Source organism: Balaenoptera physalus, assembly GCF_965194825.1.
Source record: "Balaenoptera physalus genome assembly, chromosome: 10".
Taxonomy (NCBI): domain Eukaryota; kingdom Metazoa; phylum Chordata; class Mammalia; order Artiodactyla; family Balaenopteridae; genus Balaenoptera; species Balaenoptera physalus.
Genome location: NC_138889.1, coordinates 85344212 through 85488390, shown reverse-complemented (window position 1 = coordinate 85488390; position 144179 = coordinate 85344212). Strand labels below are relative to the sequence as shown.

The following is a 144179-nucleotide window of genomic DNA, read 5'->3' as shown; positions in this document are numbered from 1 at the left end:
ATCCTCGGATTCAACCAACTGAGGACACGGAACCCTCAGATATGGAGGGCCCATTATAAGATAGTCATTATGCAGTTTGGGAGAGCAAGCTGATCAGAGATGAGTAAAGTTGAAACTCTGAATGAGGGTTCAGCTAAGGTGAGAGATCATATTTGGTAAGGGTAACAATTAGTACGGTTTTGAGATACTCTTCTCAGTGCTCAGCTTTCTAGTTGACTGAGAAGTGAATGCAAGACCATCACATTGATACAAAGTTTGGTTTTTACTGGATCAGATGTAGTTGAAGGATAGTTGTACAAAGGATGCTGTTGACTGCATATAGCCCCTAGGAGCTAGAGGCTGTAGGGCAGAAGGCAGTCTTTGACTTGTGTGAGGCAGAAAGTTATAACTTAGGTCCCTGCATACAGGTAGGGCCTTGGGATTGCTGTCTCTCAATGAAAGGGGAATTAGAAAAGCTAAACACTAAAACCAAAAAGTAAAGAAAATTCACCTGAGAAATGAAAGCTCTAAGCTTTTTCCATATGTATATGTTAAGTCTCATTTGACAGTCTTCCTAGGATTTTAATGTGAACACTCATCTTTCATACCAATGAAATCCTAGAGTGTCCAGCAAAAGCAAAACTCTCCGTAGCAACACTTCTAGCAGTCCAGGGCAGTAAAGAACTCCCATGAAGAGTTAGTGATTAAAATGTATAAATCATAGAGGAAATAATTCATGAGAGAGAATAATTAGACATGATGAAGAGGAATATTAGGACTTTAAGAACTTGATAAAATACAACAATCTGAAACATACTGTAGAGTAACCATGCTTAATATTATTAAAGTGCTCAAAGGAGTAAAAACCAAAAGGAAAGAGTAAGATATTGTGATATTAGAATAGAATATATGAATTTGAAAAACAGTTGAAAAAACTCTTAAAAATGAAATCATTGAAATTAAAAACTCAATAGAAGGGTTAAACAGTAGATATGTCATAGGAAAAATGAGAATTACTGAATTGGAAGAGAGTTGAGAAAATTAATCAAAATGCAGCAAAGATAAGTAAAGACATGAAAAATAGGAAAAAAGGTGAAGACATAGAGGATAGAATGAACGGGTGAGCATATGTCTAATATGATGAGAGTTCTAGAGAAGAAGAAGAGAGCGTGAAGGAGAGGCAGTATATAAAGAAATTTCCGTAATTGAATGTGTGGTGGTTTTTTTCAGTCTGACAATCTTTGTTTTTCTATTGCAGTATATATTGTTTCTGTAATTAATATAATTACTGATATAATTGGATATGTATTAACCATTGTACTATCTCTTTCCTTTTTGTCTTGTTTGTTCTATGTTCCTTTTTCCCTCCTTTGTTGGGTTAATCAAGTGTTTTTTATTATCTCTTCCCTTTATCAGCATGAAAAGTATGCATTCTATTTAAAGCTGTGCTGCCCAATACAGGGATCATTAGGTACTTGTGGCTATTTAAATTCAAATAGGAATGTAAATTATTTAAAATAAAATAAATTCAGTTTTCGTGTCAGGTACTCAACAGTCACATATGTGCAGCCACTACTGTATTAGATGTCACACATATGGAACATTTCCATCATTGCAGAAAGTTCTATTGGACAGCAGTGATCTAGATAATCTGAAGGTCTCTTTATATCATCTGGGTTTTCTCTTTTTCTTATTTCTTGGTATGCCTTGTCATATTTCATTAAATAATGGACATTGTATATGAAAAAATTGCATCGATTCCTGATTTTATCTTCCCTCAGAAAGGGCTCACCCTGTTCTCTGCCAGGAAGCTAGGGTTGGGGGGAGGGTGGGTCAGATCACTTTAATGTGATCAACAACTGAGTTGCCGTGAATCATCTGTGTTGTAATTTTTATTAAGACGAATATCCAACTGGTTTGCCCCCAGTCTTGTGGACATAGCCCTCCAAGGGTCTTAACTGAGAGGCTGTGGGTGTTTATTAGGGCCCCTTCTTTTTGCTGGGTCATATGCTCTTACTTTTATTTCCTTGGCACTGTTAGGCCATTGTAAACTCCCCTGTGCTTTCATTGGCATTTTCCTTAGATTCTTACCCTCTTGCTTTGTGTATCTTAAAAAGTCGACTCTGTGTCATGCTTGCCTCTCCCCCTATCCCTGTTGTCTTTGGACTCCACTTTTTGTCTTTTCTGTCCAGAAACTCTTTCAGCTGCTTTGCCTCTTAAGAACACACTCTGCTCAGGTTCTTAGCCTTTTAGCCAGCACTAAGAATTAAGAAATTCCCCAATGGGAAACTTACAGGCTTACCTCTCTCTCTTCACTTTTCTTTAGTATCTTGGCCTTTCAGTCCTGGTTGCCTCAGCAGCTCTCAATGCTTTCAAAGAGAGATTTTTTTTTTTTTTCTTAAATCTTGTTCCTTCTAGTTTTTCTTGATGCAAGAATTCACTGGTTTGCTACAAGTTACACTATTAGAGCTGGAAATAGAATCCCTTCCCTTTCACTTTCACTCATGGTTAATCCTCATGCAACTCTACTTATATTGACAGGAGAGTCGCTTTATTATAAGCTTTATTTTATATAGTTATGTGTCTTTCTATGGTACCAATATAACTGCTACTGTGCTTGTATCTGTAAGCCCTTAATGAAATATTGGGGATATACTGGAAAAACTCATGATTTAATGAGGATTTTATCTTTTGGCAAACTTTGGAGAGCTATAATAACAAGTACCATTTATCAACCACCTGTCAGATGTGTTGTGTATTAGATATATGTTGCTTCTAATTATTTTTTTAAATTTATTTTTGGTTGCGCCAGGTCTTAGTTGCGGCAGGTGGGCTCCTTGGTTGTGGCTCGCCAGCTCCTTTAGTTGCAGCACGTGTGCTCCTTGGTTGCAGGCGGTGGGCTCCTTCGTTGCGGCTCACAGGCTCCTTAGTTGTGGCATGCAAACTCAGTTGCAGCATGCATGTGAGATCTAGTTCCCTGACCAGGGATCAAACCTGCGTCCCCTGCATTGGAAGGTGGATTCTTAACCACTGCACCACCAGGGAAGTCCCTGTTGCTTCTAATTATTAACAGTAATTTTGTAACATACATATTATTGTCCAACTTTACTGTTAAGAGAACCAGGGCTCAGAATGGTTAAATAACTTCCCCTTGGCAAATCCAGGTCTAACTGACTTTAAATTCCTCAGCGTCATTTCCCACCTATTCTTGAGAATGTAGCAAAAGCTTAGGAAGACTCTGTTTTTCACATCCCCTCACACTTAGCTGTAGTCACTTGCTGTAATCCAATCCAGCCTTTCTAGGTGATATCCCAAAGAAATAAAAATAGAAATAGTGACAACAGGCCATGCTTATTGTTCTGAGAGCCTCCAAAATCATTTTAATGAGCTAAACCCACGAGTATAAGTAATAGTCTAGTAACCACCAGCATGTTCTCTGCTTCAGGCAGTTTAACAGGTGGATATAGATGGGAAAATCACAGATGAGGACTCTTTTCATTTAAATAAATTAGCAATGCTATGGCATTCATTATCTATAGTAGCTATTTTAAGCTTAGAGTACCAAGCAGAGCCAAGTAGGAGATGCTGGGCATTATCTTTTGTTTTACCTGCTGGGTTGGGAGAAAATTCTATGACCCCAGCACTGAAAAGCAGACAGGACTAGAAAACTTTTCTTCCTAGCTCCTTGCTTATGTGCAGATTCTAAACTCCCCATTGCTTGTCTTCTTACTCCCCAGCCTCCTTCTACAGTGCTCTGCATATTAATCCCATTCTTTGTGATGTTTTACTCTAATCTGAAATAGAATGTTGGAAATTAAATTATGGTTATGGATACCTTGTAGTTCCTAAGTCAGATGTTAGCAGAGTGATAGTTGAGGAATGATTCTATCTTATTGAGAACCAGAGGGTTTGTTTTAGACTGTAACTCTGTCTAAAAACATTTGGAAATGGGTGAGTGCAGGTATTACAAGAAAGAATCTGATTTTATGAATGGCTTATTACAAACATATTCATAGTTCAGAGAATGATATAGAACATTTTCCTGTTGCCGTTGGGTTACCTTTCAGTCCAAACAGAGCAATCATCAGATGGGTGCCAAGAAATACCCTCTTTTTCATTCTGTTGCCCTCTGTCCTTTTATTGCCTCCGTCCCCTCCCTTTTCCCCACCCCTGCTGGGTTCTGGTAAATTTTGCTGCCCCAGAACACTTATTTCAGGCTCCATCTTTGGATGGCAATGGTGAACCCTTATTTTCTTAAATGGACCACCCATAAGGCAAACAAATTTTTCTTTAGAATCACAAGTTAATCTTAGAGCACTCACACAGTTGCTTTTTTTTAATATATATTTTTGGCCACACCGTGCGGCATGTGGGATCTTAGTTCCCCGACCAGGGATCGAACCCACACCTCCTGCATTGGAAGGTGGAGTCTTAACCACTGGAACGCTGGAGAAGTCCCATCATAATTGCATTTTTATGGGAGAAGTTCCTCTGTGCATCAGAGATGAGAGTAGAAAGTGATGGGGTAAAGGAAACAGAGGCCCCCGTGCTGTAGGATTATTAATAAAGATAGTAGGATGGCATGACTAATGAGAGAAGTGCTAAGATATTCAGCTTTTAGCAGCCTGATTTTGTTGTTTTCATTATAGTTGCTCTTTGACCAGCAGCTGTGTGGCCTCTTAGAATTCAGCCAAGACTTGGGACCCTGATGCAGATTTCTGGCATTTTCTCTGTTTAGTTCCCTTTTCTCTGGTATTCTGCCTCAGAAATCTCAGCTGCTTAGCCTCCCAAACTAATCTCTGTCTCCCTGGCTCTGTAGATGAGCCTTCTCTGCATGGCTTACACCGCCCTGCTTTGCAGCCTGGACACTTCCTCTGGGCAGAAATTGGCTAAACATAGTGGATCACAGTCCTGCACTACCTGTTGTCTAAAGTCTGAAAACAGTTCTTTCATAAAGTTTGTCCAGTTTTCTATTTGTTCATGGTGAAATGTGTAGCATCAGTTAGTTACTCCATCAGAAGCAGAAGAGGATGACCATGCTTTCCCAGAAGTTTATAGCAATCCTCTCCTAAGCCAGAATTAGATTTTCATACTCATTCCTGAACCAATCACTAGCAAGGGGTCTATGATTATCATCTTTGATGCAGTCTATTGAGAGTCCACTCATGGAATTGAGGTTGGCAAACTTTCTTAAGGCCGCATTTCAAAAAGAGTACATATCAAAGGAATAAGAGAGAATTTGGGGGGCAAGTTAAATGTTTTATATCTTGATAGTAATGATCAACTTGATGCCTTCAAAACTCATCAAATGGTAAACCTAAAATTGGTGAATTTTACTGCAGTTAAATTAACCTCTATAAAATCAATTTAAAAGTGATTATTGCTTGCTTTTGTTGCAATATACAGAAAACTATATTTTAAAAAGTACAAATATCAACAGAAAAAGGAGCCTGAGCCCCAGTCTCTCAACCTGACAGGGAGCATTGTACAAGGTAATATTTTAACTATAGAATTACTAACAACCAAAGATAGAGAATCTTCCTGGGTCAGAATCCTTGAGAGCTTTTTTTCTTGCATTCTTTCTCTTATTTTTTTTTTTTTTCTGGTCACTGTCATCTCTCAGGTAGCCCGTTTCTTCCTCCACACCTCACTTGAAGAGAAAGTGCTTTCCTCTCTCTTTAATGGAATGGCCTCTTTTTCCTTATAAGAACCCATCCTCCGTGGCCTTCCTTAATAGCCTGCAGACTGAAACAACACAGAGCAGTGTCTCTGTTTATCCTCCCAGAGAAATCATTTTTTCCTTAGTACCAGAAGTGTCTTATCCTTATTTTATTTGGGACCATTGGTGAAAGAAGTCATCAACTTTGGAGTTGCTGCCCTGAGGCAGATACTAGTGGTTGTCTACGGAGCAGCCATCTGTCTTTCTCCTACTTAGAACTCTGAATCTGTTCCAGTATCCACCGCACTCTCATGGAGCCCACGTGACTCAGGGGAAGTTGATCTCATCCTCTTTCCACGTAGCATGAGCTCAATAAGTCTTTGTTGAATGAATTGCATTGATTAAACTTTAACTTCTCATTTGATCTCCTGTGTCCCCTAGTAGATTTAGGGTTGTTTCATTTACTAGGTAGTGTTGGCATGGTGTCTGAGGCCTGGATACAGGGCCTCTGAAAATGTAAGAGACCTGAAAAAAACCAAAAAACCAACATGGGGCTTTGTATTAGTAAGCATTGGTTAGATTATGCTACAACAACAATTATTTCCCAAGTCCTTAGTGGCTCAATACAAAAAGCTTTATTTCTAGCTTATGTTACACGTTCATTGCAGGTTAATGGTGAGGGAAGGGGCATTCTGGGCTCTACAAAGTCACTCAGGAACCCAGGCTGATAGAACCTCCACCGTCTTTTAGCTGCCCCATCTAGAAAACCCAGACTTCCTGATTGCCAAGGCAGAGACAGGGAGTCTGAATAATCGAGGCTTTTCTCTGCCCATCACTTCCCTTTCATTGGGCAGGACTAATCACATGGCTTTGCTCAACTGTAGGGACTGAGAAGTACAGCTTTCTATTTGCCCAGAGGTAAGGAGGGTCAGATATTGGTGAGTATTATTATCATGTCTCCCAAAATTCCAAAATGTGAAAATAAAACTAAAAATCCAAATTTATAAATTTAAATTAATAAAAAAGTCCAAAGTTTAAAAATGAAGAAAATCTGAATTAATAATTAAATATTGACTTCATTATTTAGTTGGGTATTCATAAATATTTCATTGCTTTTGAAAAGTTTATTTCTTAATTTTGAAGTCCTCGATAAGCATAATTTCTATAAAATCATAACAATTCATGAATTATATGTGCTATTTGTATCTCATGATGCCACACAAAAAATTGTAAGACTGCTTTCATAACTTTTACTGGTACATTTAAAATGCTCGATATGATGTATGATATGGTCTCCAAAATTAAGAAATCCCAAGACAGTCTTTGAATGGCCCTTAGTAGACAGGAATTCCATGAGGGCATGGTCTTTCTTGCTTGTCATTTTATCCCTGGGGTCCTGACATAGTGGAGGACCTTGTAAATATTGATACTTGTTAAACTACTGAACAAATAGATAAAATAATTGTTTCCACATTTGAGGAAGTTATAATCTTAGTGAAGAAACTGACAAGTAAAAATGTTCAATACATTTCTGTAAATGTTCTGTCAGATCCCAGTTGGAAAGATTTGGAACACACAAAAATTGAATGATTAGAGGAGAACTTAATGGAGATGTGGATAGGTCTAAGGGAAAGGGGAAGAAGCAGGAGCTGGAGAGAGGGACGCCTACAGCAAAGGTGACTTTAGGTCAAGGGAGTCAGCTAGCCTGCAGCAACCTTTTCTGGGTCAGATAGAGAAAGTGAGGTGGAAAAGTCCGAGCCAGGCAGAGGGAATAATATTTAGCAAGACACGGGGGTGTGAATAGGCCTCAAGTGTTGAAGCAGTGGTGAGAAGCACAGCATGTTGAGAGCAGGCTGGGCAGGAAGGGTCTGGAGTGGAGGGTGATGGAGCTAGAGAAGCAGATGGGAGCTGTACTGTGAAGGGCCCATGGAAACGGGATGTTCCTCTGTTGACATAATACGTAGGAGACCAAGCCCTCTGAAGCATTCCTTGAGTCCCTGGACCCAACATCCTGGGCCTAGAGATGCAGTTTCTCACATGTTCCCATTAACTTGCCAGAGCTGCCTTGGCACAGCAGTGCTTTGGCTGCTTTAAGGCTCTGACTCATCCACTGTGCTTTGTCAGGATGGGTTTCCCAGGAGTTGCTGCCGATTGGCTGTGGCACCCACTCCAGCCAGGTGCAGACAGTTATCAGTGCCATCAACAGGTGCAAGAGCAGTGGTAGGGAGTTTGAGTTTGCTCCCCAGGATCCATCCAAAAGCCAGGAAGCCAAATGCAGGCATCCTACACGTGTGTGGGTAATGGGAGGGTAGCTGTGCAGATGAAGCTACAGATGCCCCTTTTAGTGCCTGCAGACTTTAGCTTCTGACCTCTAGTCTTGCATTCCTAGACTGTCCACGTGCCCAGATATCTCATTCGGAACCTTTCGAGTTCTCCCATGCTCCTGCTGGTCTGCTTCATGGTTGATTTCCAGCTCATTTTCTCTTTAGTTCCTAACATGATTGCCACCTGGGAAGTCTTCTCCGGTTCAATTAAACTACCATAGGCCCTACTCGCACTAAGCTTTACTTAGAAGGATAGAGATCAGGAAAAATAGCATGCCAGCAGGGCGGGCAAATGTTTCTCTACAGTGGGAGTAGTCTTTGCAGCAATCCCTACAGTCATCCAGTAGCCAGTCTTTTTTGCACCCCGACCAAAGTTTTAGTTCAGGTGTGAAAAGAGGTGGTCCAGCTGGGTAAGTACTATATGCACCCTGGCTTAGAAACCCTGTTTCCCCAGTATGTTCCTGCAAGGGACGTGTTTAGTTACAAGAATTGTCACTTTCAAGGATTCCAAAGCTATAGATTCCAACGGAGAATTTGTAGTTCACATATATAACTTTCAATCCAGATGCTACTTATCAATCCAGGGTTGTTTTTACCATAAGCACTGTTGCTTAGTGACACAACTGCTCTTCTACCTTTATCAGATTTTTAGGGAAACAGTGCTAAAATATTAACCCAAGGGCATATTTGTAGGAAAAGGGAAAGGGTGTTGTTAACCCTTTACCCAGGGGAAGTTTCATTGAGAAGATATGATTTGAGCAAAGACTTGAAGGAATCTTCTCTATAGCTCTGATTACTATCTGATATATTGTGTATTTTACTTATTTATTGTCTGTTTCCTCATTAGAATGTAAGTTCCTCAATGGCAAGTACTTTTGCTTGTCTTGTTCACTCTTATATCCCCAGTGTGTGACAAATACTAGGCACATGCTTAATTTTTGAATGAATAAATGGCATGTTTAATAGTAGCCAGTTGAATTTAAACTAACCTATTTTTTTTTTTTTTTTCCTCCTGATACAGTGTTGTTTTTGTTGTTTGCTTTGGGTGCAAGCCTGTTTTTTTTTTTTTTTTTCCCATGCATGTCTTCTCAGTTATGGAAAATTCCAACCATATAAAAGTAAAGAGTATAATTAAGCCCTATATAGCTATCATCCATCTTCAGCGAATATGAGCTCATGATCAGTCTTATCTATTTCCCCATCCTTATCACCACCCTGGTCCACAAATTATTTTGAAGCAAATCCAAGACATCATATCATTTCAGTATGTATCTTTAAGAGACTCTTAAAATACAGAGTTACAATATCATTATGCTGCAAAAAAATGAGCTGTTAACTCCATAATGTCAGCACAGAAAAAAAAAAAAAGGAATATTTCCATAATGTCCACAGATATCCAGTCACTGTTTAAGCTTTCCCAATTGACTCACATTTATTTAACAGTTTGTTCAAATCAGAATACAAAGAAGATCTTTATATTGCAATTTGGTGAATGTATCACTTATCTATTGTTCAATATTGCTTTTAGCAAAACACACATTACTTCTCAGGACAAACAAACAAGAATTTATGACTAATGTATCTGGGGTCAGCTTGCAGGTTCTGATGATCTTATCTGGGCTATTTGTGTATCTGGGTTTGGCTGGCTGTTGGCTACGTGGTGTCTTGGATGATTTGATGTAGATCCACATGTCTGTCATCCAGTAGGCTATCTCAAGCACGTTCTCATAACGATGGCAAAGGAGTGAGAGAGCAAAGAAGTAACAGGCAAGTTTCTTGAGGTTTTGGCTTAAACGTGGCACACCATCACTTCACATTCTTTTGGGCAAAGCAAGTGATATTGCCAAGTCAGTGTCGGATTGGAAAGCACTACAAAGTTATATTGCATAGGATGGGGTGAAGAATGGGATAATTTTTGTAAACTACTACTGTGGATATATCATCTAAGTCTCTTTTAATCTATTGGTGGCCCCTCCTTTATCTCTATCTTTCTTGTTGCAATTTATTTATTGAAGAAAATGCTGCTTTGTTTTTTGCCCTGAGGAGTCTGATTTTTCTGATTTTTATTCTTATAGTGTTATTAAACATGTTTCTCTACCTCTATATTCCACATAGACTGTAGTTAAATCTGAAGAGGTGATCAGATTCAGGTCTGATAATTTTTTCTTTTTTGCCAAAAATATGTTGTAGAGTGTGTTGTATACTGCTAATAGGAAACACATGCTATTTAGTTGTCTCTCTTTCTGTGATCTTTGCCTAATTCCATTATTTCATTAAGAGGAGCAGAATGGTGATATTATAATCCTATCATTTCTTCTTCATTTTTTAGGTGGAATACCCTATAAAGAAAACCCTTTCCCTGCAACAATTATTAGATTTCTCTGAGATACAAATGAGATAGGAAAGGCAGGGCAAATGAGTCAAGGGTGTGGACAGAGGGGAGGAAGTTGTCTAGTGAAAATCACACTGTTATCGGAAGGGAAAGAGATGTCAGACAAGGTAAAATAGCAGATGTCCACTCTGCCAGGAGAGGGAGTTATTTGGTCCAAAGACAACCAGTATGGCTATTATTACAGGGATGTTCATTAAATATGCCATTGAACATATGAATCATGTAGCAAGCACATTTTAAAAAAATTCCATTTGTGTCAATCAACAATATGATGGTTTGGTTTTCTATATTAATCTGCGTCCTGAATTTTCAGTTATAGTTGTCTTACAGATGAACTTCTTTTGAGTTCATTTGAGTCTTTTGAATGTGATTAGTGAGAGCCAGCCTTCTCAAGTCAAATCTGCTCCCAGAGTTTAATACCAGGCGGAGTAAGGATTAGATTCTGAACTATGGTAAATTCTTCAAAGTAATACCACTCTGGGAGGGCTCCTTTTACTATAACCTCCTTTCCATTCGGCTCCTTCAACCTTCAATGGTGTTAGAATGGTGTATTTCCTAATAAAAATGGATAGCCTGGCTTTTTGATTAACAAATCAGATTCTATCAGTAAATTTGTAACTTTTAGGGTGAGTTGGTTCTCTAGAACCTAAACATTTCTGTGTGAACTGTTAAAATAAAGGCCATCAAAACTGAGGACCTTATTCCATTCACCAGCTTATTATTATGAGAACTTCGTGAGTGGTTAGCCAGCTCCTCTCCTTAAAATCTAAAAATAAAAACAAAACAAACAAAAAATTATAATTTTTTCTGCTTACAGGATATGTATAAACAAGAAATACAAAATGTAATAAAATTTAGTGAAACTTTCTGGAACATCACCCAAGAACTCATGGTTGCGAGATTCAGTGGTCAGTCTTCTTAGCTCTTAGTGGCTTCCGTACACGTGATCTCTTTCTTGAAAGACTTCATGTGGCTTCCAGGGTAATCTACTCTCATGGTTTTCCTTCTACTTGGAAGACTGTTGGCTTTCATTTGCTTTTGTGGGATTGTCCTCATCTTCTTGACCTCTAAATGTTGGGGTTCCTCAGGGTCAGTCCTCATACCTCTTTTATTATGTCCATGCTCATTCCTTTGGTGATTTAGTTTAGTCCCTTAGTTGAAATACCACCCGTATGAGTTTCAAATTCACATTTCCAGTGCTGATCTCTTTTCTGAACTCCAGGCTTTTATATGAAACTGTTGACATCTCTACTTGGATATCTAACAGAGTTCTTAACTCTAACGTGTCTTAAACCAAATTCTTGATTTCTACTTTATTGTCACCCTCTTCCCACCAAAAAAGGAAAGTAAACAAGAAAAGCTGCTCTTAGTGCAGTAGGGGTTGTGAGTACATATTCATTGACTAGCTGTGTAACCTTAGACAGGTTGCTAAAAATTCCTGTGCCTTAGTTTCCTTATTAGTGAAGATTAAATGAAATAAGGTATGTGAGGATTAAGTGAATTAATATATGTAAAGCATTTGGAAAAGTGCCTGGTACCTACTAAGAATCATTTAAGAGTTAACTATTAGTTATTATTAATGTTGTTGTTGTCATTATCTTGGTAAATGACATCTCCATTTAGCTGCTTGCTCAGGCCAAACACTTTGGAGTCATCCTTGATTCTTCCTTCTCATACCCTGTATGAAATTGATCAGCAGTTTCCTTTGGCTCTACTTTCAAGTATGTTCTGAATCCTGCCACTTTCCACTACTTCCATGGCTACAAGCCATCATCATCTCTTGCCTGACAAGAACCTCCTCATGGTCTCCCCGTTTCTCTTCTTGCCTGTGTGTTGATTAATTTTATGTGTCGACCTGATTGGGCCAGGGATGTCTGGATATTTAGTCAAACATCATTCTGGGTGTGCCTGTGAGGATGTTTTGGATGAGATTAACAATAGCATTGGTAGACTGAGTAAAGCAGATTGCCCTCCCTAATGAGGGTGGTCCTTATCCAGTTAGTTAAAGGCCTGACTAGAATAAAAAGTAGACCTTCCTGTGAGTAAGAGGGAACTCCTTCTGCTGACTGTCTTGAGCTGGGACATTTGCTTTTTTTCCTGCTTTCAGATTGGAACTGACAAATCGGCTCTTCTTGGGTCTTGAGCCTGCCAGCTTTTGGACTAGAACTTACACCATCAGCTCTTCTGGTTCTCACAGCCTTCAGACTTAGACTGGAACTGTACCACCTGTTCTGCTGGGTCTCCATTCAGCTTGCTGACTTAGATCTTGAGAATTCTCAGCCTCCATAATCATGTCAGTAAATTCCTTATAATGAATTGATCTCTCTACTCTCTCTCTCTCTCTTCTATTGGTTCCGTTTCTCTGGAGAACCCTGGCTAGTACACTCCATAAGTCTATCCTCTCAAAGCAGCCAGAGGAATCCTTTAAGAAAATAAATCTGATCACATCAGTTTCCTGCTCAAGATACTCCAGTGGCTTTTCCTGATGCTTGGAGTAAAATTCTAAGTTACTTCCTTGAAGGCCCTGCATTATCTGGCCCTGGCTTATTCCCTGGTGCCACCTTGTGTCTCATTTACTACACTCTGCATTGTCCACCACAGTCCTGTCATGCTGGCTTCCTTGCTGTTCCTTGAACACACAAATCTGACTTCTATGTCAGGGTTTTTAAACATGCCATTCCCTCAGATTAGAATTCTCTTCTTCAGTCTATGTTGGCTTATTCCTCATTAGTTCAAGAATCTACCTAAACATCAGTTATCAGGGAGGCCTTCCCTAATAACCACTCTTTCATTCTTGATCTCTTTATCCTGCTTAATTTTTTTCTTGGGCTCTTACTTGATGTTTTATTACTTACATATTTATTTATCTTTACTGTTTCTTCTGGTTAGAATATAAGATCCATGAGGTCAAGACTTAGTCTGTTTTACTAAATGCTTTTGACCTGGTGGTGTCTGTATGTGGTAGATGCTCAATCAATATTTGTTGTTGAACAAATGCCTGAAATGTAAATAACTGCACTTTCCTCACTTAAACTTCAGATATCTGTTATTGACTCTTGCTGTCGCCTGGGCCAGTCTTTTAACATGAGCATAACTCACTCACCTGCTTTGTACAGAGGTCTTTTTGTATTCTACAGTTAGGCCTTGCTTAGGTCTCAACAGAATTTTTAATTAAGGAAATTCTACAGGCAAACTCTTAAGTATATGCTTATGTTTTCAGATATCTTAATTAACAGAGAGAGAGCGAACCAATGTCCTTATTAACAGAAATGCTATCTATGTCCCTTTTTTCTTCAATGGTCAGCTGAAAATAGGAACTAGAACATGCAATCACATGTGACTAGGTGAAAATTTCTCAGCCTCGTCTTGATAAGTGGATGATTTATCCTGAGTTCCAAATACTGTAAGTCCCCTACATACAAATGAGTTTCGTTCTGAGAGGGCATTTGTAAGTCCAATTTGTTTGTAAGTCCAACAGAGTTAGCCTAGGTATCCAACTAACACAATCGGCTATATACTACTATACTGTAATAGGTTTATAATACGTTCGCATCTTTGAAAGTTCACAACTTGAAGGTTCGTATATAGGGGACTTACTGTAACTGACTTATAACTTTTAAATGTTAAATAACATTGTTTATTTTTAAAGATATGGTGAAATATATTTTAGGAAATTGTCCGTAATGTCTATGACATAGGAAATAAAGTATGGCCTGCTCATAAGTATGACCTGCTCATAATAAGCCTAGTCAAACAGTATGGAAATGTTCTAAATGATTCCCAGTGTCTCATCCGCAAGTACTAACTATTAATAGTTTTTTTGTGATTCCTTCCAGAAAAGAAATTATGCATACACTAGCATATAGAAATATTTCTGGTTTTTATTCACAAAAAAGGATCATACTTTACACATTATTGTGCACTGGCTTTGTAACTCAACAATATGGCTTGGCCATCTTTCCATTATCAGCTAATATAGGTTTCCCTCTTGTATCATGGGCTGTATGGTATTCCATAGTATAGATGTCATATTTTATTTAATAAGAACTATAATAATAAAAGGATTTGTTGTTTCCATTTTTGGCTGCAGTAAACACTCTATATCATATGTATTGCAAGTGTGGCTGTAGATAAATTCCTTGCAATGAATTGCTAGGTCAAGGGTACATATACTTTAGATTTTGGAAGATATTGTCAAATTGCCTTTAAAATGTTGTATAAATGTACACGTCTACCAACAATGTCAGCCTTGGTCATTGTTAAACTTTAAAAATCATTGCCAGTTTTTTGGGCAGAGCTATCTTGTTTTGGTTTGCATTTCTTTAATTATGAATTATGAATTTTTCCATGCATACTGACCATTTGTTTTTTTCTATAAATTATTTGTTCATATGCTTTGCTTCTTTATTAGATTGTCTTAATCTTGATTCATATAACTTCTCTTATATGTTAAAGAACTTGTTCCTTTCATGTATGTATTACAAATATCCTCCCTAGTCTTGAATATAATTTTTAATGACTAATTTTTAATGTAGTCACATGATTTCTGAACTATATCTTGCTTAGAAAGGCCTTTCCCATTCTGAGATTTTGAATGCATTTATTGATTCTTTTAGAACACTCATGGTTTCAATTTTTAAGGGTTTAAATCTTAGGTATTTCTGGAAATTATTTAATTGCTACATATCAGATAGGGATCTAGCTTAATTTTCTTCTTAATGGGTCATCTAGTTGTCTCAAATCATTTATTGAATAATCTATTCTTTTTGACCACTTATTTGAAATACTCATTTATCAAATGGGTTTACATCAATTTTTGAATTCTCTCTTCCATTCTGCTGACACACATGCTGCTTCTTCAGTCCCAAACTAATTACTATAGCTCCGTACCATGTCTAATTATCAGGGCGAGATTGTCCTTTCTTATTTTCTTTTTTAGAGTATTCCTGGCTTTTGGTATATGTTCTTTTTTTCAGTTGAACTTTAATTCAATCTTTTTTTTTTGGCCACACCTTGTGGCTTGCGGGATCTTAGTTCCCCCACCAGGGATTGAACCTGCACCCTCGGCAGTGAAAGCACGGAGTCCTAACCACTGGACCGCCAGGGAATTCAATTCAATCTGTAACGTATAAAATTTTAATCTGTACAGAGAGGAGTCTAAAGAAACCTTTGCTTGTTCTCACCTGTATTTTTTCACTCATATACATAACAACTCTATGTGTTTATGGCTACCGGCTACTACACCATTGAGAATATAACTGGTTTGTATGCTCAGAATGATATGTGGTGGAAATTGGAGAAAATTGATTCCCATACCCATGGCCCCAAACAAGAAATAGCAAAATTCTCCAGATGGAACTCTAGAGGCATGGATGTTTGTGTGTAGGTTGTCAAAAATCTTGTGATTCTTTTTTTTATAGTGATAAAACCAACCAGTAAGTGTGAATAATAAGGGATCCAGTAAAAATATTTAAGAATAATTCTCAGTTATTGACTAGGCATTTTCCTGCCTTCTTCCCCAACTCCCAAAGTTCACTTGCTGTAAGCAAGTATCATTTTTAATTTTGTATGTTTTTTATTTGACATTTTCCCAACCTTTTTTGGAATCTCCTACTGTGTTGGCACTAAACTTAGAACAATCTCCTTGGGAATCTGATGCCCTTTCAGTTCACTTCTTAAATGTTCTTAAATATTGACAACCATCAGTTAAACTCCTAAAAATCTCTTCCCCCATGGATTTTATACTAGATTCGATATCTTTTCTTATTTACACTTCCCATTATAGCAGAAGTGACAGCTAGCATGTTGCCCTAAATGCTTATGCTCCACCCCATTCCCCCTCTTTTTAATATAAGTTGATATTTTAGCAGCTGGGCTGAGCAGCCAGAGAGATTTCAAAATCAATGAGCATTTTTGGAACTCTCACTGGAACGCCTAATCTTAGTAATGTTCTAAGGTATATATTGTTATTCTCATTTAACAGAAGAGTAAACAAGCTAAAAGAAGCTGAGGGGAGAGGAAAAAAACAATTATATTTATTGTACACTTATTACGTGTTAAGAGTTGCTGGGTGTTTTACTCCATGAGGGCAGTGACCAAGATTTGTTTTGTTCATCAGTCCATCCTCAGTATCTAGCACGCTGCCTGGGCCATTATCCCCACTGAATGTTATTTGTTGAAAGCTTGAATGAACATCCATGCTGCAAGGCTGGATAGACATGACTGATGAATAGAGGGCTGTTCTCCCTGTCTTGGTGAGTGTATCTGGGGGAGCAGACCAGTTTGTATACCTATAAAAGCTTTAGTAAATCAGGATTATTTTAATCTGTTTTATCAGAGTAGCTGTTCTCAGTGACTATGGGAAACCCTAGCAGATTTTTTAAAATTTCCAACAATTAAGTTTTCACCTTTGTGGTTTTTAGCCTGTCTATGTTAAAGGCTAGGGGATAGGCATGGGGAAGGGGGGAAGTACGTAGAAAAGTATGCTTATTCTGGAAAGAACGTATGTGGACTGTATTTCCCTTTGTCAAATATTGTTACTCTAACTTCTTTAACACTGCAAAGCATTATTCTTTTGAGGATAGTATTTGGTTAAATTATAGACCCACCCCCATGGATAACAGTTCCATGGGAGGAAAATGTGTTTCATATCTTAAAATTTCGATTTATATTTTTGGGACAAACTCAGGCTGGTTTTCATCTGGCATTTAATTATGTTTGTGTTATCCACAACACTCTTTTCCATTAGCAGAATTAATCAAGGGTTGGTTACACTTCCTCCACAGAGCCATTTGTTTTTTTTTCAGTTTTTCCATCTTCATCACTTCGTATGCCTATGACACAGATCATGATTAATCACTCATTTTAAATATTTTGAACAACAGGACTGCTGCCTTTCTCAACCCTGGAGAGCCTGGGGAAGGCTACCATCACTTACAGCACACACGAAGAGGTACATTACAGTAGCCTCAGGGTCTCCTGCAACCCCAGGATAATTTTTCACAGAATTGTATTTTAAAATTCGAGAGCTGTTATATGCCTTTTCTACTAAATTGCTGAGCGATTTAATGTCTTTTTAATGTGAGAAGCCATTTGCATTGTCCTGAAGTGTTACAGCTTTTAAACGAATCACAGGATGGTACTAGGCTCCATTTGCTCCCAGATTTCATGTGCTATAGTAAAGTGAAGGAAAAATCATACTCATTTCTCAAACTGTTGGCGGTTTCTGTTGCTACTAATGTAAAAGTTTGGTTTTTAATTTGTTGTTGGTTTCTGCAAAGCACAAATCATATTATTGGTTTTAAATGATGATAGATGCTATTACTTTAGAAATGTGGGAAAACAAAGTCAGATTGTGGTGTGAAAACTCAATTTTAAATTCCTTGATTAATTTATTTTAGTGGCATATAGCAAAGACTATTCTTTATTATGCTGGAATAAGCCAATTTACTGTAGATCAGTCTAACAAATGAAATGCCTGGAGGTACCTTATAAATTGCAATACTGTTTTTGTTGTAGTGAATATAAATGAATCAAATGCAAATTCCTAAGACTGTTTAAAAATGTGTCTAGCAAGATATGTATTTAAATCATTGACCTAAGTTTCATAGTTGATTATATTCAGCAATGATTTTGTTTGTTTACATTTTCTCAATTCTGACAGAAATCTGAAATTGCCAACCATTTTGAATTATAGATTTCGTTTCATTTGGTTGGTAAGGAAGTTTCTCCGTGCTTCCTTCTCACTGGCCATGCTATAGACTGAATGTTTGTGCCCCTCACCCCTCCACTCCCCAATTTATAAGTTGAAACCTAGTTCGCAACGTGATGGTATTTGGAAGTGGGACCTTTGGGAAGTGATTAGGTCAAGAGGGCAGAGCCCTCATGAATGGATTAGTGCTCTTATAAAAGAGGTCCCAGAGAGCCCCTTCCCCCATACCTTCCACCATGTGAGACAAAGCAAAAAGACTGTTGTCTATGAAATAGGAAGCAGGCTCTCACCAGACTCCAAAACGGCTGGCACCTTGATCTTAGACCTGCTAGCCTCCAGAACCATGAGAAATAAATTTCTGTTGTTTATAAACCACTTAGTCTATGGTATTGTTATAGCAGCCTGAACTGACCAGACCAAGAAGATAGCTTAAATGAGAGGGTGATAAAGCTTTCATAAAAATCTGAGTTGACGGTGGATAATTATGTAGCCAATGCAACATGAATTAATATTATACTTAGAGGACTTTCCACAGATTCCGCTGAGTGAGAAAAGCGAGATGTAGAAAAGCATGTAAAGGAGACTGTTGCATCTGCATATAGGTGTGCCATATGTGTATGTACCTACATATCTCAATATTTAGAGACATAGAGATATGCAAAATGCAGACACTAGTTGTTAACCTGGGCTTCCCAGGGAGTGAGGTGGGTGGGAATAGAACCAATAAACAAATTAAAAGATAGTAAACACTCCCTAAAATGCAAGTTTTTCTTTTTTTTTTTTAAATTTATTTATTTATTTATTTATTTATTTTTGGCTGTGTTGGGTCTTCGTTTCTGTGGGAGGGCTTTCTCTAGTTGCGGCAAGCGGGGGCCACTCTTCATCGCGGTGCGCAGGCCTCTCACTATCGCGGCCTCTCTTGTTGCGGAGCATAGGCTCCAGACGCGCAGGCTCAGTAGTTGTGGCTCACGGGCCCAGTTGCTCCGCGGCATGTGGGATCTTCCCAGACCAGGGCCCGAACCCGTGTCCCCTGCATTGGCAGGAGGATTCTCAACCACTGCACCACCAGGGAAGCCCAAAATGCAAGTTTTATGCTTGTTAAAATGGGCATGTTTGTACCAGTTGACTTTGTTCTTAGAGGAGATAGAATTAAGGTACAGTGGAAGCTCTTCTTCATTTACAGAGCAGTGAGTAAATTAGATTTCTCCATACTTAACACCTTGAGTATTGGACAGTAAATAAGGGAAACTGGAAATCTGATTCCTTTGTTTGGAAAAGGAATATGATTTTTGTAACGTGGAATAACCAACTTCCCTTAATTATTGGTAGGCAAAAGCCCCTAAGTGAGAGTGACTGTTCTTATGGGGCTATGTCTTTCCTTTAGTCAATAGGCAATTATTTAGCACCTAATATGGGCCTGACCTTATATGAGGTGCTGGTCAGGCTACCCGGAAGTAAGACTGCAAACTTTAAGGAACCTATAGTATAGTTGGGGAGAGCAACAAGCAATTAATTTATAGCACGTTTGCCAAGTGGAAAGAGGAAGAAGGGAAAGTTTTCCAGGTAGAACAGTGTGTGCAAAGCCTCAGATGTGAGAAAGAGCATAGCATATGTAGGGACTGTGGAATAGCATATGCTTGGGCAGTACAGGGGAGGAAAGCTGGTTGGGCAGAGGAGGGTTAGAGACTCTCAGGAGACAAAATTTAGGTGAATTTGGATGAGATTGTTTAGTGGCTTAGTGGGCAAGCTCTTAGTGAGCTTGGCTCTCATCTACAAGTGATGAGAAGCTCTAGAAAGTCTGAGCGTGGAAGTTACATGATTGGATTTATGTTTTAGAAAGGTATCTCTAGCAGCAGGGTGGAAGATATAGTTGAAGACTAAGAGATTTGAGGCAGCGAAACCATTTAGGAAACTTGCTGAAGATAAACAAGAGAAAATAAGGGGAGTCAGAAGAGGAAGGCGATATTGTGGGAGATAGTATAGAAGTAGAGTTAATAGAATAGAGTAATTGTTGTGAGAGATTGGCCAAGATAGAGAGGAGTTAAACATGCCTCCAGAGTTTCTAAGAATAAAGTCAGTGTAATAACCAATTCTCCCCCATTAACTTGATGAGAAGGGAGAGGGCTTAGATTTAGAACATGCTAATAAACAGACTAGCTCTAAACACAAAAGTAATTTTTACTGAGAGTTTATTATATATCAGGTTAAAATATTACATATACTATCTCTTTATTAGCATTCATTCAACAAATACATTTTGAATGCCAACCAAGTGTCTAGTAATGTTTTAGATATTATTATTATCATTATTTCCATGTCATAAATGAGGAAACTGTACCTTGAAGTGGTTAAGGAACTTGTCCATGGTATCACAGCTATTAGATGGTGGAGCCAAGACTAGAATCCAGGTTTGCTTACCTCTCAAATGCTTTTCAACAACTGTGCTGTGTTGCCTTTTTGACATCATGTGGAGTGGGTAGGCTCCATATTTCCCAGCAAAGCTGGAGACACACAACCTACTGTTTACTCCAGGGCCTGTAAGTGTCTCTAAATTACATAATTTCATTGATATGTTTTCATTTTTCCAAGCTATTGGTTTCTGTCTGTGAAAGATTAGGTTATAATTCTTTCCTCTCTCTGCCTCACTATACACATGCAACTTTATCTCCTGTACTTCCTCAATACAGTGATGATCGAATTTTGGTTTAATATATTCACTATTCCTAAATTAAGATCATATTCCCTAATCACAGCTGAGCCATGCATAAAAATATGATTACTTTTCCTTTACTACATGATTTTAATATTTTCATCTTTTGTTTATTTGCTTAATTTTCAATGTGCCTGTTACTAATCCAACCTCTGACTCTTTGGCAACTGTCTAGAATGCCCTTGAATGTATTCATTCACATTCAGGTTTCTATTTTGTCTTCCAGAAGAAGTCTCTCCTGTACTGTTCTTATCTGTACCTATCTGTTGACTCCTTCTCTGCCTGGTGTACCTTTGATCACCTGGGGCTTTCTTTCACAATCATCCTGAGATGCTCTTTACTTCTTCTTTGAGTTGTATAGCTTGTTTCTGATATTTCTTGTCTTTCCTTTTAATTCTCATAGAAGATAATTTTTTGGAAATTTTTCATGTTTGAAAATATATTTATTTTTTCCTTCATTTATAAATGGTAGTTTGGGTCTGCCAGAGGGCAGACAGCAGAAGCAAGAAGAACTACAGTCCTACAGCCTGTATAACAAAAACATCATTCACAGAAAGACAGACAAAATGAAAAGGCAGAGGACTATGTACTAGATGAAGGAACAAGATAAAACCCCAGAAAAACAACTAAACAAAGTGGAGATAGCCAAACTTCCAGAAAAAGAATTCAGAATAATGATAATGAAGATGATCCAGGACCTTTGAAAAACAATGGAGGCAAAGATTGAGAAGATGCAAGAAATGTTTAACAAAGACCTAGAAGAATTAAAGAACAAACAGAGATGAACAATACAATAACTGAAATGAAAAATACATTAGAAGGAATCAATAGCAGAATAACTGAGGCAGAAGGACGGATAAGTGACCTGGAAGACAGAATGGTGGAATTCACCGCCACGGAACAGAATAAAGAAAGAAGAATGAAAAGAAATGAAGACAGCCTAAGAGACCTCTGGGACAACATTAAACGCACCAACATTCACATTATAGGGATCCCACAAGGAGAAGAGAGAGAGAAAGGACTCGAGAAAATATTTGAAGAGATTATAATCATTTAAGGAAAAACTTTAGGGGAAGTTTTAGGTTTCCCTAAAATACAAAAAGTTTAGGGAAAAACTTCCCTAACATGGGAAAGGAAATAACCACCCAAGTCCAGGAAGTGCAGAGAGTCCCAGGCAGGACAAACCAAGGAGAAACACACCAAGACATGTAGTAATCAAATTGACAAAAATTAAAGACAAAGAAAAATTATTAAAAGCAACAAGGGGAAAACGATAAATGACTAAGGGAACTCCCATAAGGTTAACAGCTGGTTTCTCAGCAGAAACTCTACAAGCCAGAAGGGAGTGGCACGATATATTTAAAGTGATGAAGGGAAGAACCTACAACCAAGATTACTGTACCCGGCAAGGATTTCATTCAGAGTCGATGGAGAAATCAAAAGCTTTACAGACAAGCAAAAGCTAAGAGAATTCAGCACCACCAAACCAGCTCTACAACAAATGCTAAAGGAACTTCTCTAAGTGGGTAACACAAGAGAAGAAAAGGACCTATAAAAACAAACCCATAACAATTAAGAAAATGGAAATAGGAACATACATATCAATAATTACCTTAAATGTGAATGGATTAAATGCTTCAACCAATAGACACAGTCTCGATGAATGGATACAAAAACAAGACCCATATATATGCTGTCTACAAGAGACCCACTTCAGACCTAGGGACACACACAGACTGAAAGTGAGGGGATAGAAAAAGATATTCCATGCAAATGGAAATGAAAAGAAAGCTGGAGTAGCAATACTCATATCAGATAAAATAGGCTTTAAAATAAAGAATGTTACAAGAGACAAGGAAGGACACTACATAATGATCCAGGGATCAATCCAAGAAGAAGATGTAACAATTATAAATATATATGCACCCAACATAGGAGCACCTCAATACATAAGGCAAATGCTAACTGCTCTAAAAGAGGAAATCGACAGTAACACAATAATAGTGGGGGACTTTAACACCTCACTTACACCAATGGACAGATCATCCAAAATGAAAATAAATAAGGAAACACAAGCTTTAAATGACACAAAAGACCAGATAGATTTAATTGATATTTATAGGACATTCCATCCAAAAACAGCAGATTACACTTTCTTCTCAAGTGCACACGGAACATTATCCAGGATAGATCACATCTTGGGTCACAAATCAAGCCTCAGTAAATTTAAGAAAGTTGAAATCATGTCAAGCATCTTTTCTGACCACAATGCTATGAGATTAGAAATCAATTACAGGGAGAAAAACACAAACACATGGAGGCTAAACAATACGTTACTAAATAACCAAGAGTTCACTGAAGAAATCAGAGAGGAAATCAAAAAATGCCTAGAGAAAAATGACAATGAAAACATGATGATCCAAAACCTATGGTATGCAGCAAAAGCATTTCTAAGAGGGAAGTTTATGGCAATACAATCCTACCTCAGGAAACAAGAAAAATCTCAAATAAACAATCTAACCTTACACCTAAAGGAACTAGAGAAAGAAGAACAAACAAAACCCAGAGTTAGTAGAAGGAAAGAAATCATAAAGATCGGAGCAGAAAAAAATGAAATAGAAACAAAGAAAACAATAGCAAAGATCAATAAAACTAAAAGCTTGTTCTTTGAGAAGATAAGCAAAATTGATAAACCTTTAGCCAGATTCATCAAGAAAAAGAGGGAGAGGACTCAAATCAATAAAATTAGAAATGAAAACGGAGAAGTGACAACAGACACCGCAGAAATACAAAGCATCCTAAGAGACTACTACAAGCAACTCTATGCCAATAAAATGGACAACCTGGAAGAAATGGAAAAATTTTTAGAAAGGTATAACCTTCCAAGACTGAACCAGGAAGAAATAGAAAATATGAACAGACCAATCACAAGTAATGAAATTGAAACTCTGATTAAAAATCTCCCAACAAACAAAAGTCCAGGACCAGATGGCTTCACAGGTGAATTCTATCAAACATTCAGAGAAGAGCTAACACCCATCTTTCTCAAACTCTTCCAAAAAATTGCAGAGGAAGGAACACTCCCAATCTCATTCTACGAGGCCACCATCACCCTGATACCAAAACCCGACAAAGATACTACAAAAAAAGAAAATTACAGACCAATATCACTAATGAATATACATGCAAAAATCCTCAACAAAATACTAGCAAACAGAATCCAACAACACATTAAAAGGATCATACACCATGATCAAGTGGGATTTATCCCAGGGATGTAAGGGTTCTTCAATATACGCAAATCAATCAATGTGATACACCATATTAACAAATTGAAGAATAAAAACCATTTAATCATCTCAATAGATGCAGAAAAAGCTTTGGACAAAATTCAACACCGATTTATGATAAAAACTCTCCAGAAACTGGGCATAGAGGGAAACTACCTCCACATAATAAAGCCCATATATGACAAACCCACAGCAAACATCATTCTCAATGGTGAAAAAACTGAAAGCATTTTCTCTAAGATCAGGAACAGGACAAGGATGTCCACTCTCGCCACTATTATTCATCATAGTTTTGGAAGTCCTAGCCACGGCAATCAGAGAAGAAAAAGAAACAAAAGGAATACAAATTGGAAAAGAAGAAATAAAACTGTCACTGTTTGCAGATGACATGATATTATACATAGAAAATCCTAAAGATGCCACCAGAGAACTACTAGAGCTAATCAATGAATTTGGTAAAGTTGCAGGATACAAAATTAATGCACAGAAATCTCTTGCATTCCTATACACTAACAACAAAAGATCAGAAAAAGAAATTGAGGAAACAATCTCATTCACCATTGCAACAAAAAGAATAAAATACCTAGGAATAAACCTACCTAAGGTGGTAAAAACCTGTACTCAGAAAAGTATAAGACACTGATGAAAGAAATCAAAGGTGACACAAACAGATGGAGAGATATACCATGTTGTTGGATTGGAAGAATCAATATTGTGAAAATGACTATTCTACCCAAAGCAATCTACAGATTCAATATAATCCCTATCAAATTACCAATGGCATTTTTTACAGAACTAGAACAAAAAAGTTAAAAATGTGTATGGAGACACAAAAGACCCTGAACAGCCAAAGCAAACTTGAGGGAAAAAAATGGAGCTGGAGGAATCAGACTCCCTGACTTCAGACTATACTACAGGGCTGCAGTGGTCAAGATAATATGGTGCTGGCACAAAAACAGAAATATAGATTAATGGAACGGGATGGAGAGCCCAGAGATAAACCCATGCACCTATGGTCAACTAATCTATGACAAAGGAGGCAAAGATATACAATGGAGAAAAGACAGTCTCTTCAATAAGTGGTGCTGGGAAAACTGGACAGCTACATGTAAAAGAATGAGATTAGAACACTCCCTAACACCATACACAAAAATAAACTCAAAAGAGATTAGAGACCTAAATGTAAGACTGGACACTATAAAACTCTTAGAGGAAAACATAGGAAGAGCACTCTTTGACATAAATCACAGCAAGATCTTTTTTGATCCACCTCCTAGAGTAATGGAAATAAAAGCAAAAATAAACAAATGGGACCTAATGAAACTTCAAAGCTTTTTCACAGCAAAGGAAACTATAAACAAGACGAAAAGACAGCCCTCATAATGGGAGAAAATATTTGCAAATGAATTAACGGACGAAGGATTAATCTCCAAAATATATAAACAGCTTGTGCAGCTCAATATTGAGAAGGCAAACAGCCCAATCAAAAAATGGGTGGAAGACCTGAGTGGACATTTCTCCAAAGAAGACATAGAGATGGCTGAGGGCCACATGGAAGGCTGTTCAGCATCACTTGGTGTTGGAGAAATGCAAATCATAACTACAATGAGGTATCACCTCACACCAGTTAGAATGGCCATCATCAGAAGATCTACAAACAACAGATGCTGGAGAGGGTGTGCAGAAAAGGGAACCCTCTTGCACTGTTGGTGGGAATGTAAATTGATACAGTCTCTATGGAGAATAGTATGGAGGTTCCTTAAAAAAACTAGAAATAGAATTACCATATGACCCAGCAATCCCACTAGTGGGCATATACCCAGAGAAAACCATAATTCAAAGAGACACATGCACCCCAGTGTTCATTGCAGCACTATTTACAATAGCCAGGTCATGGAAGCAACCTAAATGCCCATAGACAGACAAATGGATAAAGAAGATGTGGTACATGTATACAATGGAATATTACTCAGCCATAAAAAGGAACAAAATTGGGTCATTTGTAGAGACGTGGATGGACCTAGAGACAGAGTGAAGTAAGAAAGAGAAAAACAGATATCGTACATTAACGCATACATGTGGAATCTAGAAAAATTGTACAGATGAACCAGTTTGCAGGGCAGAAATAGAGACACAGATGTAGGGAACAAATGTATGGACACCAAGTGGGGAAAGTGGTGGAGGGGGGGGTTAGTGGTGTGATGAATTGGGAGATTGGGATTGACATGTATACACTAATATGTATAAAATAGATAACTAATAAAAAAATGGTAGTTTGGCTTGGTAATGAATTCTAGTTTGATAATAATTTTCCTTCAGAATTTTAAAAGGATTTCACCATTGTTATCTAGCTTGCAGTACTGAGATTAAGCCACTTTGAATCCCATTTTTCCTTTCTTGTTGCTTGAGGGATGGTCTCTTTGTCTCCAGTGATCTGAAATTGGAAATTGCCTGATAGTTTTTGTTTTGCTTTATTTTTGGTGAGGAGTGGGGTGATTCTTCTCTCCACATAGTGTCTCTCTGTCATTTTTCCTCTCTCAATTCTTCCCTCCACCTGCATCTTTTAGTTTATAAGTATGTTATAATAAGAAATACATTTGGTCTTTTCCTCTGGTTTCTGGCAGAGAGCTCCTTAAACCTTGGAATTTCCTGAGTGATAGGAGTATCATTTGTCATTCATGAGGGGCCCCTTTTGAGTACAACTGAGCTTTATTATTTTTTAATATTTATAAATTTATTTATTTATTTGGCTGTGCCAGGTCTTAGTTGTGGCACGTAGGATCTTGTAGTTGCGGCATGTGGGCTCTTAGTTGCACCGTGCGGGATCTAGTTCCCTGATCAGGGATTGAACCCGGGCCCCATGCACTGGGAACTTGGAGTCTTAACCACTGGACCACCAGGGAAGTCCCTACACCTGAGCTTTACTGAGGTGACTTAGGGTGGTGTCCCTAGTCAGCCTAAGGTTGGGGCTGGTCACCAGAAAGACCAAGTGACTAGAGGGTTGGAACTTACAGCCCCATCCACCAGCCTCTGGGAAGGGAAGTGGGTGGCATGGGAAATGCATATTAAGCTTTAAACTCTTGAACAAAAAGATTTGGAGAGTTTCTGGGTTGGTGAATGCATCCACATGCCAGGAGGGTGGTATACCCCAGTTCCATGGAGATAGAAGTTCCTGCTCTAGGGAGCCTTCTGGACCTCACCCTGTGTACCACCTCTTTATCTGCCTGTTCATCTGTATTCTTTAAAATACCCTTTATAATAAGCAGGTAAACATAAGCAAATGTTTCTCTGAGTTCTGTGGGTGGCTTTAGCAAACTAACTGAACCCAAGGAGTGGGTTGTGGGAACCTCTGATGATAGGCATTTGGTCAGAAGCACAGGTGACAACTGGGACTTGTGATTGGAGTCTGAAAGGGAAGGGCTGAGTCCTTAACAGGTGGGATCTGATGCTTTCCAGGTAGATAGTGCTAGAATTGAGTTAAATTGTAGCATACCCAGTGAGTGTCCACTGAGAACTGGACAATTGCTTAGTGGCATTGGAAAAAACACATATTAGAAGAAGTTTTCCCTAGATGTGTGCTGATCTGTGGCTTTCTGCTCAGTTTTCAGAGAGAACTAAAAGGTTAATTTTCACTAAAAATGTGAAAACATGAGTGCAGACTGTCACCTGAGAGCTCCCTTGCAGGTTGCTCCACCTAGTGCTTTGGAATGGGGGACCTCTGATGTTTATATCCTTTAGCACTGGTGAGATTCTGCAGAGAAGAATCTAAAGTCTCCTTCCTGGAGGGTGATAGCTGGCTGACAGCATTCTGTGAGCCCAATGGGGCAGCAATGTCCTCTATTTTTAGTAAGCTATTTTTAGTAGCTGACCCTTGAGCTATTTGCAGTGACATCAGTCCAGAAGGGAGGTACCTTTGTCTTACATTCTTTAAAGAAAAGACCTCCAATCTTTTGCTGCTGCAGAGGTTTGCTGGTTTCCTGGCTATTCAGAGTAGACTGGGGATGTGAGATCTACTAGACGTTCAGATAATTTTCTTTTTAAAAGTCCTCCCTTTACCCACATTTCCAAAGATACCTGATACTGCCAATTTCCAGGGTTTATTGCTGCCAGCTAAGGATTCAGTTTTCTTGTGTCTGCTAAATCATATTTATTTCCTTCTGTTTTGTATTCTCTCAGAATTTGTTTTTGTTTCATCTCGTGTTCTCCATGTTTTTGTGGGTTGTGCCTCTAAAAAAAATCCCTTTACTATTTCAATGGATCTTTGATAGGTAGTGAAAATAGGTATGTGTATTCGGTTTTCTGTCTTTACCCAGAAGTCCAGAAAATGCCTGGAAACTCTTTCTGGAGTCTTTTGATGTTGCTGTGCTTTTGATTTCACTTATTAAAGCTAGTTTCCTTGGTGGCATCCTTTATGGAGATAAAGAATGATAGCCAAAATGCCCTTGTTGAATGGATTGGAACAGGTTCGTTTTTTGTTTTTTTTGGTCTCTGCCATCAGCTGGCTCTGCGGTTTGAGTCAAATCCCTTAAACTCTGCTTCTTACTCTGTGTCTCTATAAAATGGAAATAATACCTTATGCTCACAGGTTATTGTGAAGATAAAATCAGATAATCTGGCAGTGTTTTGTGAAAGGGTTTTTAATGTGCTTCATAAATGGAAACTAATATAAGTGAAGATACCTTAGTGTTCTTCACAGTATAAACAATGTCAGTTTTAAGCCCTTTCCCCCACAGATTCTTTTTTTTTTTTCCATTGCCTAATCATTTTTGTTGCTTTTCCCTGAAACTTTACTCCCGTTTTCCAAGAGCAGCTAATTGCTCTACCCTATGCCAAGAGAAGGGAAATGATTATCCTCAGCTCTTGTCAGACTTCTGCCAACACCTCCCATGGCATTTCTTCACTAAGACAAAAACAATGAGGGAATAAATTCATCTTCAGTTCATTACGTCTTCTCTGTTTTTCTGTCTTTGAGTATCCCATCTGCTTACCCTAGATGAGGGACTTTTCCCTGTGTCATCACCAAAGTTGCAAACCAAATGACAGCGCCTGTCAGTAGCTTATCCCAACTGCCAAACTGTGGACTATACTTGCTCTACTAACTGGAGAAAAAATACTGACAAAAAAAAGCCTGGATTCAGCGACCTAAGCCAAAAATAGTTACAGGCTTAAAAAAAAAAATCAATTGTTTATGATTCCCTGCTGGCAGCAAAGAACTCCAAAATAGCTGTTCTTCTCCTGAACTTTCTCTGAAAGATTAATTGTCTCATGATTCTGTAGCATCAGTTCCTGATAGTCATGTGCTAGAGACACAATTCTTATGTACCTTTCCTAAGAAGTTTTTCTTGAGGCTGTTGATGGCTGGAAACTGTATGTTTTGTAATATAAAAAGAAAATGAGATGGATTTTGACTTCTGGACTTGATGGAGTAATTGGGACCAGCCTAGCTCTCCAACTTTAAGCACCTAGAGAACTGGACAAAATTTATGGAACAACATTTGTTTTTTAAACAGTGGATAAGAGACATTCCTGAACTCTGATCCCTGAGAAAGGAAACAAATAAGGTGAATCCTAAAATCACTTTGCTTTTCTGCCAGAGGAACAGGGGTGGGGATCCCAGGATGAGCAAAATGATTCTCCTGATTTCAGGAGACAGAGATCACAGTGTGGAGAAGAGATGAGGCAGCTGGAAATTTGCAGGACAAAGTACCGGAGAGGAGAGAGCTGTGCAGAGAAAAAGCTCCAGAAATCTGCTTATGAGTCCCTTGGGTGTGATGCTGAATACAAATCCAGAAATTTATAGGGTAGAAACCAATGAGACTGGGGAAAGATAGTTGGGGAGTTGTTAGCTGAAAATTCCCATAGCTCACACAGGGCTGGGAGACGTTAAAATTCTGACCGCTAGATTGGAGGGTGGTCGTTTAACACCTATGACATTTCCATAGAGACTCCAGAAAGGTCATACATTAGAAGTGTGGCAAAACTAGCCATAATGTAAAGGCTACTCTAGACTTTTCATAACAAAGCTGAAAAAGAAGTTTTGAAAAGATCAACCTTATTGGCAAGCAGATTAACCACCTGGCAGAAAAATGTCCAACGCTATTTAAAAGCTGAAACAAAATCTAGCAATCAAGAATGTAAAATTAACAATGGCCAAAATCCAATAAAAGATACTAAAGCAGTAAAGAACCTTAAAACAGCTGTTATGAATATGCTTAAAGATATAATGGAAACCATGACAATAATGATTCAACTATGAAGAAGAACCAAATGGAGCTTTTGGAGCAGAATAATACAATGTTTAATATACTTATTGGATGAGATTAATAGCAGATTAGATACTGCAAAATAAAAAAAAATCAGTGAACTTTAAGATATATGAATAGGGTCTACCCAAACTGAAAGTCAAAAAGAAAAGCTGAAAAAAAATCAACAGAAAAAAAAAAATCAACAGAGCCTCAGTAACCTGTAGAAAATATTAATTCATTTGGAGTCCCAGAAAAAGGGATAGAGGGCAAGAAAATACTTGAAGAAATAGTAGCTGAAAAATGTTCATATTTGAACAGTCCCAAGAAGTTCAAGGAACCCCAACCCAAGCAGGTTAGACACAAAGAAAACCACACAGAGGCACATCATAATCAAATTGCTAAAATTAAATGATTAAAAGAAATTTCTTAGGAGCAGTTGGGGTATGTGCGTGAGACAATGGAATGATTTCTCTACAGTGCTAAAAGAAAAATTCCACCTTAAGTTCTATACCTAGTGAAACTATTCTTCCAAAATAGGGAAAAACATTTTTTTTTTCCAGACAAACTAAAGCTGAGAAAATTTGTTGCCACAGACCTGCACTATAAAATATAAAAAACATTGAAGAAAAATGTCACAGATGAAAATTTGTATGTAGATAAAAGGAGTGAAGGGTGCCAGAAGTAGTAAATAAGAGGGTAGAGATCAAAATTGTTTTTTCTAATTGAAATCTCTTTAAAAGATAATTGACTTTTAAAGACAAAAAATATAAATATTATTGTCATGTTTATGAAATATGTAAAAGTAAAATATATGAAAGCAAGGATGGCAGGGTGATATGGAAGTATATTGTTGAAAGTTCTTTTAAGTAAAACGGTATATTATTTGAAGGAAGATTGTGATAAATTAAAAATGTATAAACCCTAGGATGACCACTAAAACAACTACAAACATGTATAGCCAATAACACAGTAGTGGAAACAAGATGGAAAACTAAAATATACTCAGTAAGTCTAGAAGAATGATGGAAAAGAGAGAGAGAGAAAACCTCAGAAAATAAATTACAAGGGAAATGAGAAAGTAACATGAATGGAATGAAAATGAGAACATAATATTGAAATTTGTGAAATGTAGCTATAGTAGTGTTCAGAGGGAAATTTTTAGCTTTACTTGGTTATGTTTGAAAAAAAACAAGGTCTAAATCAATAATCTAGGTTTCCAATTTAAGAAGTTAGAAAAGGAACAACATGTTAAATCCAAGTAAGTAGAGGGATGGAAACAATAAAGGTAAAAATAGAAAACAATAAAATATTAAATGGGAACACAATAGAAAAAAATCACTGGTACCAAAAGCTAGTTTAAAAAAATAGCAAAATTGACAGACATCTAGCTAGACTCATCAGGAAAGAGAAGACACAAGTTACCAATTACCAGATACTGTAAACATTAAAGGAATAACTAGGTAATATTATGAATAACTTTGAGGCCATAAAAATTAATAAGTGAATGCATTTTGTTGTATGTAAATTATATCTTAGTAAAGGTGATTGAAAAAAAGAAAATGAGTAATTTTAGTTGCTATGATTGAGTTTCCATCTAGTCACAGCTTATGTCATTTAATCTCACAATAAAATGGTGATATAACTTAGTGGTTTGGAGTATATACTCTACACTGAGACTACTGTCTTTGAATTATGGTTCAGCCAATTAGTAAGTATATGACTAGGTAAGTTATTTAACTACTAGAATGTAAACTGCACATGGACTGGGAATTTCTCTTTTGTTCACTTACATGATTTCTTGGCACGTGGTAGGCAACCAGTAAATATTTGTTCTTAAACCCTAGTTGACAGATGAAATCGGGAAAGAAGAGATTTACTGACTTTCAAAGATTACCAGGAAGGGAGAAACTCAGAATTTGACCTAGGTCTGCCAAATTCGAAAATTAGTGTCTTTCTCCTGCTGCTATGTCAGACAAATAAGAAACCTTAAAAAGAGTAAGAGAGCCTGATAGGTAACTATGCATGTGTCTTGGAACTTCCTTATAAGAAAAGGAAATTATACTTCTATTGATTACCAAATTAATCCTTGGAACTGTTGCCTCTCTCAGTTTAAATAGAACTGCTATTGCAGAATGGAAAGAAAGCAGGGGTCATTTTTCTTTTTTTAATACTTTCATTTGATGCTGCTGCTTAAATTGTACAGTTGAGATCTCAAATGCAAGTACTCAGTGTGCCAGGATTTTTGTAAGGCAAAACCTTACAAAAACAAGTTAAGAGTTTTGCTTCTTGAAGAGCATGGCGTTTTGCTCTACGTTAGACTCCTCTAATATAGGCCATCAGAGCAGTATGAGATTAAATCCTATTCAAATTAATTTTAAAATGTGAAGCACATGCCCAGTATTTGGTAGGCATTGGGATAGGTAATGAAACTGAAGATATCAGACTAACCTTTATGTGCCAGATATCTTGCTCATTTTTATTTGATCTTCACAACTTTAAGTGCAAATCCCATTCTAACCAAATGGCGTAGGGTGTAATTATGTAGAGTTACAGTAAATAATACATCTGGGATTTTATTTTAAGATTGTCAACCATAATCATAATGTGTTTGGTGTGTTTATGTTATTTTTTCTTCCTTCTAATCAGGTAACTCAATTGAAGTGTGACTTAACCAAGAATAAATCTAAAAACATAAGTATCCTCAACTGTCTTTCTCCAGCTTAGTTTCCTCGTGTTGCAAATTTTTTTTTTAAGTTTTATTGTAGAAAATTTCAAACATACAAAAGTGAGAGGCTAGTACAACAAACTCTTATGTAGCCGTCACTCAGCCCCAAAAAACATCAACTGTGGTCAACATTGCTTCAGCTATTATATTTCTGCCTATTCCTTCACACTCCCTGGTAATAATAGCATTTCATCAGTAAGACTTTCAGTATGTATTTCTAAAAGACAGGGAAATAACTTTTAAAAAAATCAAAATTACAATGCTATTATTGAAACTAGATAAAAATTAATATAGGTATTTTGGTAAGATAAACAGTTAATGTATGTGGAATACATTTCACATGATATATAAAAATTCATTGGAGTAGATGATAGACATAAATATTAAAGTTAGAACTATAAAAAGTTTAGAAGAAACTATTGGAGAAAATATTTGTGATCATGGTCTAGACAGTGATTTCTCAGGGCACAAAAAACACAAACCATGAAAGAAAAAAAAAAAGATAATATGGCCTTCATCAAAATGAAAAAATTGCTTTTCATTTAAAAAGTTTATTTTTTCCAGCTTTATTGAGATATAATTGACATAAAACATTGTGTAAGTTTAACGTATGCAATTTGGTGTATGTATATATTACAGAATGGTTACTACAGTAAAAGTTAACAGATCCATCACCTCACATAGTTATGATCCTGTGTGTGTGTTGAGAACTTTTAAGATTTACTCTTTTAAGCAACAAGGATTTACTGTAGAACAAAGGGAATTATACCCATTATCTTGTAATAACCTATAATGGAATATAATCTGCAAAAGTACTGAATCACTATGCTGTACACCTGAAACTAACACTATATTGTAAATCAACTATACTTCCATTAAAAAAAAGGAAAAAGAAGAAAAATTTTTAAAACAAAAAAAACTACCCTTTTAGCAACTTCTAAATATACAGTATTGTTAACTATAACTACATTACATTACATTGCATTACATCCCCAGAACTTATTCATCTTTTTTCACAATTTTATTGAGATATAATTGACATATAACATTGTATATGTTTAAGGTGTACAATATAATGATTTGATGCATGTATATATTATGGAATGATTAGTACAATATGTTTAGTTAACATTCATCACCTCACATAGTTACATTTTTTTCTTGTGATGAGAAAAGATCTATTCTCTTAGCAACTTTCAAATATATAATACAGCATTGTTAACTATAGTCACCATGCTGTACATTACATCCTTAGAATTTATAGATCTTATAACTGGAAATTTGTGCTTTTTCACTGCCCCTCCCCCTGCCCCTGCAATCACCAATCTGTCCTATCTGTTCTCTGTTTCTATGACTTCAGTTTTTTTTTTTAGATTGCACATATAAGTGAGACACAGTATTTGTCTTTGTCTGACTTGTTTCACTTAGCATAATGCCCTCAAGGGCCATCTCATTTTGTTCGTGCATTGTTTTCCTAATTTCCTTTAGGATATATTCTTGTACTTCACTAAACTTCTGTAAGAGGATTATTCTGAATTCTTTGTGAGTTCATGCTCTCCATTTCTTTAGGTTCAGTTATTGGAACTTTATTAGTTTCCTTTGGTTTTATCATGTTTACCTGATTCTTCATGATCCTGGATTCCTTGCGTTGGTATCTGCGTGTTTCCGTCTCCTCTTCTAGACTTTACAGGTTCACTTTGGCAGGGAAAGAGCTTCACCAGTCAGCTCAGTTTGGGGTACTGGACACGTCAGCTGGTAGAGCCCGTGGTTTGCTATCAGGGTCTCTATGTGGATGAGGTGCTCTGAGGTGTGTGCGTGGAGGGTGCCCCTGGCCGGGCTGTGGAGTCAGTTGGGCCTGCTGGCTAGGCTGTGCATTCACGCGGATTCCTGGGTGGTGGCCGTGGTTGGGCAGGGCTGTAGGCTGGGCTCCAAGTCTGCTCAGGGTACTGGTCAGGCTCCCTGGTTATGGAAGACCAGAGGCTATACTCGTTGGGGGAGGGCTGCTGGCTTTGCTCTTTGCCAGAGTGGGGCTGTAGGGTGGGCTCTCTGGTTGCCGGTGTTCTTGGCCATGCTTGCTGGATGGATGGGACTGGAGCCTATGCTCAACAGTTGGGCAGGGCTGCAAATTTGTTTTCCTGCCCTTGCGACATGGTAGAATGGGCTCCACTCCTTGTACAGTCTGTTGACTGGGCACCAAATCGGGTAGAACTGCCTGTTAACCTAAAAAAGAGGTAAGCTGAGGCAAGCTCATATTACCAGAAATTGAATTTATTCGGGAATAGCAGAGGAATTGCAGTTCAGGAAACATACTGTAGCAAGCTACAGGCGAGTCTGTTGAAGGTTTGGGGCAGGCTGTGTTAATGCGGAAGGGGTGCGAAGAGTCGGGGGAGTCCATTTAGGGTTCAAGCAGCAAATTCATTGGCTTGAGTGAAGATGGGGAGAGATTCTCGGTGGATGTTCATTGGTTAGGAGATAAGTTCTAGTTTTCCGTAAGTCAGGCATTTAGGGGAAACCACTGTTTTCAGTTCTTATGTTTCATTTTCCTGTGGGCGCATGCGTGAGATTCTCCATTTCATATCTCCATTCCATTTTAGATTGAAATCCCTTTGCACGTTGGATGAGCTCCCTGACCAGACGGGGCCACCAAGTTGGCTCTGCAGATGGGCAGAGCCACTGGCTGAGATTTCTACTCTGGTGCCACTGCAAGCAGGAATGTGGTCCACGAAGATCTGATTGATGTTAAGTCCCGCCCTCCTTCCCCATCTTTATCTGATCCCCACGTCTGAACCCTGCAGATTACCCCAGTAATTCCTGGGAGGTGAGACCCAAATGGCCCTCCTGGGAAGTGTCCTGCAGTACTGGGGGAGCTGGGTGTCTAACTTGGTCTCTCATTTTCCCCTGGAGAAACAGTAAGCTGACGGGGGCCCTCTCAGTTTGGCACTGTGCCAGCCTGGGGAGCAGTGATGCGGTCAGAGTGTAGCCTCTCTTCTCACCTTCTTAGTGCTGTCCTTCTTGGTCTCTGTGGGCCAGGCGGGTGCTTCAGCCTCACCCCTGGGTTCTGGGATTTTCACAATGGTGTTTTTGTGTACGCATAATTGCTAGCTCTTCTTGTGAGAGGAACCGAAGTCAGGATCAATCGATAGCACCTTCTTGATGATGTCACCAAAACTTGTTTTGAAAAGACACTGTCAAATAAAGGGAAAAATAATCCACAGGCCGAGGGAAAATATTTTTGAAACTGATAGCTGATAAAGAAATTGTATCCAGAATAGAGAAAAAACTTTTACAACCCAGTAATAAGATAACTCAGTTTTTAAAAAAATGGGCTAAGGTATGAATAGACGTTTAATCAAGGAACATATACAAATGGTAAATACGCACATGAAAAGAGGCTCAGCATCATTAGTCATCAGGGAGATACAGTGAAGTGCCACTGCCCACTTAGTGGAATGACTAAAATTAAAAAGTCTATAATAGCAAGAGTTCGTGAGGATGAGAAACAACTGTAACGTTCATGCATTGCTGTGGGAATGCAAAATGGTGCAGCCATTTTAGAAAACATTTTGGCAGTTTCTTATAAATTTAAATATACACTTAACATCCTGTCTGGCAGTACTACTACATATTTATCCAAGAGTAAAAACAAAACAAACCAAAAAAACCTCATATTCACACAATGATTTGTACCCAAATGTTAAGAGGAACATAATCTATAATGGCCATAAGTAGAAACACTCCAAATGTCCATCAATTGGTGAATGGATAAGCAAATTATGATATCCATACAACGGAATGTTACTCAACAATAATGTGGGGCAGGACACCATGTACCAGTAATCACTGCCAGGACAGCAAAGATCATCACAGTGCCAGCTCCCAGGAATAGAAGTCCAAACACTTTTCCCCACTATAACGTGGTGTCAGAGTTGCCAGGGAAAGCACAGCACAGTCAAACACTGGATGGAACGGTGCTTTCACTCACATAGAGAAGAGACAGCAAGATCAACTCCAGTGTGTGTCCATCTCTAATGGCTAGCAGATGCCCCTGGCAGCTGACCAGGGAAATTGGCCTATGTGCACCCCTCTTGTACTGCAGCAGCAGGACACTGACCTCTCCTGTGTGGAGTCTGAAATACTGAAACCTGTGGCCATGCTTGAGAGCCATTGACATACATGCTTAAGCAGAACAAAGGAACACTCATTCAGCATGAGACAAGGAAAGCAGTCAGCCTGGCACAGGCTTTGTGGGCTCCTTATCTCTCGGTAAGGAAGTTTTCCAGGCCTAAGGCCCATTTTTGTGTGACAGAGCAGAGGTTGAAAGACTGCATGTGTGAGACTGACTTTCCTAGCAAATAAAAAGGAACAGATGAATTTCAAAGCTCAGTAAAATAAGCCAAGACCCAAAGACTATATTCTGCGTAATTTCGTTTATAGGGGATTGGGGAAGGAGATTGACTGTGAAGGAGCATGAGGGAACATTTTGAGGTGGTGAAAACATTCTATATCTGTATGTGATAGTTTTATAAGATTATGTATTTTTCAAAATTCATCGAATATACGCTTACACTATGGATACAGCAGTCAGTAATATAGGTAAGGGTCTTGCCCTCATGAAGCTTATATCCTCTCTGTACTTACCTATGCATCGCCTCAAACTAATAGAGAATTTTATTAATTTATGCTGATCATTGGCCAAAAACTTCTTGTTAGGAGGCTTCTTTTAGGCTGTAGGACCCGTGTCCATAGCAGCTGTTCCAAATCCCATGGTAGTGCCCGTGGTGGCTACCGTAAGTGTATTAGTTTGCTGCGGCTGCCATAACAAAATACTATAGGCTGGGCTGAAACAACAGAAGTTGATTTTCTCACAGTTCTGGAGGCTAGAACTCTAAGATCAAGGCGTTGTCAGGTTTGGTTTCTTCTGAGGCCTCTCTTCTCAGCTTGCAGATGGCCGCCTTCTCACTGTGTTTTCACATGATCTTTCCTCTGTGTGCATATACCTGTGGTGCCTCTGTGTGTGTCCACATTTTCTCTCATAAGGACACCAGTCAAGTTGAAGAAGTCCCATCCATATGATCTCATTTTAACCTAATTACGCCTTTATAGGTCTTATCTCCAAATACAGTCTCATTCTTAGGGGTTAGGGGTTCCATGTAAAGATCTTGGAAGAACACAGTGTAGCCCACAACACATGGTGTCATGCTTTTCCAGGTCCCCCTGCCATGCATCTGCTGAGCATCCAAAGAACTACTTCTGAAGTTCTTCAGAAATGAATCACAAAATGATTTTGGGAAAAAATCTCATGTACTTTACATCATTTAGAATGTTGCGAGGACAATATACAGGGATTACAAAGAAGCACCAATCCAAAGCACCAGGCACCAAAAGCCAACTTGAGGAGTCCCCTTTTATAGGTCTCATGGGCTCCCTCCTGGGGATTCCACATATTTTCCTTTGAGCTTTCTTCAAGCAGGGGATATACACAGCAGGTAAGCTCTGGGGTTTATCCTGATTTTCACCTGTTATTCCTTTTTCTATAAGTAACTTTTAGTATCTTAAAAGCATGGCTTTTGAATAGCACTAAAAGGAAGGTGGGCCCCCCTATATCTTGAGTGTCTAGCTCAATATGCATCCAATTTTGGTTCCTGGAGGTATCTTATCTTCGAATTGGCTGTAAGCTTCTTAAGGGCAGTGGTTACTCCTGTTATGTTTCTTGGTACCTGTTGTAGTAGTACCAAGCTTAGTACCATGACTGTAGTAGAGACTAAATAACTATCTGTTTAATAGATATTTTACAGATGAAGTTGAGAGACTCTCAAAGGCATGAAATACGTTTCTCAGTATCCCCCTTACTACATGGTCCTCAGTGAGAGTTTGAGGTAGAAGAGAAGGAGAAGCGCCAGAGGCAGTTGAGGTTAGATATGAAGGCAGACAGAAGTTCCAGCTGCTTCTAGGTGAGCTTGAGAATTATCACATTGGTCCTGCATACTGAGCTGGTCTCTGGGAGATTACATGAGGTTCCTAAGATACATAATAGCTTCAAAGTGAACTCTTTTTCTAATCTATTTTTTATTAATTAATTAATTAATTTATTTATTTTTGGCTGCATTGGGTCTTCGTTGCTGCACATGGGCTTTCTCTATTTGCAGCGAGCGGGGGCTACTCTTCGTTGTGGTGTGCGGACTTCTCATTGAGGTGGCTTCTCTTGTTGCAGAGCACAGGCTCTAGGTGCATGGGCTTCAGTAGTTGTGGCACGTGGGCTCAGTAGTTGTGGCATGCGGGCTCTAGAGCACAGGCTCAATAGTTGTGGCACATGGGCTTAGTTGCTCTACGGCATGTGGGATCTTCCCGGACCAGGGCTCGAATCCTTGTCGCCTGTATTGACAGGCAGATTCCAGACCAGGGCTCAAACCCTTGTCCCCTGCATTGACAGGCAGATTCTTAACCACTGCGCCACCAGTGAAGTCCCCAAAGTGGACTCTTGAGACTCACCTGTTGACTGTGAGCAGACTGAGTGAGTTTGTGTGAGGAGCTTCCCAGAGGCTCACCAGATTGTTAGCAGCTTTTGGCTCATCTCTTGAAAACCATCCACATTAGTACTTCAGGCTGGGGTAGTTGGTGGCAACTTTCCTGACTTCTGCACCCAAGTCTTCCAACTTCGGTAAAGCTCTAATTCTCGTGCAGACCTGTCCTATCTGGAATACGAGGAGAGGCTTCAGATTTCCCCTTTGAAGTCCGGTTGGTACACAAGATCACTCAACTGAGCAGAATTATAAACTGCTCCAGTCAGAGAACGATAGAGTTAGAAGAAAACTTAGAGATCTCTAAGTACATTTCTTATTTTACAAATGAGGAAACAGGGCTCAAGTAGTTTAGTGACATGTAAGAGAGAAGTAGAATTGTATTAAGAATCTGATTTCAATCCAATGCTTTTCTATTTTTATCATACTATAGTTGCCTTTAGAAATGCACAAAAATAAAGTGGGATTTTTAAAATTTAGGCAATTACTTAAGCATTTATTTATTTTATGAATGTGAGATATTCTTTCTTTATAGATATCTCTACCTTTGTCTATCTACCTACCTATCTATCTGCCTACCTACCTACCTGTCGGGAGAGAGATCAATGAGAGCACCAGAAAGCATTTGCTGGAATCCAAGGTTGAAGTGTGTCTGTGAAGAGAAGATTGTTCAAGTTTCTTAGGACAATTTAGAGAAGAAGCAGCTAAATGGAGAAGCAGGGCAGCCTGGAAATGAAAGGGCCATATTAAATAATCTTCCAAAGCTCAGGATAGATCAAAATAATAATGAAAAAGAATATGGAATAAAGTTGAATTAACTCAGATACCTTATGATGATGAAAGTGAGGAAATTACCAGGATGTCCTATGTTGGAGGACTGATTAAATAAGTAACAGTACGTGTTACGATAGGATTTTGTACATCTATTAAAATGAGCTTAATAATGATTTTTAAATAATATTAGAAAATATTATTGACATAGTGATGACTGGAACACAAAAAAGATTCAGAATTATCAATAAACTGTCACCTTGACTCTATTTGATATGTGCAGAGGACAAAGGAAATTTGCCAAAATTATACTAGTCTCTGCTTGGGGAGTGGGATTGTAGGAAAACATTTTTTTGCATTTATTTTCTCTTGCCTAAACTTTCCAAATTTTCTACAATGACCATATTATGTTTATCATCAGAATTAAAATTAGAAGGGAAGAAACTCATGGTTTCAAGAAGTAAAAAATTAATAGAATAGTTAATCAAGGACAAGGTGAAGTTTTTTTCCTGAAGAAAATATCAGCTACATCTTTTTCTCTTCGTGGACTGTTATCATAGTAGAATATTTGCAGTAAAGCCTTAATGCCTGAATGACTGGGTAACTGGCAGTTTTTAAGAGGTTCTGTCGTGTAGTCAGAGAAGTGCATATATTCTTTCGTTTGGTGTGACATGTAGCAAATGAGGATGGAGGGCTATTTTCTTAAATGATTCTGGAATGGCTCCTAAGTTTTCTTTTTATTTTTTTTAAATCAAATTTTGAATTTTTTACATATACCATGGGAAATCTTTCAGGTTCTTAGAATGTTCACAAAAAACCATGCTGAGTAAAACAATCTCTTTGTTAGGAAAAAACATGCTGCTTACCTTCACAAATTTCCCTTTTAACTCCCCAAATATTCATGACCACCACTGAAGCATCTCTTTACAGAATTCCCAAACATCTTTTTGTAGGTCAATAAACCTCTAGGGTTGATATTTGATTTTGATTCATTTTGTAGAAATGTTCAAAAGGATGGAGCCAGTGCCTCCCATTTCTCTTATTATGTGGCTTGTTGACATTTTAATTTTCAAAATATCAAGGGTTTCTCCAATGTGACTCATCTGAATCAGTTGCTTTTTTCCCCCTCTGAATGATGGGCTGCTGATTCAGAACTATATGATAAAATTAGAAGTATGAATATTTCATTCAGTCTACTTTTAAAAATCTGTTCTTTCATTTTTGGTATCAGTTGGCAAACTAATTTGATTATTCTATTTGGTACAGAACTTGTATTTGTATTTTAATTTTATTCTTATGAACAAATAGCCTGAAGCACATTGATAAAATCTGTATTGGAAATGGCACCATTCTGGGACTCTGGCTATCTAGATCATAGTATTATCTCTATCACTAACTTCCTAGGTAGACTGGGCTCTAAGCTGTTGGCTCTTGGTTTTAGTACTTGTAATATAGAGGTGTTGGGCTATATATCAGTCAGGATAGGCTAAGTTATGCTGCAGTAATAAAGAACACCCATATTACAAGGCTTGAAACAATCAGAATTTATACCTTGCTTCTCCTATTGGTAACCATCATGAGTCATCTGGGATCTCTGCTTCCAAGTCGTCATCATCCTCGGGCTGACAGAATGGCCACTACCTGAAACATTGGTGAGGCCACGGCAGAAGAAAAAGAGAAGATGTCAGAGCATGCACTAGCTCTTAAAGCCTTTGCCCAGAAATGACACATGTCACTTTCTTACATGTTATATTGGCCAAAGCTAGTCTTATGGCCAAGCCTGACTTCAAAGAAGGGAAATTCGATATTGGTAAAACTGAATGCAATCTATTGGTAATCTATAAAGGTCCTTTAATTTCTAGTAGCCTGTTTCTAAAGTGCATTGAGGGACTTCCCTGGCTGTCCAGTGGTTAGGACTTTGCCTTCCAGTGTGTGGGGTGGGGGGATGGGTTCAATCCCTGGTCGGGGAGCTAAGATCCCACATGCTTTGCGGTCAAAAAACCAAAACATAAAACAGAAACAGTATTGTAACAAATTCAATAAAGACTTTAAAAATGGTCCACATCAAAAAAAAAAATCTTAAAAAAATAAAATAAAGTACATTGAGAGTGGTTATGACAAACATTTGCCTTGAGAACAAATATGTGCTTTGCAGCAAAGATGGATGATATGTTGGGGGAAATTTTTATTGAGATAATTGTAGATTCACATGTAAGTATGAGAAATAATACAGAGAGATCTGTGTACACATTACCAGTTTCCCCTAATATTAACATTTTGCAAAACTGTAGTATGCTGTCACAACCAGGATACTGACATTGACACAATCCATCTATTTTATTCAGATTTTCTGGTTTCACTTGTACTCATGTTTGTGAATGTGTATTTAGTTCTCTGCAGTTTTATCAGATGCATAGGTTCAGGTATCCTCCACCACAGTCAGAGTATTGATCAGTTTCAACATCACAAGAAACCTTCATGTTGACTTTTTATAACCACACCCATCTCTTCCTACCATTATCACGGTTACCACTTGTGTTCTCCATTTCAAAAATTTTGTGATTTCAAAAATGCTATATAAATGGAATTATACAGTATGTAACCTTTGGGGATCGGCTTTTTTCATTTAACACAATTTCCTGGAGATTCATCCACATCGTATGTATCGACAGTTCCCTTTTATTGCTGTGTAGTGTTCACAGTATGTCTCTATCTCAGTTTAACAACTGCCTGTTGAAGGATATCTGGGCTATTTCCAGTTTTTGGCTAATATGAATAAAGCTCCTTTGAGTATTTGTGTATAGGTTTTGTGTGAAAATAAGTTTTCATTTCTCTGAGATAAATACTCAAGGGTGAAGTTTCTGTGTAAAATGATAATTGCATGTTTAGTTTCATAAGAAACTGCCAAACTGTTTTCTAGGATAGCTATACCGTTTTACATTCCCATCAGCAATATATAAAAGATACACCAAATGCTTGCCCGCATCTGGTATTGTCATTATTCTTTATCAGCCATTCTGATAAATGTGTAGTGATTATCTCATTGTGGTTTTAATTTACATTTCTTTGATAGCTAATGATTTAAAAAATCTTTCCAAGTCCTTATTTACCATTTGCTTATCTACATTTGTGAAGTGTCTGTTTAAGTCTTTTGCCCATTCTTTTTTTAAAAATATTTATTTATTTATTTATTTTGGTGTGTCAGGTCTTAATTGCGGCATGCAGGATCTTCATTGTGGCATGCGGACTTCTTAGTTGCAGCATGCGGACTTCTTAGTTGTGGCATGCATGTGGGATCTAGTTCCCTGACCAGGGATTGAACCTGGGCCCCCTGCATTGAGAGCACAGAGTCCTATGCACTGGACCACCAGGGAAGTCTAGTTTGCTCATTCTTTATTGGATTTTTTCTTACTACTGAGTTTTGAGAGTTCTTTGAATATTCTAGATATAAGTTTTTTGTCAGATATATGATTCACAAATATGTTTTCCCAATCTATTGCTTGTCTTTTAATTCTCATTACAGTCTTTTGCAGAACAAAAATTTTAATTTTGATGACACCCAGTTTATCATTTTTTCCCTTTTGTGGATTATGCTCTTGGTGTCATCTAAGAAACCTTTGCCTGTCCCTACATCTTGAAGATTATCTTCTCTTTTCTAAGGAGTCTGACTCCAGGACAAAATCCTATGTGTGGTCTTTCAGGCCCAACCATAGACAGTTACAAGGTTGTGACTGGAAGCCTGCATGAGGGCGGGGAAGTTGCCTACCCCACACCAGCTGGCACACAGCCAGTGCACTGTAGTTTTCTTGAAGGAGTTGCTGTCAAGGCCCCCACTGGTAAGCCATGCTTGTGTGCATATCTGCATTCCTAGCCCAGTCACCTCCAGTCAGAGACCTCTTTATTGGGAAGCTTGGCTGAGACACTTCCCAAGCACCTCTGCTGAGACCTCTTTATCGAGGTCCTTGGCTGAGTTACATTTCTCCACTTTGCCTCAGTACCTTTCCGCTCCTAGCCTTTCCCCTCTCTCTTTCCCCAGCCCATGAATCCATAAAGAGGCAGGAACCTTTTGTTGAGGGCTCCTGAGCAGTGACACAATGTTCTCAGGCTGTGCTGGATCCACCTGACCCTCACCTTGGGCCATTTTTGGGGGGGAAATATATAACACTAGGGAGCCAGCACCTCTTGATTACACTGTCACATTAAGTGAATAAAAGTTTGATTTTTACTTTTGGTTTGGCGCATTGTCCTAATTGAGCACCTCAATGCCTGATTGCTTGACATTTTTTTTTTTTTAAGGATCACACTCTTAGTATTTACATTTAACTGCGTGATTCTTGAGTTGTTTTGTATAAGGTGTGACATTTAGGTGGAGTTTCTTTTGTGTGTGTGTGTGTGTGTGTGTGTGTGTGTGTGTGTGCACCTATGAATATCCAATTGCCCCAGCACCACATTTTATAAAGTCTGTTCTTCCTCCATTGAATTGCTTTTGTACCTATGTGAAAAATCAGTTGAGCATATTTGTTATTTGTGTGGGTCTATTTGTGGTTTTTCTATTTTGTTTAATTGATCTGTGTGTATATCCTTCTGCCAATACCACACTGTCTTGATAACTTGTAGCTATATACAGCTATATACTTGTAGCCTTAATATCAGGTAAAGTGATTCATTTCACTTTGTTCTTTGTCAAGATTATTTTAACTATTCTAGTACCTGTGTTCTTTTATATACATATTAGAATAAGCTTGTCTCTGTCTACCAAAAAACCTTACTAGAGTTTTGATATGAATTGTATTAAACATATAGATCACTTTGGTGGAGATAGCTTTATGTTGAATCTTCCAATTCATGAATATAGTGTGTCTCTCCATTTATTTAGATCTTCTTTGATTTCTTTCATAAGCATTTTGTAATTTTCTGCAAACAGATCCTATACATGTTTTGTTAACTCTGTACCTAGAGATATCATTTTCTTCAGAGTGACTGTAAATTGTATTGTTTTAAAATTTTGTATTTCATATGTTCATTGTTAGTGTTTAAAAATGCAATTGATTTTTATGTGTTGACCTTGTATCATTCAACCTTGATAATTTTAGAAGGGTTTTTTGTCGATTTCTTGAGATTTTCTATGGAGACAATCATGTCATCTGTCAAAAGAGAATGTTTATGTTTTATTCCTTCCTTTCCAGTCTGCATGCCATTTATTTCTTTTTCTTACTGCACTGGCTGAAACTTCTAGTATTATGTTGAAAAAAGACTGGTGAGAATGAACCTTCTTCCCTTATTCCTGATTTTGGGGAGAAAGATACAAATTTTACCATTAAGTCTGACATTAGTGTAGGTTTTTGAAGATGCTGTTTATCAAATTAAGATAATTACCCTCTATTCCTAAATTGTTGAGTTTTGTTTTTACTGTGAATGGTTGTTGGATTTTGTCAAATGATTTTTTTCTGTATCTGGTAATGTGTTCATGTGATTTTTCTTCTTTAGTCTGTTGATGCAGTAGATTACATTGATTTTGTTTTTTTAAAAAAATTAATTAATTTTTTTTTGGCTGCCTCGGGTCTTCGTTGCTGCACGCGGGCTTTCTCTAGTTGCGGTGAGCGGGGGCTACTCTTTGTTGCGGTGCGTGGGCTTCTTATTGCGGTGGATTCTCTTGTTGTGGCACAACACGCTCTGGGCGTGTGGGCTTCAATAGTTGTGGCACACGGGCTCAGTAGTTGTGGCACACAGGCTTAGTTGCTCCGCAGCATGTGGGATCTTCCTGGATCAGGGATAGAAACCGTGTGCCTTGCATTGGCAGGTGGATTAACCACTGTGCCACCAGGGAAATCCCTACATTGATTTTGAATGTTGAGCCAGCCTTACGTAGCAATAAGTCCTACTTGGTTGTGGTGTATAAATATTGCTGTATGTTGTTTGGAATTGATTTACTGATATTTATTGAAGATTTTTCTTCTAAGTTGATGAGAACCATTGGTCTATAGTTTTCCTTTTTCTTTTTTTTTTTCTTTATTGTCTTTCTTTTTTATTTAAACTATCTTGGTTTGGTATACTGGCCTAATAAAGTGAGTTTGTAAGTGTTTCCTACTCTTCTATTTTCTGGAATAAGTTGTGTAAAATTGATGTTAATTCTTTAAATGTTTGGTAGAATTCTCCAGTGAAATCATCTGGGCCTGGAGTTTTTTTGTTGGGAGCTTTTAAATTACAGATTTAATTTTTTTAATGATAATAGAGCTATTCATAATAGATAGTTCATCTTGATTGAGTTTTGGTAGTTTGTGGGTTTCAAGGAATTGGTCAATATCTTTTAATTTGTAGAATGTATGAGCATAAAGTTGTTTTTTGTATTTCCTTATCTTTTTAACGTCTGTTGGATCTGTAGTGATATCCTCAGTTTAATTCCTGATATTGGTTATTTGTGTCTTCTCTCTTTTTTTCAGTCTTTCTAGAAGTTTACCAACTTACTGATTATTTTCAGAGAACCAGCTTTTTGTTTCATTGATTTTCTCAATTTTCCTATTTTCAATTTCATTGATTTTTACTCTGATCTTATTATCTTTATTGTTTTTTGGGATTATTTACTCTTCTTTTTCTAGTTTTTTGAGGTAAGAACTTAGGATGTTGATTTGAGACATTCCCCCTTTCAAATGTAAGCATTTAGTGATAAAAATATCCCTCTCAGCACTACTTTAGTTGTATCCCACAAATTTTGATATGTCATGCTTTGATTTTCATTCAGTCCAATGTATTTTTCATTTTTCTTGAGATTTCCTCTGACTCATCAATTATTTAGGAGTTTTCTGTCTAATTTCCATGTGTTAAGAGATTTTCCTATTGTCTTTCATTATTTTTCTTTTTTGGTAATTGATTTCTTGTTTGGTTCCACTTATATTGAAAAACACACTCTGAATGATTTTAGTTCTTTTAAATTTGCTGAAGTTTGTGTTATAGCCCAGGATATAGTGTATCTTGGTGAATGTTCCATAGGCACTTGAAAGAAAAAGATTTATTCAGCTGATAGTGGTGGAATGTTCTATGTAAGTCAATTAGAACCTCTTAGTTGATTGTGTTGTACAGATCTTTTAAATTCTTTCTGCTTCTCTCTTGTAGTTCTATCACTTGCTGAGAAGAGGGTGTTGAGGTACTCAACTGTAATTGTAGATTTGTCATTATGTCAGCGCCCTCTTTGTCTCTAAGCAATCTTCTTTTCTCTGAAGCCTACTTTATCACATTTTAACATAGCTATTCCTGCTTAACATTTTACTTTCAAACTACCTACATTACTGAATGTAAAATGAGTTTCTTGTAAATAGCATATGGTTGGGTCATTTTTTTTTTTAAGGGGTGCTGCCTGGCATGTGGGATCTTAGTTTCCCGACCAGGGATCGAACCCACGCCCCCTGCATTTGAAGTGTGGACCACTGGACCACCAGGGAAGTCCCTGGGTCATTTCTTAACACATTCTTGAGGGAGGTGTGAAGGGATGGTGGGGGCGCCTGGCCACTTTTTTGCTGTCAGGGCTCCTGATCATCCCAGTGGTGTTGGGCTTGCAGGATGTTGTCAGAGGGACAATCACGGGGAGGAATAAGTCTTACTAGGTTGGGGGTTGGTAAACACAGGTCTGGGTTGCCTTCTTCTCTTGGGTGGATGTCCAGCTGCTGTGTTTTTCCTCCAGTTAGGATCCGCATAAGTTACTTTCTCCTTACCACCTTTTAGAATTCTCCTTTGGTTGCCTTTTATGTTATTTCCAGGAGTCATAGCTCAGCAGGGAGAAGCAGGGAGAAATGAGTCAATACCATCTTGTACAGACTGAAAGTCAATATACTTTCTATGTCAAATTACTAGATTATAAATTCATTGAATGTAAGATCTGCCTTATACTTCTCAGTATCTTTCACAGTTCATAGTACAGTTTTTTGTATATTACAGCTTTTCAATAAATATTTGCAATTTTAAGTTGGAATGTTTACAATTGTGAACTTTTGGTTATTTCTAGACCCAATAACTGTGGGTTTAAATGTCTATTTGTAATTGTTTTTATACTGAATAACAATCTTCCTTATTGATTATTAAGTGAATGCTAATGTGTCATTTTGGCAAAACTTATAGTGTTGTCACCATCATTGGGACATTGCTCATCCTACATTTCTTTCAGGATTTCTGTATGTTGGATCTAGTGACTACAACCTAAGGACTTTTCAAATTACTTGTAGATCCTGTAAACAAAGATCGTAATGGTAAACTGTTAATATGGAAACAGGATCCCGTTAAATAAATTTACGTTCTGAAATAGATGAACTATTTATTTCAAAGTCAGCTATAGGAAGACAGAGGAAAAGATCTAGAGATTTTGAAAGTAAGACATAAGAACTTGTTTTTTAAAAACATTGTTTTCCACTAAAAGGAGATTAGCATGTGGCTTGGTTTAACATCATTGAATGCACTTGGCTTGATCCCTGCTGGAGCTGAGTGACACACACTGGTTTGCTTTTCCGGCTTTACCTCACAAATTATAACTTGTCACATATAATTACCTTTTCTATAGCAATTCAATAGTTCATTTGCCTGTCATGGTTCAGAGAACTCTAAACCTTCCTTAATGTATCTTTTAAGTGGGCCGAAATGCTCCTCCCCACCCCGACTCCATCCTGGGCAGCTAGTATATAGTAAAATACTCGCTTATTATGATCAGTGGCTATATATTCCAGTTACCACATTTCTTTCATAAATACATTTCCTTTAAATGATTTAACTTTTGGGTCTGCCAAAGTCATTTTGAATGTGGCACTGTTCCAAGTGAGTAGGATGAAAAGTCATTTAGAAAAAGGAATCTAGGGGTCAGGTTTTTGCTTAACAAGAATGCCAGTTACTGAGATGACCAGAATGCTCAGATGAATGGATATGAAAAGAGAAAATGTATAAAATCACTCAGGACTCAAATGGAAGTTAACATGAAATATTTGAAGTGGACATGTATTTCTCCTTTCTTCTGTAGCTTTCATCATCTGTACTGTACAACCTAGCACTTGATTGTATTTTGTTTTCTAGTGTTTATTATTTCCTCTGGTTAAGTATTATTTTACTTGACATTATATACAAGCTACTTATAAATCAGAATTAAGTCTCATAATTTATCTGCTTTCTCCTTTATCCCTTCAACTCTTCCTTTTGATAAGATCTTGTATTTCAGACTTTCTGGCCAGCAATAATTTTAAAGGTTCTACCATGCTGTCCCACAAACCATCAACATGTCTCAAAATTCCAACACCCCAGTGTTTACACTAGATCCAACAAACTGGATCTCATAATTGAAGTAAAACTGCAATTCTTTGGCAAAATGAACTGTATTAATATTTGCAAGAATAGTGTTTTCTGCTCTGCTTATGGAGCTAACAATAGATAATCATTTTGATATTGAAGGCAATGGCCAGAGTGATGTATTTTAGATCAATTTTTGATTCAGAAAATACATTCATCTATCCACAGTTCCTAGTTCAGTACCTGGTTACATTATAGGATGTTAGGGGATAAAATATCATATTTATCACGGTTTCCATTGTTGCTAAAACCTAGCGGAGAGGAAAGAAGGAGGTGATTTCACCAATAGTATATTCAAATTTATATTATAATCTTAAAAATAATTTTCTATATCTGTTGACTTTAAGTGTGGGAAATGAATCTTTAAGAGTGGGTATGATAAATTCTGTTTTGTTGGTATGTCTTTGGAGAGATCTCTTACGTAAGTGGAAATACATTTTAATGTTGTTTTCCCTGGGTGAGTAAGTGACATTCTCTCATGAAACAATAATGTATTAGAACAGAAAGGAATCATCAGGACTATCTAGTTTAATGATCTATATTTAAAATTTTCAATTTTAGTAATGGAACCATTTTTCAAACAAGGGAGAGGATCCTGAGGACATAGTGTGAGAACTCTCCTGGACTTAGGCGTACTTGAAGCTGGTACCATGCTAGCCCTTCTTAATTATGTGTATTACAGATCCCCTCATGTGCTTGAGTTTCTAGCTCTTGTAAACAAACAGAACAAAAAAAAACAAAAAAAAATTCTTGACAAATGTAATAAGTTTATTTATAGTAAAACTGAGAGTGAAAAATTATTAAGTATCTTAAGGCTTATTCTATCAAATTTCATCCAGAAGTCTGTGATAGTTACTTTATTTAATATTCAGCGAGTAATTTTTGACTGCCTACCGTATGTCAAGCCCTGAAATTTTAGGCTCTGAAGACAAAAGTGCAAACAAGTAGTTCCTATCCTCAAGGAGTGCTTAGAGTCTAGAAGATTTAGCATCAAAAACAGACATTAAATTATCTCCTGAAAGCATCCTGAATTTTTTATCATGGAATCATGTAGACAGCCCATAAACTATCCTGATTCAGGTCCCATGTATCTTGAGTCTAGCCAGTCATGCTTTACATTTCACATAAAGCATTCATATTTGAGATATGAATCTTGACTGGAAGAGTTGGACCGACTTTGAGGAAGGAGGATGAGAGCCTTTGACAGGTGTATTAGTCTTCTATTGCTGCCATAACAAATAATCACAAACTTAGTGGCTTAAAACAACACAAATGTATTGTTTTACAGTTGTGTAGATGTTCAACACAAGTCTCACTCGGCTAAAATCAAGGTGTCAGCCAGGCTGTGGTTTTTTTTTTTAAGCTTTAGAGGAGAATCTATTGCCTTGCCTTTTCTAGCTTCTAGAGGCCACCCACCTGCCTTAGTTCATGGCCTCCTTCTTCCCATCTTCAAAGTCAGCAAAGGCAGGTCAAGTCATTCTCACATTGCATCACTCTGACTTTCCATAGTCACATCTCTCTCTGACTCTACTCTTCTGCCTCCTTCTTCCACTTTTTGTTTTTGTTTTTTTCTTTTTTTTAAAGACACACCATGTGGTTGCAGGATCTTAGTTCCCCCGACCAGGGATTGAACCTGGGCCCCCAGCAGTGGAAGCACGGAGTGCTAACAACTGGACCCCCAGGGAATTACACCTCTTCCACTTTTAAGAATCCTTGTAGTTACATTGGGGTCATCTAAGTAATCCAGGGTAATCTCCCCATTTTAAGATCCTTAACATTAATCACATCTGCAAAGTCCCATTTGCCATGTAACATAATATATTCACAGGTTCCAATGTTTAGGGCATGGATATCTTTGGGGGCCATTATTCTGCCTACCACAGCAGGTTATATAAGCTTAAAGATAAAGGGTCCTGATGTGGCTTGTGATTCACTATTAGAAATTCAGGACCATGTCACCTTCACATTTAGCCATTCCAGCTATAGAGGCTGCTAGTCTTATCACAACATGGAGTAAAATAATGTTACGTTGGCTGGTGTTAAAATCATTTCTATTATGGACTAAATGTTTTTGTCCCTGCTCACCCTCCCTCCCTCCAAATTTATATGTTGAAGTCTCAACCCCCAATGTAACTATATTTGGAGATGGTGCCTTTTTGGAGGTAATTAATTAAATTAGGTCGTAAGGGTGAGGTGCTGATCTAATAAGATTAGTGTCCTTATAAGAAGAGACATGAGAGAGTCTTTTATCTCTTTCTCTCTCTCTCTCTTCTTCTCCCTGCTTCTCTCTCTCCCTCTCTCCCTCATTCTCTGTCCTGTGAGGACACTGTGAGAAGGTGGCCATCTACAAGCCAGGAAGAGAGCTCTCACCAGGAACTGAATTGGTTGGCACCTTGATCTGGGACTTCTAGCCTCCAGAACTGGGAGAAAATAAATTTCTGTAGTTCAACCCACCTACTCTGTGGTATTTTGTTATGGCAGCCCAAGTGACTAAGACAGACTATGCGCCAAGCAAGATGATTGGCCAGAGACAACCCAGAAACTAACCCCGTTACCATAAAACCTGAGACTGCGAGCCACGTTGGCAGAACAGTTCTCCTGGTTCCCTTACCCTGCTGCTCTCCGCCTGGGCACCCCTTCCCAGTAAAGTCTTTTGCTTTTTCAGCACGTGTGTCTCCTCAGACAATTCATTTCTGAGTGTTAGACAAGAGCCCACTCTCAGGCCCTGGAAGGGGTCCCCCTTCCTGCAACAAAGTCACCCAGTCTGTGGTATTTTGTTATGGCAGCCTGAACTAAGACAGTTTCCCAAATTGCTTTATTTCCTTCTTCCTTTTTCACTCACTGGCCTGTCTCCTTGCAGCTTCTGCCCATTTGTCTTTGTCCCAGATTTTATTTAAGAAAATAAAAAAGGGCATAAAACATGTTCAAGGCTGGATGAGAATGTAACATTTTGCCCAGAGGAAAATTAAATTGGGAAGCAGCATTCTGCAGGTGCATATTAAGTGAACTGGTGGGGAAAGTATAATTTAGGAGATGGTGAAATTGCATTTGAGTGGAGATGTAGTCATCTCACAGTGCCTGTGTTGATCTAGAGATCATTTTCATTTTAGTTGCTTGCCTGTGTCATGTACTCCCCACTCCCCACTACATTTCTTTTGGGATCATCAAGAATAGATTACTCAAGAATGATTTGCAGATCAGTGTACAGCTAGGAGAAGGTTCCTGCATTGAACTAAAGACAGGGCAAAAATAAAAATCATGAGCATAATGTTTTTCTTTCATTTTTAATCAGTTGATTTCTCACAATGTATTAGGCAGTAAAACAGGATGTTTAAAATTGGGGTTTCAGGACCTCAAAATGTAATAGATTTCAGGTATCAAAATGAGCCCTGAGACAGACCATCCTCTTGGAATATCAGAGCAGATGGCCAAAAACTTCATAGAGAACCTCTAACCCTCATTAAGGATTAAAAAAATGTAGACTGTTGTTTTGTCAAACCCAGGTCTGTGTGCCTGATGCACAGTGAGGCCAAACAAACTGAAGTGTTGGAGTGTGGAGCAGAGAAAGGTTTATTGCAGGGCCAAGCAAGGAGAACAGGCAGCCCAGGCTCAAAAGATCCAAACTCCCCAGTGGTTTTCAGGGAAGAGTTTTTAAAGGCAACATAACAAGTGGTGAGGGCTGCAGGGCACAGGACTTTCTTCTGAGTGGTTGGTGGTGAGGTAACAGGGTGGTGTTGCAGAAATCCCAATCATCAGCCCTCTGGTTCCAGCCAGTCTGGGGTCTCAGCGTGTAGTTACCATCCTCCACCTGGGTGGGGGCCTTAGTTCCTGCAGAACAGCTCAGGGATTTGCATCAGATTGTTAAGTACATCCCTTGATGGAACTGAGACTGTCTTATGGCAGAACTGTTGTTTCTTGACTGCTTTTCCTTTGTTTCTGCACTCCTTCACTTCCCTAATTAGCAACTACTTGAATCTGCTCTTTGGAACTCAGGGAAGACCTACGAAACTAAAGGTTTTTTCTACAAATAGGGAACAGGGGGACATGGAGGGGCTTTTGTACCTGGGAGGGCCCCTCTGGGCCCTGCTCGGTTTCAGTTGGAAATGAGAAGATTTTACAAAGAGGAATACTTTGGAGAAATTCCCACTCTATCCCCTGTTGCTGAGGAGGCAAGACAGAGAGGTACCCTCTCATTTCAAGTTCAAGGGTGGGAGGCTTCAATGTAACCATTCAGAGAGCTTGATACACATTCCCTAGAGTTGGTGGATGCAGTGACTGATTTCTGACTTGTGCCTGAGAAAGCCAGAAGTCAAGAAGCTGGCTAAAGCTTCCTGTGACCTCAAGGAAGAGGGCTGGATCTGATCTTGGGTGGCCTCGGCCTGCAGCGGCTTGAAGCAGGATTTCAGTTCCCCGGTCAGAGATTGAAGTCAGGCCATGGCAGTGAGAGCACTGAATCCTAGCCACAAGACTACCAGGGACAGTGGCCAGTGACAAGACCCTGACCTGTCAGCTTTGTAGAAATGAATTCCCACAAAGAGATGGAAAGTAGTGAAACAAGTAAAGTGTTTATTAGGAGGAAAAAGGATATGTGTGGATAGATACACAGGCGGGCTCAGAGAAAGAGTCATGCCCTCGTGGTAGTTTGAATCACATATGGGGCATTTCTTCCAGGTTTCCTTTGGCCAGTCATCTTGCTTTGCCTGGTTCTGAGTCTGAACTTGGTTTATCTCAGGGTCCTCCCACGTGTGCACGCATCTCTTAGCCAAGACGGATTCTAGTGAAGAGGCCTATGGTTAGGTTGACATCATCTACTATAGGGTGACACCCCCCCCCTCCCATTTTGACCTTCAAGGAGGCTTTCTGCGCATGTGAGGTCGGGAAGGTCTCCTTGACTTGGAGAAGGAGGACTATGTGGTCTGTTTGTCTCTTATCTGGGCGGTGCTCAGCCTCTCCTCCCTCCTGTTATTGTCTTCATCTTGGACTCTCTGTCCACAGGGGACAAACTCCAGCTGCTCAGCCTGGGGCCCATCTATCTCCTGCCTCAAATCTGGAAAGCAGCTGCTCTCCTCTCCAGTATTGGGCCAGTGATTCAAGAATTCTGGGATCTGAACAGGAAACCCACTTCAGGAATATCTATTTAATAAGGGATCCTGCTTAAGAGGGTTTTTGGCAGAGGCTGGAGGTGTAATGTTGGGTGAAGGAGCTGAGGGAGGTCAGGAACGGCCTGCTTATGGAGGTGCACTACCCACGTCAAGGGAATTGTGGTGTTGGAGGGTCCGAGCAGAGGAGCCTCTGAAGAACACAGACACATTCTCAGGAAAGAGTCAGCTTCAAATGATTGTCAGGTCCTAAGAGCAGACAATCATCTTTTTTGTCCTTTCTTTTTTCCCTACTATTCTGCATTCTAATCCAGAGGGGTCAGCAACTTTTGGGTGCAAATCCCAGATGGAGAGAGAGAGTTAAGAATCATGCCCCCACTCCTCCAAGGATTGGAAAAGTTTAATATCACCTCCCGTTGAAGTTTTTGTTATTAGCTGGAACTGTAGCTTTGGGGTTACTGTCATGTTTGTGGAGTAATAATGAAGATTTTATTACTCAAGAGTGACCAGTGATACTCTGTAGCCTGATACATTTTCATGCAGTGGCTGAGGAACGACAGCTACTTCTGAGCAAATTCAAAGGGACGGGGGGGAACAAAATAAAGTTGTTTTTAGGATTATACTCCATGAATCCTGCTTGCTTGGTGTACCGATGACAGACACATGTAATATTCATCTCTCCTTTTTTTTTAATTTTAATTTTTTATTTTTTGGCCATGCCACATGGCATGTGGGATCTTAGTTCCCTGACCAGGGATCGAACCTGTGCCCCCTAAGGTGGGAGCGTGGAGTCTTAACCACTGGACCACCAAGGAAGTCCAGGGGCATGTAATATTCATCCCTTGGGGCCAATGTACAGAAAATAGACTGAATTCAGATCAATATGCATATCTTCAAAAGGATGAATCACCTTTTTTTTTTTTCCCAAATGCAGAACAACAACTTAGAGCTTTTCAATGCTATTAAAATCATTGGGTCTGACTTCAGATAAATATTTATTTGAGATATAGCAATCAATCTGCCTGCCATGTTCGACTTCCCCTTCTAGATTACACTACCTTTTCACTTCCCCCTTGCTCAAGAAAACAGCATCAGGCTGTTCTTTGCTGGTAAGAGGCCACTGTAGGAACAAAGGTTGTATCCTGCTTCCAAAGGCAGCCTGATACTAGGGTACTCAGAAGCCTACTGTTGGGATACCTAGTGGCCTTCATCATAGCTTTGTGTGAAGAGCTCTACCAAACAGAGATGGTAACATTTGAGTCCATCAGATCCTTTCTCTTGGGAATTTAAGCTGAGAGACTCAAAAAAGAAGTTCTGATGGATATTGGGTGCTGTGTTGAAAGGAGCCCATGATTAACAACCACGTCCATACTGAGGATATTGGAGCTGCTGTGCAGAGAGAAAGGCATGCTAGAAATGAACCTTGGGGGCCCCTGACTGCCTTGATCCCTTTGGGTATTCTCATTTTAGTTCCAGTTCCACGAACATCCTTACAATAAAACCTTCCTTTCCTGTAAAAGAAACTTGATGAGTGTCTGTCCTTTGCCAGTATAAAAGCTCTGGCTGGAAGAATGTGGTAAACTTCACCCAGCAGCACTGAGTTCACTGCACACTCATTGCAGCCACATCTTCAGTATTTACTTGTATCTCAGCTCCTGTGTGAGGGGCCCTTGTCTTTCTGCTTATTTTAAGGACAACTGACTTCCTAGATGCAACATCTATTATTTCAGTTGGTTCTGAATGTTTATTATTTTCATCATTTAATCTGAGCTGATTGTCTAAATACCTGTGTCTTCACGTGGGCCAACAGGCCATATTCTATATACAGGCTTTACATGTGATCATTACATATATTGCTTCAAAGTGGCTCAGATTGTTTTTTTATTATTGATTCTTATTTGCTGATCTTTTCAGCATCTATATTGAAGATTGAGAAAGAAATGCTAATGCGGTAAAGACATTGTGCTCTAGATTTTGAAAAATTATATTAAGATGGAAATAGATATATTCCATGTACAGGAGCCTCTGAAGACTTATTGCTTAATAACCCCAATTCTTCTCCTAGCTCCTCTGTGCTTCACCAGTCTCCCTGGTACTAATCTTTAATGTTTGGTCTAATCAATATTACCTCTCCCCCAGGATCAACCTCTGTTTCCCCAAAGTGGGTTGAGGCTTTGAAGTAATCTCATTTGAAAGGCAGCATTTAATCCTAGTGCCATGTGAGTTCCTGGATTCATTAAAACCTTGTCAGTGAACTGAGGGTGAACAACATTTTAAGTTCTAGCCAAAGGTTGCCCAGAGGTCTACCTCTACATGGACCCCACCCCCTAAAATACCCTTGCAGTGAAGCCTGTGGAGAAACAGAGGAGCACAGTAGATAGCACGCAGGCCTCGACGTCACGAGAACTTCCTGAATTCTGTATTCCCCAGTTAATAGCTCCGTGATCATACTGCCTCAGGGAAAGGGACTTTACCCGCGGAACAGGGGAGGCACTAGCTTGACTTTTTATGTAGGGTTTTTCACTAGACAGCAGGGCTCTTCAGTGTCATTCACTGAACCCATTTTCAGACTGAAAGAGGAAGGAAGTTCCATTTAGGGAAATTATACACACACAGGCACATATATCTGGGGTCAAAGTTAAAGTACTAATTAACAAATCTGTTTTTCTTTTTTGACCAGAAGCTGGTGATCTAGGGTGTATATGGAAACAATAGTAGATAACTTGTTTTGTGCTTGGTTCATGTGGCTTGGTGTGAAACATTGTATTTAAGTTCCTGAGATACTGTGGATCCCTGTTAAGGTAGCATTACCTGCTGTAACGTAAACCCTCAAGTCTCAGTGACTTAACACAAGAGAAGTTTATTTCTTGCTGACATTAAGCCCTCTCAGAGGGAGCAGGTGCGTGGGTGTATGTGGGTCCTCTGGTCATTCAGGGATACAGGCTCACGGATGCTCAGCCATCTTCTGTACTGGGCTTCCGTGCTTGCTTTAAGCATTAACACTCAGCCATTCCAGAGGGGAAGAGAGTAGATTCACCTGTGGGAAGGTTTTATGAGCCAGACCTAGACATAGTGCATATCATTTCTGATAACCTCCGTTGCTAGAACTCAGTTACATCATCAAACCTTTCTACAGGTGAGGCTGGGAAAAGTACATTATGTATGTCCCCAGGAAGACTAGAGAAAGGGTTTTGGTGAACATGTAACAATCTCTGTCACGGTCCAAATCTCTGAGAACAAATAACAGTTTCATCTTTCTCCCTCAGATAGAACCACCTCCTTCCCTCTCCAAAGATCTCATCCATCTCTAAATCCATTTCCCCATTTTCCAGATGTGGCTCCTTATGGGCTGGCAACCCATGAACTAAAAAGACAAGTTATCTTTTTTGTCTCCCTCCATTCAGTATTCAGTGATGAAGTTGGGACACTTCCACACAATAACACTGTTCACAGTAACACTTCCATTCATAAAAAGGAAGACTAGGAAACATAGCTCAGTGGATTAAGCAATGATCAAACCCTTCTTGGCAAGCTCTATGGAATCCTGCTTCTTGGCAGTGGAGGAAGTTCCTTAATTAAATAATGATTCTTCTGGAGGAACATTCTTTCCTTGTCCATTGTTCTCCATAGCTCCTGGCTCCATCATCTAGAAGGTTCTTCCATATCCATTATCTTCCACAGCCACATTTGAAGTAGGTATTGGAGAGTTGCCATCCTTGGGGTTGTATAGATTTAGTAGCCTACTTTCTGCTTGTCAAGTTAGGGGACCCAAAGGTTGTGCAAACAATCAGGCAATTTTAGTCTGGTCTTGGTTTTGTTGGCAATAAACTCCCTTAAAAACAACTTTCATTTAGTTCCTGGTGCCTATAAACACATCTAATGTTCTCTTCTTAAACATAATTATCAATCTTAATATATATATATATTTGCTTCCTCACAGTTTAATGGTTCTACCACAAGATAAAAGACCTGGGTGGGAAGGCCACACCCTAAATCTGTCCTTACCTCAGGGCTGAATCTTAATGGCTGTTGTTCCTCAAATTTATCTTATCTCTTATTATTTGGGATCTAGAAGCAATAGGCTTTGATATACCATCAAGATTCCAAATTCCTGAACTTTCTCCATTTCCTTTTACGTCTGTTTGTAAACAAGCCATCTCTTTAATAACTAGGAAGTAAAAGTCCAATCCCATTAACATTCAGACTCTTTGTAAACCTTTCCCTTACAGCATGAGCTGTCAAACTCTTTCTATTAAAGGTCTAGATGTAAATATTTTAGATTCTGTGGACCATATAGTCTTGTCACAACTACTGAATCCTGCTGTTGTAGTACAAAAAAAGCCTTAGACAATATGTAAACAAGTGGGTATGGCAGTGTTCCAGTAAATTTATTTTAAGAAGAGGGTCAGATTTTGCCCCTGGGGCATAATTTGCTGACCACCAAGCTAAAGGTTCAGTAGGCATGTGGCTGTTCTTTGTGTTTTCACAGGGGAAATTTTTACTCTGATTATCACTCTTATTCTGTTGCAGGACCACTAAGCCAGTGCCATATACACTAAGTTTTTTGTTAATGCAGCCCTCCACATCCAGTACCAATTAATGTATTATTAAAATAATGCAATTTTTCCTAGCATATAAACCCACAAAAATCAGCAACTTAACCAATAGAAGTCAAGTCCATCTGGTTTGCTATAAAGGGTTGTTGATGTTGGGGCACACCATTCCGTGTAGACATTCAGGATGCCAGGCTGATGATGGTTCTGTTGTCACCAACAGAAAGCTTTCAAGGCCACTGTGGGTGTTGACATTCAGCCAATAGAGGAAGAGAAGGAAAATCCTTATGAGAGGATTTTGTGGGCCAGGTATGGAAATATCTCATAGTACTTCTGCTCACATTTCATTGGCTGGAATATGGATATACCTGATTATGAAGAAAGCTGGGAAATGTAGTCCAGCTTTACAGCCAGGAAGAAATAGGCACAAATCTTGGTGCACCCTGAATTCTCTGCCACAGTCCCTAAGTGAATATTAATGACTGAGCCTTTCCTCACTAGCTGTGTGACTTTAGGCTTAGAGCCCATTTCATTTTTCTTACAGTAGACATAAAATCAGAATTAAAAAGATAAGGCACATAAAGATGCCTTGTTAGTTTCAACTCGCAAGCACTTACATGCCTGCAGGAATATAGTAAACACCTGCATAGCCCTCTCCCAGATTTATGTATATTGACGTTATACAATATTTGTGACTCGGATTTATTTTAAGATGTAGACATTACAGATATAGTTTGAGGCTCCCTAAGTACTTTCATTCCTCTTTCTCTTTCCTCACTGTCATGAATCCAGTGTTTATTAATCTTATGTACTGGCATCACTTTTTTTTAATCACCTGGAATTCAGTACCGCTGACTTACTGACTAGTTTAAAATCATAGCCACAGCTCTTGTGGGATAAAAGGCATGGTATTATGGCTAAATCATTTCAGGAGTGGAAGGCACAAAATCCTCCCTCAACCCTCACAGCTGGTCTCCAGGTCCAGCAGCCTCTTGGGGAAGAGGGAGATACGAAGTTAGAGGTAATCACAGGTCAGATCATGAGAAGTTAGAGGTAATCACAGGTCAGACCATGACGGGCCTTATGTGCTAGCTTAAGATTAGATGGGACTTCCCTGGTGGTCTAGTGGTTAAGACTCTGCGCTTCTACTGCAGGGGGCGTGGGTTTAATCCCTGGTTGGGGAACTAAGATCCTGCCTGCCTGTGATGTGGCCAAAAAAAAAAAAAAAGATTTGAATTTTATCCTCTTGAAAACAATGGGAAATCCCATTCATTATTAAGCACGGTCAAGGTTGTGGTTTAGAAGGATAGTTCTTGTTGCTGTGTGAGGACTGTCCAGAGCTAAGAGAGACCCTTGCCGTAGTACTAGGGAGGGATAGTATGGGCTTCAACTCAAATGGTGGCCTGTGGAGGAGTGCCTTTTCATCGCATGGCCCTGGAGGGCTCACAAGTTTTCTTTCTTGCTTCTTCAGGAAGGGTTGCACTCCAGTGTGGCATGGAGGTGCCTCAAGCAGAAGCTGCTGCTGCTTCCTAGCATTTTGACCTTGACCTTTTTTAGCTAAGTGGTGACAAAGTCTCTCTGCATCAGGTTTATAGCTCTTCTGTTGGACTCCCAAGCACCTTACATGCATTATCTTTTTTAACCTTCACAGCAACCTAGTGGGATAGTAGTCCACTTAAAAAGGTACGAAAAGCGAGACCCAGAGTGGTTAAATAGTTTACCTAAGATTACTAGAAAGAGTCTAAGCTGGGTTGTTTTTAAATCTGATTTACCAACTTGCTACATTGTCTCAAGGCATAACAGCTAATATTTACTGAGGAATTGCTATGTGCCAGACACTATTCTAAGCTTTCTATATGTGTTATTCTGTTTAATTATCAGTATAATCCTCTGAGGCAGATAATATTAGTATCTTCATTTTATAGTTAAGAATCTGAGGTCCAGAGAATTCAAGTAATTTGTTCAAGATGACACACATCTGGTCAAGATGATTAAGACAAATTAACTCTGGAGCCATTGCCTTCTAGTATCTCTAACGCGAAAGCAATTATTTTGATTTTCAAAAGTATAGGGAGAAGGAAAAGGCTGTGTTATAATTTAAAGCACCTTATTAAACATTGTAAATATAGCTCTAATTTCAATGTATCAAAATGTTGTAGAGAATATAGCTATAAGCCACACTCAATAGCAGATTTGAATGGACATAGCTGATTATCAGTACCTGCAATTTTGCTTCAATCCTTGCCAAAATGACTTAATATGATAGAGTAGCCATAGGAGAGCTGGGTTAAGAGCTGGGAAGCCAGGATTCTTATCCTGCCTGCCATAAACAGTCTTTATGATCTTGTCTGGGTCACTTGACATCCTTGGGCTTCAATATCAAAAATCCAAGGAATGAACTAGAGACTCTCCAGTGACCCCATCCACTCTGTGATTCTCTCTTTGCTTTTTCTTTCCCCACTACATCAGAAAGTGACTTCAAATAGTGACAGGAAATTTAAACAAGGAAATACTTTTAGAAATGCAACAAAATTAATTTTAATATCTCCAAAGGTCAGGACAAGTAAATATTACAGAAGCACTAGAAATTTTTTTGTAAGATTCTTTCTACTAATATTATAAACATATAGACATTTTAGTCATCTGCTTTTATGTGGAAAAAAAATCTAAATCTATGACTCTGGTGGCGAGTATCTTTATTAAAAAAATAAGATTTAAATAAATTAAACAATCTGAACATGAAACAAGTACATAACTAAGACAGGTAACATCTCGAAATCAACTCATGAAATAGTTTCAATATTTACCCTCTTGAAAGAAACAGATTTGGGAGAACATTGACAGACAAAAGACTGATATAGAGAGGATTCTAGAAAACAGCAGTTTTTTTCTGGTTTTTTTTTCTCATGGCTAATTCTTCCTAAAAGAGCTATTTCTTTACACAAATGTATTTGTAGGTAAGATAAATGTACTTATAAAGTTGCCAAAATTGCTTTCAAACCTGCTTTCAAATCCACCTCTCTCCAAAGGTGTGGATCCCAGCCCGGAGGGCAGGGCGAAGTAGTTTTTTTCCTACTTCCCAAAGGGAGTTTTGCAGGAGCCTGACAGCATTTGTTCCATTTATTTAAATGATGGAGTAGATGTGGGCTAATTTCCACAAGCCCACATTAACATTTCTTGCTTTTGCCCTTAACTAAAGGGGTTGGCAGTAATAGCTTGTAAATCCTGAGCTCGTTAACCACCACCTGCCTGAACAATTCAGAGAGATGCATCCTGTCTCCATCCACCCTCCATGTGCCAGAGAAGAAGAGGTGAAGCGGAACTGGAACAGATGCCCCGCTTCCGTGGCCTGGCCAGCATTGCTGAGCTCAGCCTCATCAGATAGCCTCAGACATCCTCTTTCAGTGTTGTCCTACCCCCTACCTTTCTGCTCTTACTTTCCTTAAGGAAGCCATTACTGAGTTTCTTACTTAAAGTCTAGGCACGAAGTTAGGCATTGAGGCTACAGTCACGAAGAAGAGACTGGGACTGCTCTTGAGGGCTCAGGAGTCTTGCAGGAGAGTGCTACATTTGGTACTTTCACCCACTCTAGCTCATTTCCTTCCCCTGGGCCCATATCCCTATGTCTAGGAGGAAGGGATTGCCTGAGAGGATTTCTAAGATTATTAAACGGGAAAGCAACCCCATGTCTGTAAGTTAAGTAAGACCGAATAAAACTTATGGAACCAGACCTAGAATACAGGGTTGGGTGGTGACAGGCCCCAGGCCCCGGCACTCTCCATTCCTGGAGCTCCCTTCTGCAGGAGAGCAGGCATCAGTGGGGTCTCCCACAGTGGTTTGCAGCCTGGGCGCATGTACACACAGACGTCTTGGATGTCTTAGTCTTTCAGGATGAGGGTGGGCAGCTCAAAGTGACCACTGCTCTTTATTCTTTGATTTCACTGAAGGAGCAGTAGCTGGGCCCCAGGCCTCGCACGGTGCAGTCAGTGCTGTCGCTGTCACACTTGCCACAGTGACATTCAGAGGCTACTGGGTACGTATACAGGGAGTCTGCGTGGTGAGCACAGCCAGGCACTTTGACCGTCTCGTACACCAGCTCCTTGAAGGTACATGTTTTCTGGATGTTGGGCCTGGCTGGATCCTTGTACACTAGATCCTGAGTGGTTTAAGAGAGAGAGAGTTAGGTTACAGTATTCTGGAACTTTCTGTTTAGCTTAATCAAAATGAGACAGGGATTGAATACTGCTTGCTCTAACATTTACCCACTAAAGCTCACTTATGGAATTCCTAACCAAGGAAACATGATCTCATAAGTGACCTATATGCTATACCATGTTTCCTGATTGTTTTGGAAATCTTACAGAAAGTATAAGTTATTCCTTTTCCTATTCTTTATGTCTATGTCAAAATATTATTTCTCCAACTATAGAGAAAGTTGAATTTTAATATAGAAAAATGATGAAAAGGGAAATATGACAAATTTTAATGACTTTTTGTACTTAGTTGAAAGCTATAATAATGACAACTTGAACCATAAAACACTGGAGTTTAATTTCTCAGAAAAGTTTTCCAAATACATTGTCCCTGAGTATTTATAAAATATAAAACACTGAAGTTTAATTTCTCAGAACAATTTTCCAAATACATTGTCCCTGAGGATTTATAAAAAGTCAAAAAATATATAATGTGGAATGTTAATGCTTAGCTTAGCATGACTATGAAAGCTTTCATGAAAGCTCATGAAAATCGTGAAGATTTTAAATATTCCACAGTCCTGTAGACATCTTTCCCCCTTAAATGCTGTGTATTTTGCAGAGCTCTCAGTTTCAAAGGCTACATGGTTTGCATATAAAAACTTTAATCCTGGTAGTATAGGTTTATTCTAACACTTTCTAGTGAAAAAAAAATTCACTGAGGGAAGAAGTTGGCACTTCTGTTTATTTCAATATCATGCCACCAAGTCTGTATCCCAGGAAGATATGATAAGTGGAGTTTGGTCAAACTCATTTACCACCCCATAAAGTATATTTCATTAAAAATTGCTGTTTTCAATTTCAGTTTATAGAATGAAATGCTGCATAGATAGCCAGGTGGTATAGGGGAAAAAAGAAAAAGTAGAAACTGCTTCTTTACTTGGATTAATTCAAAGAAACTGCGTGAACACAAACTAGTGGTTTTATGCCTCTGTGCCTTGGTTTTCTCAACGGTATAAAGAAGTGAGTGGGTTTGCTGATTCATTTTGGTTCTAATAGTCTGCAAGGACTGATTGTGTTCTCAGGATGCTTGTTGACATTTGTATTCAGGTGGGCCAATAAGACAGTTTTTATAACGTGGCTGTGTTTTTATATGGCTTGCAAACATATTTTGGTACTATCTCTACTGTAGAGATATGGCTTCAATTACAGAAATTGGCTTTTGGGGAATACTGTAGCTCTTCTATTATTAAATGTGTGTATGTTTATCTCTCCATATGTAAAATCTAGTATAGAACAATTTTTAAAAATTGTTTTAAATTTTAAATAAAATTTAAAAAATAGATTTGGCCTATTACTAAACTGATCAGATCAAATCTGAGTCTTTCTTACATTTACCCTAATCAAATATAAGTCCAAATGTTTAACTGATATCAGGGTAAATAACCCCAATCATAAAACAGACAGTACTGGCTAAGGGACTCATGGCTATTCCTTGGGAAACTTAGAATATTGATAAAGTGGGAATTAATGAAGCCCGCCTTGTCCAGACCCTCAGCACCCTCACTTCCAGCAAAGCAAAGTACCTACCCGGGTGTAGCAGTAGCCCGCACACCATGTGGTGTTCATGCTTATGCAGAAGCCACATTCCTCTTTCTCCACCGTGATGGTGATGTTGGTCAGCTCGCAGCAGTTGCAGCAGATTGCTGTCCAGCAACAGAAGAGAAAGCAAAACTGGACCAACTTCATCCTGGGCTGGGAAGCAAACAGTTAAGGCCCATGAGAAACCAAGACCAAAGCATTATAATTGTTATGTAAGTTGACCAAATCAAAAATAATTGGTCTACCCATCCTCTCCAGTCACATTTTGCTCCAGCAATGTTTTTTCCTTTTCTTTACGTCTTCGTTTCTTGAACAATCATTTCTTCTTATTCTCCTCCTCAATTTTTTTTTGTCAAAGTAGGAACATATTACAGATCAAAACTCCAGTATAATGATTTAAGCAATGTTTAAAGATTAGGGTGGTACTGCTGACTGTCTTAAAGTGAGAATACGCTGAAGCAAGTAATTTTAATCATCATATTTGTCCCTTGATTATCATTTTAAAGACTATTTTTATTTAAAAAGAAAAAGAAACTTCTGTATTACAAAACTAGTTCTTCATTTTTAGCAGCTCATAAGTATTATCATTTGCTTTTGCCCCAACTTCCCCCCGCCATTGTTTAAAACAAGACTCTTTCAGAGGCCAGGTGAATGGTCTATGTAAAGTCAATTGCTTGCTAGCAGTGATTACAGTGTATTAACCATATTTAAGAAGCCAGGTTGACAAGCATAAATTCCCTACACAATAGAAGTTGGAAAGCTCTAGATTTGTTCTCCAGATCCTGAAAAATCTGTTAATTTCAGAAATAACTGTCACTGCTTGATAACTATAGATGCTGAGACTCACCTGTGGTTGGCTGCCTTGTCTGGGGAATGCTGTAGGCTGAGTCTAGTCTCTGTTCACCTTTTATACAAAATCGTCTGAAACTAACACCTTGTGGATTTGTTGGGTATTAGTAAGAGCAATGTTAGCCTGAAGCTTACTGTAAGTGAATCAGTGTTTAGATAGACAGGGAGATCAAGCCTTACTAAAGTAGTCTAAACGCAGTAGATCAAGAAAAATAATGTTACCAGAGATGATTATTTTATACAGATTAAATTTGATATAGTAGAACACCCACTCCTTCACCTTGTCAAATTAAATCTGACTCTGGGTTTTTCTTTTGTATCTTTAACTCAGGGAATTCAGAATCCTTTCCAAGTGTTGCTTTGGCCCTGTTGAGGTTCATCAAAAAGATATGGTTAATAAGTTACTCCCAGGGTAGATTGAAAGCTGTAAGGGAAGAAACAAATAGAAAGTCTTTCATGATCTGATTCCTATCTAAAGTATAGACTGTATTTCTATTTACTTCCCACATCCAGATCCTCTAATCTCAAATGTTATTCTTTGATGCTTTACTTGTAATTCTTCAAATGTTCTGCTGATTCATTTCTCTAGGTCTTTGCATGTGCGATGTTCATCCTGCCTGAAATGTCCTTGCTTCCTCCCTAAGTCTCCTACACCACTCACCCCTGGCAAATTTCTCAACCTTCAACACTCATTTGCCAGCGTTTAGGATGGGAGATAGAGGAGGGCTTTAATTACCACCTTCTTTTTGTAATCCTTTATATATCTCTGTTTCTCCCAGTAGACCAAGAGCTCCATGGAGACTGGGATTGATTTGTTTAACAAATATTTATTAATTAAGCAGTGTGGCTGGAGCAAAGGAACAATGGTGGAAATACTAGGATGTGATATCAGAGATGTAACGGAAGTCACATCATGTAGGACCTTTTAGGCCGATATAAAGACTTTGGTTTTTACTGTCCGTGACTGGGTACCAATTGCAGGGTTTTGTGTAGAGGAGTAACACGATCGATCTGATTTTGGTCTGAAGGGATCCCTCTAGCTGCTGTGTTGCTAATGCAGGGGGAAAAAGGTAGAAACAGAAAGTCCTATCAGATACTATTGCAGCAATCTGGGTAAGAAATATTTGTTCAGACTAGTATGGTAGCAATGAAGGTAATGAGACAATCGGATTCTGGATATATTTTGAAAGTAGAACCAACAGAATTTTTTGAGGGATGAATGTTGGATGTGAGAGAAAAAGTCAAGGATGACTCTAAGGATTCTGGTCTGAGCAACTTGAAGGATAATTTTGCTGTCACCTGAAATGGGTGGCTGTAGGCATAGTAAGTTTTGGGAAAAGAGAAGGAGTTCAGTATGGACATGTTGAGCTTGAGGTATCTTTAAGACATCCAAGTAGAATGCTGAATCTGGATTTTGGGAGAAATATATTGGCTGAAGGTACACATTTGGGAGTTGTTGACATGAGCCTAGAAGAGAGTACCATGGGAGTGGGTGTGAATAGAGAAGGTAAAAGGACCAAGAGTGGAGCCTGGTGTATTCCAACATTAAGAGGTCAAGGATAAGATTAAGTTTTTTTCTTCTTTTATCCAAAGAAACAGAAGGGTCATTGAGGAAAGAAGAGAATAGAGAGGATGTGGTGTACCAGAAGTCAAGTAAGGTGAGTGTATCAGGAGGAGCGAGTGACAAGTGTACCAAATGCTGCTGACAGGTTAAATAAGAGGAAATTGCACACGGCGTGTGGCAATGTAAGGTCGCTAGTGTCCTTGGCTAGAGAAGTTCCTTTGGAGTGAGGGGAACAAAACCCTGATTGGTATGTGTTTAAGTGATTGGCAAGAGATGAATTAAAAAAAATACAGTTGAATATAGATAACTTTTTTCCCAGGAATTTTGATCCAAAGTTGAGGAAAGAGCTAGGTGATTTGGTAAAGCAGAAGTGGGGTTAAGATAATTTTCTTTTGATTTTTATGTTTTAAGATGGGAGAAATAACTGCTTGTTTTTATGGTGATGCAATTTAGTGGAGAGTGAAAAATGATGATGTTGGAGGAAGAGAGGAGAAGTCCTGCAGTGTTCTTGAGTAGGTGAGAAGAGATAAATCTTAGAGCACAGGTGGAGGGACTGGCTTTAGACTGGAGGATGGAGAGCTCATCCTGTATCAGGCAGGAGGCAGTGTTGTGGGTGCAGGTGCTACTGGATGGGGAGGTATGGTGAGTGCAGAAGATGGTGATTGGTAGGTGTGGTGATAGTCTCTGTGCAAGCTCTCCTGAGATTAATTTCATTTTCTCAGTAAAGTAGGAAGTAAGGTCATCATTTCAGAATTAGGATGGTGGATGAATTGCTGAGGATTGAGGGATGAAAAGATTTGAATAGTTTTCTGAGACTGGGAGAGGGGTTGAGTTATCAGTGAGTTAGGCAGAGTAAAACTGCCTACCAGCATTAAGGGCCCACTTGAGGTTTATGGTAAACAAATTACCATGAGGCCACAAAACATGGATGTTCATTTTTCTTTTGCCCAGTTTAGTGGCAGGGGTTCAGGCTTATAGGTGACAAATAGTTGGATTTATCCAGGGTTATGATTTTATCAAACATGCATGACAAAGATAAAACTTCGCAAAGTAGTGGGCACTGTAATAATTCAGCATTTATGTAAGCGATATCTGGAATGGAGAAACACTTTTGAAATCTGTTAGTAATAGGTAAGTAAGCATATTATCAAAGTTATAGAATGGATAATTAAATTTCATATAATGCATATTAAATGACATATACTCATGATTCCTGGAAAATTATAAATCCTTTCAATTTCTCTAAAAGAATACTAACAATGTTATGACTATTAGTTACACCTTGTGTTTGAAATTAGCTCTTTTTATGTTATCTATGTGTGTTCACAAAGTATATTTATATGAATACATGTTAACCTATGTGTTTTAATGATGAATGTATATACAGTGTTATTAGCTCTTTACATATTCAGTTTGAAATATTAACAACTTCTTTTTATTGAGCACCTACTATGCCCAAGGCACTTAACTAAACACTTTAAATATATGATCACATATTATCTTTACAACAACTTTTTAAAGGGGTTACTATTATTGCTCTTTGAAAGATGGGAAAACTGAGGATAAATGACTTGCTCAAGACTGTGGAACCTGTAAGTAGCAACGCTGGAGTTCATATCTAAGTCTGTTTGGCTCCAACACAGAGAGCTACTCTTCAAACCATACTGACCTCAGTAGTTTATAATTCTCACCAATCCCATTAGTGGGAGAGGGGCCAAGACAGAAGCCATTCAGAATTTAGACAGATATTCCTAATGTCCATGTTTATACATCCATCCACATTTAGGTCAGAGGTCCCCCCAGATAACCCTATTTTCCTTGGCCTGTCAAGAGATCCCCCAGACCTTTCTCCTAACATCAAACCTCCTATAGCCTAGTTTATCTGACTAGTGTATTTCCTAATTAGGTGTTATTGTTTTCACAAAGCTTGTCAAAATATTTTATTGATGAAAATTTAGAGATCTTTTTTATTTACCTTTGTATTCCCAATAGGAAAAGAGTTTCTAGTCCGCAGTAGGCACTAATACACTTTTGTTGAACAAATTGAAACACAAATCACTCCTAGTTTTCCTTATGCTCTGCTGGCCCATAGTCTGTTTGCTAGCTGATGCATTCCTTGTTCTTGCTCTGTTCTGCTCTTGGGAGAAAGGACCTCTGCAGGCTACCTTTCCCAAGCTGCAGTGTCAGCAGGCTTTTGCCTCTGGGGAGGAAGACTGGAGAGTGAAAGGAGGGGGAAGTCAGAGCATCTGTCTCCTTTTTTTTGGCTGCACAGCGTGGAATGCAGGATTTTAGTTCCCCGACCAGGGATTGAACCCGGGCCCTTGCCAGTGAGAGTGCGGAGTCCTAACCACTTGACCACCAGGGAATGTCCACATCTGTCTCCTTTACATTCTTTTTTTCTGGTGAGTAGCTGCATCTTTCCCCTGGGTCCAGGCCACAACAGGTAGCTCTTCTCTTAGTTTTCCCAGCTTTTGTGAGGAAACCCGTTTTGTGGTTTGAGCTTCTGCTGGGTGGTCTCAGGTTTTGGCTCTGGAAACCCCACTTGTATCCCTCCCATCCTGAAGGTGAATGGGGCTTCTGGTGGCTGCTGATCTTTGGGTTCCGTGTCCTTTCTTCTGTCTGGCTTCTCAGCAGTTCTAACACTTGCATAATTAATTCCCTGGATTAAATTCCCTGTTTTACATATTAAGAGTGGTTTCAGATTTCCTGGTTGGAAACTGATAACACCCATCTTTATTTCTAGCCCTTTATTACTGGGTTTTAGTATAGTAATATTAACTCAATATTTTAAAAAATATTGATTATTTAAGGAGACCCTATGTCAAATTCTTACTTTATTGGCTTGAAACACCTCCCCACTTCCCAAATTCACATGTATTTTTTCTCTCTTACTTGAGAGAAAAAAGGTTCTATTCCTTAGGTCTGAGATACGTTTCTCCTACAAGTACTTCTAAAAGATTTCCATTTAGATGTAGCTTCTTCTAGGAGTCATTTACTCATTCCACCTTACACAGTAGTCAACATTCAATACTCATTCCAGTACTTTCTGTTTTATTTCCTTAGTTCCCAGTACCTATTTCAGTGTTAACACTCATCACATTACATTTTAAATGAACAGCAAACTTCTCTCGTGAATTCTGGTGAACCAATGTCCACAGCTGTGTGAGCATCCTTAGAATTTCTACCTGTGCATATGCTCAATGACCTACATCGTTTTTTCACTTGTAAAGATTTTTTTTCAAACGATTTCTTTATGTTTGTGTTTAAAAATAGGAAATTAAGGACCTGTGCTCATATCTTGATTTGCTCCTTCTATGGTCTGGTACCCTTTCCCTCCTTCTCTTTTGTCCATGAGATATATATGTTGTAATGTAAAATTTAAAAAAAGTTTAATATATTAAATTCATAATTTAAATTTATTTTAGTCATTTAAATTTATTTCCTTTATTTAAATTACAAAGTAATATATGACATATATGATGTGATAATTCCATATAAAGTGCTAAATTTTTATTAAGCTTTTACCCTACCAGATTACCCAACAATAGTTGAGCTGCATTGTCCAATATGGCAGCCACCAGCCACATGTGGCTATTAAGCACTTGAAATGCAGCTAGTCCAAATTAAGATGTACTATAAGTGGAAAATACCCACTGGATTTCAAAGACAAAATAAGAGTGCATGTAAGCTATCTCAATGATTTTTGTATTGATTACACTGAAATGACATTATTTTAAATAAAATTTATCATTAAGTCAATCTCACCTATTTCTTTTTCTTTAAAAGTACTTTATTTTAAAATGTTCTTACTAGAAAATTTTAAATCACTTAAGTGGATCACATATTTCTATTGCACAGCACTAGTATAGAACTTGTCAGCTAATGTAAATTTTCAGAGGTCACAAGACTTGCTCACTGGTCTAATGTCTGGTTCTTGTTCATTACACATTGCCAGGCTAGGTCAATTGGTAAAACCCTGAAAAAATAATAAACTGAAAAGCCCACTGGTTGTCAATATTTATAAATATGAAGATACAATAATGTACTTTATATTTTTCAGGGAAGGGGTCAGGAAGGTCAGTCTCCATATTAGCAGGTAAACTTCTTGTTCTCATCCACGGGGGCAGTCAGATGGACCTCTAATTCATTTCATCATAACAGTTTATGATGTTTCGCAGCTTCCTTAAGCTCATGCATATCCTTTAAGTATTATTGTCCTCATTTTACAGAGCATAGACATTTATCGAGCAATTACTCTGTACCAATCACTGTGCTAAATGTGTACATCAACAGCCTAATGAGTTACATATTACTATTATCTGTACATTATAAATAAAGAAATGAGGGTCAGAGCAGTGTATTAAGATACCCAATGTCACAGTAAATAAGTGGCAGAGCTTCAAGTCCAGACCAGGCAAGGAGACTCCAGGGTCCCTGGTATTCTTCCTTCAGTCACATAACTATTTGCTAGACAGACTGGACCAGTGGAGGAGAAGCACCCAGGAACTAAAAGACATTGCCATTGCTCTGCATTAACATTGTGTGTGTGTGTGTGTGTGTGTGTGTGTGTGTGTGTTGTGTGTGTGTGTGAATTTTAGAGAAGCCCCATTTGATTCCAGACAAGAGAGAACCAGCAACTGGGGAGATTAGAAAAGCAGAGACTTAGAAAAAGAGAGAGGAGAAGGGTATGGAAACTATACAATGAATCATTAATCCAAGGAGACGTGTTAGAAAACTGGAGTCTGAAACTGAATCAATGCGATAAAAAGACGGGACACTAAACAATGAGTTAACTTACATTGAACATGTAAATGCTAAGCTTAGTGCTAAATATTTTACATGCACAATTTTAATTTAATCCTCGCAGGAACCATAAAATAAGTATTATAATCATCTTCATTTTAAATATGAGGAAACTGTGACATAGAGAGTTCAGATATCTTTACCAAGTTCATGTAGCTGGTAAATGGGGGAACTGAAATTCAAACCCAGGCTGTCTGGTTCTAGGGCCTGTGCTTTTACCTATTACACTGTTCTATCAGCCACTCTCATCAGAACACAGTTCAGACTATTTTAGAATAAATACATGTGTACTTCCATGCCCTTTAGAATAAATTTTTATTCTTTCACTATGTGTACAAAGAGGGATTCATGCTGGAAGACCAAGATATTGTCTTACCTTCTACAAAAGAAGACAGTTCTTCAAAATAAAACCTGTCATTTACAGGAAACATGAAGAAAAAATGAGGCAGGAAGCATTTCTTAGATAATTCAACCATCACTATGGCATAGAAAAATCGCCAAATATTCCATGTACTTGCCCACATCGTCTAGCTTCTTTGCATTTAGGTTGGGGCCATGTGACTAGTTCTGGCCAATGGGCTGTGAGCAGAAGTGAAGTGTTTTATTTGTGGGCTATATTTTATTTGTGGGTAAAGATCTCTTGCATGACTCTCCAGTGCTCTCTCTCCTTTCTGTGGGTATAGCAGAGGCTTTGTCTTCCTGGTGATGCACCTAGAAGTTGATAGAGACTCTGACAGCCTGTGTCCTTGGACAGATGTGTAGAGCACAGTCTCCTCTGGCTTAGGTATGTAGCATGGGAAAGAAATTAACCTTTATTGTGTTACATCATTGAGAATTTGAGGTTCTTTTGTTAGTGTACCATAACCCAGCCTATTCTGACTAATAAGTCTTTATCAGGTTACCTAGAGGGCATAACAGCCTGCTTGACTTTGTATGTTACCAAACCACAGGAAGAGGATAAAAACATACAACTGAAGCCGGGAATCTGTTCTAATATGACTTTCAGAATTGTCCTTTGCTTTTCCAAAACTTTCAATCCCCCCACTCTGTGCTCTCTCTGTTCCTCCAGCAGAGCAGGGCAAAACCACAGCATCTATGCAAGTTATCTTTAACAAGACTCCCTTTGCCTGGATTTGTTTCCTTCCTTGAAGCAGTTTAGAATGCTTAGGTGCTTTCTAGACATTCCATCTCTCCACTGCTTTTCAACAAACAACAACAGAAGCATCAATAATGGCAGCAAAACTGAACCCTCAAGAAAATTATTAAAAAACACCAGCTGATTTTATAGCTGCTCTACTTGTTTGAAATGGCTAGGGTAGCTTCCTTTGCAAAACAGATTGCTAGAACCTAAAATTTGTCCAAGGGATAATAACTTCTGGTACAAAGATCTAATCCCATATCTAATAATAACAGTTAAATATAGGTAGAAGGTTGAGAAACCAGGTTGATGGTGTGAGTCTTCATAAATATTGGCAAATTCTAGAGAATTTCCTTTTCTTTCTCAATATACAAATGACCCTATCTGAATCAATATCAGACCACATTCCTTTGTTTCTGATCCTTTGCTATCTTGATATCTATCTGCCACATTTCACTAAGAAACCTAGAAGGGGAATGGAGATACTTTGAAAGAGAGACATATATGTTTAAAGAAGACAAAAGATAATTTATTGCTTTAATTCTACTTTGCCTCGAGAGTTATTTATATCACATTTCAAAAATTACTTTCATCTTTATTATCTCAGTTTATTCCCAGTCAATCCTCGGAACAATCTTTTAAGGTGGCAGGACAGACATCCCTATTACAATAAGGCAAAGAATTAAACCACTGAGTGACTTGCCAGTGGTTACACTGAGTGGCAGAATTTTGACTTGTAGCTCAACTTTTTATAAAATCGGAATTTAAAGCATTCTATTTTAGGTGACTCCAGGGTTTATTTTAGCACAGACAAAGAGAGTGATTTCAGGAACACAATATGACAGAGACTTCTATTTGTCCCCTGATATCCATTCTCTTTCTATTCTCCCACACGAATAGACTTTGTAGGTGGGTATATGTCTGCCTAGAACAAAGAGTAAAATGCCTCTACCTCCCTTTCAGCCAAGAATGGCCACGTTTTGAACAAAAAGATATGTAAGTAGAATGTTGTATGGCAGTTTTTAGGAACTTCAGGGGACAGGTGGCAAGCAGCTTTTGCCCCATTTTCTTCTTTCTTGTCGTGTCCTTCCTCCATCCTGCCCCTTGTAAAGTGGGTGTGTCATTTTGGACTAAGAGGGCATGGGCTACACTCTATAGTCGGTGGTACAGTGACCTAGAAGCACATGAGTTGCTGAGGACTTTTCACAGTAGTCTAGCCCTAGACTACTGAACTTCAGAATTTTACAGGAAAGGGAAAACAATCTCTATCTTGTTTAGGCCACTATTATTTTGGGTCTCCATTACTTCAAGCTGAATGACTGTCACTGATACATGTGGTCAAAGTCATTATCTCAGGGCAGAGTTCCCATTCTTAGGTCAAATGCTTAGGCTAACTACCTTTATAGAGTCTGTAGAGGGCAGGGGATGCCTCTGGTACCATGAGATGAACCTGAGATTGAGTCTTGGCCATAAGATATTGGAAACCTCAAAACTGCGGAAGTTGCCATTTTAAAACTACAGGTTATCGTCTTCTAAAAAGATGGAGATTTTTTTTTTTAACATCTTTATTGGAGTATAATTACTTTACAGTGTTAGTTTCTGCTGTGTAACAAAGTGAATCAGCTGTATTATACATACATCCCCATATCTTCTCCCTCTTGTGTCTCCCTCCCACCCTCTATCCCACCCCTCTAGGTGGTCACAAAGCACCGAGCTGATCTCCCTGTGCTTTGCAGCTGCTTCCCACTAGCTATCTATTTTACATTTGGTAGTGTATATATGTCTGTGCTACTCTCTCACTTCGTCCCAGCTTACCCTTCCCCCTCCCCGTGTCCTCAAGTCCATTCTCTTGTCTGCGTCTTTATTCCTGTCCTGCCCCTAGATTCTTCAGAACCATTTTTTTTTTTTTTTTAGATTCCATATATATGTGTTACCATACACTGTTTGTTTTGCTCTTTCTGACTTACTTCACTCTGTATGACAGTCTCTGGGTCCATCCATCTCACTACAAATAACTCAATTTTGTTTCTTTTTATGCCTCAGTTATATTCCATTGTATATATGTGCCACATTTTCTTTATCCATTCATCTGTTGATGGACACTTAGCTTGCTTTCATGTCCTGGCTATTGTAAATAGAGCTGCAATGAACGTTGTGGTACATGACTATTTTGAATTATGGTTTTCTCAGGGTAGATGCCCAGTAATGGGATTGCTGGGTCGTATGGTAGTTCTATTTTTAGTTTTTTAAGGAACCTCCATACTGTTCTCCATAGTGGCTGTATCAATTTACATTCCCACCAACAGTGCAAGAGGATTCCCTTTTCTCCACACCCTCTCCAGCATTTATTGTTTGTAGATTTTTTGATGATGGCTATTCTGACCTGTGTGAGGTGATACCTCATTGTAGTTTTGACTTGCATTTCTCTAATGATTAGTGATGTTGAGCATCCTTTTATGTGTTTGTTGGCAATCTGTATATCTTCTTTGGAGAAATGTCTATTTAGGTCTTCTGCCCATTTTTGGATTGGGTTGTTTGTTTTTTTGATATTGAGCTTCAGGAGCTGGTTGTATATTTTGGAGATTAATCCTTTGTCAGTTGCTTCGTTTGCAAATATTTTCTCCCATTCTGAGGGTTGTCTTTTTGTCTTGTTTATGTTTTCCTTTGCTGTGCAAAAGCTTTTAAGTTTCATTAAGTTCCATATGTGTATATTTGTTTTTATTTCCATTTCTCTAGGAGGTGGGTCAAAAAGGATCTTTCTGTGATTTATGTCATAGAGTATTCTGTCTATGTTTTCCTCTAAGAGTTTTATAGTGTTTGGCCTTATATTTAGGTCTTTAATCCATTTTGAGTTTATTTTTGTGTATGGTGTTAGGGAGTGTTCTAATTTCATTCTTTTACATGTAGCTGTCTAGTTTTCCCAGCACCACTTATTGAAGAGCCTTGTATTTTCTCCATTGTATATTCTTGCCTCCTTTATCAAAGATAAGGTGACCATATGTGCATACGTTTATCTCTGGGCTTTCTATCCTGTTCCACTGATCTGTATTTCTGTTTTTGGGCCAGTACCATACTGTCTTGATTACTGTAGCTTTGTAGTATAGTCTGAAGTCAGGGAGCCTGATTCCTCCAGATCCGTTTTCCTTTCTCAAGATTGCATTGGCTATTCAGGGTCTTTTGTGTTTCCATACAAATTGTGAAATTCTTTGTTCTAGTGCTGTGAAAAATGCCATTGGTAGTTTGATAGGGATTGCGTTAAATCTGTAGATTGCTTTGGGTAGTATAGTCATTTTCACAATGTTGATTCTTTCTTTCCAAGAACATGGTATATCTCTCCATCTGTTTCTATCATCTTTAATTTCGTTCATCAGTGTCTTATAGTTTTCTGCATACAGGTCTTTTGTCTCTTAGGTAGGTTTATTCCTAGGCATTTTATTCTTTTTGTTGCAATGGTAAATGGGAGTGATTCCTTAATTTCTCTTTCAGATTCTTCCTCATTAGTGTATAGGAATGCAAGAGATTTCTGAGCATTAATTTTGTATCATGCTACTTTACCAAATTCATTGATTAGCTCTAGTAGTTTTCTGGTAGCATCTTTAGGATTCTCTATGTATAGTATCATGTCATCTGCAAACAGTGACAGCTTTACTTCTTCTTTTCTGATTTGGATTCCTTTTAGTTCTTTTTCTTCTCTGATTGCTGTGGCTAAAACTTCCAAAACTATGTTGAATAATAGTGGTGAGAGTGGGCAGCCTTGTCTTGTTCCTGATCTTAGTGGAAATGGTATCAGTTTTTCACCATTGAGAATGATGTTGGCTGTGGGTTTGTCATATATGGCCTTTATTATGTTGAGGTAAGTTCCCTCTATGCCTACTTTATGGAGGGTTTTTATCATAAATGTGTGTTGAATTTTGTCGAAAGCTTTGTCTGCATCTACTGAGATGATTATATGGTTTTTCTCCTTCAATTTGTTAATATGGTTTATCACATTGATTGATTTATGTATATTGAAGAATCCTTGCATTCCTGGTATAAACCCCACTTGATCATGGTGTATGATCCTTTTAATGTGCTGTTGGATTCTGTTTGCTAGTGTTTTGTTGAGGATTTTTGCATCTGTATTCATCAGTGATATTGGCCTGTAGCTTTCTTTTTTTGTGACATCTTTGTCTGGTTTTGGTATCAGGGTGATGGTAGCCTTGTAGAATGACTTTGGGAGTGTTCCTCCCTTTGCTATATTTTGGAAGGGTTTGAGAAGGATAGGTGTTAGCTCTTCTCTAAATGTTTGATAGAATTCGCCTGTGAGTCATCTGGTCCTGGGCTTTTGTTTGTTGGAAAATTTTTAATCACAGTTTCAATTTCAGTGCTTGCGATTGGTCTGTTTATATTTTCTGTTTCTTCCTGCTTCAGTCTCGGAAGGTTGTGCTTTTCTGAGAATTTGTCTATTTCTTCCAGATTGTCCATTTTATTGGCATATAGTTGCTTGTAGTAGTCTCTCATGATCCTTTGTATTTCTGCAGTGTCAGTTGTTACTTCTTTTTCATTTCTAATTCTATTGATTTGCGTCTTCTCCCTTTTTTTCTTGATGAGTCTGGCGAATGGTTTATCAATTTTGTCTATTTTCTCAAAGAACCAGCTTTTGGTTTTATTGATCTTTGCTATTGTTTTCTTCATTTCTTTTTCATTTATTTCTGATCTGATCTTTATGATTTCTTTCCTTCTGCTAATTTTGGGGTTTTTTTTGTTCTGCTTTTTCTAATTGCTTTAGGTGTAAGGTTAGATTGTTTATTTGAGATTTTTCTTGTTTCTTGAGGTAGGATTGTATTGGAATAAACTTCCCTCCTAGAACTGCTTTTGCTGCCTCCCATAGGTTTTGGGTCATCTTTTTTTCATTGTCATTTGTTTCTAGGTATCTTTTGATTTCCTCTTTGATTTCTTCAGTGATCTCTTGGTTATTTAGTAGCGTATTGTTTAGCCTCCATGTGTTCGTAATTTTTACAGTTTTTTTCTTGTAATTGATATCTAGTCTCATAGCACTGTGGTCAGAAAAGATACTTGTTACGATTTCAATTTTCTTAAATTTACCAAGGCTTGATTCGTTACCCAAGATATGATCTCTCCTGGAGAATGTTCCATGAGCACTTGAGAAGAAAGTGTATTCTGTTGTTTTTGAATGGAATGTCCTATAAATATCAATTAAGTCCATCTTGTTTAATGTATCATTTAAAGCTTGTGTTTCCTTATTTATTTTCATTTTGGATGATCTGTCCATTGGTGAAAGTGAGATGTGAAAGTCCCCTACTATGATTGTGTTACTGTCGATTTCCCCTTTTATGGCTGTTATCTTTTGCCTTATGTATTGAGGTGCTCCTATTTTGGGTGCATAAATATTTATAATTGTTATATCTTCTTCTTAGATGATCCCTCGATCATTATGTAGTGTCCTTCTTTGTCTCTTGTAATAGTCTTTATTTTAATGTCTATTTTGTCTGATATGATAATTGCTAGTCCAGCTTTCTTTTGATTTCCATTTGCATGGAAAATCTTTTTCCTTCCCCTCACTTTCAGTCTGTATGTGTCCCTAGTTCTGAAGTGGGTGTCCTGTAGACAGCATATATATGGGTCTTGTTTTTGTATCTATTCAGCCAGTCTGTGTCTTTTGGTTGGAACGTTTAATCCATTTACCTTTAAGGTAGTTATCGATATGTATGTTCCTATTACCATTTTCTCAATTGTTTTGGTTTTGTTATTGTAAGTCTTATCCTTCTCTTGTGTTTCCTGCCTAGAGAAGTTCCTTTAGCATTTGTTGTAAAGCTGGTTTGGTGGTGCTGAATTCTCTTAGCTTTTGCTTGTCTGTAGAGGTTTTAATTTCTCTGTCGAATCTGAATGAGATCCTTGCTGGGTAATATTGGTTGTAGGTTTTTCCCTTTCATCACTTTCAATATGTCCTGCCACTCCCTTCTGGCTTGCAGAGTTTCTGTTGGAAGATCAGCTGTTAACCTTATGGGGATTCCTTTGTATGTTATTTGCTCCTCTTCCCTTGCTGCTTTTAATATTTTTTCATTGTATTTAATTTTTGATAGTTTGATTATTGTGTGTCTTGGCGTGTTTCTCCTTGGATTTATCCTTTATGGCACTCTCTGTGCTTCCTGGACTTGACTATTTCCTTTCCCATATTAGGGAAACTCTCAACTATAATCTCTTCAAATATTTTCTCAGACCCTTTTTCTCTTCTTCTTCTGGGACCCCTATAATTCGAATGTTGGTGCATTTAATGTTGTCCCAGAGGTATCTGAGACTGTCCTTAATTCTTTTCATTCTTTTTTCTTTATTCTGCTCTGTGGTAGTTATTTCCACTATTTTATCTTCCACATCACTTATCCGTTCTTCTGCCTCAGTTATTCTGCTATTGATTCCTTCTAGAGAATTTTTAATTTCATGTATTGCATTGTTCATCATTGTTTGTTTGTTCTTTATTTCTTCTAGGTCCTTGTTAAACGTTTCTTGTATTTTTTCCATTTTATTTCCAAGATTTTGGATTATCTTTACTATCATTACTCTGAATTCTTTTTCAGGTATACTGCCTATTTCCCCTTCATTTGTTTGGTCTGGTGGGTTTTTACCTTGCTCCTTCATCTGCTGTGTATTTCTCTATCTTCTCTTTTTACTTAACTTACTGTGTTGGGGGCCTCCTTTTCACAGGCTGCAGATTCATAGTTCCCGTTGTTTTTGGTATCTGCCCCCAGTGGGTAGGGTTGGTTCTGTGGGTTGTGTAGGCTTTCTGGTGGAGGGGACTGGTTCCTGTGTTCTGGTGGATGAGGCTGGATCTCGTCTTTCTGGTGGGCCGGATCGTGTCCGGTGGTGTGTTTTGGGATGTCTGTGAACTTATTATAATTTTAGGCAGCCTCTGTGCTAATGGATAGGGTTGTGTTCCTGTCTTGCTAGTTGTTTGGCATAGGGTGTCCAGCAGTGTAGCTTACTGGTTGTTGAGTGGAGCTGGGTCTTAAGCATTGAGATGGAGCTCTCTGGGAGAGCTTTCACTATTTGATATTACATAGGGCCGGGGGGTCTCTGGTGGAGCAATGTCCTGAGCTCAGCTCTCCCACCTCAGAGGCACAGGCGTGACATCCGGCCGGAGCATCAAGACCCTGTCAGCTACACGGCTCAGCAGAAAAGGGAAAAGAAAACAGAAAGAAAGAAAAAATAATAAAATAAAATAAAGTTATTAAAAAATTATTAAAAATAAAAGATAAAAAAGTAAAAAAGAGAAAGAAAGAAGAGAGCAACCAAACCAAAAAACAAATCCACCAATGATAACAAGCGCTAAAAACTGTGCAAAAAAAAAAAAAAAAATAGGACAGACAGAACCCTAGGACAAATGGTAAAAGCCAAGCTATGTAGACAAAATCACACAAAGAAGCATATACATACACACAAAAAGAGAAAAAGGAAAGAAAAAAATATATTAAAAAAAACAAGGAAGAGAGCAACCAAATCAATAAGCAAATCTACCAATGATAATAAGCTCTAAATGCTAAAGTAAGATAAACATAAAACCAGAAACAAATTCGATGCAGAAAGCAAACCCCAAGTCTACAGTTGCTCCCAAAGTCCACTGCCTCAATTTTGGTTTGATCGTTGTCTATTCAGGTATTCTACAGATGCAGGGTACATCAAGTTGATTGTGGAGATTTAATCTGCTGCTCCTGAGGCTGCTAGGAAAAATTTCCCTTTCTCTTCTTTGTTCGCACAGCTCCTGGGGTTCAGCTTTGGATTTGGCCCTGCCTGTGTGTGTAGGTCACCTGAGGGCATCTGTTCCCACCCAGACAGGACGGGGTTAAAGTAGCAGCTGATTAGGGGGCTCTGGGTCCCTCAGGCTGGGGGGAGGAATGGGTACGGAATGCAGGGCGAGCCTGCAGTACCAGAGGCCGGCATGATGTTGCAACAGCCTGAGGCACGCCATGTGTTCTCCCAGGGAAGTTGTCCCTGGATCACGGGACCCTGGCAGTGATGGGCTGCACAAGCTCCAGGGAGGGGTGGTGTGGATAGTGACCTGTGCTTGCACACAGGCTTCTTGGTGGCTGCAGCAGCAGCCTTAGCGTCTCATGCCCATCTCTGGGGTCTGCGCTGATCGCCGCGGCTCGTGCCCGTCTCTGGAGCTCGTTTAGGGTGTGCTCTGAATCCCCTCTCCTTTTGCACCCGGAAACAATGGTTTCTTGTCTCTTCGGCAGCTCCAGACTTTTTCCCAGACTCCCTCCCAGCTAGTTGTGGCTCACTAGCCCCCTTCAGGCTGTGTTCACGCAGCCAACCCCAGTCCTCTCCCTGGGATCTGACCTCTGAAGCCCGTGCCTCAGCTCCCAGCCCCTACCCGCCCCGGCCAGCAGGTGAGCAGACAGGCCTCTCAGGCTGGTGAGTGCTGGTCAGCAGAGATCCTCTGTGCAGGAATCTCTCCACTTTGCACTCTGCACCCCTGTGGCTGCGCTCTCTTCCGTGGCTCCAAAGCTTCCCCCCCACCCACCCCCTGTCTCCGCTAGTGAAGGGGCTTCCTAGTGTGTGGAAACTTTTCCTTCTTCACAGCCCCCTCCCAGAGGTGCAGTTCCCATCCCTATTCTTTTGTCTCTGTTTTTCCTTTTTTCTTTTGCCCTACCCAGGTACGTGGGGAGTTTCTTGCCTTTTGGGAAGTCTGAGGTCTTCTGCCAGCATTCATAGGTGTTCTGTAGCGGTTTTTCCACATGTAGATGTATTTTTGATGTATTTGTGGGGAGGAAGGTGATCTCCACCTCTTACTCCTCTGCCATCTTGAAGGTCCCCTCCAAAGATGGAGATTTTAATCCATCTTTGGTGCAGAACCTTTTAGACAAACATACATGTGACATGAGCGATTTTCTTTTCCCTCATTTTCCTTCCTGGCACTGGTAGGAAAAGGGTCTTTTGGCATAATGCATCAATGTGATGCTATTAGAGACAAGAAAGGAATGTTTGGCTTATAGATGCTCAGCTGTGAAAAATTTGAAAAACCCAATATACAACTACGGAGGAGCCATGAAAAAAAGATATGTATGGCCTTGATCTGGGAGAGAGTGGGGAAACCAGCAGGCCAGGAACAGAAGGGTAGAAAAGAGGAGCTGGAGGGAGATCAGGGAGAGCAGATTCTCAGATACTCTTCTGAGTCTGAATCAGTGTGGATCAGAAGTGATCAAGAAAAGAAAAGAGATGTTTGGATGACTCTATGAGTATTCCTGAGAGATGTTTATTTCTAATAATCCATCTTTATGCCTGCCCAATGCTGTGGGTCATAGAGGGGTTACATAAAGCCAAACCTTTCTTATAAAATGGACATGTTTGTGGAGGTGTGACTGGGGGACTAATTGGAAGGAAAATACCATGTCAGTAGAATGAGAACTTGAGGGTATATATTTTTAAATGACTAGATTTAGACTATCCTGAGGAGGAAGAACTGTTGCGTACTGTTGGAGAAAGATGTGTGAGTTCTGGTTAGGGACTTGCCCCAGAAAGATGACACATGTTTTCTTTGGGGCCCAAGTGACAAAGTGTGGTATAGAGTTAAAGGGAGAGGAACAATTTCCTACCCGGAAGGGAAGCCAGCATCCCTCTGTTTCCCATCTTAGCAGTTGCAGCAACAATATCTTTGGCCAGAACTTTGGCATTCATACAACGGGCATCATCTGCAGTGGATGCTGCTCTCAGGCCCTAGACACAGGGAGCCAGGGTCTGAGAAAACGTGGCGGACAGTAGGTAAAGGACGAAACTGGATGCCTGGTCTATGGGCATGTGAGGCACCCCTTTGTGGACCTCTTAGAAAGTTGGGGACACTTTGGAGGAGGTAGGGTCAGGATTCTTCCTGAGGTGGTGGGTAAGGGAGGAGGCTATGGTGAGTCATAAAGTAATAGAATGAGGATTAATCAAAACAGTGGACTTAAGGTTTTGCAGATAAAGGGACGAGTCTATGCATACTCCAGAAAAAAGTGAGGGCACAGTGCCTACTAAGAGCTCTGGTGTGAGTAGCTCTAAAGGAGTATGAGGGGGATTGACATAGTTGACAACTGTGTAGTGGAGACTGACTTTACACAGAGACTAGTATACATGCCAGCTGACCAACTTAATGGATTAGCCCTAAGTTCCATTTTGATCCCTTAGTTCCATTTAGGGATCAGAATTCTGGGGAGGCTCTGAAAGGGTTTTTTTTTAAAAACAAAAAGAAACTGGCTACAGTCAGTAGAGAATCTTCTCATTTAGATTTTAAAATATGAGGTGGGATTTTTTTTAATAGCAAAAAAAAAAAATCTCCCTTTGGCACTGTGGAGTTTTTATTCAGTATCAGTCCTTTTTCCATTCTTAGGCCAGCAGATTTCTTCCAATATACTAATAAAAGAAGTTTCAGTTAAGTACTTCTACCTCTGGCAGTTTCTTTTGATGTGACATTTCTGCAGACACTACTATTTTAAAAGGCATAAGCCTGAAAGAATAGTTACCAAAAAAAAAGACAGTGCTTTTGTGTGTGTGTGGGTTGGCACATTTAAGGATTTTTAAAAAAAAAATGGGTCATAGGGCTTTTGAAGTGGGTGGAAAGAGCATATATTATAGGCTTATGTACCATTCTGGAGGATAACAGGCAGTTTAATTTTAATAAACTAGGTTGACCCTAGAGTGATGAAAGACATAGAGGCCCATTTTGATTTGTAACTCAAGCAGATAGGTCGTGAGGTAATCAAGATGGTGTTTATAACATTGAAAAATGCCTGGTTTTCATTTGTGCAACACCTCTTCTGCCTCAGCTCTCTTCTAGGTATACTAAAACAATCCTGACTTTGCCAACTTTTACAAGCGCTTTGAAAATCCTGTTGCTTCCCAAGAATCTTTCCAGTTCCATGTTGGGGAGACTTGTACTTGATAACAAATGCTCTTACTAGGGACATAATAGTAATAGTAAATACCAGTTTTCAAATAATTTTCTTGTGGTTGTTGTCAAAGTGAAAATGGCATAGTAGAAGTAGAGAATAATCAACGAATATACTCAAGTATATTGACTGCCTGTTCTGTAGTCTCAGGATAATATAAGGAAAACAATTCCACTGTAGTCTGTATCAGAGATCAGCAGTCATTTCTGTAAAGGGCCAGGCAGTCAATATTTTAGGTTTTGTGGGTGTCAGTCCATTTGGGCTGCTATAATAAAATATGACAGATTGAGTAGCTTATAAACAACAGAAATTTCTCAGTTTGGGAGGCCAGAAGTCCAAGACCAAGGCATCAGCAGATTTGGTGTCTGGTGAGAACCTGCTCTCTGGTTCATAGACAGCCATCTTCTCGCTGTGTTCTCATATGGCAGAAGGGGTAAGGGAGCTCTATGGGGTCTCTTTTATAAGGGCACTAATCCCATTCATGAGGGCCCTACCCTCATGACTTGCATCTCCCAAAGGCCCCACCTTCTAATACCATCACTTTGGTGATTAGATCAACATGTGAATTTGTATAGAGACTATTATAAGTGCCACCCAACCAATTTAGTGGATTAGCCCTCAACTACTCCACACTCAGTACATAGCAGCAGGCCATATGGTCTCTGTTGCAGTGATTCAACTCTGCCTTTGTAGTGAGGAAGCAGCCATAGATGATAAATAAATAGATACGGCTGTGTTCCAAAGTTCCAGTAAACTTTACTCGGGAAAACTGCCAGTGGGTCAGATTTGGCCCATGGGCAATAGTTTGCAGACTCCTGGTCTATACTGTCTGAATTGAATTATATAGTGATGGAAAGCTTCTGACAGTGAAATTGTAAGCCAGTGGCTCTCAAAATGTGGTCTCAGCCCAGCAGCATCAGCATCATTGGGGAACTTGTTAGAAATGCAAGTTATTGTGCCTCACCCATGACCTAGTAAATCAGAAACTCTAGGGCGTGGGGCCCGGCTTAAATTTGTTTTAAGCAGCTCTTCAGGTAATTCTGATGCACACTTGTTTGAGAACTGCTGTTGTGGGCAAAGTTTTGATTGCATGAAACAAATCTACCCAAGCTAGCTCAAATCAATATCTTACTGAAAACCAGGATAATTCAAAGTAGTTGCCGTGGGCTTCCCTAGTGGTGCAGTGGTTAAGAATCTGCCTGCCAATTCAGGGCACACGGGTTCGATCCCTCGTCTGGGAAGATCCCACATGCTGCAGAGCACCTAAGCCCGTGCGCCACAACTACTGAGCCTGAGCTCTAGAGCCTGCAAGCCACAACTACTGAGCCCATGTGCCACAACTATTGAAACCCGCGTACCTAGAGCTCGTGCGCCACAACAAGAGAAGCCACCACAGTGAGAAGCCCGTGCAGCGCAACGAAGAGTAGCCCCTGCTCACCACAGCTAGAGAAAGCCGGTGCGCAGCAACGAAGACCCAACACAGCCAAAAAAAAAAGAAAAAAAGTAGTTGCCACAATAGGCAATCCCCCAAATTTTGGTGCCTTAACTTAGAAGTTTATCTTTTGCTTATGTTATGTTGTGCTTTGGGTGGCCTCTGTTTTTGTAGCTTTGCGACCTGGAACTCTTGGCCTCTGAGGTCACTGCAGTAGAGGAAGAGACAGCTAGAGGATTGGATTTTGTATTTTTAAGTGCCAGGGTTGGAAGTGGCCTATATCAGTGCTTCTTGAACTTTAATGTGCATCAGAATCACCTGGGACCTCATTGAAATGAGGAGTCTGACTCAGAGGCCTCAGTTGGAGCCTAACAAGCTCCAAGATGATGGTCCTGCTGCTGCCCTGCAGACCACATGTTGAGAAGCAAGGGCTCGTCTCCCTTCTGAACACATCCCATTAGCCTAAATCTCTCACTTGGCCCCAATTTAACTGCAAAGGGGTTGAGGAGCATACACTTCCTATGTGCCTCGGGAAAGGCATTATTTCTGCCACATGAGATTACAGTAAGCAACCTTACAGAGTCAGGGCTGGAAATAGTCTGAGGCTGCGTGGTCACAATGGTAGGCTAATAATGCTCCCCAGATGTCATGTAAGGTAATATGGCAGGCTAAGGGAATTAGGACAAAAGGGACTTTGGAGATGTGATTAAAGAGCTTGAGATGGGGAGATTATCTGGATGGGTCCAGTGTAATCATTAGAGTCCTTATAAAAGGGAGGTCTGAGGGGCATAATAGGACATAGTAGGGGAGGCCATGTGACAGCAGAAGTAGGAGAGAAAATGTGATGATGGAAGCAGAGGTTGGAGTGATGACGTAGCTGGAAGGAGGCTACAAATCAAGGAAAGTAGGGGCCTTGAAGAAGCTAGAAAAGGCAAGGGATTGGCTTTTCCTCTAGAGCCTCTGGGAGAAATGCAGTTCTGCCAACACCTTGATTTAAACACAGTGAGACCCATTTCAGCCTTCTGACCGTCAGAATTATAAGTTTGTGTTGCTTTAAGTCACTGAGCTTGAGAATATTTTTGTAAGGTTAGAATTGCTTTTATTGGGGGTAGGCGCCTCAGCGGGGAGTTACTGTTCTGCTCTCACAGATGCAGCTAGAAGCTCCCGCCTCTACCCACTGCCTGCCTGGGTTAGTGGAACATGCAAAACTCAGAGGGTAGAGGCACGGGTGGAAGCCACCAAGGCCAGGGGCTGGATGGAGCAGGAGGGCTGGGTGGCACCTGGCTGGAGGGCCTGGGTTGGCATACACAGCCCAGCTAGCGTCCGTGGGCCAAACTAAGGGGCTGAGGCTTTTCTGGGGGCTGAAGCTTTGTGGGAGAGACAGGCAGACTCCAGGGTGAGGTTCCACCAGTTCAAGGGACCACTAGGCCCACAGGGGAGAGTAGCTCTGCAGAAGCCCCCAGCCATGTCCAGCCTGACCCTGGGCTGGCATGCCTGAGAAGCCTGTGATAATTTGTTACAAGAATGTATAAGCGCTCTCCTCACTCCTTTCTTTTCATGTCTGCTACTCCTCTCTTAATGAGCTTTCAATATTATTTATCCTATATGTGGCTGTAGCCATCAGCTTCAAGTCTGTATTCTGATGTTTCAGCTCTACTTCCTTCCAGTTACTGGAACTTTCCTCTACTATTCAGATTTTCAGGTGAGAAATATTGATTGAGTCAGATTAGTTTATGGATGGGCCTCCTCTAGGGTCAGTTAACCTGGTCCCATTAACGATGGTCAAGGATTAGTTTCACCTGGTTAATGTCCAGTTAGAAGCTGAGTGGGACAGGTAATTATAAATATATTTAATATGCAAGAAATGGAAAAGATTATCATCAGTATTTGCTAGTTACTCTGCTAGATAGACTCTTTACAAGTATTATGCTCATTTGACAGATGAAAAAAACTGAGGATTAAAGTTTAATTAATGTCTCCGAGGTTATGAGACCTATGAGGGTAATGTGTGGTGAAATCAAGACCTTAAACGCATATTCGACTTCAATGTTGTGTGCTTTCCTCTACCTCTAGCTCTCAGAGAGCCCAGGAGCTGGTTAGACACTCAGAAAAGCAACTGGCTTTTTTTTAAAGATAAAGACAAAAGAATACTTTTGCTGAGGATAAATTTGGCCGCCTAAATTGCCAAAGTAATAAGCTATTCACTTCTTAGACTTTATCTTACATGACTTTTGTTTACCATTTTTCCGGTTGACTACTCTCCTCTTTTTAAAATAATTGTTTTTTCCTGCAGTCTCCCACTTAATACTTTATCATTAGCTTTCATTCATGTCATTAAATATCCTTATAAAGTTTGTTTTCAATTGTTGGATGAACTTGGTTGATCTAACAACCACTTTCCTACATACAATTGGATAAGCTGTTTCCATTTTTTTCACTATTATAAGCAATACTGCCAGCATATCATAATATAATTCATCTGTATCTGATTTTTTTTCTAAGGTTAGATTTCTAGAGGTAGGATTAGGAGAATAGGAAAAAAAAAAACAAAACATATATATATGTTGGACTACACCCCGCAGGCCTGCATTTCTTGTAATCGCCCAGCCTCGAGACCGAAGAAAGAGCCCCGAGACGGTGACAGAGACATCAGTGGCTTAATGGACATGGAATCTTACCAGCCCAAAGCAAGGTCCTGCAGCAGCACCTCCACCGTGTGCAGCAGAAGGTGAGCAAGACATGACAGCAGCCTTCGCTACCCCAGGGGAGAAGGAGGCTACTATTTATCAGGCGAATTGCCGTCAGGTGGGCTTATCAGTTATCAGGGTCTAATGAAGCCCTATAATTAAGAGGATTGGCTAGTCACGTGAGTGAAGCAGGGACTGGTTGAGCAGGGGATGTACAGTGAGCAAGAGAACAGCCATCTTGAATGGCCTGACTATATATATATATATAGGGATTGGGGTGAGGGAGGCCTGTAGACTGGCTCAGCTTGACTTGAGCTTTTAAATTTCATTGGTGTAAGCACGTTGCCTAAAGAGGCAGTTCTGTCCCTTCCTGCACTGCAGCTCTTAGGGAGCAGGGCCTTGGTTCTTCCTCCTCAGAACACAGGTCTGGGGGAGGATGGCCTATGGCAGAAACCAATCGCAAGTTGTTAGTGCACAGTGGGGAAGTGGCTGATGTCACCTCTCAGGTACTGTCCATTAGGTCTGGGCACAGTCATTGGAATATCCAACTGCATCCAGGCCTGAGGCTGCTGACACTTGACCCCAGGGCTCCAGTTTAGTGCAGAGTGCTCATTTGTCTCTTGACCGAAGAAGCAAGGCCTGGGGCTGGGAACAGATACTGAGGTGCTTGCAGTATCTACTATGTCTTCACTATTCAGAGCTTGTAACTAAAATATTTAAAGAAACTGATTTTAAATGCAAATTAAAGGGCAAATGTTCTCAAACAGGGGAGATATATATATGTGTGTGTGCATGTGTGTATGTGTGTGTGTGTGTGTGTATATATATATATACACACACACACACACACACACACATACACACCCACATGCATACATACGTAAAAGTTGATGAGGTTATAGTAACAAGGACCTTACACTGCTGGCACTTTATATTGAAAATCTTAAAAGAAGGGGTGCGTGTGTACGTGTGTGTGTGTGTGTGTGTGTGTGTGTGTGGCATATTTGGCAGTTTGCGGCTCAGAAACTTGTAACTTGTTTGTATTTTCTTTATTAGTAATGCTGAACTTTTTCTTATTTGTTTATTTGCATTTCTTTGGTGAATTATTGGCTCATCTAATTTGCTCATTTTAAAATGTGAGTAAAAGGATATCTGTTTTAATAAAGAATCTTTAAATTTTAATCTCTCCAAATAACATTTTCCTCCATAATTTCCTCCTAAGGCTTCAGTGCAAATCAGTTACAATTCAACTAGCTTCCTATGTGCTAGGTTAAGATGAGTAATACTTGGTGCCTGCCCTTAGGGATCTTACAGTCTATCAAGTAGACAGATACATGGATCATAGGCAATACTGCAATGTGATTTGGGCCACAGTATGTTGCAATAAGATCACAGAAAAGGGAGCGAGTAGTCCCAGCTAGAGTCAGAGCAGCCTTCTCAGATGCTCACAGATATTTCCTGATAGGTACATGGTAATATGTGTTAGGGGAGAGTTGGAGTATGATAATCAGGAGCATCATAGAGCAAGAGGATTGTCAAAAAATGAAGTTGGAGGGCCTTAAAGCCAATTGCCTGATATCAAAATTTACCCAAGGCCAACCCTGTGTTCCTTTAGGAGTTTCTTAAGAGCTACGACTGTAATTTTCATTTCTCCTGGTGCTTGACTATGAAAAACTGTCAAATAAATAAGACAGACCCCCACCTGTTCAGCCTGCAGAGCTCAGTGCCCTTGAAACAGCTGCTGAGGATGAGTCACAGAGTATTCCCTGGGACTCTGTTGCCTGGAAATGAGAAAGGTGTCTCTGGCCATGGCTGTGGCCTTTTGGAGGAACCCCATTCCCAGTCCAGTTGGAACTGCCCGAAGGTTCACCTCTGGGTCACTTACTTTCTTGACTTTCAAAGTGAGCTGCAGTCTAAAATCAAAGGTGAGGTGAGGGATGGGAAGCTCGACCAGGGGCCCTGATGGGTATCTCTGTTATCACAGGCTTGTGGGAACAAGGATCAGGAGCAGGTGTTGTTAAAGTTGATGATGTTAAGGGAGGTTGGGGTGGTGGTTTAGTAGGAAAAGAGTGATAAGTCTGTGATTTGGAATCACAGAGAGGACATTAGGACCAACATATAGTGTGTGAAGTGTGTGGTCTTAAACTTGGTAAATCTGCTTCATGAACTTCAAGGATGGAAGACAGCTTTGCTTTGTTATTTCTTACACAGTCAGCAACCGTTTATGGAACTGAGAAACCAGCTCCATTCTAGGCACTGTTTATGACCACCAGTTATGCTTCACGAAGAAATATTTTTAAAAATTTGAGAACATTTAAAATCCAGAATTCAGGTATCGACATCAGAGGTTGTTTTAGTTTTTGTGTGCACGTAGAGTTCTGAAGTTTAAGACTCTAAAGTTGCAATTGAGACTTTTAGTTTCTTCCTGGGAGATTTACCTCCCTGCAGGTGGCTGCCACCAGATGAGAGATGGGACTAGGTACTGCCATCAGCTGTTCAGATTTTCTGCTCTCTGCTGCGTGCAGCTGAACACACACCTGCCACAGCCCAGATCCTCTCTGTGCTTAACCATAAATGAAATACAATGGATAGCAAAAATGAGCTGTCTTACTAAATCACAGATTCCCTCCTGCTGAAAGCACAGTTGCAAAACAACAAGAAAATATTTAAGTGCTAAAAGATCCATTACCTGCTTGAGCTGATAACTCTGATTTTGTTCCCTGATAGCATTTTACTTTTATCCAGAGCCCCTCTTTGCTAGAAACTTTCCCCACAGTTGTACTCTATCTATATTTTGTTTGCCTTACAAGTGCATCAGTAATTTAGATAAAGCCTTTATTAGAAGTAGCCTAGTTATATTGTTTTTAAAGATTCTGTAAATGCATTTTGGAATAAGTTCGGGGTGTAAGTAATTAGTGTTGCTCTAAGCAGACTGTCATTCTTCTAGACCTAGATTGATAGTCTGAATGCAAATGAGAACCTCTGGGCCTTAGAAGAGGTTCTGAGAAGGACACACAGAGCCAAAGCTAAGGGTGGGGCCTAGAGCCACTAGTGCTCTATGATTCTGTAAATCCTGAGCCTCTGGACAGTTGGCTGCTTTCCCCTCCCTTAGAAGAGCATGGTATATATAGCACTGTGTTAGGGAGCAGCGGAGTCCTAGGGCCAGGGCCCTCTTGGCATCCTTGGGGTCTAAAAGAAACTGCTGAAGAAGGAATAAAGAACTGAGTTTGTCAGAGGTGGAGGAGCCTTTTGAGACAATCTATTTGAGTAGGGCAGATTCCTGGCAGGTGGGCCTCTCCTCCTTGCTCAAGAGCCATGGCTGAAGTCTTAAGCAGTCATGAGGTCTCCACTTGCCTTAGCCCACTGAATTCCAGCACTTCCTCCGAATCCTTCTGAACCAGCACCCCAGACAGTGACTGCTACGGCCAACATGGAAATGCCTGCCCAGGTCTCCTTTCAGGAAAGGACTTGCTGCCCAGCTGCTGACGATATGGTTAGTTAGTGGCCTTCCGCTGTTCGGTCCTTTGGGGTCTGTCTGAACTTTTGAACTGAGGCTGTACTCTTTCAGTCCTTGAGCGGGGCTGTGGTATAAGTGCCCAGCCCTTTGTGCCCACTGTGAGACACCTCTAAGGGGCAGTCTGCTCTAGAGCTCCTAGATGGGCTTGTCAGATAGTTCCCTCTGTCCAATCCCACTTCCTCTCCATTTCCTTTTACAGGTATTACCCCCTAATACACCTTTTGCACTCCTAACTTCACATCACATCTACATCCAAATAACCCCAGCCAGCATAAGTACTAATCACTTGGTGAGAGAGACACAGCAATATTTATTGAGTGCCTATCATGTGCCAGGAATTGTTCTAGATAATCAATATGTACTCTCTTTTTAAACCATCACACAACATTATGTGCTAGGAATTGTTATTATCATTATTTTTAAGATGGAGAAACTGTGGCACAGAGGACATAAATGACTTGCTCAAGGTCAAACAGCTAGGGGAATCAAGACTTGAGTGTCGACAGCCTGACTCTAGTGCTCCTAATTGTTTTCCTCACCTAGCTTATTTGCCATTCCTGGGCTAGTTCAACCACTTTAACCATTCTTTGCTACCACTGCTTTAGCAGTCTGTTGCCCAAGCAGTAGACTGTTAGTATGTATGTGGGAGAAGATGGGACCCTTCATTCTCTTTCTGGTATTTCCAACCCACAGTATGTTGCCTGGCACATAATGGAAGCCCACTAAAGTTTTGATGATGAATGAACAAAGGAGAGTTGAACATCCCAGCGTCCCAACGCAGATAAAAGAACATGGCACAAAGGAGAGTGACTGTGGGGAGAACATAATGACTGCATATGGGCTCAGTGTGACAAGGAAAGAGAGAATCTATAGACTGTGAAAACTACGTGTGAGCTTTTATAATTTTGAGCTCACTCTAGTTTCAGCATAGCTGTCTCCCCCTTAGTCTAGCTGCTGGCTGGTGTGCTGATGTGGGAAAAGGTATAAAGCAACTAACTCTAATATGTTTGACCTTGTTGTGTGGATCTATACTCTCCCTTAACCAAAATAGAAGTGTCCTTTAAAGTTCAACTGGGATATTGAAAGTTAACAAGTATCTCTGAGAGGGGAGTTGATTTTTTGTTTTAAGCTATAGTTTAGAGTCATTCAGTTACCTTCTTTCTCATTCTTCTTCTCATCCTCATGCTGAAATCCATTCTGGGTTGGGAACTGTGGAGGTACTGGTTGAGATTCAGAAACATCTCTGGAGATCAGCCCTGGGTGTTTGCTTAGGGATTGGATCGCTGGGGTCCTGCTAGTGAAATTAAACCTCGATGTGCTCACAGTTTGTATACTTGTAAACCTGTATTACGTGCTTCTTTGAAAATGCAACCCTCTTTGAGACCTGTAATGAGAGAGCAGGTCTGAATTAGTAGCCCCTCTTTTGCTTCCTTTTTCACTTCTCTTACTGCTGTCTTAGCACATTTGTTTATCTCTCTTCCAGGACTATAACTTTACAGCGGGTAGGAACAATGTCTCATCCACCACTGTTTCTCCAGCTGATTCCTAATAAACTTAAAATGATATACTTCCATAAACTTTTGTTGAATAAATAAAGAAGAACAGTCTGAGCTAGCTGAGGGTCTTGGGCTCTGGGACTTGAATCCACTTTTATATTTCACCAGCTATGTGATCACAGGCTACTCACTTCTTTAGGTCTCTGCACAATTTTAGGTTGATAAGGAATAATATTCTTTTGTTATAAGGTTGTATAAAGAAAAACTGATAAGATATATGTATATTTGCCTCATAATAGGGATTTGATATTCATCCCTTCAACCTCTGATAGAAACATTATCTTAAAGCTTTACTTTAATTGTATCCGTAATAGCCAAAGAAATGTTTTTCTCTTTTTAGCACACACAGGAAATCCGCTCTATCTTTGACTGTCATGTTTTCCTTTTCACCGGTGTGTCAGCTTCCAACACTGATACTGAAGTTTTTGTGCTAATGCTCTTCTCCTTAAAATGCAGCCAAATCCGATGGGAGTTAACCAAATAGGAGACTTTCTAATTTGAGATTTTACACCCATTTCAGCTGAGAGTAAGGTTTGGTAAATATTTAACTGGATTAACACTTCTTAAAAGGACTTCTGTTGAATTTCATAAAGAAAGATGAAAGCTTTGAGGTTTAAGTTCTGATTCTATGTATTTTCTACTTATAGTGAAAACCTCTGAATCTTTTTCTCCTACAGGGAAGTTTTAATAAATCCTTGGTGAACTATTTCCACTAGAGAATTTGTCTTTATTATAGTCAGGAGACTGGGTATTTTAATTCATGGTTGAATTCCAGTTCCAGGGCATCTAAATGCTCTGTCTTCTACAACATGAATGATCAACTGGCTAACTATATTTCATGACCCTGGTTTGTATAAAATTCATAGAGGGAAGATGTTTAACTAGTTTATTCTTACTATCCTTAGGACATAGTTCTAAAAGTACAAATATATCCTCGAATTTAATAATGATGATAATAATAGCAGCAGCAACATTAATTATAGCATCTAGTGTTCATGGAGTGCTTAATATGTCCTAGGTACTTTGCTAAGGACTTTATAGGTATTATTTCATCGAAGCTTCATAATAATTCAGAAGGCAGGTACTATTATTATCCCCAAATTACAGATGAGAAAAATGAAATTCAGAAAAATTATATAACTTGACTAAAGCAATATTATAATTGGGCTAGCTGGAATATTATGATTCAGATTCACTTCAGATCACTGGCTCTTAACCATTAAGCACTACAGCTAATAAAAAATAAAGGTTGGTATATGAAGGACTCTTGAAAGGAATATATTTATCTGTGGACTCATAGAATCTCAGAATTAGAAGAGACCTTAAAGGTCATTTAATCTAATCATGAATTATTTGTGTAATGAGGTTTATATAGTCTTTGGCAAGTACATGGAATTGAGGAAAGGAGACCTGTTTTTGTCATGGGTCTGATAACTTACTACATCTTCTTAATATCTTGTGTCCCTTTTTTTAGTGCGTAAAATGGTGGCGATAACATTAGCCAAACTATCTCAAAGTGTTGTTACATGAGTTGATGGGTTTGGAAAGGTTTTGAATAGCATCATATGTAAGGAATTACAGTAATTAATGCCTTAACATCCTTAATCCACAATAAAATTCCAATTTGACTTTAATGAAGGTCTTGAAGGAAGCAGTACCCTATCTTATCTGTACATATAATTACAATAAAACATCATAGAAAAAATTTTGTGTACAAGTGTACAACCTTATGTATATATTACCCTCAATATTCAGTGACTAAGAACATGTTAAGAATGTTAACATGTTAAGACGATTAAAATATTAAGAAATAATTATCATATATTAATACATTTGGAAAATACAGTGTCAGAATAAAAAAAAAATCACTCCCAAGTCTTCAGAAAAATCAGTGTGTACTGGCTCTAATCCTCTTGCTAAGTGATTAGACTGAACACAAATAGAGAGTGAGGATAGTTACATTTCTACTGACCCTGAAGTAAATATCAAAGTGCAGAACGATATTAATTTTCAGGCATAATAATCCAACTGTATGAAAATACCTGAATCACGAGTAACTGTTTCTCCTTGTAATAAATGACCACATTAAAGAGGATACGGCACATCTGGCAGATGTGAAAGTCACTAAGTCTTCAAAGAAAACTCATCCCTTCCCCCAAACAGGTGAGTCAGTAGCATTAACATTTTTAAATGTCAGCTGCTGGATTCTATTTAATTCTGTTTGATACAAAACAACATTAGTTCATTCATGCAAAAAGCCCTTTTTTGAGCACCTGCTATATACTAGGCACCATGGCAGGCTTCAAGGGGTGCCAGGGATAAATAATAGAAAGGATTTTCTCTAAAGAGTCCACAGCCCCAGTGCAGCAGATAGACACACATAGAAATCAACTTCATATGGAGAAATTGCTAAGGGTGGTGTTGTCCTTGAAGGACGGTAGGATCAGGATGAGCAGAATAATGGAGAGGTCATTCCTGGGTGGGGAGGTAACAATCACAAAGGGACAGAGGCCACTGCACTTTGGGCAAGTATGTAGGGACAATTCTGTGTCACTAATGCTGAAGGATTTTGAAGGACGCTAAAGGGAGATAACATTTAAAAGGGGTTAGAATCATATTGTGGAGACCCTTGGATGGTGGACTGATTGTCTTATTGCCAGTGGGAGCCATGGTGGTGACCTTGAGCCGATGGTAGAGGTGCAATCTGAGAGGGGCCCTAGAAGGATTGTTTGTAGGATACGGTTTCAGAACCTAGAGTTTGACACTAATGACCACTCTCCTTCTTGAAACTTGCATGTCCTCAGTCTCTCCTAATTGTCCTCCTACTTCTTGGGTTAGGCCTTCTCTACCTCTTTCGTAGGCTCTTTTCCTTGGCGTCCCTCTGTCATGGACTCTCCTGTTGCTACAGGCTCTCCTAGGGTGAGTGCATTTACACAGAAAAGACTCCCAAGTCTTTACCTCCAGGCCAGTGTACTCTACTCAGCTGCAGAGCCACGTTTGTAACATCCTCTGAAAGTCGCCCCCTGGATGGACATCGTTCTGAGCTGAATTTGTCCCCTTCCCCCTACCCGCCAAATTCATATGTTGGAGTCCTAAACCCCAGTATCTCCACATGTGACTATATTTGAAGATAGGTTCTTTATAGAGGTAATTAAGTTAAAATGAGGTTGTTAGGGTGGGCCCTAGTCTAAAAGGTGTTATCCTTATAAGAAGAGGTGAAGGACATAGACACACACAGAGGGATCACCGTGTGAAGGCACAAAGAGAAGATAATCATCTACAAGCCAAGGAGAGACCTCAGAAGGAACCAACCCTGCCAACACCTTGATTTTAGACTTTTAGCCTCCAGAATTGTGAGAAAATTAATTTCTGTTGTTTAAGCCACTCAGTGTGTGGTCTTTTGTTATGGCTGTCCTAACTAATGTAAACATCTCACACTTGACATATTTAAAATGAAACCCCACCATCATCTCCCTCCCAGGCCCCCAAATCAGGCACTTACAGGGGATGATCCAAAGTTAGCCTGAGGGCCAGTAGAACTCTCTCTAAAACATTTATCAGGACATCCAGATATGGGAAGGATGTTATGATTCACCAGAAAGAGTACTGGATTAGAAGTAAGGTTTAGTGTCTGGGCAATGAAAGAAAAGGAAGGACATATAGATAGATAGAACATATAGATAGAAAATATAATAAAGTCACTTGAAATCCCACCACATTTGAATAAATGTTTCCCAACTTCTGCCATGCAAACAATATGCATTTTGGGGACAAACATGTGTTACTATCATAGTGTTCTTTAATATGCTTTTTCCACTTGTCAGTACACTGTAATATATTTCACATGTTTTATATATATATATATATATAAGTATATATATATATATATATATATATATATATATATATATATATACACACCTTGTACCCTTCCTTAAACCCTCTCCTTCAACCCTCCATCCATTGGCTACCCATTGCACTTCAGATAAAAATCTACATTTCTTGCCATGACTACAAAGCCCTCTTGCCTACCTTTCTGACCACATCTGTCACCACATTGCTTGCTATGACTTAACAAGCCTGGGCCGCTTTTGGTTCTTAGAATACTGTAAGCCTTCAGGGCCTTTGCATGCTCTGATTGCTCTTCATAAAGTACTCTTTTCCTTATTCTTTGAATGACTTGTTTTTATTATTCACGTGTTAGATCAAATGCCAGCTCCTCAGCCATGTTCCTCTTCCTGTCTGCCTCATGAGAATCAACAGTTTCTGGGTCCCTATTTATCACATTCCTCTGTTTTGTTCCTGTAACACACTTCACACTCACTGCAGTGGCCTTGTTTGATTCCTGTCTGGCTTGACAAGAATGTCATCTCCGTGGAGGCGGTGACTTTGTGGGTCTTGCTTGTAGCGTCCAGAAGTGTGACTAGCACACAACCACCACTTAACTCACATATAGTTAATGAATAATGAATAAAACCCATTTGCACTGTGCAGTTAAAATTATCTTTTAATTTTAAAAATATTTTTTTAAATTGGGAGATATTTCATGAATTTAGAGAAAAAAATAGGATACTATAACAAATGCTTTTATACCCATCAGCTAGCTTTAATATTTAATACTTCTTAATATTGTGCCATTGTTTTTATTCAGATTTTTCATATTTCTAAGAGATTAAACATTATGGTTTTAGTTGAAAGTCCCTGTCTGCCTCTTTTGATCCCATTTGCTTTCTTTCCTTTTCAGAGGTAACCGCTATTACGAAATCACTCTTTGGTGCAGACCAAGGGAATGATTTTTTTTTTTATAACTAAGACTATAAGCAGCCCTCAATTTCTGAAGAGTTTGAAGTTATGTGAAACTTAATTTCTTGGGACAGAAGAAGAATCATATTCTGATTCAAGCGTTCCAGAGGTGAGGAGGCAAAAAACCCCTGTGCCTCCTTGCATGCTTCCCTTCCTCATTCCTCAGAGCTGGTCATGTTCAGTGGCCTCCTAGTAACAGCAGTTTGGCTACTCCCGTTCAGGTGCCCTTCTAGATAGATCTGTGAAGTTTCTAACTACCAGCATTTAATTAGCATCGATTGCTCCTCTTTACTCTTTCAACTAGGGAAAAGCAGAATGAGAATCTGACTTTTGCTCACTAGATGGGTTTGGGTACCTCACTTAACCTCCTTAAGACTAAGAGAGAGTTTCCTTATCTCCTGAGTGGGAACAGTGACTCTTGCCTTCTATACCCATTGAAAGTATTAATTCTTATACATAGTTAGTGCACTTTAGCCTCCCCCGTTTGTATGTTGTGTTTCTCTGATTGGGGGCATCTGGTTATATAAGTGCCGTATTTGGATTTTTAGATTTTGTTTTAGAAATGAATAGTTGTCCCAACACCTGTGAATTTTAAGCTTCTCAGAGTCGGGCAGATGCTAGATTATATCTTTGCCAAAGGTTATTTACCTCCTTATACCCATCTTCATTGCATCCTTACCAGCGAGTTTCAGGGCAGTAATATTCCCAGCTCCAAGCAATGAATCACGGCTCGGCTGATCTATTCCTGATAATGCTGTTACTCTTTGCCAGATATTAGATTTCTCACCTTCCCTTGCAACTAGGTATTGCTGTATAACCCAGTTTGGACCAATAAGACATGTAATATAGTATTATTGGAGGAGTTGTGTGGAGGTTTCTGATAAGAGGGAACCTGAGTCCTTCATGATCTCACTGAGCAGCTGAACCACACTACCATCACTAACTCCAGACTTCTCGTTATTGAGCAGAGATTCTTCCTCAGAGTGTCTATATTAGTTTTCTATTGCTACTATAACAAAAAACTATAAAATCAGAGGCTTAAACAACACACATTTACTTATTATCTTACTGTCCTGGAGGTCAGAATCTAAAATGAATCTCGCTGGGCTAAAATCAAGGCGTTGGCAAGACTGTGTTCCTCTCTGGAGGCTCTAGGGAAGAATGTTCCCTTGCTTTCTCCTGCTTCCAGAAGCCACCCACATTCTTTGACTAGTGGTCCCCTTCCTCCATCTTCAATAAGCCAATGACGTTCATCTCTCTGTGCCTTTCTTTTGTGGTCACATCTTTCTCTGACACTCTTTGGCTTTCCTTTTCTACTTTTAAGGACCCTTGTGATTACATTCGACATACTTGGCTAGTCCAGAATAATCTCCTCATCTCGAGGTCAACTGATTTGCAATCTTAATTTCAATTGCAACCTAATTCCCCTTTGACATGTAACATAATTTATTCATAGGCTCTACAGATTAAAATGTGGACATCTTTCTTATTATACTTTAATAAAACTTAAAGAAGAAAAGTAAACTACTTTTCCAAATTGCTGCTCACCTATACCCATTTGGATATTCCACAGGTGTTTCAAACATCTCAAACTGAATCCATCCATCTCCCGACAGGCCTACTGGTTTACCCGCTGTTTTTCTATCTCATTCAGTGCCATAGTCAAACACCGAAGGCACAGTTGGAAATGTAGGATATTTTCATAATTCTTCCTACTCAGAAAATGTTACCAATTTTTTCCTTAAACACCTTGAAATACTTTTTCCCCTAAGTATTTCTGGAACTCCTTTCCTTCATCCTCACTCCCAGCTTTACCACTTATTTCTTATTACTGTATTGCTCTATTACTTTTAGGAGAGTTATTTAACTACCTTCTACCTCAGTTTCCTCATCTGTAAAATGGGGATAGTAATAGGTCTTACCTTATGGGATTTTTGTGAGCATTAAATGAATTAATATTTATTAATTGCTTAAAAGAGTGCCTGGAACAGAGCAAGTACCACAACATGTTAATGCTATTATTAATTATTATTACTTCCAACACAACTATGTTCAGGTTCTGATCAACTCCTATCTGGATTATTTAATTAGCCTCCTAACTTTCCTTCTGCATCTCTTCTTGTTGTCACATTGACTTCAACAGTGCCTTCAGGCTACTCTGTCTAAGTCATAAACTGGATCCTTTGGCCATGCTGCTTAAAATCCTCTGATATCTTACCCAAAGGATCAAGTCCATGTTTCTTATCTCAGCATATACAAGGCCTTTCCAGGAATTGTCCTGTTCTGCTCTACCTCAGACCTCACCATAATGTGCCTTAACTGTATTTCTCCACTAATTCAGACCTGCTACAATACCCCTGCCCACACACACTGTCTGCCACAGTGCCTTTGCTTATGCTGTGTGTGCTCATGGGACGCTCTCTGTCTCCTCGCTTTTTCTCACTTCCTTTGCCTAAATCAGCTATGAAGGTTGACGAGATGACTTAGTTCCTCCCACAGGCATTCCCATAATCCTCCCACACAGGTTGGTCTAGGGCTACACCTCTGAGATCCCCTGTCCTTGGACAGGGAACAACTCTTCTAAAAATCTTTGTTTCTCCCACAATAAATCAGATCATATCTCTCTCTTGCTTAAAACACTCCTATAGCTTCTCTTTGTGATTAGAATACAATCTAAATGCAATATCATGTTTCTTAAAGGTCCCCAGTCTTTGCCTCTGAATCTGTTGCCTATGATTCTCTACCAAAGTCACCACCACCTACCCCTAGCTACTCTGATCATCCAGCCACACTTGCCTTCTTTTGTCCCTTAAATATATAGAGCTTTTCTACCTCAGTGTCTTTGCCATTGCTGTTCTCTCTGCTTGGATATTCATTCCTCAGATTGTCACATGGCTGCTTTCTTCTCATTCAGATCTCAGTTTAAATGTTATATCCCCTAAGTGACCTTCACTGACCCTGGCTACAGTGCTCTTTATGTCCTCTGGGTTTTTTTACGTAGTTACACTGTGTCCCATCACTACTTTTTAAAACTTTGCACTATTTGAAACTCTTACATAATCATTTGATGACATGTTTACTGTCTGTCTTTCCCACTAGGATGTAAGCTCCATTGAGGGCAGGGATTTTATGAGTCTTGTTCACTTCTTAATCCATCGTTTCTAGAAGTAGTAGGTTCCTAATAAACAGCTGCTGAAAAGATTCAGTGAATGTACAGAAAAATAAAATTGTCTCAAGATATCTGTGTAGCAGAGTTTAAATAAATGGGGTTTGAATTATGAATAAGTGAATGAAATTTCTTAAAGTGTGGACATCTTTGGGGGAGGCATTATTCTGCCTGCCACAGTGCCCAGCACGGTGCTCTGCTATTAAACCACCACCACCACAACAGGAGTAGCAACAATGGAGCTGCTGCCTTGGGTGGTGTTGCTGTGTAGGGGAGGGAGAGGTGATCTGCACTGAGTCCTCTTCTTGGCCCTGCCACTACTTTGGGCCATCTACTTTCCATCTCTGGGTTTCATTGTCCTCATCTCTTACAGGAGAAGATGGGCCTAGACCAATAATTTTTTTTTTTTTAATTTTTTGGAGCAAATCCCCTTTAAATAAAATAGAAAAATATAAAGACTTCACAGTTGCAGTAATGATGCAGTTTATGCAAAAAGGACCCAATTGCTCATTCTCCCCTCTACTCACATCCTGTCATTATACTGGGCTGAATAGTGTCTCCTCCAAATTCATGTCCACCCAAAAGCTCCGAATGTGACCTTGTTTGGAAATACGGTCTTTGCAGATGTGGTTAGTTAAAATGAGGTCAAACTGGATTAGAGTGGACCCTAATCCAATGGCTGGTGTTCTTCTAGTAAGAGGAAACAGAGACACAGACACACGGGGAGAACACACTAGAGATGGAGGCAGGGATTGGAGTGATGTGTCCACAAGGTGAGGAACATCGGGGCTTGCCAGAAACCCTTGTGAGCTAGGAGAGAGGCATGGAACAGCTTCTTCTGCAAAGTACCCAGAAGAAACCAGCCCTACTGACACCTTCATTTTAGACATCTAGCCTCCATGACTGTGAGGTAATACATTTCTGTTGTTTTAAGCCACCCAGTCTGTGGTACTTATTACAGCTCATAGTCGTACATTTTTAAACTGCAGTCCAGCTCCATTTAGACAAAGCCCAGTAGCTTTCTGCTATATGGTTTGCCTCTTCTAGATTTTCAAATGAAAGATAATTTCAAGGTGCTAACCAGTGGATGTCTTTGAAATAAAGCTAAAGATATTATATTTTACTCTGTCTTTCTTGATCTGGAGAATTTCATCTCCTTAAAGTCTGAGCAGTCGGGACTGTTGAAAGTGGAGGAAGAAGAGTGTGCTTTTGAAAGATGGTCACTAGGTGGCAGTGGCGCTCACCCACAGCCCAGGTAACCTGTGCTGGGAGCCAGCCACTTGGCTCGAGGTGATGCGTAACCTTGTGTACCACCCTGCCTCTCATCAGCATCAAATCACACTGAAAGAGCAAGGCTCTGGTGTTTTGATGCAGAACATAAGTGGATAGGAAACCTGAGAACTGGAAATGCCACCTAAGCCTCAAGCCCCAGGCATGAGACAGACTCACTGATTCCAAGGCTTCTATCACTGTATGAACAACCAAGATTAACTGTTCTGGGCCACTGAGGATCACTTTCCCACTCTGGCTTGTGAATCCTTTTTATTTTGAAATAAAAAGAAGCCATGCAGAAAAACAAGGGTTTTTACTGCTTGGAAATAGTCTCCCTTTGAGCAGGTGTCTCCCTGTTTTCCCATCTTTCCTTTCCTTGAATGCATTCAGACCTGTCATTCTTTGCCAGGGACACCTGTGTGCCTGTTAGTACAGCTGAAGCTGGGCCTGCACACTCTATGCAAATTATACACGCACGGGGTCTTATCAAATACCTTCCCTTTCCCCCTCTCATTACTTCACAGGGACTGATTTCCTGTAGGAACCTCTGAGGGGAGGCCCTAAGGCTAGCTGAGCCTTCCAACCACAACTGGACTGTTTTGTGCTTCTCATTTAAGGCCGCCCCTCCTGAGTATAATGCTTTAGCAACAAAATAAGATTCTCTTCCAACTGGCCAGTGTTTGGGATTGTTTGATTTGGTGAATTTAACCCAGTGTTTCAGACTATTCTACAAGCTGTAGTTTTGGGGGGTATGTTTTGTGTATGATGACAAAAGGAGTCCATTGTTAAATATATTTGGGGAATACTTTGTTGACAGTGGTAGGTGCCTTGGGTTGTTGCTTCTGGAGTTCTTTTTTTTTTTTTTAATTGATGTAATCGTCATTTATTTCAGATACCTCTAAGTGACATTATGTACCCATAATTTGTTTATTTATTTGTTTAATGCTTATCGCTCCTGATTAGAATCTAAACTCTATAAAGATAGCCTTTTACTGTCATGGTCTCTTCTGTATCTCAAGACCTGATGTTGTGGAGTTCTTAAAGCCATTAGTTTTATGCAATGGAAAATTTTTAAAAAGGAGATACAGTATGAGTGACCACAGAACTACCACTCTCTCCCCCACCTTTATTTTTTATTTTTGACCAAGGCTTGCGGAATCTTAGTTCCCCAACCAGGGATCGAACCCGCGCTCTCGGCAGTGAAAGCGTAGAGTCCTAACCACTGGACCGCCAGGGAATTCCCTCCCCCACCTTTATTTTTTCTCAGAAAACTTGGTGATACCTCCCGGGGCACCAGTGTTTCTCTTAGAGCAGTACAAGAAAGGTTGCCCTACCTTATTGCTTATTGTATCAGTTTTCTTTTACTGCATAATAAACCACGCCATATTTACTGGCATAAAAGAACAACCATTATATTATACTCAAGATTCTGTGGACCAGGAATTTGTAAAGGGCACAGTAGGGATAGGCTGTTTCTGTTCTTTAAATGTCAGTGGGAAAGACTCCGAAGCTCAGGGTAACTTGAAGGCTGATATCACGTGCAGCCTCTTTAACAAGTCTGGAGTGGCTGGGACCTCAGCTGTAGCTGTTGGCAGGGACACTTACACACGGTGGCTCCATGTGGATGTTGGGCTTCCTGACAGCATGGTGGCTGCTTTCTATCAGCGAGCATCCCCAAAAGTCCCAGGCAGAGATTGTACCACCTGTTATGGTCTTACTTTGAAAGTCATGTAGTAGCACTTCTTTCAAAGTCACAAGCCCACCCAGATTCAAGGGGAGGGAACATGTCTCACCTCTCAATGGGCAGAGAGTCACGTCCATTGCAAGAAGACCATGAGGGATGGGAGATATTGTTGTGGCAATTTTTAGAATATGCCATCTGGCACACATCAATACCTTATCTTCAGACAGCCATTGATGAATGAATGGAGGGATGACTGGGGTTCATATCTGTATAATATCAAGCATTCCCTGTATATAGTTAGGTCTCGGAAGCTATTATGTTATAGAATGTTGGAACTAGAAGGGAGGTTATGTATTCTCACTCTCCATGAAGTAAAACTTTTATTTCTGAAAGGAGGCTGTACAGTCAGGACCTGAAGATATCAAAATATATAAAGTTTTAGACTTGTTTTTATGGAGCTCACTGTCTATTAGGGGACGGAAATTTGTAAAGAAAATAAATACAAATACAGAGCTAGAACTTTGCAGTTGGATAAAGAAGGCTTCAAAGACACAGTGAAGTATGAACTGGGATTTGAAGGAGTAAAGGAGTTCAAGAGCCAGCATGGAGCAGGGAAGGGCATTCCAGCCTGCACATGGTATGTGGAGGTGGGGGGTGGGGAGTGAATTTGTGTACTGTGTTTCAGGACATCAAAGTGATTTATAAAGAAAGTGCAAGGTGGAGAGTAAACGGAATAGCTAAAGAGCGCTTGTCCATCATCATACTAGGGAATTTGAATTTTATCCTGTAGTCCACAGAAAACCATGCAAGAATTTTGAACAGAGAAGTGACAAGATCAAGTTTCAGAATTAGAAAGGTTCTTTGTCCCAATATGGAGGAGAGACCAGTGGGCTGAGGTGGCCAGAGTGAGAGACATCAATTAGGAGGCAGTGTGATCCAAAGGAGAAATGACAAGCCCTGAATTAGGAAGCTGGCAGTAGAAATGGAGTGGAAGGAAAGGATTTGAGTAATATTTAAGGCCGTTCATGAATTAATATATGTAAAGCACCTGGGATGAGGACCAGCACATAGAAACACTCAAAAAGTGTAAGCTACTGTTACTATAGTTGTTTGTTGTTTTTGTAGGAACTGGATTTTATGAGTCGCTGGTTGTAGGGATGAGAAGAGAGTCTAAGATGACACCGCATAGCTGATTTTGTGACCAGGAGGTGTTAGTGCCATTTCCTAGCATAGGTAACAAAGAAGAAGAAGCCAGTTTGAGGAGATACAGTACAATGAGTACAGTTTTGGACCTGTGAATTTTTAGGTGTTTTTTGTAATCCTGCAGAGATAAGTTTTAGTAGTTTGTTGGAAATTTTGGTCTGGAGCCCAGCAGCAATGTCTTGGCTTGACATAAGAATTTGGTGATCATTACTGAATGCCAGTGGAAGTTGTAATGAAGCACATTTCAATATTCAAATGTTTTAGGACACTTGTCTTATCTCCCCTCATTCTTTCCACAATTCCTCATGTGCTACAAAGGCACTTTATTTTCTGAATAATCTTTTTAAAACACACTTTTACTATACCTCTTAAAATATGATAATATTATTTAGAAGGGGCTTTGGCATGATTGTAACCTTAATAGACTTGAATATGAAGAACAGTAAACTCTGTTTCAATAGAATCCCACTGTCCTTTGCAAAAGGGAAATATAAAACACTTCCTGGATTTCCTGTTTTCATAATTTGTTTTGATTACCGGTTCTGATGACTTTGATTATATTGCTTTGATTTTAAAGCAATTTTATTAAACTATTGCTTTTGCTTTGTTAATATAAATTGTGCTTTGCTAAAGAAATTCTATCATAGGTAATCAATGAAACTCTGTGCAGGGCTAGTGCTAGGGATTGAATAGATTAGGTGGCAGCAAGCCTAAGAGGTTCCAAAATTATCTTTGACCCCAGATGTCTGCAAGGCCTGCCACTGGACCAGGCAGAAGGAAGAATATTAGTCTCTGCTTTAGGATAAGGCCAAATTTGCAAATATGTGACATACACTGCAACTGTTTCCTTCTGAATCTATGGTAAATACATGGGTCCCAGAGGTGACCCAAAACTATCTTAAAGCATGCCCCCTTCAGCCACCAATTGACTAGCAGTTACTTGTAATAAAACCAGTTTTTCATTCCATCAAAGGTGATGTCTTCAGCCAGGCTCCTATCAAAATACTTGGAAGAATATTTTATTTTAATATTTGTTACCACCAACACATTAGTGAGAATTATTTTCAGGGTTGTTAGATATTACTGACCCAGACAATTTGAAAACAATCCCGAGCAGACTGGCACTATTCTTGAGCCTACTCTCCTTTATATGTTTGCCAAATGCCTGGAGGAAGACAAAATAAATCAAGCTGATAAATTTTCTGGGAGACAAGCTGGAATGCATACTTAATCATTAGATTCTCCCCAAATCTTGGTAAGCTAAAAGAAAAGACAGAAGCTGACAAGATAAGACAGAACTGATTAGAAAGAATGTCAAGTTCTGCCAAAAGTTTAGATACATCAATAGTACAAGCACAAGATGGGGGTGAGGGGAGGAAGCTTAACAGATGTCTCTGAGGGAAAGTACAGCTAATGGTTCCTTTCACAAACTGATGTCTTTATAGAGACTGTGCTAATTGGGAGACTGGGATTGACATATATACATTAATATTTATAAAACAGATAACTAATGAGAACCTGCTGTATAGCACGGGGAACTCCACTTCGCTGTACAGCAGAAACTAACACAACATTGTAGAACAACTATACTCCAATAAAAATAAATAAATAAACAAAAACACTGTGCTAATAGGAGGGCAGCATTGCCCAAAGCCTGTTCTCAAGGAGGGGCTATTCAATGAAAAATGTCTGCGTCAAATAATTTTAGAAAATGCATAGTTAAAGTCAACAGGTTTCTTTGTCGTAGGACTTCTCAGAACCCCGGATTTGCTAATGTGTATTCTAACTCTAGGAGAGGAGCAACGTTTTCCAAACTGATTGAATCATAACCCATTCTCCCTACAGAGGAAATGTGCCACCCATGTGGCACCCTCGGGGAGATGCTGATTTAGGTATTTTAGTTGACTCAGGTTCAATGTTAGCTAATGATTTGGTGGACTGAACTTGCTGCTCTCTCATCCCACCAGAAGCACAGTGTATGGGTAAAGGTAGATAAAGGTATCAGACCCTTACCTAATGCTTAATATGTGCCAGACATGTAAGAACATGCTATTAATTATCACATTTTATGGATGAGGTAACTGAAGCAAGAAAGACTTCTTAACATGGCCAAGTCGCACAGCTAACAAGTGGCAGAGCGAGGGTCCAAAGCCGGGCAGTCTGTCTCTCGAGTCTTTACACTCTCCTGCCACAGCTGGAAAAGTGCTTCCAGTGCCTTCCATGTTGGTAGATACCCTTAGCCACCCTAGTGAAACCAAAGTGGTAACAGTATCACATATGATATGGCAGGAGGTGCCAAGCAGAGAATGAGGACATGCCAATGGCAAAACACACCGCGGTTAGCCTTAAGTTAACTCTCCAGTTCCCAGCAAGAAAGGTTCCAAGCATCTCTATGAGAACAACTTGATTCTCACGGTGTTTAAAGGAACACTAGAAATATTCCTGGGGTGTGAATAAAAAAGAGCAGCAGTTTCCAGGAGGCATGTTCTTGTGACTGCAATCAGCAGACTCCCAGGAATCCTTAACATATTAACGAACAGCTCACATTTTGGCCTTTTTGCTTTTCTAGCGGCTTTCTGTAAAGAAGTAAAGTCATTCTAAATTATTCTCCACTTCTCTCAGACAAGTAGGAGGGCTGGACGTGTTCCAAGCCAGGGTCCTCTTTCTATTGATAACTGATGATAACTCCTAGCAATGTGAAAAGTGTGTGTGCCATTTGACTCTGTGAGTCATTGCAGGAACTTAAGACAGTTTGAAGGTATTCAAGAATATTCAGTGCATCATTGGCTGTCATGAAAAAAGTTTGGAAGAGTCTGTATCCAACAGCTGGATAAAGAAATTATAGTAAAGAAATCAATACAGAAAAATACTTTGCAGAGCCACCCAAAATGATATTATGGAAGGGGGGAATATGAATATATATGTACACTTATATACATATAAATATATATATTGAATATAGAAGGCCATATTAAATCCCAAATTTTTTCTAGAGCAGTCTATCCAATAGACTTTCCTATGATGATGGAAATGTTCTCTACCTTTGTTGCCTGATACAGTAGCCGCTAGTCACATGTAGCTATCAGACACTTGGAATGTGGCTAGTATGACTATGAAGCTGGATTTTTAATATAATTTAATTATAATTAATTTAAATAGCCATGTAGGGCAAGTGTCTACCTTATTGGAGTGCACAGTTCTAGAGGGTGGAAGATAAGTAATGTTAATATTCTTCCTTTTTTGTGCATTTGTATTTTACAAAAATTTGTAATAATACTTTAAAGATAAAAATGCTGGCTGTCTATAAATATGAATTCTCAATCTGTTGGTCATAGGAAGAGAGAAACAAAAATTTACAAGGTCAGAGGGATAGAGTTAGGAAACCCAAAGGAATGACATTTGGGAAATATTTGGGGGTGTTCAAGCAAATAACAGCATTCCACATCTGGGTTCTGAACCAAATGAGAAACCAGAGAACAGGTTAACTAAATAGAGCCAAAATATTACCTTTATTATGGATAAAGCTGATATTGCAGGATGTGGCTTATATCTGTGGGCTAGTGGGCTTCCTAATAATAAATCCCTGGGTAGAGAGACTTACCATCCAGTCACAAGCAGTGCTGGCCCCCCGCTCCCTTCAACCCCATTCCCAGTGGTGGGACCTTTACACCAAGTTTACTGCATGGTTGAGGGCAAGTGGGAACACATTCTCTGCATACGCACCATCTCCCAAGGAGGAAACAAGGGACAGGGTTACAAATGTACAACTAGATACCTCTCTTTTCTTCCCTGGGGGATAAGTGATGGGGCAGAAGGAGTTCAAGATGTTAAGCTAGTGGATCTCCCATCACATGAAAGGAAATATTAGGAGTAAGAAGAACATTCCCTACCCCCTGCCTTCACTCCCAAGATCAAGAAGATTTAGGGTGGAGGGTGTGAAGAAGTTTCAAGATGCATTTCATAGAGTAAATGAGTCCATGACTGGGAATACACAGTTTTGGCCAAGATATAATGATTGAAAAATAGATAGATCCCTCCTTTTCCAAAGATTACCTATTACTTGTTTGACTTATAAAATAAATTTTAACCTACTGAATTTAATTAAACTCCTTAAAATAAGCAGAGATGACCCTCAAATTTGATCTGGCAGTACATAATATTCTGCTGAAGAAATGGATAATGGACCCAAATGTCATAGCTATAACTATAAAATTTCTAGAAGAAAATATAGAGGAAAATTTTCTTGATTTTGTGTTAGGCAAAGATTTCTTACATAGGACACAAAAGCAAGCTATACAAAAAATTAGAAAATTGGATTTCACCAAAGTTAGAAATGTTTTCTCTTCAAATGATTCCATTAAGAAAATTAAAAAAAGGCAAGCCACAGACTGGGAGAGAATATTTTCAAAGCACATATTTGATAAAGAGCATATATCCAGAATATATAAAGAGTTCTTATAACTTAATAAAAAATAGGCAAAAGATTCAAGTAGCTATTTCTCCAAATAAGCACATTAAAGCAAATAGGATCTACATCATTAGTTAATAGGAAGATACAGTTTATAGCCACAATGAAATACCACAGTACACCTACTTGGAATGGCCAAACTGAAAAAGACAGCACTAAGTGTTGATGAGAATGTGAAGAAACCGGAGCTGTTATTCACTGCTGCCAGGAATTTAAAATGGTACAGTCACTGTGGAAAACAGTTTGACAGTTTCTCAAAAAGTTAAACATACCCTTCCATAAGCATATACTTACCTAGATATTTACACAGGAGAAATGAAAACCTGTGTCTACACAATGACTTATATACAGATATTCGTAGTAGAATGATCCGTATTAGCCCCAAATGGGAAATATACCAAATGCCCATCAGCTGGGGAATGGATAAACAAAATGTGACATATGCATATAATGGAATCCATCTAGGCATAAGAGGAAGAAACTAGTGATACACACAGTAGTATGCATGAATCTCAAAAACATTATAAGTGAAGGAAGCCAGACACAAAAGACTGTATTTTGTATGATTGCATTTATATAAAATTTCTAGGAAAGGCAAAGCCATAGTTATACACAGCAACCAGAATGATATTTTCAAAACGTAAATCAGTTTGTATCATTTTTTGCTTAAAAATCTCCAATGGTTTTCCACTGGCTTAAAAGTAAATCTAAATTCCTTACTGTGGCTTACGAGTCCTTCCAGGATCTAGCCCCTCCCTCTCTCTCTGATTCAACTTTCCTCATTACATTGCAGTGATATCAGGCTTCTAATTTTTTCTCAGGCGCACCAAGCTTATTCCTGCCCCAGGGATTTGTACTTGCTATGTCTTCTGCCTGAAATGCTCTGCCACCAGAGAGTCTCACAACTGGTTCCTTCTTTTCACTCAGCTCAAACAACAACTTCTCATAAGTCCATCTCTGCCCATCAGTCTAAATGATCTTCCCCACAAAACCTGTCTCTGTTTGAGGATCTACTTCTATGTAACCAACCACCCCAAAATATCGTGTCTTAAAACAACACTTTATTATTGTGGGTTTACTGGGCTCAGCTGGGTGATTCTACTAATTCTGATCATGTAAGCAGCTGCATTTGGTGGGGAGCTGCTAGGAGCAGAAATGCCCAAGATGGCCTCTTGTTTGGCAGGGCTTCCCTCCACATGGCTTCTCTCGCTCTAGAGTTCGGCCTGAGCTTCTTCACGGCACGGCAGCTAGATTCCAAGAGGGAGATGGTTCTCTTACGACCTGATTGGAAAATCTCAGAATGCCACTTTTGCTGCATTCTGTTGGTCAGAGTAAGTCACAAGCCCTGCCCAAATTCAAGGGGGAAGAGAATAGATCCACTTCTTGTTCTCAGGAGTAATATGTATGTACTTGGATGTGAGGAATTATTAGCCACCATATTTTTAATCAACCCAGCAGAATTTCTATCACAATGTTTTCCCCATAATATCTGATACTACATTGCATGTTTGTGTTTGATGTTTTATTATCATTTTCTCCCACTGCAGTTGGTGGCGATGTATAAATTACCTTATTGCTCACAAGTATTTAATGATCACCAAGGTGAGTGTTGTATTGTGTAGTTTGGTGATCCACACAATCTGTTGGAGAAAGAGAGAACTAACTCAATACATTTTCTTTCTTTCTGTTCCTTGGGTTAACTCCTATAATACTGCATAAAAACCAAAAGTTAAAGGGTAAACCAATGTACTATTCTCCTGTGTGTTCAGAACTTAGGCAACTTGGCTCATTAGCACTGGTTAGCTTAATATTGTCCTCTAAGTCTCATAAAGATTACTAAGTCATCTTTACATAACTCATAAGGCTTTAGTATTATAATTATGAAAATCAGTTACTTTTATTTATGAGTGGATATGCTGAAAACTGTTTCTCTCATCAATTTCATTAACCAATCCTTGTTCAGTATTTCTCCCCATAAAGGAAAAAAAAAAAAGTAATGACTCTGGCTGATTGGATCCTTGGCGAATAGGAGTTTACAGTAGGTTTTAATTTGATTATTACCATTTTATGTTGTACTTTTCTTTTACTCTTCAGTGAATAAATTACCTCAGGCACACATAGTTAAAGTCCTTAATTCATATTACAGATACTTCTTTTCTAAATGCCAATCCATGAATGTGCAAATAAGGAGTACACACTTGCCTGCTTTACCTTAGAATGTTAATGATGGTAAGGTGTACCTTATGTAGTCACCAAAGCTCAAAGGTGGCAGTTTTCTTCTATGGAGAAAAAACGGTAGAATAACATTGATCTCTTTGGAGCTGCTTTGAACTTCTTTGATTTGGTTTAGGAGCGGGATTGGCCAGACTTTTTCTATAAAGGGACAGATAGTAAATATTTTAGTCTTTGTGGGCAACGTGGTCTCTGTTGTGGCTGCTCAACTCAGTCATTGTTGCAGGAAAGCATGTGCAGACTATACATAAACAAACGAGCCTGACTGTGTTCCAGTAAAACTTCATTTCCAAAAACAGGCAGCAGGGCACATTTGATCTTTGGGCTGTAGTTTTCTCACCCCTGGTTTAGAATTTAGGGGTGAGAGGGAAGATGCTGTCTAGTGTAATGGAAAGAACACCAGCAAACAGAATCAGGTGACTTGGTTTTCAGTCCTGGGTCTGCCAATTTTGGTTTAACTCAACGAACATTTATAGAGCATTGACTGTAGGGATGGAAATACCGAGCACTGTGCTGCCACTGTCCTCTCCCTTACATGCCAGCAGGCGGCACTGTTCAGTCACAGCACTTGTTCAGAGTCCAGATGCACTCCCAGAATCCTTCTCAACACAGTGTTGCAGGTAGCCAATATCAGTGGATTGGAGTGGCTGTGTAACATGAAATGACTTGTCACTCCTGAAACACTATGTGTCATTTACTGTGCAGGGTGATTAGCATATTAGGATTAGTTAGACTTAATACTTACCCTAAGTAAGTATTAAGGGCCTCAGAATCCAGTGCCATTTCACTAGGTCATATCATTAAACACTGCTGAAATCTCTAAAATGGGAATATAGGATCTTTCTCACTGGACTGTTGTGAGGGTCAAATGAGGTACTGTGAGTGAATATATTCTATAAATGGCAAAACATACTTGTTTAATAAGTGAAAGCACTAAACAGGTATCTGTCAAACCTCATTTCATTCCTTAAAATTTGGACAGCGCCTGGGATGAGGATCAAATTCCTGTAAACTTTCAAGGTTTACATGAAACCGTTTAGCACCTGGGACATGAGAAATTTCACCACCCATACAAATGACTTTATTTTGAGAAATTAGGCCAAACATTTCACTTCTGCAAAAGTGATGTGTGAGTTGTGTTGCCTAAGGTGTCCTCTGTCCTCAAATCTTATAGATGCCGGGTACCAAATTCTTCTGAAGTGGTTCCTGAAGGACAAGGATCCAAATGCAATAATAGTAGGAAACATTTTCAGCGGAGACGGCAGTGAGTGGGAGCCTTCAGGGAAAGCTCTTTGAGAGCTCGCAGGGGACTGTAACGCTTTTTTAGTTTCAAATGACAGAAGTCAACTTGGTCTCACCTAAAGAAAGACAGAAAATTTATTTAAAGAAACAGAGTTGTCTTTTGGAACTCAAGGCAATAATGCAGCCAAATCAAAGAAGCGACTGGAAGCAAAACGTAAAAGCTGTGAGGCTCCTCTGGATATCACTTTAGTTTCTCTGTGTGTGATTGTGTCTTGCCTTGCTTGCTCTCTCTTTGTGTGGAGTGGTTCCCTCTACTCCAGTCTATGATGGAGAAAAATTATAATTCTTCATCTTCCAGATGTCTATGTTAGAGGCCTCAACCAACTCAACTCTTGGTTTTAATTCCAAATGTCTAGGGATGGAAGTGTATGCAGCAAGTGCCTACTGGCTCAATCAACTGGAGTCAGTGATTGCAAAGGTATGCCAAGAAGGCATTTTAATGAGTTACAGGGAGATGTATTTCCCAGAGAAAGGATGTAGGAATATGGGGCAGATACTCCAAAAGATGTCCACTTTAGGGTTCCAGTGAAAAGATGCCCTTCTGGCTTAATAGTTTATGGCTGTAGTGTTGGGCATAAATTTTGGTTTAGGGGAATAAGGTGGTTCTGGCCATGTACCCTCCAAGAGTTTAATCTCAGAGATATTGACCTTTCTCAGGCCCTTCATCCTGGGCCTGTGTTTTCACAGGCTGTGTCCTCTCTAGTACAGATTATTAAGTTCATATGTGGACATGGTGACTAATAGGTGTTCTGTCAAGTGTCAGTAAATTGATGATAATAATACATAGTTTTGTAAAATTCTTCTGCAAAAATGTGTGTATCCCCAATGTTTTCCCCTAGATCTAATGAAAATCTTTCTAAAAAAGTGAGTTTTCAGAATATTGTACCTTCTGTAAATTCTTGTGCTTTCCCAAGTATATCAGAAATCTTTGAAATAGAGAATATTTGTCCTTGTGTATTTACTTCTTCCCTTTGTCCCTGGCACACTGCTGGGCTTATGACAGCTGCCCCCCAAATATTTGCTAAAGTGGCTTCTCTGATAGGAGGCCAAGAGAATGGAATCATAAGAAAGAAGATGGCATCCTAAGAAAGTGATCTGAGAGAGAATCCTTAAATACAAAAGCTGGAAAGGAACTAAGCCTCTAAACTAATGTGGTAGACTGGATATTTACCCCCCGCATATGTCCATGTCTTAATTTTTTGGAAGCCGTGAATGTTACCTTATATGGCAAAAGGGAATTTTCATATGTGCTTAAATTAAAGATCTTGAGGTGGGGAGATTATCCTGGATTATGTGTGTGGGCCTGAAGTAATCATAACACTTCTTATAAGAGGGATGCAGGAACAGTCAGAGTCAGCAGAGAAGGCCATGTGATGACAGAGGCAGAATTGGAGTCATGTGCTTTGGAGACGGAGCAGTACTCCACAAGTCAAGGAAAACAGGTGGTCACTGGAAGGTGAAAGAGGAAAGGAAATAGGCCTTCTTCTCAGAGCCTCCAGAAGGAACCAGTCCTGCTAACACTTGACTTTGGCCAAGTGAAACTAATATAACTAGAGATCCCAAACTGAAAGTCATAGGCCAAATCCAGTTAGTATATCTGTTTTATTCGGCCAGCGTAGTATTTTGAGAAAGGAAAAGAAATAAGCCTACCTTCAAAATTTTAAAAATTGATGTGTTTGACATAAAAATCTCGATTTTTGGTTTGTTTGTAAGACAAAAAACAAAGATAAAACCCAGAGATCTAGAAATACAGGATCTGCATTTCTGTGTGGCATTCATCCCCTGAATCTGGGCTGCAGCTCCTCCCATTCCTGGGATTTGTGCCTGTTAACTATCATTTCCTCTACTCCCTACCGTATCTCTAATTTAAGCTGAATTATCAACACAAAATTGTCTTTGTTCTTCCTAAGTAGAGATATATTTCTCCGTATTCATATTTGTAGATAGACTGATAAAAAATAGTCGTGATAAATGCATGATGCTCATGTAAGATGTTAACAAAAGGGGAAACTGGGTGGGGGGTATATTGGAGCGCTACTATTTTTGCAACTTCTCTGTAGATCTTAAACTATTCTAAAATTAAAAGTTTACTAAATGAAATTGGCATATTTCTTTATGAAAATGGAGAATGTTATTATGTATTTAACATGCAAGCAAAGTGTTTCTCTGTTGAATGATTCTTAGTCTATTTCACTCATTGCAGTTCTCTCTAGGCCTCCCTGAGCATGCATTTGTGACCTGCAGACATCTGCATTTTACAGATGAGGATTCTGAGGCTGGAAGAGAGAAAGTGACTTGCCCATGGTCACAGAGCTAGTCTGGGAGTTGCTGTGAGTGGAACCCAGGCCCCCTGACTGACTTCCAGCCCAGTGTTCTCTTCTTTCCTGCTATTGTGGGGAGTAATGGCAATAAGGAGGGCATAATAAGGTCAACATTCTAGAATACAGTGGGAATCTCACTTACCCTTCTAGAATCCTGTACTGGAGGAGAAGAAGCAGCACCAGAATCAGAGCAGCCTGCTTGCTTGCCTTTTGCTTTTTTTTTTTTAAATTCCCCCATTTATATTTTAAATCTGGTGCATAGGGAAAACATTTGACATTTGTCCAAATACCAAATGTACTTTGGATTTTCTCTCTTACATATTAGCAAACTTCAGCCATGCGCTAGAACATTTCCTCTAAAAGCAGGAACCTCAGGGTTTGAGAACGTTGGAGCAGAGTAGCTGGGACTGGGCTCAGGTCTTTGTGGAAGCTGTTGGGTAAAGGCTGAGAGGCAGGTGTTCAGTGCGAGCTCCTGCCGTGCTGGGAGGTGAGGATTAAGGGATTAAGTGGATTTGGGAGGTTATGACTGCTTGTAGAACACTGTGCATTCACAGCCTTGGGTCTGAAGAACTGTTGGTGTGGCAGGCTCAGAGCCGGCCAGAGAGTCGAGGTCAGCTGTTAGAAGACTAAACAGGCTCAGAAATGGGCTGGTTCCTGGCCTTCCTCTGGCCTTAGCTCTGCAAGGCTATTTCCATGCTAATAACTTTCTCTGGGATCTGAAATGGTGAGCGTAATTGAGAGATGTAGCTTTTCTAACTTTTCCTAAGGTTGAACACTCGAGGTATGTGGGCAGAAAGGGAAAGGGAAAAGTAAATGATAATGATAGATGCAATTGTATTGAGTGCTTCTTATGTCCTCACGTAATTTATGTATTATATATGCAAGCAAAGTGTTTCTCTGTGGAAAGGATACACTTTAGTCTGTCTCATTCATTCCTTGGGCATCTCTAAGCATGGATTCATGACCCCTGAACATTTTCATTTTACACATGAGGATTCTGAGGCCCACAGAGAGAAAGTAACTTGCTCAGAGTCACAGAGGTAGTCAGGGAGGTGCTGTGAGTGGAATCCAGGCCTCCTGGCTGAGTTCTAGCCCAGTTCTCGCTTTTCTTTCCTGCTGCTGAGAGGAGTGATGGCAATAGGAGAGAATATTTTGGAATTCATGCTTATGAGAGTATAGGCAGTACGGTGTAATGGCTGGAAACAGAAACTCTGGAGCTGATTGCCTGGGTTTAAAACCCAGCTTCACCACTTATTGGCTGTGTGACTTGTGCAAATTATTTAATCTTTCTAAACTTATTTCTTCTTCTGTGAAATAAAGATAGTAATAAACCTACTTCAGAGGACTATACAAGGATTAAATGAGTTAGTTATAAAATAGTACCTGGCTCATAGTAGCTTCCATATAAATGTTAGCTATAAATATTATTGCTATTTTGAAAATGAGGACCCAAGCTCAGAGAGGTTACATAGTTTGACCAACAGCACACAGGAAGGAGCCAACCTGGGGTCTGAACTCACATCTCTGCTATCAGTCATCTATTATATTACCTACCTATTAGCAACTCAGGTTTGCTCAGACCAGTATTCCTTGGCTACCTGTCTGGGCAGCCCATGGTATGTAAACAAAATTTCTGTGTTTATATTGGTAAAATATTGATAATCTCGATAGGTCTTAGATCTTTCACCTCCTCCTTTTAAGTTCTTGCCTTGAGTATTTTTTCCTGTTTTTCTATGTGAAGAGAAATAGAAGAAGTAATGATATAAATTTCAAACTCAGTAGGCTAACTGAAGTACATTGGTAGGGAGTAACACTGAGTGCAAAAAAGAATGCTTACCATTGAAATGGGCAAAAGACTTTGTCTTAATGGTTTCAGAGGGAGAGCAGCAAGACAATGCTCTGATCAGGTCATTTAGACATAGTCGCTGGAGCCTAGGATGGGCCAGGTGCTCAGGACATAATTATAATACATTTGTTGTCTCTTCAAAGATCTTCCATTTGAGTCTGTTGTCTGCAGTTATTTAATGTCTTCAGTCTGGGTCCATTCTGCCCTTTATGAATCCCCATACTTTATATAGGCCCTTGGCACACAAAAGAATATTGATCAGGATTGTGGAAGGGTCTGTCTGAACCCTGGATTATTCAAAGAACAGTTGAATGAACTGCTAATCTTCAGGCTGGAAACAAGAACATAGCTGCTCTCCTTACTTGAATGGTGTTCAGACAGAAAAGAGATTAATTTTGTTTTGGATGGTTCCAAAAGAGAAAATTGGATGGAAATTGCAGGCAAACAGATTCTCGGTTCAGTTTGAATCAATCCATTTATACCACTAATAGTACCTCCTAAGTGCCAAGGGTTTACCCAAAGGCAGACAGAGGCAGACAGAATCCCTACATCCACAGAGTTACTAACTTTTTTTTTTTTTTTGATCACCAGAACTGCAGTCTAGTCTTGACATAAAAATGTTATAGAGAATATAGATGTATGTGATAGTCTACACTTTGCAGATAGCCTTGTTTGAATGATCTAGTTTGGTTGGCAAAGTGTTTTGATGGCATAATGGGAGATAATCTGAAGAGAGACTAAAAATAAGGGGTACAGGGTTCTAATTCTGATCCTATGTGATCTCAGGCCTCAGTGTTAGCACACAGTAAATGGCAACACAGAACTAGATGGCCTTCAGTCCTCTCTCCATTCCGTGATTCTATTCAGCTTTCATTTTGTTTGTTCTTAGATCTTTGTACAGTCAAAAAATATAATCACATCTGTTCGTGAAGAACAGAGCAGATGATTATTATGAGAGGCCCACTGTTTTAACGTGTACTCATTCTCAATTCAAGAATTTCAAATTGAATGGAAAAAAAATTCATTTGGAAAGAATAATTATTTTTCTTTAGAAATTTAATTTTAATTTTTTTCCAGCCTTATCAAGATATAATTGACATACAACATTAAGTTTAAGGTGTGAAATATGATGATTTGATATATGTATACATTGTGAAATGATTACCACAGTAAGGTTAGTCAACACATCTGTCACCTCATGTAGTTACCTTTTTATTTATTTCTATTTTTATTTATTTATTTATTTACTTTTTGTGGTGAGAACTTTTAAGATCTCTTTTAGCAACTGTCAAGTATATAATACAGTATTGTTAATAATAGTCACCATGATGTACATTAGATCCCCAGAACTTATCATCTGATAACTGGAACTTTGTATCCTTTGACCACCTTTACCCATTTCTCCCTCCTTGACCACCCACCCCTGGCAACCACCAGTCTGTTCTCTGTGGTTTATTTTAGATTCCACATGTAAGTGAGATCATACAGTATTTGCCTTCCTCTGACTTATTCCAGTTAGCATAATGCCCTCAAGTTTCATCCATGTTGTTACAAATGGAGGGATTTCCTCCTTTCTTTATGGCTGAATAATATTCAATTGTGTGTACATACCACATCATCTTTATCTGTTCATCCACTGACAGACACTTAAGTTGTTTCAAGGTACTGGCTATTTAAAATAATGTTAGAGTGAACATGGGGGTGCAGGTATCTCTTTGAGATAGTGACTTTATTTCCTTCTCATATATACCCAGAATTGGAATTGCTGGATCATATAGTAGTTCACTTTTTAATTTTTTTTGAGGAACCTCTCTACTGTTTTTCATAGTGGCTGCACCAATTTACATTTCCACCAACAGTGCATGGGTTCCCTTTCTCCACATACTGGCCAACACTTGTTATCTCTTATCTTTTTGATAATAGCCCTTCTAACAGGTGTGACAGGATATCTCATCATGGTTTTGATTTGCATTTCTCTGGTGATCAGTGCTATTTTACCTTTTCATGTACCTGTTGGCCATTTATGTGTCTTGCTTGGAAAAATGTCTGTTTAGGTCATTTGCCCATTTTTAAAATAAGATTTTTTTTTACACTGAGTTATATTTTGGATATTAACCCCTTATCAGATATGTGGTTTGCAAATATTTTTTCCCATTCCCTAGGTTGCCTCTTCAACTGGTGATCAATTCTTTTGCTGTGCAGAAGATTTTTAGTTAAATGTAGTCCCATTTATTTTTGCTTTTGTTGCTTGTGCTATAGGTGTCATATCCAAAAAATCATTGCGAAGACCAATGTCAAGCAGCTTACCCCTATATTTTCTTCTAGGAGTTTTATGGTTCCAGGTTTTACATTCAAGTTTTTAATTCACTTTGTGTTAGTTTGTGAGTGGTGTAAAGTAGTGGTCCAGTTTCATTATTTTGCATGTGGATATCCAGTTTTCCCAATATCGTTTAATAAAGAGACTATCTTTACCCCACTGTGTATTCTTGGCTCCCTTGTCAAATACTAGTTGACCACATATGCATAGGTTTATTTCTGGGCTCTTGATTCTGTTCCATTGGTCAGTGTGTCTTTTTAATGCCAGTATCATACTGTTGTAATTACTGTAGCTTTGTAGTATAGTTTGAAACCAGGAACTGTGATGCCTCTAGCTTTGTTCTTCTTCCTCAAGTTGGCTATTCAGGGTCTTTTGTGGTTCCATACAAATTTTAGGATTGTTTTTCCTATTTCTATAAAAGATGAATTTTGACATTGAATCTATAGATGGCTTTGAGTAGTATGGATATTTTAACAATATTAATTCTTCTGACCCATGAACATGAGATAGTATTCCATTTATGTGTGTCTTCTTCAGTTTCTTTCATCATTGTCTTATATTTTTTATTGTACAGATTTTTCATTTCCTTGGTTAACTTTATTCATAGCTATTATATTGTTTTTGATGCTATTGTGAATTAGATTATTTTCTTTAATTCTTTTTCTGATAGTTTTGTTGTTAGTATATGGAAATGCAATGGATTTTTGTATGTTGATTTGGTATCCTGAAACTTTGCTGAATTCATTTATTAGTTCTAACAGTTTTTGAGTGGAGTCTTTAGGGCTTTCTACATATGAGATTATGTCATCTGCAATCACAGACAGTTTTACTTCTTCCTTTCTGATTTGGAAGACTTTTATTTCTTTTTCTTGCCTGATTGCTGTGTCTAGGACTTCTGGTAATGTTGGAATATTCTCTGGTGAGAGTAGACATCCTTCTGTTACTCATGATCTTAGAGGAAAAGCTTTCAATCTTTCACCAGTGAATATGAAGTTAGCTGTGGGCTTGTCATATATGGCCTTTATTATGTTGAGGTACATTCCTTCTATATCCAATTGGTTGAGAGTTTTTATCATGGAGGATGTTGAATATTGTCAAAAGCATTTTCTGCATCTCCTGAGAAGAATAATCCTTGATATCCATGTGCTGGAAAGTATATCAGCTCTAGTACTTAACTAGATTCCAAAGGTTATGAGGAAAACTTCCCATTGAGTCTTACAGATAAGACATGCTAAGAGCTTTCTGGGAATAAATCAATTTTAGTGTAGACTGGGGGTTAAGGGTGGGAATAAATTTAAAAAGTGATGATACAAGAAATGACAGAAGGTCTATTTTAGGGAAAAAAGAACACTAAAATCCAGCAAAATTCTTATTGATACTCCCAAGTGAACAGTAAGCACAGGTGATATTTATAGAAGCATTTAAAAATAGATTTCTAGTAATGTTACCACTTATATTATGAAAATACACATGTATGTATCATGAGCAAGTAGTTCAAGAGCATGGAAAAATCCAAAGTTGTGCTTTTGTTAGACAACAGTTTTGATTTTTAAGTATGTTTCAACATTCAGGTAAAAAAAAAAGTTATTATCTTTAAAAGTAATTTAAGTCACGAAGCATTTTCAGAGTCCACCCTTTTGAAAGAAATCATAGATTTGGGAGAACATGTAGTCAAGTGATAAAGCAAATGTAGAGAGAGCCCAGAAAATACAGCTATTCTCTCTAGACTGCCAACTCTTTTTAAGAGAACTATTTCTCTGAAAAGTTAATTGGCAAGTAAGTTAAATGTAGCCTGTTAAGTTGCCTAAAGTGCTGTCATGTGGACTTCAAGGTTCCCATCCCAGCAATGGAAGAGATTTCTGGTACAGGTGGCACAGCAATGAGTGACAGGTGATATGCCTTATTGCCTGAGGGGGAGCTTTGAGAAGGCTGGAAGTTCTTGATCAAGTTTATTTAGGTGGCAAAGTACATAGGGGCTAGCAAGTTAGGAAAGGATATTTGTTGATCTTGCAACTGAATTTCCACAGACCCAAATTCATAGTTCTCATCTTGGCTCTTTTTTTTAAAAATTTATTTATTTATTTTTGGCTGTGTTGGGTCTTCGTTTCTGTGCGAGGGCTTTCTCTACTGGCAGCGAGCGGGGGCCACTCTTCATCGCGGTGCGTGGGCCTCTCACTATCGCGGCCTCTCTTGTCGCGGAGCACAGGCTCCACACACGCAGCCTCAGTAGTTGTGGCTCACGGGCCCAGTTGCTCCGCGGCATGTGGGATCTTCCCAGACCAGGGCTCGACCCCGTGTCCCCTGCATTGGCAGGCAGATTCTCGACCACTGCGCCACCAGGGAAGCCCCCTCATCTTGGCTCTTAATTCAAATTTGAAATAAAAATTAAGATGTGGTTTTTAAGGCTGCAAATTGTGAATGGTTGCACTGTTTCCCAGCTTACCACCCTCCCACACCTGCTCCCACCTTCTCAAGTCAACAACTTCTCTGCCAGAAAACACAGGTGAGGTGGAACTGTTGTAGCACCTGCATAGGCTGGCAATAAAGTGGATAGTCTTGATTTAGTATCCCTACCTTCCTGACTCTCCTCTTAATAATGAAACAGTTAGACATAGAGTTAGGTACCTGCTCCATGACACTAAAGCGATACCGGCTCTGCTCTTGCAGGCCATATATCTTACAGGAGATTGTGTTCCATTTAGTTCTCCTACACCATCATCTTGAGGCTTCCTTCTCCTAAGTCTAGGCTTTCTCGTTTGTAAAATGACAGGGTTGCTCTAGAGGACCTCTAAGTCTATTAAAAATGGGAAACAGCTTACAGCCCCTGCATTCAAGTTGAATGAAACCGACAGAGCCCAGAACTAGGAATATAGGGTTGAGTGGTGACAGGCCCCAGGCCCCAACACTCTCCATTCCTGGAGCTCCCTTCTGCAGGAGAGCAGGCATCAGTGGGGTCTCCCACAGTGGCTTGCAGCCTGGACGCATGTACACACAGACGTCTTGGATGTCTTGGTCCTTCAGGTCAAGGGTAGGCAGCTCAAAGTGTCCACTGCTCTTTATTCTTTGATTTCACTGAAGGAGCAGTAGCTGGGCCCCAGGCCTCGCACGGTGCAGTCAGTGCTGTCGCTGTCACACTTGCCACAGTGACATTCAGAGGCTACTGGGTACGTATACAGGGAGTCTGCGTGGTGAGCACAGCCAGGCACTTTGACCGTCTCGTACACCAGCTCCTTGAAGGTACATGTTTTCTGGATGTTGGACTTGGCTGGATCCTTGTACACTAGATCCTGAGTGGTTTAAGAGAGAGAGAGTTAGGTTACAATATTCTGCAAGCTTCTGTTTGGCTTAGTCAATATAAGACAGGGATTTAATACTGCTTGCTCTAATATTTGCTCTCAGAAGATCAGCTTCTAGGATACTTAAGCACAGGAAACTTGACCTCATAAAGGAACATTTATACCACTTTTCTGAACTGTCGTGGAAGTGTTATAGAAAATATAACTGTCTCTTTTCTCTCTGCCATGAGAGTACCCACATATTTAATATTTCTGAAACTATAAAACCTTTGAATTTGTATGGCATAAAAACATGTAAAGATAAAGGATATCTTTAGAAGATATGACCTTTGCAATTTAAGGATGGGTGTTTTTTTTTTTTTTTGTACCTTGTAATCTTAAGCTATATTAATGACAGGTAAAAACATAGCACTTGGAAGAAAAGTATTTCCAAGTACTCTTTTCTGTGTATATTTAAGAGAGGAATAAGAGCTGTAAGCTAAATTATTGATATTTTGCCTAAAGTGTTTGGGAATTCTCATACTGAATTCTGGACATTCTATTGCCTTTTAGATTCTTCCTTGCCACTGCCTTAAATTCTGTACCTTTGTGGGGTTCTTAACCCAAAAGTATATGATACAGTTTCACTATCAGAACATCTAAATCAGGCCAGATATATTTCACTCTTCTACTTGCCCAATGAGAAATAATTGGCTTTGAGGGAGAAAGGGGACTGGGGGTTAATTCATTTCCCTAGCTGGCCACTGGGTCTATATCTCACCCAAAGTGCAGTAAGTTGAGTTTTATTGATCAATTCATTTAATATCAAACTAAGTATTTTCATTAAAAAGCAGCCACTTTCAATTTCAGTTTATCAAACTTCTGCACAGCCAGGTACAACAGAAAAATGGCAAAGAAACACTTTCCCCTTTAACTGGTTTATTTTGGAGAAGCTGTGAGACTATAGACAAATGGTTTAATACCTCTATTCCTTGATTTTCTTAACAGCATAAAGAAGGGTGTGGGTTTGATGATTCATTTTGGTTCTAGTCTACAGGCATTGATTGCTCTCAGGCTGCTCGTTGGTATTGTATTAAAGATGGGCCAATAAAATGAATTTTATAATTGGCTGCTTGCATTTTTTATTTGGCTTTAAAATGAATGTTATTACTATTCCTGTTGCAGAGGTATGCCTTTTATTATTGCAATTGGCTTTTTAAGACTATTGGCAAAATTCCATGATTAAATATAGATATGTACTCATGCCCATGTTTATCCCTCAATAGGTAAAGCTAGCAGAAAAATGCTCTTTTAAAATGCAGAGTTGGCACATTACTGAAGCATTCATTTACATCAATCTGAGCTGTCCCGAATTTGTTTTACCCAAATTAAATCCAAACCCAAACATCTAAATGATATCATGGTAAATTACCTCAATCACAACACAGACAGTGTTGACTAAAGGGCTCGTGGCTGTTATTCAGAAGAGACAAAATATTGACAAAGTGGGAATAAATGAAGCCTGCCTCATCCAGACCCTCAGCACTCTCACTTCCTTCAAAGCAAAGTACCTACCTGGGTATAGCAGTAGCCCGCACACCACATGGTGTTGATGCTTTTACAGAGACCACATTCCTCTTTCTCTACTGTGATGATAATGTTGGTTAGCTCACAGCTACTGCAGCACATTGCTCTCCAACAAAAGAAAAGGAAGCAAAAACTACTGACTTCATCCTGGGCTGGGAAGCAAACAATTAGACACCCAAAGTATTTTAACTGTCATGTATTTTGACCCAGTCAAACTGAACTGAAGTAAACCTGCTCCCCAAACTCCACCATCACATTCAGCTTCAGCAAGCACTCTTTGACACAAGAGAAACACAGTACAGTTCAGAAATCCTCATATAATTTTTTAAGGATTAAAATGTCACAGGGTATATATCTGAAAAAAACAAAAACACTAATTCAAAAAGATACATGCACCCCTATGTTGGCAATTTACAATTGCCAAGATATGGAAGCAACCTAAGTGTCCATCAACAGACGAATAGATAAAGATGTGGCATACACACACACACACACAATGGAATACTACTCAGCCTCAAAAAGAACGAAATTTTGCCATTTGCAGTAACATGGATGGACTTGGAGGGCATTATGCTAAGTGAAATAAATCAGACAGAGAAAGACAAATACTATATGATATCACTTACTTGTGGGATCTAAAAAATACAACAAACTAGTGAATATAATAAAAAAAGAAGCAGACTCACAGATATAGAGAACAAATTAGTGGTTACCAGTGGGGAGAGGGAAGAGGGGAGGGGCAATATAGGGGTAGGGGAATAAGACGTACAAACTATTAGGTATAAAATAACCTACAAGGATATATTGTACAACACAGGGAATATGGCCAATATTTTATAAGTGGAGTATAACCTTTAAAACTTGTGAATCACTATATTGTACACCTGAAACTTATATAATATTGTAGAGCAACTATACTTCAATTAAAAAAAAAAGTCACAGAGGATTACCTTAATATAAGCATTTAAGGGACTTCCCTGGTGGTCCAGTCGTTAAGACGCCGTGCTCCCAATGCAGGGGGCACATTTTTGATCTCTGGTTGTCGAACTAAGATCCCTCATGCTGCGTGGCACAGCCAACAACAACAACAAAAAAAAATTTAAAGCTACAAATTTCCCTGTAAGTGTTGCTTTAGATTCATCCCCAAATCTTAATTCATGTTGAGTTGTCATTATTCAGTTAAATATATTTTCTAATTTCTCTCTTGCTTTCTTCTTTGACCCATGGGTCATTTGGAAGCATGTTGTTTAATTTCCATATTTGGAGGGATTTTCATGATATTTTGGTTATTGATTATTTAATTCCATTGTGCTTAGAAAACACACTTTATGTAATTTCTATCGTTTTAAACCTTTTGAGATATATGTTACATCCCAGCCTATGGATTGTTTTGTTGAACATTTGTTTGCATTTGTAAAGAATGTGCATTCTGCTGTTTTGGGGTGAAATGTTCTAAGGGTATTGATGAATTTAACCTGATAGTGTTGTTTGACTCTTCTATATGCTTTCTCATTTTCTGTCTGCTTGTTCTATTGATTACTGAGAGAAGAATGTTGAAATTTCCAACCATAATTTTATCCATTTCTTCCTTAAGGCTTATAAGGCTATAAGTTTTTGCTTTGTGCACTTCAAAGCTCTGTTATTAGGTGCATGTACATTTTGGATTTTTTCATATTCTTGCTGAATTGACCATTTTATTTTATGAAATGTTCCCTTTAGGCATGGTAATATTCCTTCTCCTGAGGTCTATTTCACCTGGTATTAATATAGTCACTCTAACTGTATGATTAGTGTTTTCAAATGTATATTTTTCCATCCTGTGTCTTTGTATTTAAAGTGCATTTCATCTGGGCAGCATATAGTTGAGTCTTGCCTTTAAAAGAATCTCGTCTGATAATCTTTGCCTTTTGATTGGAGTGCTCAAAATCTTTATGTTTAATATACTTTTGATAATCGTGGGTTTATGGTCATCATATTGTTATTTGTCTCATTTTTTCTTTGTTTGTTTTTCCATTTTTCCTATCTTCTTTTGAATTAGTTATTTTTTAGTATTTGTTTTATTTCCACAATTGGCTTATCAGCTTGCTTTATTTATTTGTTTGTTTGTTCTCAAGTTTAAAATACTTACTTTATCTCAATAATATTCCACTTCACACATAATTAAAGTATGTATCTTGTAACATTTCATTTTCCTCCACCCTCATCCTTTGTGCAATTGTTATTTATTTTACTTCAACATTATTCTACCCTCAATACATTGTTGTTATCTTTGTTTTAAATAGTCAATTATATTTTTTAAACACTTAAAAAATTAGAAAAGTGTTTTATATTTACTCATATATTACCTTTTCTAACATATTATTTTTCTTCTGCTTAATGAACGTCCTTTAAAATTCTTTGTCATGCACATTATCTGGCAATACATTCTCTCAATCTTAAATTTACTAAAAATGTCCTAATTCAACTTAATTTTTGAAGAAAGTTTTTCTAGTTATAGAATTCTAGGTTAGGAAGTCTGTTTGTTGGTAGTTTTGTTTCAGCACTTCATATTCTTTATTTGCATTGTTTCTGATGAGGATTCTGCAGTCTTATATATTTATCCTCTCTATGTAATGTGTCTTGTTTCCCTTTGACTGCTTTAAAGATTTTTATCTTTATCATAAATTTTCAGCCTGCCTTGCTGAATTTATGCTTATTTATGATGTGCCTTGGTGTGATTTTCTTTGGGTTTTTCCTACTTGGGTTTCAGTGAACTTCTTGGATATACAGGTTTATAGTTTTTATTAAATTTGAGAAAATTTGCAGATAATTGCCAAATATTGCTTATCATTGCCTTGAATACAGAATAAATAAAACAATTAAGTTTTCTTTGGCCTCTGTTTCTTGGTGTTCTGACATATCTATCTTATTATTTTTAAAAAGAATCAAGGTAAAGCTTGGAACAGAGGAGAGATCAGTCTCAATTTTGGTAGGGGTCTCTAAGACAAGCATTTTTTGTATAGCTGTCATAATTTTCAGTGTGATAATTTTCTTGACATCATGCTCCTCTGCTAGACTGTGAACTCCATGAGAGACTAGTGGGAACAAAGAAGGAGCTCAGTATTTTTTTAGTGAATGAGTGAACAACACATGGTCTGCTAACTCAAAGAGTGAGGCAATATTGATTTCTCAGAAACACTAGGACAGGTGGAGACATAGTCAAGCCAGGGGAAGGTGGGAAAGAAGCCACACTAGACATGTTGTCAGAGATTACCTCTACCATCTCAGTCCAAACTGCAGTAAAGCTTGGTCCAGGGTGTCTAACCAGATGGGTTGGTTCAAGAGCAGCAAGGAACTCTGCCCACCTAGACCTCTAGCATGACCCAGCAGAAAGGCACAGATTTTGGGGACCCAACTATATTAGTTTGCTAGAGCTGCCATAACAAAGTACCACAAACCAGGCGACTTAACAGAAATTTATTGTCTCTTAGTTCTGGAGGCTAGAAGTCCAAAATCAGCAGATTTGGTTCTTTCCAAGGACTGTGAGCAAGACTGTTCCATGTTTCTCCCCTAGCTTCTGGTGATTTGCTGGCAATCTTTGGAGTTCCTTGGTTTGTAGAGTATCACCCTGATCTCTGCCTTCATCTTCACATGTCATTCTTTCTGTGTGCATCTGTGTCCAAATGTCCCCTTTTGATAAGGACACCAGACATATGGGATTAGGGACCCGCCCTACTCTGGTATGGCCTCATCTTAACTTCACTAGTTATATCTCCAATGACCCTGTTACCAAATAAGGTCACATTCTGAGGTACAGGGGTTAGAACTTCAATATGTGAGTTTTGGTGAGGGACACAATTCAACCCATAACACCAACAGATCTGAATTTGAATCCTGTCTCTTTCTCCTACTGACTTGACATGTTTTCACATCTGAAAATGGGCATAATACTACTTATCTTTCAGGGAAATTATAAAGATTAAATAAGATAGTGTTGGCAAAGCACTTAGCTCAAACCTAACACATGGTGAGCACTCAGTACATTGTGGCTTTTACTATCCTAAGCTAAATGCACATTGATTTATTGAATAATTGTGCTCCTGCTGAATATAATTGAGAAAAAGCCCATTTTTCATTTGATTCATTTGTCCGTTAGAAATAGATCTGGTTTCTTTGAAATGTTTGCCGGTTTCCCTCTCAGATTGTTTCTGGGGCAGCAGGAAGACAGCCACTGAATCTCAAGTGTTTAAATAATTAAGCCAAAACAAGAGAAAGCTGATAATAAACACTTTTCTGTGCATTATAATTGTGGAGCAATATCTTCTAGATAGTTAACTCTAAAGGCTTTATCGATTTAACTGAAACCTAATCAACTAACAACTCAGAAATACTGTTGGAAGCACTTCTCCAGAGAGGCGTTGTAATTAGCAGCTGGCCCCCTTCTGGGCAGTGGGGCTGCCACCTGCTTGTGTTTGGTCAAGTAACTTTTCAACCGAGTGATCATCCCAGAGGACATCGTTTCCCTTAACACAACTCCCTCCATTTCGCTGGCCACAGCAAATTAACCCCAGCCTCGCTCCTCAAAATGGTCAGGACTTTAACCCTAGCCTCCCTTCTCTTTGGACGTGAAGGGCACACATTTAGAAATTTTGAGATTTTGAAATGGAGATCTGATCATCTTGACTGCTTCTGTGTGGTCAGGTTAGGGCTTCAGTTGCCTGGATCTGCTTCTACCCTTTCTCCCTAGTGTAACTGAGACTGGTTTTTAGTTTGTTTCTTCATTTATTTCTTCCACGATGTTCTGGATGGACAGTCTTTCGTGAATGAGAATGCCTTTTTTCCATTCCCCATTTCCATATGGAGGGATTTTCCTTAAGAGCTGTCCTAGCCTCCCTGGAAATCTTTACTGCTCCACCCTTGGGATGATGGAGGGTTTTACCTGATTGTAAACGTGGAAGGAAATGCTGGGTCTGCTTGACCTGGCTCTGCCCTTCCTTCCTTAGACATGGACTTGCCCACAGAGAACATTCCTCCACTGCGCTTCCTCTTTTCTAGGGGGAGCCCAACCTCTGCCTCAGTGGGTGTCCACCTAATTTTGGAGAGGAGTTAGTAGACCAGTGTTGTTTTTCACACCTTGCTGTGTTTCAATTTAGCCTCTTTCAGTAATAAGGGGGACATGTGGGATTCCTTCTGATGTATTCCTCGTTCTATTTCTCAAAATTCTGGGGACTCAGGAATGGATATAGGGTGCTGTTTATTTGAGTCTTATCGGAGACAATGTTGGCAAGCCTCTGAGAGTCAGCAACACAGTTGGTCTCTTTAGCCGAGTGGAGATGTCTGATGAGGAAGTTTCCATGTATCAACCAGGGATTAGAAAATCTCTGCTTAGGGACTTCCCTGGTGGTACAGTGGTTGAGACTCCAGGCTCCCAATGCAGGGGACCCGGGTTCGATCCCTGGTCAGGGAACTAGATCCCGCATGCTGCAACTAAGAGCCCGCATGCCACAACTAAAGATCCCGTGTGCCACAACTAAGACCCGGCACAGCCAAATAAAAACAAACAAACAAAAAACCAAAAAACAAAAAAAACTTTATCACACTAAAAAAAAAAAAAGAAAATCTCTACTTAGAAAACACAAATCCAGCAAGGCAATTGAATATTAGACACCCAAAACCTTTAGGGAAAGCAGAAGAAGTAATATTTATAAGGAGCCATTTAATAAGTGCCAGATCTTGTGGTGAGCATGTTAGTTACATCATTTCATTTAATATTGAAAAGGATGTGAAACCAGGTCAAAAATCAGAGAGGATGTCATTTTGCCTTAGTAAGTCTTGTGAGGAAAAAAGTGGAAAGCTAATCCTTTGTCATTAAACATAGTCTTCCAAAGAGTACGATACCTCTGAGTGGACCATCTTTAGGCACAGAACCAAAGGTTTTCTAGTTTCTTTCTTAGGTGAATGGCTCTTCTAATACTAACCCTGAATTTGGCCTGGTGAGTTGCTCATGGTTTAGAGATGGAAAGGATGTCAGACGATGAATTCCTGGTACTGAATTCTTTTTTATAGAGGTGGAACAGATCCAGAGAGGTTAGGGAACTTGCCCAAGACCACACTGCGATGCAGTACGAGAGCTGGGATGAGCAGTGCGGTCGTGGAGACCTAGGCTGGTGCTCATTCTGCTCTGTCCTGCCATCCCCGTACCTGGGAGTTATTGACGGCAACCAACCCCTTCTACCACTTACTCTATTTTTAAGGCTATCCGCTGCTGGTGAATGGGAGAACAGTCTGAACCCAAGAGCAGCACTTTAAGGTGAGCCCTTCATTTACTATTTATTTCTCAGGGCCTTATGCCATTCTTACCGTTCCTAGGAATTAGCATCCACTCCTTTTCCTTTAGGATTGGGGCAGCACACAGCCATCAGAGGGCAGCTACAACTTGTCTTATTGACAAGACAGATAGTATTTCAGTGAAATTATATTCTGTAGCATCGATCACCATGACAGGATGTATGATAATACATAATTGGGATGTTTACCAGGTGCCCCATTACACTTTTGAGTTGTTCACTGAGATTTACGTTTTTCCTATTACCCTGTCTTGTTGGCAATTTGTTGAAATTCTCCAATGGTGTAATCATTTCTTAAATGCTTTGCCTCTGGTATATTTAAGGAAATTAGTCAGTGTGTATAGTTGCTGACTTAGTTATTTTGGAATGATTTGAGAATCATTTGGGATTAGGGCCCAGCTCAAATGCCACCTTTGGGATGTGTTGAGGGCCTGTTCTTAAGATCCCCAGTCTGGACCAGGGGCTCACCTTTGGGTTCCTATGTACCTTGCATTTTCTTCTATCAGAGCTCTTATCATCCTGCACTGTTACTGTTTGTTTATGAGTTTTTCTCCTTTGCTAGAAGGTGGGTTTTCTTTTTTCTTTTTTCTTTAAGGTGAGGTTTTTTAGAGTCATATGGACCTGGATTCAAGTCCTGATTCTGCCACTTAATAGCAGTCTTAACTGTCTAAATCTCAGCCAGCCCATCTGTAAAATGGGTCTAATAATATCCTTCACAGAGAGTTTTTGAATATTAAATGAAGACATGTATTTCAAGTGCAGAGCATAGAAGTATACAATGGAAGCATTCAATAAATGCAAGTTAGCATCTGTTTTTGTTGTTGTTGTCCTGGCATAATTATTATTATTTTTATTTATTTATTTATTTATTTAACATCTTTATTGGAGTATAATTGTTTACAATGGTGTGTTAGTTTCTGCTTTACAACAAAGTGAATCAGTTATACATATATGTATGTTCCCATATCTCTTCCCTCTTGCGTCTCCCTCCCTCTCACCCTCCCCATCCCACCGCTCTAGGTGGTCACAAACCACCGAGCTGATCTCCCTGTGGCATAATTATTAATAACTCCCCTTTCACTCTACAGATTATCCTCATTTGAATAAGTTGTGTGGTTTCCCTTTAGTACATAATCTGTTAAAGAAATAGACATCATTACTGTCCAAGAAAAGCATATATCTAAATGTATAGACCATGAATAAAAATCTTAATACCTACTCAGCAAATAATTTCTTTCAAGTTAATTTATTTGGCTGTCAGAATTTTTGCCCATACATGTTTTATCTCTAATTTGAGGTAAAGACGTATGTCGTGGCTTGTGTTGGTAGCCAAACTCCCAGGGAACACCCCCATGCCCAGAAAATTGTACATATTTACAAATCTAGAGCATGGTGAACAAAGTAGAAAAAAACACGTAGCAAGCCTTCATGCATTTAAATTCTGTGCCATGTAGTTCTCATTCTTATCATGGAGAGTAAGTCAGAGTAAACATTGCAATAATCACAGGACCAAAAGGGAATTAATTTTGTCTGTTTTTCTGTCTGTAGGAAAGATGATACTTATTGTAACTTCAGATTGATGGTTATACTGGCTCCCCTTTTTTTTTTTTTTAATTTTATTTATTTATTTATTTATTTATTTTTGGCTGTGTTGGGTCTTCGTTTCTGTGCGAGGGCTTTCTCTAGTTGCGGAAAGCTGGGGCCACTCTTCATCGCGGTGCGCGGGCCTCTCACTATCGTGGCCTCTCTTGTTGCAGAGCACAGGCTCCAGACGCGCAGGCTCAGTAATTGTGGCTCACAGGCCCAGTTGCTCCGCGGCATGTGGGATCTTCCCAGACCAGGGCTCGAACCCGTGTGCCCTTCATTAGCAGGCAGATTCTCAACCACTGTGCCACCAGGGAAGCCCTGGCTCCCCTTTTTGTTGCCAAGCAAGGCAATACAAAGTGCTTCCCAAGGAAGATGAGTATGGCTCACTTTGGAATCTTGTAAAATAAAGTTTGTTTGTTTTTTTAACAGAGTTTATTTTTTAGCATATATGTATGTATGGGTATATATATATATATATAGTCAATATTTTGAGTGGGATTCAAAAATCAGTATGTCTGTTTTACATCAACTGCATTTTTAAAAAATAAAATACTTTTTTTGTATTTTAGTATTATAATATATTAGTATTTTAATATTTAAATAAAATACTTTAAAAATACTTTTAATTATTATTATCCTAGGGTACAGCACAGTGCGTGTCACATGGTAGGTGCTAAAAATGACTGCATAATGAGTAAACAGATGACCTTCAGATTGCTTAAACCCTTCCACACTGATGTTATTACCCCAGTTTACCTGATATTATCGTAGTGTTTACTTATCTTAGTCTCTTTCCTCCTGGAGTTTCTAGTCCAGGAAACGTTGCTTTCGTCCTCACCACATGGAGAGATCGATGTGAGATAGGTGATACAGGTATAATGTGTGCTTGGTCTGGTCTCTATCCCACCCTCTCCCCTAGCTCCAAAAAAATACCAGATGCCTGTCACAAAGTCAGCTCAACCATCCTCTACAGATGTTTAATAGTCAGAAGGACCAGGCTACAACCATCAGGGCTCAGAATAAGTGCCAAAGCCTATTCCTTAGCCTCGTGGGTACGTTGCCCCTTCTGAGAACTGATTGGGGCAGGTCTGCCATTCTGTGGGACACAGTGAAACAGCTATGCTAGCTGTTAAAATACTGAAATACTTTTTTTCCCCAGGAGTAAATAGTTCTGCTCTTAGCCCCCTGAATAACCACACCCCTCCCACCGGCACCCTGGCCATCTTAGACCCTCTCCAGGACCTCCTGGACCTCCCTGTGGTCCAGCAACTGAAGAATTAATGCCTGGCATGGCAGAGGGAGTCCAGGATGCACCCTTTCTGATTGCTCTGGTGCCTGCTTCCCAGCTGCTAAATACTTTGAGTACCACCCCTTTTCAGGGGGTAACTGAGCTGCTCCCTGAGCTCCTTCTTGGTCCTGCAGGTTTCTCCTTCTTTCCCATCCTGCTGATGTTCTGTTTTGGCCCTGCCAGCTCCATGTCTGGGACCTAGTACCACCCTTCCTCACTGTGCTCAAGCCCCTCCAGTCCTCCACGCGGTCTGTCCCTAGTCCCTCTGCATGCAGCAGGTCTGCCAGTGATTGAAGGCTCCTCCCTTCATCCAACCTCCTCTCAAATGTCATGTTAATGGGTAGACCTTGGCCTTTAATTATCGGCCCTTCCCCTTGGGGCAAGTTTGCCAGGCATCCTGTATTGACAAGACATGTCTGTTTTTTGACTTGCATCATATATTGACTTTTTAAGGACATTCTGAGCATCCTGATTTGAGCTTTTTTTTCAAAAAATTGCAAGAATATGACAGGGCTATTTTTCAAAATTTAACTGGGTATCCTGATTTTTTCCCCCTTAAAACCTGGCAACTCTACCTTCCTAGCTTGAGGACCACAATTTTACCCCCATTTCCTTGTATTGCTATTAGTTTCTGCTGTTCTTTTTCTCTCTCTGAGCTAAGGTTTTGCTGTCTATCTACAATGCTGTATGGCCTAGAGGCCAGGTGGTTTGCACCAATTCCATGCTAACTAGGACACAACCAATTTTTACTGAATGAATGAATGAATGAAGAGATGAATGAATAAAAGAGGTTTCTCTGTAGAATTCTCTTTCTCTTTAGAACCCCATTTGGAATATAATAGGGCCTTTGAGTCTGAAAAATAAGTAACTATGATGGAAACTAAACCCTGTTCTGGGGAAGCCAGGCTGCTTTATACTGCCACTGCTCTGTGTTTAATTACCTTTTGTTATTCCCTTAGCAATTAGTAAAGTGCCAGTCTGTCTCGGATGTGCTAAGGAGACCAAGAGAAGATGTTTTTGTCCACACTTGAGCCAAAGTGTTAAAGGAACAGTAGCACACTTGGGATGGGGGCTGGGGGAGAGCGGAGATAGAAAATAATTAATATTTATTGAGCAACCATCTTGTACTTTTTTAGACATGATCTCATTTTGTCCTCACAGTAACCCTGCAAAGAATATTCTACACAAAGAATCATGTTTAGCCAGGCTAGGTAACTTGCTCAAATCCTAGAGTTAGTAAATAGCAGAACTTGAATTTAAATCTAGGTCTTTCCACACAATACCATCCTGCCTTCTCTTGCTAGAAGCATCATGGTGGTGGCAGTGGCAGTGGCAGTGATAAAAGACAGAGAACTCAAGGGGAAGGTAACACTCTAAGACAGAGCCAGGCCCACTCATTCCCTATCTCTTTCACTCTTTTTCTCTCCTTTCTGCCTTCCATTCATTCTAGAACATTCCTGGCATAGTTCGTATTCTCAGGATACTGATGAGCTGATGAATAAGATAAACACAGTCCCTGACCTCGTGCAGTTATATTCTAGGGCAGGTTATAGAGACTGAAAAAGTCCTTTCAAGCATGATGTAATTACTAAAGTTATTTTGGAAGCATATAAGGAGATAATGGGAGAACGGCAGTTGTTGGAAGGGTGGGGATCAGCAAAGGCCTCATGAAGATAGTAACATGTGGGTTGAAATGTAGGGATAAGAGTAATTTAGCTTTGCCAAGAGTTGGGGGAACAGTTGTTTCAGGCAGAAGAAACTGCTATAGGACAAAGAAAGTGTAATGAGGTTGGCTTATCCTTCTAAAGAGAAAGCTGTAGGATCCCAGTTTTATTTCATTTAGAGAAGCAGCCTGTTACCATAGGGAGAGGTCATTACTCCTGAATTCTCAGAGAAGGATCTTACGTGGTGAAATATTTGGATAGAGAATGAGGCAGTCATGCAGGCTGGTTTGATTACAAGCAGTTGAAGGAGACAGAGGCAGAAAGTAGAGATAATGAAATGAGAAAATGAAGAACCAGGAAGGGACATTTAAGTTTGTATCATTTGATAAAGAATATCTCCAACTGCAGTGGCAGCTCTGCCTTTGCTGGTTTTGAAATTGCATTTGGAATGAGGAGACAGTAAAGTTGTAAAAAAGTCACTCTGCATTGGCAAAGAATACATTGAGTGGCAGTTGAGATTGTGATCAAATCCAGTCTCCCCACTTCTCCAATTATAAAGTGTTTTCCAAAAGTGTAGGTAGATAGGCTGATTAAAGTACATGCTCTAAAATAGCCAAATGCTTCCTCCAAATGTTTAAAATCCAAGCAGGTCCTTTATCACAGAACACGTTCTGTATTAAATATTAATCAAAATAATTTCATTTTGCAGATTCAATACTTAAAACATCAATTCAGATGATGGATCATGAACTTTAAAGCTGGAAGAAATGTTAAACCCATCTCTCCCTCCAGCCCCTGCATTTAACAGATGAGCGAGCTGGAATCCAGAGAGGATAAGGGAGTTCTTAGCATCCTAAAGCTAGGTTACGGAAGTTAAACCAGAATATTGTATTTTCCTGATAAAAGAAAGAAAATCAGGTTGACACCAAGCTTTAGCTTTAACTGAGCTGTCCACTGATGGTATATAGAACTTTCCCCGATATTTTGCCCCTTGACATATATTAATTTTTCTTGCTTTTACCTCTGATGAGATCTCTATACTAAAGTGATTGTTGCTATTAGAAATCTGGATGGAATTCCATTCAAAGTGGGGAGAGGGGTGTTTGTAAACATGGCAAGTGAAATTGATTGTGGATACGGAATATCCCAGAATCATTGTGCTTTCCTTTGCGTCATGACAAAATGCCCCTTAAGCTTCAAAATCATAAGGTAGTTGCCTGCTTCCCCTCTTTTTCATTCAAGCCATACTAAGCACCTACTTTGACCTTAGTTCTGTCCTGGGCACAGTGTGTTGTGGTGGGGGCCGCGTTGAGAGACACACTCCAGTCTTAGGAAATGTACCATTTAGATGATTTTGGTAATGAGTAGACAAAAATGTGTTAGGGGATAAAAGGGGCAAATAAACTTGCCCAGAGAGCTGGAATCAATATTTCTGCAACGCAGCCTTGAGGGTAAAGAAAAGTGAGACACCCAAAACCTGCTACCTACAGCTATTTCTCCCTTCGTTCGGGAGGAGAGAGCTGAAAAGTGGATGGATGAAGCCAGGTCAGAGGGTTCTGCTGGGCTCTGACTTGAAGTTAGTAGGAGACTGGAGGAGCTAATCAAAACTCTTCCTACCTTCAGGATTCAAGTTACTCCATGTTTCTTTGCTAAGGAAAGACTGGGTAATAGGAATATTGGGCTATATTAGCTACACGCAGAGGTTATATGGAACCGATGCCCAGGAACCCATTAGTAAATGCTAAGTAGATCCTTCTCCCTCTGCCAGGGCCCACTGGCTGATCAATCATGGCATTCCTTTCCCTTTTAAGACTCAGCATCTTTCTCAACACGATGTTTCAGACAAACACTAACAAATGATTGAATTTAGCGCTTGAGATGAAACTGACTTCCAATTCTTGTGCCAAGTTGTATGGCATAGAGTAAAGGGACATCATGAATGCTTGAAGTATCCTGTGTGGCCCAGTAGAAGGGATGACATTAGTTGGGCTTTGAAGTTTGGGTGGATTTTGGGCAAGTGATAAGAAATCTTGGGAAAGGGTACTATGGGAACTAGAGTGTAGAGATGGTGAAGAACATAGCTGTTTCGGAGAGATTGAAGATGCTGACCCGAATAGAGGAAAGGGTATATGTAAGGAGTAGGAAGAAATGTATAGTTGGACAAGAAGAGTGAGTCAGATCATGCCAAATATTCAAAATTTGTTGTGATAGGAAATAGGGAGCTATTACAGGCTGGTACGGAATTGCAAATCTCTTTAATACCTGGCTTAATAAAAGATAGCTGGATTCTTGTATCTTGCATTCAGTTGGTACATTATGAGAAAACAAGTGTAAAAAAGTCAAATAACGGCTTAGTGTTATTATCAAAATATTTTTGACCTTATAAATCCCCTGAACTGGTCTCAGGGATGCCCAGAGAACTGCTGTTCTAGACCCTGCTAAGGATTTGGAAAGGGGAACTACCGAGATAGAGGACAGTTAGAACAAGAGTAGTGACGTAATCTGATATGTGCTTTAAGAATTACTTTGGCTGGCGTGCTGTGGAAGAATTGTGAGCAGGCAGTCACAGGAATAGAAGGAAGAGACTTCCTAGGTGGTTTTATCAGAGTCCAGGGGGTGGAGGGTCCTGACTGGATGGGAGTGGCAGAATGGAATGGAGGCAGATGTGCGCCTGGTGGAATGTAAGACCCATTTCAAGGGAGAAATCAATGGTCCCTGCTTCTTCTCCTTTGTGTCCTATCCCTCTCTTCCCTTTGCTGTTTCTTTATTCTCATTCTGTGGATTGTGATGGCCAGGAGATAGTGAGGAAAGGAGATTTTAAAAATTTATTTATTTATGGCTGGGTTGGGTCTTCGTTTCTGTGCGAGGGCTTTCTCTAGTTGTGGCAAGTGAGGGCCACTCTTCATCGCGGTGCGCGGGCCTCTTATTACCGCGGCCTCTCTTGTTGCGGAGCACAGGCTCCAGACGTGCAGGCTCAGTAGTTGTGGCTCACAGGCCTAGTTGCTCCGCGGCATGTGGGATCTTCCCAGACCAGGGCTCGAACCCGTGTCCCCTGCATTGGCAGGCAGATTCTCAACCACTCTGCCACCAGGGAAGCCCCCAGGAAAGGAGATTTTTAAAAAAAGAGGAAAAGGTAGGAAACTGGCTTACTGAATCAAAGTAGGAAGTCTTTTCCTGAGTCAACTACTTCCTCTTTCTGTTGTTATTGAAAAGAATAAAACAAGAATTAACAATTTTTTTAAAAATGCAGCAACTCATTAGTCTACTGTCTTAACACCGTGAATAATTTTTTTTCATATTGGCTGTCATATGTATAAATATTTTTACAGTAGTGCAATCAGTATACATTTTCCTCTGTAGGTATGCCATTTTAACCTATCATATTTATAATTGTCCATGTTTCTATGTAATTTTAGTTTTGAAGGCCTGCTTTCTTGCATCTTGTTACTATGCCATAATTTATAAAAGTCTGTCTCTAAGGGTTAACTTTTCCATTATTTACATTTTCTTGTCTTCTAGATAATACTGTTAGGATTCCTACAAACATATGTTTTTACTTGTATTACACCATTCTACACTGAGAGTAGATTCTTAGGTGTGGAACAAGGGGGTCAAAAAGCATTGCTAGCTTTTTGTGAGATTTCAAACTTGACGAAACTTTCCTCTAGGTCTTAAGGACTGTCTACTTCTGCAAGAGAAATAGGTAAGTAATGTCCAAGTACTCAGTCCACAAACCTTGGAATCATTCTTGGGGGAAAAGGGTGAAGGGTTTATAGATGTTCTTTGTTTCTGACCTTGCAATTTTTTTCTACAAATTTGAAAATACTTAACAACAAAAAAATCAAACAACAGTTATCTTTTTCCTTAGGCAAAAAGGCCAGACATAAGCACCAAGACCACACAGAGACACGCAGAGCATAGCTGAGCTTCTCTCATTTTTTCACATCCTACTTCCAATCGCTCAGCAAATCCTATCAGTTCACCCTTCAAAATATAACCAGAATCGGCTACTCCTTACTATCTTTACCACTTATGCCCTGGTTCACACCATCTCTTCTCTTGCCTGGATGATTTCAATAGCCTCCCAACAGGGTTTCTTTGCTTTAACCCTTGCATCTCATCCCTGAAGCTGGAGTGATTCTTTTGAAGTGTAAGTTAGATCATGGCATCCCTCTGCTTAAAATCCTCTAAGGGCTTCCCATCTTATTCAGTGTCAAAACCAGCACTCTTAAAATCACCTGTGAGCAGGGTGACCATATAATTTATTATCCCAAGTGGGACTATTTTGGGAAAGAAAGAAGATGCTATTAATAATTATGTCCAGACAATAGCCATATATAAATGTAAGCTGACCAGGTCTACAGTCACCCTTCCTCTGAGGCCCTACTTGCTGCTATCCTGTCACCTTTGATTTCATCTTTATCCTTCTCTCTCTGTCTGTCTCTCCCTCTTCACCAATCCTCTTGGGCTACACAGCCGTCCTAACTGATTCCCTACCATGCCAAACATGATGCTCTTCCTCCAGAGAGCTTCACAGCTCATTCCTTTACTTCCTTCAGGTCTCGGTTCAAACACCACCTGTTAGAGAGGCCTTTTCTGACCATTCTACATAAATAGTATTCCTCTTCCACTCACTCCCATACTTCCTGGACTCCTTAACCTGTTTTATTTTTCTTCATAGCATTTATCATCCTCTGATGTACTTGTTTCTCTGTGTATTGTTTTGTCTCTTTCCACTAGAACGAATATTCCATGAAGCCTGGAAATTGCTCTGTTCATTTTTTTTTTATTACCAGCATTTAAACAGGGCCTTGCACGTGGTACGAACTCAACAAATGTTTGTTGAATTAATGAAAGAATGTGAGATGGATGGTGTTCAGCTGCTTGGTTGGACCTGTAGCCAGAAATTACAAACTCGAGGCTCAGTTTCTTTTCCTAACCCCGTAGAGTCATGTTTATATCCCAGGGTGGTGGCATCTACAGCTTTTCCAGCTCTTCACGCTCTCTGGCCTGAATATGCACATGTTCCTGTGCTCTAAGAATGGCTGAGACCTGCCTTTCTCCTAAGCACGTCTAATTGAACAATCTGTGTTTCTATCAGCCTTTTCAATATATGGCCTCTCTGGAAAGTATACTATAGTAACAAGCAAACCTCTTTTTAGCTCTTTAATGAATTTTTTCAAGTCAGATTAAGAAGTGTTTCCTAGGAGCCTTATGGAAGCCAGCCTAGCCCTGCCTACCTCTTTTCCTCATTCCTCACCATTCTATCTCATGCCTCTTATATTGTAGAGGAAAGGAATGCTCTGATTTTTCATGCCATGGTGTGTTTCCAATATTATTCCTCTGTCTTGAATACTCTTGGCAATTTCTGGTGATCCTTTGATTCTTTAAAGCCCAACTCAAGCAACTCAGCAAAAGCTTTCTTTGACTCATTTAAGCAGAGTTGATTACTCCTTCCTTTGTGTCATCAGTGTTCTTTATTATATGTCTGATATACTCACCATACTCTATTGCAAATGTTCCCTAAAATATCTCCCCCATTAGACAGTGTACTCAGGAATACACAGCATCACCTTTGCATAACAGTACCTGGCACAGAGTAGACAATAAAAGGTCAGAGAAACTAGAAATGAAATGTCAGGATGGCTTCAAGTTCTAGGAATAGTAGAGATGTTTCAGCAAACCCCCATTTTTATTGTTAACCACTAAGGCTGACGTGCCTGGAATATGCTATGTCTCTTTGATACTCTTCAATACTGAGGAGGTATCATAGAACAAAGGAAGACTTATTTTTTATATAGCCCTTGGTTTCATTAGCATATAGAACCCTTGCCACTATTGATCAGACATTTTTGTTAGATGGCTTTATTTTTTGAAGAGTTTTCATTTGCTGCAATTTCTCCTTCATGGTTCAACAGGTGATATTTCACTTTCTTGGTTGACAAAGTATTTTTACCCTCTAACCTTTGGAGAAATGGAACAGTACATCTAAGCCTAAGATACACAAAGCCTTAGCACATATAACATAGTTTGTAACTTCCAATGTGAAAGTCAGCGGGGCACTTGGACGAAGCAAGGGCTTTACGACAGAGTTAGCATCAAGTCCTGACTTTATAATTTTTGTGCTGCATGACTTTGGGAACCTCTGAGCTTTAGTTTCCTCATCTGTGAAAGAGAGAGACTAATTTCAATCACATAGGGCAATTCTTAGAACTTGGTAGAGTGCTTAGCACATAAGCCTTTCAGTTACATAGCTGTCCCATTATTTGGATTGGATCATTGGATCCAATTACTTGGATTTTAATGACAAGGCAGAGGTCGTATCTGAAATATTTGGAAAACAATCACGGCAGTGTGTAACTGGGAAAGTTTGTTTGTGGGCTGCAGCAGTCAAAATGGCTTCCCAAGCAGCCGCATAGCACAGGGAGATCAGCTCGGTGCTTTGTGACCACCTAGAGGTGTGGGATAGGGAGGGTGGGAGGGAGGGAGATGCAAGAGGGAAGAGATATGGGAACATATGTATATGCATAACTGATTCACTTTGTTTTAAAGCAGAAACTAACACACCATTGTAAAGCAATTATACTTCAATAAAGATGTTAAAAAAAAAAAAAATGGCCTCCCAAAAGAAAAGGACTAATCTGAGGAGGACCTCAAAAGGGTGAGTAGGAATGGACTAGACAGGAGGAGATGGAGCATTCCAAGGAGCCCATGAATAGGTTACGGGGGTTACGTGAATAGTAATAACACTCAAATGTAACAGCAAGACACTTAAGCTTTGTGTGGCATATGGAAAACATAGTCTGTTGCCACTGTCATTACTATTTCCCTTGGTGAGGACATCTAAGGCCAGCAATGAGTCAGATTCAAAGACAGAACAAGTGCGGAGAGTACTGGATTCACGCCTTCCCTGCGTCCCTCAAGGCTGCCCTTGGAGCTTCCTAGTTCCAGCACATCGGAGCTGTACATGCTTCCAGCTGTCAGGCCAGATAGAGAATACCTGCAGCTAGGGAGTTACGGGACTTCCCTTCATCCTGGCCTGGTTAACATACAGAGCTGGGCTGTTTGTGGTCAGCTACTGGAAGCCTGTATGTCTTAGGGAGAAGCTGAGGCATTTTGAGAGCATCCTTTAGTTGCTACTCAAAAGTAGCAGAGGCAAACTCATTTATGCCTGTGGAAAAATACAGCATCTCTGCTCTCTTCAAGGTTGAAAAGAAGGACGGTATGAAAGCATTTTTTTTTTTTTTTAAACACATTGCAGTGTTGTAGCTAATGAGGTTTATCCAAAGCTCTGCGATTTCTGACAATAAATTCTAAACTTAGGTTAGACTGGAGGTGCGTGTTCTCAGATGTAACCACTTATGAATTAACCCTTTGTGATCTACTTGCACAGCAATCTGCTTTCTCTAAGGACACTGGTCAGACATCTTCAGGTTTGAAATTTAGTGGCATTTTCTCAGTTCTCAGCTTCCTTGCTTGGGCTGCCTCATTTTTTTCTCTCCTTTGAATTTCTCCTTTGGAAGGTGATCATGTACGTTGTCTTAAAGCTGTTGGTTGCTTTTCTTAACCAATTGTTTGAAGGGGGGGAATATGTCTTACTCATCTTCCTAACCTGTCTGTTACAGTAACTTCCATGTACAAATGTTTGAACTGATGGATAGCTTTGCTCTTTACACATGAGTGAAGGAGTTCTACAATGAATTATGTTGCTTTGCCTTTCTAATTTACACTCATCACAAATTTCTGATGGGCCTGCCTCTTTTCTAAGCATGAGCCAATGCTTGCTCTTTACACATGAGTGAAGGAGTTCTACAATGAATTATGTTGCTTTGCCTTTCTAATTTACACTCATCACAAATTTCTGATGGGCCTGCCTCTTTTCTAAGCATGAGCCAATGCCTTTAATTACTGTCATTATCAACATAGAAAATGCTTATTACCACAAGCCCTGAAGTTTGGAAGAGCAGTTGAAACTCTGAGCCATCAGGAATCACAGAGTTGAATGAGAGTTTTGCAGCAGCTATGTACCAGGAGCCAATAGGATTGCAATCTCACATCAGCTGATGACTTTAGGCAGGTCATTTGTTTTCCCTATTTTGAGATGAACAAACAAAGCACAGGAGATATTTGCCTGAGAGGTTTGTCCCAAAGGTTTAATGAAGAACTATTTGTGAAAATGCTATGTAATGTGTACATTGCTATATAAATTGCTTTGATGATGACATTGCTGGGGTCCCACACTAGACTATGTCTTAAACTGGATCAGTTCAGTAAAGAAAATGCA

The 144179-nt window shown here is 39.3% G+C and overlaps 1 protein-coding gene and 1 pseudogene across 2 annotated transcripts; both read right to left on the bottom strand.

Moving 5' to 3' along the window:
- Window positions 1-63219: 63219 nt before the first annotated feature.
- On the bottom strand, window positions 63220-69532 carry LOC309667796 (follitropin subunit beta; the record flags this gene model as incomplete). The annotated part of the gene is made up of 2 exons (XM_082476775.1): window positions 65078-69532; window positions 63220-63450 (listed from the first exon to the last, which is right to left on the bottom strand). The coding sequence occupies exons 1-2, from the start codon at window positions 65234-65236 to the stop codon at window positions 63220-63222; spliced, it is 390 nt and encodes a 129-aa protein (XP_082332901.1). The 5' UTR covers window positions 65237-69532.
- Window positions 69533-104865: 35333 nt separating this feature from the next.
- On the bottom strand, window positions 104866-132206 carry LOC309667847 (follitropin subunit beta pseudogene; annotated as a pseudogene). The gene is made up of 2 exons: window positions 125019-132206; window positions 104866-123455 (listed from the first exon to the last, which is right to left on the bottom strand). The product of its transcript is annotated as a follitropin subunit beta pseudogene (transcript).
- Window positions 132207-144179: the final 11973 nt, after the last annotated feature.